The sequence below is a fragment of the Sorex fumeus genome, unplaced genomic scaffold, assembly GCF_029834395.1.
Source record: "Sorex fumeus unplaced genomic scaffold, SorFum_2.1 ptg000081l, whole genome shotgun sequence".
In the NCBI taxonomy this organism is placed as follows: domain Eukaryota; kingdom Metazoa; phylum Chordata; class Mammalia; order Eulipotyphla; family Soricidae; genus Sorex; species Sorex fumeus.
Window position 1 is genome coordinate 5000104 of NW_026606138.1, and position 144179 is coordinate 5144282.

The 144179-nt window shown below is 43.6% G+C and overlaps 1 protein-coding gene across 4 annotated transcripts; it reads right to left on the minus strand.

Annotated features, from left to right (window-relative positions):
• Window positions 1–31965: 31965 nt before the first annotated feature.
• CPSF6 (cleavage and polyadenylation specific factor 6) lies at window positions 31966–66355 on the minus strand. 4 transcript variants are annotated; one of them, XM_056130799.1, is made up of 11 exons: window positions 66108–66355; window positions 58198–58407; window positions 55480–55583; window positions 51726–51871; window positions 50687–50860; window positions 50447–50557; window positions 49529–50033; window positions 47250–47365; window positions 46214–46367; window positions 43701–43890; window positions 31966–37013 (listed from the first exon to the last, which is right to left on the minus strand). In XM_056130799.1, exons 1-10 carry the CDS (start codon window positions 66165–66167, stop codon window positions 43704–43706), a joined length of 1767 nt encoding a protein of 588 aa, XP_055986774.1. In that variant the 5' UTR covers window positions 66168–66355; the 3' UTR covers window positions 31966–37013; window positions 43701–43703. The 4 variants fall into 4 exon arrangements, with proteins under 4 accessions (XP_055986774.1, XP_055986770.1, XP_055986773.1 ...); XM_056130795.1 differs by lacking the exon at window positions 50447–50557 and having other exon boundaries at window positions 43701–43893; window positions 66108–66352; XM_056130798.1 differs by lacking the exon at window positions 50447–50557 and having other exon boundaries at window positions 66108–66351.
• Window positions 66356–144179: the final 77824 nt, after the last annotated feature.

Consider the following 144179-nt stretch of genomic DNA (forward strand, 5'->3'; position numbering starts at 1 on the left):
TGAATAACAATAGACTTGTTAACAACAGACTTCAACTTTCTTCCTGGGCCAGAGAGTGAGCTCCAGTGGTAGCACATGCCCAGCAGAGGGAGGTCCCAAGCCTGTGGTTGCCAACACACACCCCTCCCTCGATCCCTGCACCATTAAGTTTAGCCCTGTTGGCTTCCAAGTAACACCAGGCCTGAACATTCTGTGTGGCTGAAATGACACCAAAGTGTCAGTCAGGCCATTCTGTAAGTTGAGCATCACCAGGAGTGATTCCAGGGCTCTTGTGACCCACTAGGTATGAACCCTAGAAAATAGATATCGGGGCTGGAGCAATAGCACAGTGGGTAGGGCATTTGCCTTGCACGCGGCAGACCCGAGTTAATTCCCAGCAACCCATATGGTCCCCTGAGCACTGCCAGGAGTAATTCCTGAGTGCGGAGCCAGGAGTAATCCCTGTGCATTTCTGGGTGTGACCTAAAAAGAAAAAAAAAGATAATATCAATTGGCACCAAACTTTGAGTACTGGAGTATTGGCATATAAATGGAGAACAGCAAATTCAGGGGCAGGGTAGATGACACAAGGAGTGGGACTGGGGGATTTCGGGCAGTTTGGTGGTGGTGAGGGGAGATAGCCATCTACAACAAGACTATAAATGTCAACATTATTGTAGACACATCACCTTGCTATAATAAATTTTGGGGGGAGGTCACACTTGGTGATGCACAGAGGTTACTCTTGGCGGTGCTCAGGGGACCATATGGGATGCTGGGAATCCAACCCGGGTTGGCCGTGTGCAAGGCAAACGCCCTACCTGCTGTGCTATCACTCCAGCCCTTATAACAAATTTTTAACCGCCACAATAAACAGTAAAGGTAAAGGCCCTCCCGTTGATCGTCGATTTGCTCGAGCGGGCCCAGTAACATCTCCATTGGAGACTTTGTTGTTACTGTGTCTGGCATACCGAATACTCTCGGTAGCTTGCCAGGCTCTCCGAGAGGGGCGGAGGAATCGAACTCGGGTCGGCCATGTTGGCCGCTTGTAAGGCGAACGCCCAACCCGCTGTGCTATCGCTCCAGCCTACTACATACCTAGAGTACAATCTAGGGCGTTCGCCTTACAAGCAGCCAACATGGCCGACCTGAGTTCGATTCCTCCGCCCCTCTCGGAGAGCCCGGCAAGCTACCGAGAGTATTCGGTATGCCAGACACAGTAACAACAAAGTCTCCAATGGAGACGTTACTGGGCCCGCTCGAGCAAATCGACGATCAACGGGAGGGCCTTTACCTTTACAATAAACAGTCATAAAATATTGTTTTTATGTAAGAAATTGAATCAAGGGCTAGAGAGATGGAAGTTGCTTGCCTTGCACATGGCAGATTTGGGATTGATCCCATATGGTCCCCCACATGAGTGATCCTGAGCACAGAGCTGGAGTAAATCCTGAGCCACTACTGGGTATGGCCAAGAATGAAAGAGAGGAAGGACGGGAGGGAGGGAGAAAAGGAGGGAGGGAGGGAGGGAGGGAGGAAGGGAGGAAGGGAGGGAGGGAGGAAGGAAAGAAGGAAGGAAGGAAGAAAGGAAGGAAGGAAGGAAGGAAGGAGAGAGAAAGAAAAAGAAGTTAAATCATCTGATCTCTTACAGGTGTTGGAGAAATAGTACACAATGGGGAGGACACCTGCTTTGCATGTGACCGAACTGGGTTCAATCCCCAGCATCCCATATGGTCCCTCCAGGTGGAGTCTTTCTGCTTGTGTTAAATTCAGAAGCTTTGTAGAGCAATCTGTTTGTAAAAGGTCTTCGAGGACAGTATTATCAGCTAATGCTGTTTACATTATAATAACATCATAAATCCATCATCATGAACTCAGAGACTTACCCTCCATCAAAGGCTTTCTCCTCAAAAAGGAGCACACTAGTGTGTACAGGGCAGAAATTTCACAAAATAGCTAAATGCACTGTAGTAAAAATTGTATTCCACCTATGATTAAGTTGTTACATTCTCCTCTTGACCACATATGTTAAAATACTATCCTCACATTACAAAAGTTACAAGGAAGTAACACAAACTTACAAGTAAAAGCCAACCAGGAACTAGAGAGGGATGTGGTTCTTAATGTTACAATTACAAGTGTATCTAGAATTAAAAACTAAAGACAATATGACCATAAAGAGCTGCTGAAGAGACAGTACCCTTGTAAGGTGCTTGCTTTGCATGCCTAGTTTGATCATGGCCCTATGAATAGTCTCCTGAGCACTGCCAGGAGTGATCCCTGAACACAGCCAGGAATAAGCCCTAAGCATTATTGTGTATGGGCTCCAACCCCCAAAATAAAGAGAAGAAAAGAAAAATTATTTTTTCAAATTTTGGAGTCACACCATCAATACTCACGGCTTACTCCTGGTTCTACTCAGGGGTCACTTCTGGTGGGGTTTAAGAAACATACTCAGTGCCAAGGATACAACCCAGGTCAGCTGAGTGCAAGGCTAGAACCTTACCTTCTATACTACCTCTCTGGACCAGGAGAATTTTGGGGATTTTTTTTGTTGTTGGTTTTGGGCCACACTTAGCAGTTCTCGGGGCCTACTCCTAGCTCTGGGGGGTTCGGGGACCATAAGTGGTACAGAGGATCGAACCTGGGTTTGCTGCGAGCAAGGCAAGTGCCCTACCCATTGGAACAGCACTCCAGCACTTGTAAGCTTTAATTACATGCACATTAAAGCTCACAAGTTGGGGGCTGGAGCGATAGCACAGTGGGTAGGGCATTTGCCTTGCACGCACCCAATATGGCCCACACAGGTTCGATTCCCAGCATCCCATATGGTCCCCTGAGCACCGCCAGGAGCAATTCCTGAGTGCATGAGCCAGGAGTAACCCCTGAGCATCGCCGGGTGTGACCCAAAAAGCAAAAAAATAAACAAAAAAAGCTCACAAGTTGATAAAAATTATTTTGAGCCATACGTAGCAATTCTCAGGGATCACTTCTGGTTGTGCTTGGGGACCATATGTGGTGCTGGGATCAAGTCAGGGTCAACTATACGCAAGGCAAGTCTGCAAGTACTTTACCTACTGTACTACTATCTTTTTAGTTCTTATATTGTTTTTTTTCTCATTTTTTCTTTATCAGGCCACACCTGGTGGCGGCTGTGCCCATGGCTAACTCCTGGCTCTGCATTCAGGTGAGAGGTCCCAAAGTAGGCTCCTCAGAAGCCATAACAAGCTGCAGCTAACATTAATTCTAAACTAGGCCTCAGTTTCTGTTTCCCTGGAGCAGGACTTGCTTTTTCTACAACTGTAACTCATTTCCAGTTGAGTAATGTGCCCAATAAGGAATTGGGCAGTTGGGTCTGGCTGGTCATGAGGGATTGTTGGACCCTCCTTAGAAACTGCTGCTAACCATTGCTTAATTGCCGACCACCATTGTAATAGGGTCAATGCTAAAAACAGACCAGTATATAAATTGCTTCTCAACTCTGGACCCAATATAAACTGCTTGTGATTTGGAGTCGGGGTCCGTGTCATGATTCCACAGTGTTGGATGAGACTTGGACCCTAGCTCAAGCTAAGCGCTGGCTTGGGCCAGTAATAAAGTTCCTTTGCTTTTGCATTATCGTGTACGGACTTGGTCTGTCCACAATCCGAAACTTGGGCACAACACAGGCATCACTCCTGAGGGGCTCAGAAGACCACACGGGGTGCCAGGAATTGAATTTGGGTTGGCTTCATGCAAAGTAAGCATCTTAGCCACTGTATTATCTTTCTGGACCATTTGTCGCTTTTTTGGGTTTTGTTTTGGGGCCACATCCAGCTGTGCTCATGGCTTACTCCTGGCTCTGTGTTCAAGAATCACCTGGCAGTGCTCAGGGCACCATATGGAATGCAGAGGATCAAACTCAGGGTGGCTGCATGCAAGGCAAACTGCCAGCTGTACTGCTGCTCTCTTCCCTGTGTTCTTTTGAATTCTGGAGACACAACGCTCTTGAGTCATAAAGAATGCTCCAAAATCTTATTTAATTGAGCTCTCTCAGGCTATTTCTCTTCCGAGGAGCTCCCCTCCTATTCTTGTCAGCCAACGGACAATTTAGAGAATCTCTTCAGAGACCTATATGATAGTAATACTTGGAAATGATCATGCTGGACAAGATCTGAGGATTAAAAGTAGATAAAGGGATATTCTTGATAAACTTTCAGTATCAATATTGCAAACCACAATGCCCAAAAGGAGAGAGAGAGGAGGAGGAGGAGGAGGAGGAGGAGGAGGAGGAGGAGGAGGAGGAGGAGGAGGAGGAGGAGAGAGAGAGAGAGAGAGAGAGAGAGAGAGAGAGAGAGAGAGAGAGAGAGAGAGAAGAAGGAAAGCACCTGCCACAGAGAGAGGCAGGCAGGGGGTGGGGTGGGGGTGATGGGAGGGGGAACCTGGGGACACTGGTACTGGGAAATGTACACTGGTAGAGGGATGGGTGTAGGAACACTGTATGACTGAAATCCAATCATGAATACCTTTGTAAGCGTTCAACAAAAAAGTAAAAGATAAATACATAAAAAAGATGAGAAGGTGAAGCATAAAAAAAATCTCAGACACACACAAATCTTGGACTTGAGCAACTTGCTGCAGAGATGGCTCTGGACTTTGCAATAGGCCACTTTCACCGGGTCACTACAGATGGGAGCAGGTGCCGTCCCTCTGCCTGCCCCCTAGAATCCCGGCGGCCGTCATCTTCTAGAACTCAGCGAAAGCTCCAGGTATGGGGTGGCGGAGGCAGGAAACACCAAGCCTCATGAGACAAGGGAGGAGTGGGCCCTTCTCCTTCCCCCCACCCCGATGGGACTCTGAAATGACGCCCACATATGGCCACTGTCTACTTAAGCTCCCACACGGCCATGATCCAGAGACACACACACGAATCTTGGACCTGAGCAACTTGCTGCAGCCATCTCTCCAGACCCTAATTATTAAAATTTTAGAATTCCTAGAGCACGCAGCCGCTCTCGAAGCTGCGCAACATTATGTTTTATCCATAACAAGCAATACGAAACACATTGTCTAGCATTGCCTTTTCAGCAGGTATGAGTGGTGGTGGTACTGGTGTTGAAATAACGAATGTAACCAAAGTAGAGAGAGAGTATTGTGAAAACTGTCTGCCACACGGGCAGGGGGAGGTGTGGAATGGGATGAGTGGGGATACTGGGGATTTTGGTGGTGGAAAACGTGCAGTGGTGAAGTGATGGGTGTTTGATGATTGTACGATCAAAGCTCAAACATTAAAGCTTTGTTACTGTACCTCACAGTGAATCAATAAAAAGGGGGGGGGGGGAGAATCTCTTCAAAAGCTGCAGAGAAGTCACTTAATGATCAATCCAAAACATATTGACTTACTCATCTGCCTGTTCTTATTTCTGCTTACTTTACTCATCTTGTACACTTCCGTGTATGATAATCCACAGGTCCAAAAAGGCTCTGTCCAGATGGAAGTTTGACTTGAAAACCACTGGTAATAAGTTTTATTACTCTGACAACCAATATCCTACAAAAATCAAAGGGTAATTCATACATTCCCACTCTAGAGCAAAGGGCATGGGTAGCCTCCTTGATGAAACTTGCTTTGATGTAAACATCTCATTACAGGTAGAAGGAAAATGTGTCATAAAATTCTGAACTGTCTAAATGAAACGGGATGAGAGAAGAGCCCCCTCTGTCAGATTCTTCAGACCACATCTGGATGACCAAGACCCTGGTTAATCGCTCTTGCAACACTCAGATCCGATTTACTGTAGTGACTCATTATAGTGGGACCCTCCTTACTTAATCTTGTCAAATGTGTTTCTTCTAGAACCAGCAACTCTGTACAAATGACGCTGGTGCAGGGATTCCAGCTTCTTCCAAACACTGAACCAGGAACTGTCCCGCCCCTGGGGTCCCAGAACCAGGACGCAGAGGATTCCATTCCCAGGGCAGACAGGCCCTAAGTCAACCCAAGGCAGTTGCAGAAGATGAACTTTTCTCCTTAAACATGCCTCAGGAATTAGGGAGAAAAACTGTAGGATACAGCATGTAAAATTACTGTAATATACAAAAATACGAGGCCATGTGTTTCTTAAAAAAAGTAAAGGGGCCTTGGGACAACCTCACCCCACCCCCAACCCAGCCAGTCTTTTTTTTTTTCTCTTTTTGGGTCACACTCAGTCATGCACAGGGGTTACTCCTGGCTCTGCACTTAGGAATTACTCCTGGCAGTGCTCAGGGGACCATATGAGATGCTGGCAATTAAACCCGCGTCAGCCACGTGCAAGGCCCTACCTGCTGTGCTATCGCGCCATCCCCAACCCAGCCAGTCTTGAGGCCACCCATTTCCGGAGGAAGAGGGAACTTTGGAAAACCAGTTTTGAAAATCAGACCTGGTTTCACCTTTTCCTTCATTCAGCCCCCAGGATGTATGGGAAACTTCATACTTCACAGAGAGGCATAACTAGATGTGAACCATACATGCCCAAATGAGCCAGCCTGCTGTCCTCACCCACCCCACGGCTCTGATACACCTCAGTCAGGCTCCTCATGCCCAACCCCTCCAGGGGTACCTCCAGTTAGCTCACTCCTTAAAAGCCTTTCCCCAAAACCTGCTCTGTCTCTGTCCCTTCCGAGAATCTGCATCCAATTCTCAGGTGTGTGCCCCTGAGTAAGTCCCTCAGCTACTCTCACTATGCCTGGGCCTTGCAGATTTTTTTGTTTTTTTTTTATTTTTGGATCATACCTGGTGATACTCAGTGCTTACTCCTAGCGATGTTCGGGGGACCATATGTGGAGCCAGGGATAATCCTAGGTCAGTCGCTTGCAAGGCAAGTGCCCTATTTTCTGTACTATTCATTCTAATCACTTGGGGTCTTATGGTTTATTTTAGGGCCACACCTGGTAGTGCTCAAGGGCTGTTCCTGGCCTGTGCTCAGGGGACTGACTGTATGTTGTGCCAGGATCTGAACCAGGGTCATGGCCACACAGAAGGCAAGCACCTCACTTCCTGCTTTCCAGCCCCCTTTGTTATAATATTATTTATATTATTTTTACTATACTGTGGTGCTTTCAGGCCTTTATAACTATACACACATAGTTATAGCAGTATTATCTCCATAGTAGATACATAATGAGATAGAGATGATAAGATAGTACTGAGTGGTGTCTTCTGATGTTCCCAATGTTACTAATTTGCTCTTGAAAATAAACTTTAGGGACTGGAGTGATAGTACAGCGGGTAGGGCATTTGCCTTGCATGCAGCCGACCCGGGTTCGATTTCCAGCATTTCATATGATCCACCGAGCACCGCCAGGAGTAATTCCTGAGTGTATGAGCCAGAAGTGACCCCTGAGCATCGCAGGTGTGACCCAAAAAGAAAAAAAATTTTAAAAAATTAATAATCTAGTTAATGGGCTGGAGCGATAGCACAGAGGTAGGGCGTTTGCCTTGCACACAGCCAACATGGCCGACCTGAGTTCGATTCCTCCGCCCCTCTCGGAGAGCCCAGCAAGCTACCGAGAGTATCTCGCCTGCACGGCAGAGCCTGGCAAGCTACCCGGGATGTATTCGATATGCCAAACACAGTAATAACAAAGTCTCCAATGGAGACGTTACTGGGCCCACTGGAGCAAATCGATCAAAATCTAGTTAATAGTCTTATTTAGGAAGTGTGTGTGGAGGGAAAGGGAGAGACCCAGTGAAGGTAGCGGGTGGGAAAGAGGACAACGGTTAAGGTGCACGCCCTACATGCAGACCAGCCTGGCCCAGTCCCCAGCAGCAAACACTTGGTCACCCAAACGTCACGGAGCCCCCAGCACTGCCCGGGGCCGACGTCATCTCTTATCCTCAGCCTTCACAAGGGACCGCTGGCCCAGGTGGTTGAGAATCTTCAGGAGCGAGGACGAAGGGACAGTGCAGTGGGCAGGGTAGCTCTCTCGGCCACCCGGCAGTGCGGGGGCTCTGTCTGTGACCCTGAGCACAGCCAGGTGTGGTCAAAATAAAAACAAAACCCGAAACAATGTACAGCGAGTTCTAAATGATTTGGCTTTTGGCTTTTTTTGGGGGGTGGGGGTCCACACCCAGCAATGTTCAGGGGTTTCTCCTGGCTCTATACTCAGGAATTACTCCTGGTGGTGCTTGGGGGACTATATGGGATGCTGGGAATCGAACCCGGGTCGGCTGTGTGCAAGGCAAATGCCCTACCTACTGTACTATTGCTCCAGTCCCAGTTCTAGATGATTTGAACCCGCTGCCAACACATTTGCGATCAAGAGTATGAAAACAAAGCTGCGCCAACAGGTGTGAAGGGAACATTCTTTGGAAACACAAGTAAATACATATGTATTCTATCCAGGAAGGTTTCTGCTATTGTTGGGAGAAAACACTGCTACTTTGCCACCAGGATTTACTGACTTGGATCTAGTGTTTGTGACTATTATCTACATTCTTTTCTTGTTCACCCCACGGGACAATGATTTTTAAAGATACATGCCAACTTAGATAATTTTGCTGCTGATAAAACTGTTCAAACTTTGCACACAATTTCAAAACAGTCTAAGGACAATAACATGTTTTCAAAGATAGGAAAAGAAACCGGATGAAAAAGAGGAGGCAACATGCTTTGATTTCTCGAAGGATGGAAAGGTAATATGAGAGCAGAGAGAATACTGTAACAAGGGCTGGCAAGGGGTACAGTGGGTAGGACATTTGCTTTGCATAGAGCCAACCTGGGTTCAATCCCCAGCATCCCATATGGTCACCTGAGTACCACCAGGAGTAATTTCTAAGTGCAGAGCCAGGAGAAACCCCTGAGCATCATCGGGTGTGACCCAAAACACCAAACCACCCTCAAAAAAAAAAAACCTCCCCAAATATAAGGGGCAGGGAAAAGTACAAGGGGTAAAGTATTTGCCTGCCATGCTACTGACTCCAGTTCCAGCCCTGCCATGTGGTCTCTGAGCACAGTCAGGAATAGTCCCTGCGCACTTATAGATATGTCCTAAGAACCCCACACTAGCCAAAAAACAAAAAAACCCAAAAACCTGTTTCCTCTAAGTGCACTAAGAATAAACTGCTGAATTTTTGTCCATCCCATTCTACAAATTCTTACAATTATGATCATTTTTCACACATAACCTTAATCAAAGTCATAAAATTACAGTATCTTAATCGGACACCGGTCCCCAATTTTGCTGATTATTCCAATAACGTTTTTCAGAGCAAAGGACTTAAGTTTCCAGTACACACTGAATTTGTTTCAGTTGTTTCTGGGGGTGCACAGTGCAGGGTTTGTCCCAGGCTCTTGAGCACAGAAGGAATGAGCCCCACCTCCCCAGCCACATGCCCAGTACTACACCCTCGCTCACATGTGCTGTGTTTGTGGTGTCTTTTTTCGGCCAAAACGGTTTCTTACTGTTTTACTGCTTTTTATGACCTTGACAATTCTGCAACCATACTTATTGGTGAAATTGTTCCTCAGAGGCAGCAGCAGCTCAGGGGCCGAGCACAGGCTTGGCAGCAGGGGGTCTGGGCTCCACCCCAGCTCTGCCAGGAATGACCCCCAAACGCCGAGCCAGGAGAAGCCACCGAGCGCCGCCAGGCATGGCCCAAAAGCAAAGGAAAATAAATCCCTTAATTGTGTTTTGTCTGGCTGTTTCTTACAACTAGATTCGGGGTTTGTATGTGCAAGAATGATAGAAACACCAGGCTGAGCTCTTCCTGGCTCAGGAATCAGGATGCTTAGGGATCCCGAGTCCCCTTCACCTGCGATACTCTGCCATGGTGAATAAGCGCTTGAGGACAGCAATATACACAGCCATCATACACTAAATACTGCTTCCCTTTGAATAAATAGGACTTTGGGAGGAGATATGGGGAACTAGGCAAATAACCTATTCCTCACTAATTCACCCACACTTTCAATGAGTTTAGATCCATATAGGCGTGTGCATCTTAACAGTTAAAATATTTTACCGCTTTTTTTTTAAAAAAAAAAAGTTTTTAAAATTGAGCGGAAAGGGGCCAGAGATGTGGTTCAGGGGTGAGAACAACATTGCATGTATGAGGTCTCGGTTTGATTCCTGGCCCTACAGAAAAGAGAGGGAAAGTATTTGGGGCCCAAAGAAGAGCTCACTGAGAATACTTGCCCTGCAAGCAGAAGAACCAGAGCTCAACCCTGTTGATAATGAGTGCACTTCTGGTGGCCTGCTGTCTGCAACACCCCCAGAACTGCAACCCAGAGTGTGTAAGCTCCACAATTAAAGAGCTGAAATCCCTGGTGAATACCACTGAGAAAAGATATTTAAGGGCTGGAGAGATAGCACAATGGGTAGGGCGTTTGCCTTGCACACGTCCGACCCGGGTTCGATTCCCAGCATTCCATATGATCCCCTGAGCACCGCCAGGAGTAACTTCTGAGTGCAGAGCCAGGTGTGACCTGTGCACTGTGCATCACCAGGTGTGACCCAAAAAGAAGAAAAAAAAAGATATGTAAGTACTGTAACCAAGAAGTGTCATTTCTGGGGCTGGAGCAATAGCACAGCGGGTAGGACATTTGCCTTGCACGTGGCTGACCCGGGTTCAATTCCCAGTATCCCATATGGTCACCTGAGCACCACCAGGAGTAAGCCCTGTGCTTCGCCAGGTGTGACCCAAAAAGAAAAAAAAAAGTGTCATTCCTAGTGAGCAGCCTTGAGGGCGCTGCCGTGATCCCCAGTGAGCCGAGCAGGATGTGTATGAGCACCAGCATTAAGGAAGTGCAGTCAGGGGCCGGAGCAGTACAGTGACCGAGTTTAATTCTCCAGCACCCCATATGGTCCCATGAGTGGCCCCTAAGTGCAGCGTCAGGAATAAGCCCTGAGCACCACCGGGTGTGGCCCTAAGCCCCTCTTCCAAAGAAATACAATCAATGCCTCCTAGTTCATCCCAGCACCACCTACAATAGCCAACACCTGGAACAACCCAAGTGCGCAAGAACTGATGACCTGGTAAAGAAACTATGGCACATATGCACAATGGGTGTCTGCAAGAAAAGATGAAGTCATGCCATTTGCTATGTGGATAGATCTGGAGTATCATGTGAGTGAAGTTAGTCGGGAGAGGGTCAGACACAGAATGGTCTCTCATATGCCAGACATAAAGAAACATGGTAAGACAGTAACAAATATCCAAATGCAACAGAAACGGAGAACCGCCTTTTAAGTAGGGAGTTTACATAGTTCGGGGGTAGGTGGGAACTGGAATGCGGGGGACACTGGGAAAATGATGGAACAGGACACTCTGGAGGAGGGTGTAGTGTTGGAATGTGTCATGCATGAAACCTTAACAATTTAGCCTGTTTTTCCCTTTCCCTCCCTCCTTCCCATTCTTTTTCCTTTCTTCTTTCCTCCCCTCCCTCTCTCCTACCTTCCCTCCCATTCTTTCCTCTTCCCTTCTTTCCTTTCCTCCCTCCCTCTATCCCTCTCTCTCTCTTTCAACTTATGGACCATATGTGGGGCTGGGGATCAAAACTGGGTCAGCTGCATGCAAGGCAAGAGCCTTGCCCACTGTACTATGTCTCTGGCCCTGAAACCCTGCCATTAACAATACTATATACACCATGGTGCCTGAAATAAAGTATTTGAAAAAGTATTTTAATTAGCTTTTTTAAATGGTGCAAGGCGAATGCCACAACCAAGTGTGCGTGCAGCAACCCTGGCGAGTGCAACTAAAGGTGTGAGCATCACAACCAGAACAGCGTGGTCTTCATCATCGAAAGAACAAGAAGGGAAGGGAAGGGGAGCAAGGGGGTGGGGGAGGTGGAGGGAAAATCCAGGACCATATGCTATGCAAGGAAAGCACCTTATATCTCTCCAGCCCTGAACACACTGAATTTTTTTTGTTTAGTTCTTAGGCCAGAGGTGCTCAGGAATTTCTCCTGGCAGCGCTCAGGGGACCATATAGGATGCTGGGGAATTCAACCTGGGTTGGCCACATGCAAGACAAATACCCTACCAGCTGTACTATCACACTAGGCCCACAAATCTAAAATACTGAAACCCTACTGAAAAAAAAAAACAGCTCTTCTCTCCACATGACCCTGGCAACTGTGATCCCATGATTCTCTCTGTAAATTTGAAACTGTAACTTAGAGCAATACTCTAAAAGACTCCCCCAGCAGCATTACACAGCATTTGTCCTTTTGAAAACTCTTGTTTTCACTCAGTATGTCCTGGCTACTCTGAAGCATGTCACAGGATTTCTTTTTCTAAGGTGGAGTCAACAGTCTATTGTGTGACTCTATCATCTGCTGAGTGTGGGCTATTCTGTCTTTGGGACAATGTGAGTAATGCTACAAAGAGCATGCCTTGCAAGTATTTCCTCACGCTCCTATCTTACATTCTCTTGGTTTCATACATACTCAGAAATGGATATAGTTATAATTGCCACGTGGGATCACACATGGAATTCTGTCTTCTTAGGAACTTCCTCGATTTTGACAGCAGCCTACAGAGCTCCAATTTCTGTACATTCTAACATCCAGTATTTTGAAAATGGGTATGAGGTGACATTTCATTTCTATTTTGATTTGCATTTCTTTAGTGATACTGAGCAATTTTTTAACATGTCCATCTGTATACTTTCTTTGGAGAAATGTCTATGTCAGTTCCTTTGCACATTTGAAAAAATCAGGTTTAAAAGCAAGACGATTCTGTCCATTTCGGCTTCTTTTCTGAGGATGGGGAATTCCAAAGCAAGCAAAGGGAACTCCACAGAGAAAGGGACTTTACAATGCAAAAGTGTGCCAACAGAGGAATAACATGCTTCTATTGAGCAAAGCTTGGAGATCTCGGCCCCGGAACCCGCGTGGCTTTGTCCCTCTGCCAGTACCTTCAGGTGTGCGGAGAGTGGTCTCAGCATGGTGGTGGCTGCTCCTGGAGGTCTTCGGCTGCCGGAGCCCTGGTCGGGGCGGGGAGGAGAGCTCAACCCGCTCCCCTCCAAGGGGCCCTCGCGAGGAATAGCCAGGCGCGGGGGCAGGAGACTGCACTGTTCTCCTCTGGGAGCTGGTTTTTATAGTTTCTGAGTCTTGGCCGCTGATGGGATTACACGGCGCCAGGGGGCCAGTTGTTGGGTGTGAGGATCTGGGTGGAGGATGCTTGACTCCAATACGAGTGCAATCTCCTGCCCCCGCGCCTGGCTATTCCTCACTGGGGCCCCTAGGAGGGGAGCGGGTTGAGCTTTCCTCCCCGCCCTGACCAGGGCCCCGGCAGCCGAAGACCTCCAGGACCAGCCACCACCATGCTGAGACCACTCTCCGCACACCTGAAGGTACCGGCAGAGGGACAAAGCCACGTGGGTTCCGGGGCCGAGATCTCCAAGCCTACTCGGATTGGAGTCGAGCATCCTCTACCTAGATCCTCCAAATTCCAGTAGGCGGGGGTCACACCCACCAACTGGCCCCCTGGTGCCGTGTAATCCCATCAGCGGCCAAGACTCAGAGACTATAAAAACCAGCTCCCGGAACCGCGCGACATCTTATTATGACATCTCATTATCTCATTCCTACTTTGGACAAACTGGCAGGCTACTGAATGTAGCCTGCCCACACGGCAGAGTCTGGCAAACTCCCCGTGGCATACCCAATATGCCAAATACCAGTAACAATGATGGGTCTCATTCTCCTAAAGAGCCTTGAATACAATCTCAGGGCTAGGATGAAAGAGACGTTACTGGGGCCTGCTCGAGGCAATCGACGAATAACAGGATGATTTGTGATTTTGTGATTGTGATTGAGCAAAGCATAGCAACTTTCCAAGGAACCCCAGCAAAGGGGACCAAGCAAAAAATAAGTATGAATGATGACAAAATTTCGTGTTCCCGAAAAGTATCACAAGGCACGACAGAATTTGGAAGAGACTAATTCCCCCATTGCCCTCTCAAATGCCACCATCAGCCTGGTTCACTGGGACACTGTTTGGACCCGGAGCTGTGACCTACAGCTAAGCACCAAAGGCCAGAAATTGGATCCATCTAAGTGATTCTGCACATCTGCATCTCCGAATCAGAAAGACATTCCTGACGATGCAGGCAGGCGAGGATCCTGACTGAACAGGAGAGATTTATTGACGGCTAGAGCAAAAGTCGTCCTGGAGAGATTATTGACGGCTAGGGCAAAAGAAGTCCTGAAAGGACTTCAGAAGTGGCCGTTCCTGGAAAGGAGGGGGTGCCTATCCTGGAGGGCCCCAAAACTGTGGTAGTGAGTGACCACTTCAGCCCGATGCCGGGTTTGCTTCCTGGACCAGAATCGCAGCCCAGGCTGGGAAGGCACAAAAACTGGCGATGCAGTCAACACAAGAGTCCTCTGCTGCCAGGCGTCGGTGGTCCACAGGCAACTCTCCCTGCAGACAGAGGATGAGCCCCTCTGCAGTCCCACGCAGGACAAGCTTGGATACCCAAGAGACCAGGGCAGTGTGTGCACTTGGAGACCAGGGCACTTGCTCCCTTCCTGCAATTTCCACCCTTAAAGGTGGAGGACAATCTGCTGTGCCCTGAATGTGTCTGGAGGAATCAGGCAAAATGCGTCCAGTGAGATGACAAGTATCAAGGAAAAGGGTGCTGCTACAGCTAATAATGAAAAGATGACAACAATCGCAATTCCTTTATATTGCTAAAAGTAAACTCCAGTCTCCGTGCTTTCTGCATTCTGTGTTTAATTATTTCTATGTTTAAATATCTGAAGTATGGGCTGGAGCGACAGTACAGCAGGTAGGGCATTTGCCTTGCACGTGGCTGACCCAGGTTTGATTCCCAGCATCCCATATGGTCCCCCGAGCATCGCCAGGAGTAATTCCTGAGTGCAGAGCCAGGAGTAACCCCTGTGCATCGCCAGGCATGACCCCATCCCCAAAAATCTGGTTAAAGTGAAAGTCGTTTTTTCACTATCCTCCTAAACACATTCTTAACATATCAATATGAAAGATAGTACAATAGGTATGGCACTTTCCCTGAACACAGCCAACCGTGATTAGATCCCCAGCACCCCATATGGTCCGAAGAACACTGTCAGGAGTAATTCCTGAGTGCAAAGCTAGGAATAAGCCTTGAGCATTGCTGCATGTGGCCCCAAAATTGCAAAAACAAATATATGTGTGTATATACATATATATGTATATATATATATATTACAATGTTCTTGTGGAATAAAACCAGGGCAACTTTGTCAATATCATTTCCTCTTGTAACTGTTCTATGTATTTCTACTGCCTAGAAATATAATATAGTGGACATAAAATATGTATATAAAAGTTGGGGTCAGAGTGATAGTAAAGAGGGTAGTGTATTTGCTTTGCATGCAGCCAACCCGAGTTCGATCCCCAGCACTCCATATGTTCCTCCAAGCACTGCCAGAGCCAGGAGCAAACCCTGAGCATCGCTGGGTACGACTCAAAAAGCAAAAAAAAAAAAAAAGTTCTCTATGACTGGTGAGATAGTACAGTGGGTAAGGCAGGCATTTGCCTTGTATGCAGCCAACCTGGGTTCAATCCTTGGCATCCCCTATTAAGGTCCTCCAAGTACCACCAGGAGTGATTCCTGAGTAGAGAGCCAGGAGTGTTGAGTGTGCTGAGCATTGCTGGGTGTGGTCCAAAAACAAAAGAGAGAGAGAGAGACAGAGAGACAGAGAGAGGGAGGGGGTAGAGAGGTTTTCTATTGTATCTTGAGAAATGGTACATATTGTATACAAGTTATTTTTACTTTGGTAGAATTAAAAAATAAATTAAAAAATGGGTGACTGAGTTGTAGAGTTCTTTGATTTACAATGTTCTCCTATTTCATACATTGCTTTTCACACTTGTTTTTTGTATTTTGGGTTTAGTTTTGGAACCACACCCAGGAATACTCAGGGTTACTCCTGACTCGGCACTCAGGAATCATAATCATTCCTAGTGGTGCTCGGGGACCATATAGGATGCTGCAGGGATTGAACCAGGACTGGGCGTGTTCAAGGCAATGCCCCACCTGCTGTTCTATCTTTTCAGCCTTCATTCTGTCGTTTCTTCTAGTGTACAAACATTTTTGGTTCAAAGTGATACTATTAACCTATTTTTGCTTTTGTTCCTATGCTTTTGACATTATATCCAAATGAGTGCCAAATATCATCAAATGTCAAGTTGTTCTCCTATACTTTTGTCTAGAAATTTTAGTTTTCAGTATTTTATGTAAATTTATTTTGAGAATACTTTGTAAATGGTGTTAAGGATGCAACTTCGTCCTTTGTGTGTGGATATCGTTTTCCCAGCACCCTTGGCCCAAAGGATTGTGCCTTTCCTGCTGTAGTCCAGGGGCCCTGTGTCTGTCTTATCACTTTCTTGTTACTCAAATTATAACCATTTTGGCCAGGATGACATTCTGACTGGCAGTGACTGTCTTCATTTGAGAACTTCCTTATTTTCTGGCACACTATTTTATTGTGGGCATCCACAGCCTTTGTCAGACTTAAAAAAAAAAAAAAAAGAAAAAGAAAGCCATTTCCCTAACCATTTCCCTGGTTCCGTTAGTGCAAGGGTTGTGCACCTTTAACTGCCAAGGCCACTGAGATGTTAAGACCATCATTTTTGGGCCACAGGCAGCAAGCAAAAGCACACAGTCCCATCACTGACCAGGGCTGGACCCACAGGGTTCCATGGGCCTTGTATGGTGTGAAGGTCAGACATTACTCAACCCTGCTTTCATGGAGACATTTAGAAGTCAAGATCTAGGTGAAAATGTCAGTGTCCTCATTGATAACAAAAGCCACTGTTCTCAGGATTCCTCTGAACAGGGACAGGGACAGGGAATCAGACAGACAGACATTAAATCCAAAAAGACAGGTTTCGGGACCAGATAGGAGGTGAGGCACTTGCCTTGCCTCTTGCCGACTTCAGTTCAACTCCTCAGAACAACCCTGAGGCCCCCAGAGGTCCCTGAAGAGAGCCAGGACCAGCCCTTAGCACCTCCAGGTGAGCCTCCCACCCACCTCCCTGCCCCAACACAGGTTTCATTGTTGTTTCACCCTTTTTCTCTACCTCCCTTCTGACAGCAACCCCCCCTCCTTCTTTCCTCTCTCCCTCCTAGCCCATTCCTCCACACCAGCGTCTCACACCCTCCCCTGCTGCCCTCTCTCCCAGGCATTCATCCTCCCCCATCCCCCAACCCCTGTGCTCTGCCATGCCACATGTCACCCTCCCACTGGGGTGCCCCTTGCACCAGCCCCAGACTGTGGGGGTCATAGCCGGCCACCTTCACCCTGCTCTGGTTATCTACCCAGGCGAGGTCACAGCATGTCACAGGCCCCCCTCCGCAAAAGATCTACCCCCCTCACACACCCTGAAGCCCTGTACACCCCAGGCTCTCACTTCCTCAGAACAAAAGTGCTCCATCCCTTTGGGCCTGACAGTAAGGCTGCCCTACTGTGGACCCTCAGCACCAGGCCTGCCTGATACCAAACACTGGGCCATGCCCAGGAAGGGACTCACCTTCCTCCTGCATTGGGGATAGATATCAAACCATCCTCTGATCTCAAAGAACTGGCGCTACTACTTTCTAATCTACCACTTTTACTTCCCTAACATGTTTGAAAGAACTAATCTGGTGGGGCTGGAGCGATTGCACAGTGGGGAGGGTGTTTGCCTTGCATGCGGCCGACCCGGCTTCAATTCCCAGCATCCCATATGGTCCCATGAGCACCGCCAGGAGTAATTCCTGAGTGCATGAGTCAGGAGGAGCCCCTGTGCATCGCTGGGTGTGACCCAAAAAGAAAAAAAAAAAACTGGGCGGGTGAAGGGGTGGGGTTGGTTCTTATTTATTTGGGTGGGTGGGAACTTAGCTTGTCCTCACTCCCTCTCAGGTTAAGCTGGGTTTGGGTTTGGTCCCCTGCCTTGCCATTGTGATGTGCAAAGGTGGCACCCACTTGGCTGGGGACATTCCAGGGATCATGCACCTCAGCTGGTCTGTTGTGTACCAAAAGAGCTCACACACCCCTGGGTGGTGCGGTGTGCTGGGGACACACTTTGCTGTGGCGCCGGGGATGCACTCGGGCTGTCATGCCGGCAAGGGTGAGCCCTTGAGTTCTGCCCTATGAATCTGTCTACTGCATTGGGATTTTCAAGTTTATTTCATAATTTGTTAAGCTTTCTTGAGGAGGAAGAGTGGGGCACAACTGGCAGGGTTCAGGAGTCTGCTTTCAGGGGTCTCTCCTGTTGGGGGACCACATGGGGTGCCAGGACAGTCACCTGCAGATAAATGCCCTACCCACTGAACGGCTCCGTCCCTGTAAGTCCTCTCTTAAGATATATCCCTTGTGTTGTCTCATTTCTGATCAGGTTAGTTTTACCTTCTCCTCTCAGTCTATCAGCCTCATGAGACATCTACTTTTCACTTTCGCAGGGGGAGGGGGATCCTAGGGGTCACCCCCAGCCTTGCTCATGGCTTACTCCTGGCTTGAACTTCTGGAAGTGCTCAGGGGACTGGGACTGTATGCTGCACTGAAAATCAAATTCACGTTGGCTGTCTGCAAGGCTTTACCCACTGTACTCTCAGGCTCCTACTTCACATTTCTTAAAATACTTCTACAAGATCCTGGGCTGGAGCAATAGCACAGCGGGTAGGGCGTTTGCCTTGCACGCAGCTGACCCGGGTTCGATTCCCAGCATCCCGTATGGTCCCGAGCACCGCAAGGTGTAATTCCTGAGTGCAGAGCCAGAAGTAACCACTGCGCATCACCAGGTGTGACCCACACACACACCCCTTCTACAAGATCCATGGGAAATGTTAATCCTGTTCACAATTTTGTTTTTGCATTTATTTCAGAATTCATTTCCCTCTGTTTAAACTTATTTTGGACTTTCAATCACACCAAATGTTAGCAGGGTTTATTCCTGGCTCTGTGCTCAGGAATTACTCCTTAAAGTCCTCTGGGGACCATACGAGATGCTAGGGATTGAACCCTGGTTTGTTGTGTACCAGGCTCTACTGCTGGACTATCACTGCGATCCCTCCTAAACCTTCTGACCCAAATCCCCTGGCTCTGTGAAGCGGTCCAAGGACCAGAACAACCCACAGCTGTTGTTTCTGAAGATCCTGGTCTAACGATTTAGAGAAGCGTTTCTCTGGGGCCTGAAAGAGAAGCTCCTCGTTGCAGGGTGTGTGCACGGGACCTCAGAATTAATGGGGCAGAGCTGCAGGCAAGATCTTTAACACGCGTGTGCGGAGCCTCTCGAAAGTGTAGAACCCAGGCAGTGCTCTCTTTTGTCTTAGTCAGAGAGCTGGACTAGTATCTGGCTACCCCACATTCTCTCTAGAACGCCCATCTGATAACGACCCCCCCTCCCGCCTCCGCCCCTACTGCCAGAAGTACCTGGGAATACTGCTCACAAGCCTCTCTTCTGAACAAAGGGTCTTTCATTTGTGACATGCAAATATATTCAGCATGAAAGAGAACATAATACTTTTTGATTCCGGCAATAAACTCTCGATGGAAAGTAAACAAACATATCAGAGAGTCCCAAAGCAACTGGGAGGAGAGGCAGCTAGAGATCCAGACACATAAATATACACATCTGACACCAGTAAAAAGAATCTCAAAGAGGGTGCAACCATGTATAAAAATCTTAAAATTAGGGGCTGGAGCGATAGCACAGCACCCGACACGGGTTCGATTCCCAGCATCCCATATGGTTCCCTGAGCACTGCCAGGAGTAATTCCTGAGTGCAGAGCCAGGAGTAACCACTGTGCATAGCCAGGTGTGACCCAAAAAGAAAAAAAACAAAACTTAAAATTAGTTTCACGTGCTACCCCACAACGAATAAGAGAGCTAGCTGCAACAGGGAGCAGGGGCAGAGGAGTGCAGGATAAAGGCAGGGTGTCCTTGGCAGAGTCTGACATCCCGAAGCACAGGTGGGTGCCAGGTGTCTGGAAGAAACCCACATGGAACTCATTGTGTGTGGAGCTTTCCTTGGGGGTAGGGTGCTTGTCGTCCCCTTAAGTGCCAGGGATCAAACTGGGGGATTGCACTTGCCTGGCGCTTGAGCTCTCAATATTATTTTAGGGGTGTTAGGCCACATTTGGAGACGCTCAGAGGTTACTCCAGGTTTGGTACTCAGTAATTAGCCCTGACAGTGCTTGGGGGGCCAAAAGGGATGCTGGAGATCAAACCCAGGTTGGCTGTGTGCAATGCTTTATCCACTACCATCACTCCGGACCAATTATTACTTTTTTTAAATGTCACTTTTCACTACTCTAACATTTCCCCTTTTACTATCTTTCTGTCGTGTAATATAAAATTATGGCACGTGGCCAACTTGACTGACCCGGGTTCAATTCCTCCGCGCCTCTCGGGGAGTCCAGCAAGCTACCAAGATTATCTCACCCGCGCGCCAAAGTCTGGCATGTGACATATTTGATATGCCAAACACAGTAACAGGTCTCACAGTGGAGAAGTTACTAGGCCCACTCGAGCAAATTGATGAACGGGAGGATAGTGACATGAACAGTGACAATATTAAAAATTTCCAGGGCTGGAGTGATAGCACAGCAGGTAGGGCGTTTGCCTTGCACGCGGCCAACCTGGGTTCAATTCCCAGCATCCCTTATGGTCTCCGAGCACTGCCAGGAGTAATTTCTGAGTGCAGAGCTGTGCATTGCCGGGTGTGACCCAAAAAGAAAAAAAAATTCCCTGCTGGCTGGTTCCCTGGCGGAGCTACCATCTCCTCCCCTACTTCGCAGTCCTCAGACCACCTCCATCTGTTCTCGATATTCACTTGTCTCGTCACTTCTTTATTTTGAAAAGTCTTGCTGAAGGCTTACGGGGATGGAGTTGAACTGTGCCCGTCTTCCCTTCCACTCTCCCCACCTCCCCAGCGTCCTAACTGGGAGTGGCTCAGGATACAGGAACTGGATCACAGTACATGAGACTAGTTAGAACTGAACAGTGGTACTGGGCTTCAGTGTCATAGGAGGCTGACCTTCGAAAGCCTTGAGACGTGAGACACTCACACCAACTTACTGTAGTGTGGCAGATTCAGAGAACGAAGTTACGCGACTGGAAACCAGACCACCAGCAAATCCCCTCAAGCCGGTAGCCAAGGACCGCCGTCTCCTGAAGGAGCAGTCCTGCTGGCCCCCAGACTTCAAATTTCTAGTGCCCACAAGTGTGTCAATAAGTGTTTTGTGGTAGGGTTACAGCTTCATGAGGAAGCCAACACGTCGGGGGTTCCCCTCACCTGCCTTGTCCCAATACACCCCACCCCACTCAACTCTGGTTTCTAGAGGGTGGACTTGGGACATAAGTGCCCCTAAGTTCACTGCTCACCATTTCCCGCTTCGGTAGTTAAGGGTCACCAGAACTGCCTGCATGACTATCCCCAAAGGAAGGGTTCCTATCTCAAGTACTGACCCACAAAGGATCCTGAATAAAGAAAGTGCCTTCACAAACACAAAGGCACTCTTACAGTCTGTCACTGAAAGGTTTCTGTGTTTTAAAATTTGTGTCCTTAAGTATTTGCATTGTGTAAAAGACAGATTTTCTATAAAGACAGACACACTAGGTTCTGGTAAAGGTCCATTATGGCCTCCATACCTGGTGAGGACATTTTTTTGTTGTCCAGAAAAATGGAAAGGCTCCCCCTTGTAGGGTTGTGTTATCTTCAAGGGGGCTACAATTCTAGAGCGTCACTCCCAGACCAGCAGCTCCCTGGACCTGAGTACTCTATAAACATCAAGCATGTGCATTTGGGGCGTGTGTAGGGGGGAATGAGCTTTAACTTTCTACTAAGGCAACAAGCGGAAAGGCAATTTTTCAAATGTTTTTGCTTTCCTGAATATGTGGTGATACTCTGTGTGCGCAACCAACACATTAGCAATGTCCTCTTTCAGGGACTGGAGAGTGTCCAATGGCTAAGGAGCTCGCCTTGCATACAGCTAACCCTGACTTTGTTTGTTTCTTAATTTCTGGGCCACAACCAGCAATGTTCAGAGGTTACTTCTAGCTCAGCACTCAGGAATTACTCCTGGTGGTGCTTGGGGGACCATATGGAATCTCAGAGATTGAACCAGGGCCAGCCATCTGCAAAGCAAACACCCTACCCGCTGTACTATCGCTCTGGCCCCTCATGCAGCCAACCCTGATTGGCTCTAGCACCCCAGTGTCTGAGCACTGTCCATGAGTGATCCCTGAGCACTGCTGGGTGTGGCCCCAAAATATTCTTCCACACATTCCCATTTCTTTGTGCTTTATTTATATTCATAACAGGCTCCCTTTTGTTTCACTGTACTCCAGCCATCCTTTTACCATTTCACTGAAAAAATACTCAAACAATACTCAGTCATCTACCTAAGACAAAGTAAATGGTGGGGGAGACTAGAACAGCGAGGAGGGCATTGCCTTGCACGTGGCCGACGTGGGTTAGATTCCCAGCATCCAGTATCATCCCCCGAGCACCACCAGGAGTAATTCCTGAGTGCAGAGCCAGGAGTAACCCCTGTGCATCGCCGGGTGTGACCCAAAAACCAAAACCTCCCCCCCAAAAAAAAAGTACATGGTCAATACTGCCTTCAATTTATTGAAGCTCTCAGCAGCTCTTTCTCACAGGAATCTTGGCTTCTGAAACAGCCTCCTTCCTTTTGTTTGCTCTCTCCTGCCTTTATAGACTGCCCCCTCAATTTTTGCTGTACTGATCATTTTTCCTATTTTTAAGCAGAGGAACACCCTTTGGTTCCGTCTTTTTTTTTTCTTTTCCTTTTTCATCCTCATCCTCTCACCTCATCTTATCCCAGTGCTTTAAGTACTGTAGATGATGGTACTTCCTACAAATCCACTTTAGCGTTTAGCTTTTTGTTTAGTTACCGATAAATGACTATTTGGTATCTCCTTTTGGTAATTTTGGTTCCTTGAATTCAACTTACCCAAATTGAAAAAGAGAGGGGGGAGTTGGTCCTGTCAGAATTAGGGCCAGAGAGCCAGAGATTGCTCTAAGGCTGGCTGCACGGCCTCCTGAGCACGAGAGGTAACCCCTGGGCACTGCTGGCTGTGACTCCCAGACAGTGAGGAACGAGCACAGAACACCGGTCAGGAAAGCCCTTCAGCTATGGGCTCTACTCACTGCTACTCCAACGGCTTCCCGAAGCGTGGCCTGCCCCCTAGTGGCAACTGCTCAAAACACCATGCTAGGGGCCCTTCCACCCCAGTAGACTGCCTCTCATTTCTTCAGGAAGCAGATTCCAACTGAACTCATCACTCCAAGATTTGAGAGCTATCAGCATGAATGGATTAACACAAATTGCTTCTTTTGAAAAGTTCTTGAAAAAAGAGAAACTGCAGAATGACAAAAAAGCTTTGGCTAGTCACAAATTCTATCTAGGAGGAGGAGGAATTCCAGTACTGTCTGCTCAATGAGAAGGAAGGTGTTCAGTATACAAAGTACGTAACCTGGGGGGCCAGAGTGATAATAGAGCAGGCAGGGCATTTGTCTTGCATACTGCTGACTCACATCCCATATGGTCCACCAGGTATCACCACAAGTAACCGCTGAGCATGGCTGGGTGTGCCCCCCACCCCCGCCCAAACACAAAAACAAAACACTCCTAAAACACCAAAGTAAGTAACTTGGATCTCACTGTGGTCCATAGCAATATCCATTCTAGAGTAACTCTAGGCTTTGCATATTTCTGTTCTCTAGTTTATTAACTGCTACCCCAAGCCATCTTTTACCAAACACTACCCCAGGTCTGTATGATCTTATATAATTTGGCATCAGGAACCTTCCCTCCATTTCCTTTTTTGGGTGATTTTGCCTGTGAGCCACAAAAAATTTTAAACTTGTCAACTTTAAAATAAAAGAATATATCCTTTGGAATTGGGGAAGGGCACACCCAGTGATGTCAGGGCTTCCTCCTGGCTCTGTGCTCAGGCATCACTCATGATAGGTTCAGGGGACCATATAGGGTATGGGAGATGGAATCATGTTGGCTGCAAGGCAAACACCCTGCTTGCTGTACTACCACTCCAGCACCTTCTCTTGGAATTTTGAATGTATTTGCATCAATAGTTGATTTCGTGAATATATTTTTAATTTTCATAATTCTATCAGTGAATTCCAATATCCAACACTTTCTCTGAAAAGGACTTGCACATTTTAAAATTAAATATATATTTGCTATCTTATACTTAGTTGCTATGTTGAGTTCACAGAACTTGCTAATCTTTTACGTCTAGTCCTTCATAATGTCTTGCATATCACGTCATCTTGAATGTTCACCGAGTAAAATGTTTCCTGGCCCCCCCAAGGGCAAAAAGAAAATTCTGTGGCTATTATCTATCTCCTTCATAAATTTCATTACATAACTTAGCAGTCACTCAAATACACCTATTTAACCTCTCCCCCAGTACCATATAGCTAAGTAAAACTAAGCCCATCTAACACCTACAATTGAGAACGTCCTTCAGAATGACAGGGTAACAGTAGAATCGGGGGACAGTGACAGTATAGCAGGTAGGGCACTTGCTTTGCCTTGCACGTAGCCAAGGAGGGTTGGATCCCCAGCATTCCTTATGGTCCTCCGAGCACTGCTAGGAACAACTCCTGAGTGCAGAGCCAGCAGTAACCCCCCGTGTGCACTCCCCGAATCAGAAAAGATTTCAGTACCCTATTTCACGAGAATCATGAGGGCAGTTTTACTGCCACTACTATAGGTTCCTTCTAGTTTGTACAGCTGTCTCAGAGGGAACAACGGATTAGAAAAGAACTGTATACTTATTCCTTGGCATTCTTGGGTGCATTAACTGGGGCCCAAATGCACACACCAGTTTCCTTTACTGTCTTTATCTTATTTTTTAACCTAAGGCTACCACTAGGTGGCAGTACAGGAATATTTTAAATAATTTAAAAACCTTTACAATATCGGTATTTAAAAATAACTAAACCACTTTATTTCTACCTACAAAGCAACTCAACACACACACACATGCATCACTGAAAAGATGGAGACATATGCACATCAAGCACTTGTGGAAACTTTTCTAAAACCAAGCTAAGCCTTCAGATTTTTCTTACAGGCTTTTCATTGCACATCTTTACTAGTGAGAAATCTAATGAACAACCTAAACACCCAATGCTGATAAAAATCACAGTAAAATCTGAATTATCTAGTTATTGATAGCAGCATTTGATATGGCCTCTCAGTACTACTACTGCAAGCCATAATGCCCCAAAGCAGAGAGACAAAGGCAAGTGCCAGCCACAGTGTAGGGCTTGGGGGAAGGGGCTGAGGTGGGGCAAAAGGGATACAGGAGGTATTTGTGGTGGGAAATGCACACTGCTGGAGGGATGGCTTTTGGAACACTGTATGACTGAAACCTGATCATGTAAGCTTTGTATCTCACTGTGATTCAATAAAAAAAAAAAAACCAGCATTTGCTTTTTGGCTTGACTAAAGAGACCAACAAATGTAGGCAACTTGCTGGAAGTTGGTAGCATGCAGGACAAGCTCCTTAACTCCTGCACTGCATCTCTCTGGCAAGTGACTTTTAGAATAAGAGACAGAACAGGATTATTAACGCAATTATTATTGTTTTGCACACATCAGCTCTGGTCTGTTTCCCAGCACCGTAAACTCCTGAGCACTGCTGCATGGTTCTGGGGACCCTTGGCATGGGCAGGATGGCCCTGGGACCGTCAGCATCTTCAAGGCACCGTGTCCTCAGGCCCCCGCTTGGGAACCCAACCCCATGTGATCCCTGACCCCCACCAGGAGTGAGCCCTGGAAAACCAATGGTTGTGGCCCCCAAACCAAAAATTTAGAAAATTCTCCAATATATCAATATCCGAGTACAAGAACTGCTCTAACTAGTCATACTACTTTCTAAGGATCAATCAGTATTTAAACTATGCCAACAGCACTTTATTCCAATTTCCTAACTAGTATTATACGATACTATGTAAGAACTTAACTGGTTTGATGAAAGCCAAGGTAAATTTCTTTGAAAGACTCAGTAATGCTGAGCCTTTAAAAGCTGAACACCTTGTAACAGCTGCTGAAAGGCCTAACTAAGAACTTGGCTTGAGGACTGGAGCGCCTGGTTCAGATGGGGACTCGTCTCAGAGCCCTGGAGTCTCTCTCTCCTGCGAAAGTTACAGTTGCTGATGACTACCCACTGACGTCCTTCAAGGGGGCTGTTTTCAAAAGAATTTCAGAAAGAGAAATTCTCAGGCATTGCTGGTGAGAATGGTGCTGTTGAAGTTCAAGATCCCCCAAAAAACTAAACACAGAAATGCCACCTGTTTCCAGCAATCCCTGATTTACAGCCCCCGGAGAACTGCAAGAAGAGTCGCTGGTACCAGTACTCATAGCAGTACTTTCTATCTCAGCCAAAAGGTGTCAACAATTCAAATAACCACTGAGAGATGAACAACGTGGCCTAAAACATACAGAAAGGTTTAGCCAACACCATGGGTAAACCTTAACACACCAAGTCACGTAAGGCTATGCACACATCATCGTGGCACCTAGGATAGATAAAATTTACAGATGCTGCGGGGTGGGGGAGGACTGGCGGCAACCAGGAGTTGTTACTAACAATTTTTCAGCAATAAGGACTGATGGTGGTGGCTAAAATACTGTGAATGGAATGGTTCAGTCATGCACTTATTGGCAACATTTGCATTACGTTTATTTTACAAGTTGGAAAACAAAACCATTTGACCTACTTCTACCTAAAGGCCATTATAATATTTTTAACTATGTATCTGCCATGTGGGCATAAAATAAACTCCTTGCTTTCATGGGCCAAAAACAAACATCATTTACTGTAATAAACACTTGGTAAAAAAGCAGTAAGAAAGGTGACAAGTTTGAATGCTCAGTGATAAGGTGAAGAAAAAAAAAACAACTTCAATTACCCAAAACATCGGAGGAAGGGGAAATATTCAGTCGAAAAGTTGGGAGGACCAGGGGCCGGAGCAATAGTACAGCAGGAAGAGTGTTTGCCTTGCATGTGGCTGACCAGAGTTTGATGTCCAGCATCCCCCAAGCACCACCAGAAACCCTTAGCACTTCTGGGCATAGCCCTAAAAATCACAACATTCTGAGATGAAGAGAAGTGTGTGGACAGTAAGACACTCGCCCTGCATACGGTCAACCAAGGTTCAATCCCTAGCACTGTACATGGTTTCCTGTATCCTGCCAGGAATGATCCATGAGCACAGCTGGGTGCAGCCCTAAATCAAAATAGCTATATGAACAGAGAAGAAACTGCAAAGTCCAATCACAATAGATGCCTAGACTGGAATACATTAGCTCACTGGTGACGAGAGGGAGGAAGGGAAGGAAAAGTGAGTGAAGGGGAAGAGGAAAAAGAAGGATGGATGGATGAATTTTAAGGGCCAAGGAGGAGTTCAATGGGCTGAGCACAGGCTATGCAAGCAGGTCACAGTGCCTGGCACCATATGGCTCCTAAGGCAGAAAAAAACGGAGGTTAACCCATGGGAAACACTTTAAAATATGTGCTTTAGTCTGATAAAAACAGGAAGTCTGACAAAAAGAGCATTTTGATGACACACAACAGAAGCTGACCACTATACTGAGAATAAGTCAAACGGAGGCAGGAGACTCCTAAGCATTGCTGCGGAATAAAAGGACAAAAGCAGCGGCCAGAAGTTCAGTAGTTTCTGATGGCAGACAGATGAAAACAACTGCAGATGTATTCAGTGCCGATTGTGAAACATCAGGCATTACTTCAAAGTTCTGGGCCTATACAGCTGAACGTGGTGACAGGAAGGCCTGAGTGGTATCTTGGCATGTGAAACTGGAGCCATCTACTACACATTCAAGAAGGAACGTCCAGCATGCAGCTCAAGTAGTCTCCAGGATGGAGAAGAATTACAACATATATAACACACAAAGACACTGGCTGGGAATGTGACTTATTGGGAAAAGCACATCCTTCACAGAAGTTCCAGAAATGGAGAGATTAAGCCTTGTAATAGCATCCCAAATTAATACCATCAGCTTTCTCAAGTCACTGTCTTAAATTCACTGTCTTAAATTACCAGTAAATGCTATGTACTATGCTGGGGGGGGGGGGGGGGGCTTTAAAAAAAAAACCCGAAACTAGCAAAGGAGACCATTTAAAAATCATTTAAAGCAATAGTATAGACAGAGTGTTTCCTTGCATACAACTGACCTGAACTCAACCCCTGGCGCCCCATATGGTCCCCAAGCACAGCCAGGTGTAAGCTCTGAGCACCACTGGATGCGGTCCCTGCCACCCCCCTCAATCTAATAACTAAAAATCTTCATTTCTAACTTCCTGCTTTTCCTACCAACTCATGCTAACTGATGAGGGTGTGTTCCAGTCTTGACATTTCTTAAATGGGGTGGGGGGGGAGCAGGTAGGAACTTTCTCAGGAGGTGTGAGGAGGCGTGCTGGTCTCCCTTTTCCTTTAGTGCCTACTAGAGTCAGTATTACACAGCCACTTATAGGCTGGCAGGCAGTCCCACACCCTGTTGACAAGGAACAGGAAATAAAACGGAGAGCTTATTTACATTTTATGGAATGGTGGCCAGCAATCCTGGAATCATACAAAAGGATTTCTACAGTCTAGTATTTATACAACTGGTGTACTATGAGCTGAACCAATACCAAATTCACTGAATAGTTGTTGCAATCTTTACATTCTGAAACCATGTTCCAAAAAAGTCAAGCACATTAAATGCTTGCATTTTGTTTTTCATTAAGCTGATTCTCCTTACCTGTCCCATCAAGATGGAAAAGCTGAAGAGGTAATAGAACTGATCCCTGAGGAGGAAACCAAAAAGATACTCGGGATTCTACAGCATACTGCAGTGAAGGTCAATTATTAAATTGACGCCAACGCTTTCAAAACGTCATCACGCTAAGTACTACATCAATTCAGTTGTATGTGAGCTATGTAAGTTAGTTTCTGTGAAAGTACCTATGACAACACGCTTATGGTTCCACTCACTGCCGCTGCCTTTTGGCATGGAAGTTCTCAATCCTGGGTACACTAAATAGGCATATGTACCATAATAAATAAAATTTATTTTACAACACAATTTTAAGATTAAAAGAACAGCTGTCAAAACCCAGTTTAATATGCTAAGATCCGAGCACAGTATCTTGCAGAATTACAATGCTCAGGATTTGGGAAAGCTAACTTTTGTGGTTATTTTGGGGGGCCACACATGGTGATGTTCGGGTTACTCTGGCTCTGTGCTCAGTAACCATCTCCTGACTATGGACATGGGGGCCATATGGGATGCTGGGAGTCAAAGCCTGGCCAGCCATGTGCAACACTAATCACCCTACCTGCTCTCCAGCAACCTGACTTTTTACAGTAATGTAATATCTAACCTTGAACTGCTTTTTAAGTATACTTTTTTCTTTTCGGCCACAGCAGGCAGTTCTCAGGGTTTACTCCTGAGAACTGTGATAGGGTGATAATGAGCAATCTGGGGAGATAGGTTGCCGACTGAAGTCTACCACGTGCAAGGCAGCACCCTGCCTGCTGTAATCTCTCTCTAGCCCCACCAAGTACTTTCATGGGGGCCCACACCTGGCAGTACTCAGGACAACATATGGGATGCCAGGGGATTGAACGCAGGTCAGCCACATGCAAGGCAAGCGTTCTACCATACTCTCCGGCCCCAACTCCTGACTTTTTAAGGCCTGCACTAATGCAATGAAACCTCACTGATAACATTCAAAACCTGTTCAGAGTCCACAGGCCTCTTGTGAAATAACTTATCGGACATGTTTCTATAAAAATCCAAGTATGGCACACTACACCCCTGAAGTGTATTAAACATTTGAATTCTTGTAAACCAATGTCACTTCATTAACAGATTAAATTAAAGCAACCTAGAGAGATAGCTGTCACACGAAGAAAAACATAGAGGACAGCCCTCCCCTGCCCTGAGATACTGGTATGTGTTGCTGTACACCATCTTCAGCAAGATTTAACGGTGGGGGAGCGACAGGGGGCATTTGGGCCTGACAGGGCTCAGGAATGACCCTGGCTGCTTGAAGGCCGTTATGTGGTGCTGCAGACCCAAGCGGAGATGGCTGCAAATAAGGCAAGTGTTACACCCTTAGGCCTGTTTCGACAACCCTGCATCATTCTCTTCAGCTTAAGCTGGAAAACACTGCACCCACACCTACATTTCTATTTCAGAAAAGTAAGAAAAATGTCTTAAAAATTTTCACTCTACTTATAGCCTACATACATTAGTACACTCTACTTATAGCGTACATACAGCTACTACGAAGTGATGGTTTTAATCTATGTCTTCTAAACTCCAAACCATACAGACACAGAACTACCTGTTTTTTGGATCTGAAGGCACCAATTCAGTTTACAAAACATTTCCCAATTATTTCCATCTCAGATAGATGACAATACATAAAGTCATCCACCTCATTCCCAAACGTCAAGTATTACCAATTTTGTCTCCTAGGTCTCTTACTACACCATTTTTTCTTTACTTTTATTATCCATTATCTTCCTATAGTTGAAGAAAAAAGTTCCTTTTTCTTGCGGTGAGTGGGTGAAGGGGGACCACACCTGGGAATATTCAGGGGATCATATGGTGGCTGAACCTAGGTCAGTTAAATCCAAGCCAAGTTCCAATGGTCCTACACATTGCACTACTGCTCAGCCCTCTAAAGTTTCTTAATAGTTATCATCATTGGCTTTGTTTTCCAGTCTTAATACGCAGCCTTTCAGATGCTAATCTAATTCTGACAAGACACATTTCAATTTCCAATTGAAAAAAAAAAATTTGAAGGTGGGGTGGGGCACCACAGCTGGAGGTGCTCTGAACTGACACTCCTATAGATTGGCTGCTGCCTATTTCTTCAGCACCATACACAAGAAACGTTTTTCACGCTGCCTTCAGTCAAACTGGTATCCTTGCTCCCTCCTGCCCAAAATTTCTTGTGCAAACTTCTCTGCCTAGATTGTAGGTGCTTTTCCTCTTTACCAAATGAAGTTTCATGCCTTCCTCAGGTCTCCATGGGACTTTATAAAACAATACTGTGAGTTAAACATGTGTTTTTGGAAAGAAAATGTTACGAATCTAAATCTGACAGACCACAGCAGTTGGCAGACACTGACCAAACATGCGAATCTAAAGCCTGCTAGCAAAAGATAAAAACACCAAGAGGGAGGACCCCACAGCCTTGAAAGGCATTGCTACTATTTGTTTCATGTAATCATCAGTAAATAAAACTAAGAATGTGTGTATAATTCCTTAATTAGAAAGCCCCCATTTCCACTATCTCGCTGAGTTCCTGTGGAGCGAGTATGGCACCAGGTACAAAGATGCTCTTAGCAATCTTTCAGCCAAATGCCCTCTGCAGTCTTAATTTGTTCCAAGTGAGGATCAATGAATCCTCAAAATGTAATCCCATCAGAATACTAGGGCGCTTAACAAAACCTGACTCAAGGGCTTTCGAGACAAACATGTAGGTGGGGCCCTTGCCTTGCATGCACGCAGCCAGTTCAGGCTTGATCCTTGGCACCCCCTACGATGTCTGCCAAGAGTAGCCCTGGGGCAGAGCAAGAAAAAGCCCTGAGCACCACTGGGTGTGATCCAAAACAACAAAAACAGAGGGGGCAAAAACCCAAAACCATGATTCACAATTTTAATGGAGACACTAAAGGGGCCCCCAGCAATGTTGAAAACGATATCAAAGCTGGTGCCTTTGATACACTCTAAAATATTGGATGTGAAAAACAGCCCGACGAGTGCACAAATTTGTACTGTTTTCTAAAGTACCCAAGTCTCCCTCTAAGCTAGCAGGTGGAAATGTTTGCTTGTCTAGAGACAATCTGGCAGACAACCATTCAATTTGTACAATTGTATACATTATCAATATACACGAATAACTCAAAACTACACACGATAGTTACCAACAAATTGCCAAAGATGACAAACTGCAAAGTAGTATCAAAACTGCTTTATTTTCAATACAAGATAAATAACCATGCTTGTTACTAGTGCAGTTTAAGGCCAACAATGGTCTTATAGCAAACTGCTGAATAGTCACCTAAATGCTAAAGAAAAAAACAAAATAAACATTAAACACAAAATTGCAATTACAAGCATTTTAATAAAAATGGAATGAATTTAATAGAAACTAATGTGGAAGTCTAGTTCTCATGGACACCAAAAAAAGTCTATTTGATCAAATATTACCTTACCTTTTGCACAGAAATCTTATTGTGAAGTCACCTTAGAGTCAAAGCTAAAATTTTAAGACTTTCTTTGGCCTTCTGGTATTAGACAATTATTTACAAACCGGAATTCAGTGATTTATGGATACTGGTAATATGATACAATTTTTTGTTAAGGGCTTTCCATTAAAAATTATAAAACAACTTGTAAGGCTGTACAAGGCTGTAAACTACTTTGCTAATACACCATGGGATGAAGAGGCAGAAGGAATAATAGACCTTTTTTTAAGGCTGGAGTCATTAATGTTATAGACGCATTCCTTAGAACACATTATGTTTTACCCCCAAAGGATCCTTTCCCATTAAATACCACCTGAGTACTACAATTTTCAAAGTAAAAAAATAAAACAGGAATTCACCATTTAAAAATAATTTTAACTTACAAAATGCTGAGGTGTTATGCAGTAATAGCATGGAAAAAAGAACACATCTTCAAAACTTTTTTTTCCACTAAATGCAAATCTGTCCAATTATAAAATGAATGTAAAACATTTACACTTGTAGTGGAGTTTTAGGCTGCTCCCACACAAGAAACTGTAGGTAGTATTTCCTATCTGCAGATACCATTTCAAGATTTGTGTGACTTCAATTAAATTCCTGCTAATATTTTAAAAGACTTTCATTATAATATGCATTATAATTAGCATAGCAAGTAGTCTTTAAAATATCAGTTTATAACCTAACCAGGTGTTTGTTTCATACAAAAAACTAGAGTAGCTGCATATTCAGAGTGAATGCCAACAACCTGAAACTTTAAAAAAACATTGGTTAAGACAAACCTAAATCAATCCAGACAGGAAACAATGGCCTATTTTGAATTTTCACAACAATTCATGTTGCTTCTTTCTAATAATGCCAAGAAAGAAGTGTAAGAACTCCCTCCCAGAAGCCTAGACATTTTAACATGTTTCTATTTCAACTTAAACTTTAATCCTGAATGTTTTGGTTTCTCTAAATTAAAAATCTCACATTACAAACACAAGGAATGCTGTATGTAAGGCCACATCTTAATAAATTTGTAATTTTTGGTTAAATAGTCACTTAAATATTAGTCTAAGGCTTCTAAGAGTTAAGTTGCTAAAAAATAAATACACCAGTGTTTAAACTGAATATTAATGTTGAAAAAACACACACACACGCACACGCGCACACACACACACAGAGTAAGAACAGAAAAATAGAATGCTTTGCTACAAAAATCCCACTCAATATATTTTAGCACAAAATGTCTAATATATACAATGGGTAAGCGTGCATTTAAGTACATACAACTACGGTTACATTTACAGATGACTATGGGATGTAATGAGCTAAGGGAATAAAATTCGAAAAGTTATCTGCAAAACAAGAATCCAAGTAATGATTCTCAGAAAAAAAATTAAATACAAAATACCTCTTAAAATAACAAGCTAAAGCTTAAAACAAAGTTGGAGTTGTTCTGTAAGATACATAAAACACAATGACCATCCCGGTATAAAAAAAACAAAACAAAACGTTGAGAGCACTCAAACAGAAATTCCTATAGTAGTATCTCAGTGTATAAAACAGCATGTATTTATGTTATTGGCACATTTAAATACATAAAGGAAAATAAGTCTTTACCCTTTCAACAATTTCCCCCTTTTACTATAAAATGTTATAATACAACATTCATTAAACTTCCATGTTTAAGAACTGACCTTAAACTAATGAAAACAAAAAAGCAATATTCTCCATAGGAGAATTAAATAAAAATGTCTTAAACTCAATCCCCTAAATTATTTGTAAAGTTGAAATTGTAGTTAAACTGTTTAAGAACATTCTAGGTAAAGAAGTCATTTAATGGGCTAAAGTATTATCAAAAGCCACTGCAACTTATTTCAAATCTGCTTGAGAACTGTGAACACTTCCAAATTCACACTGAAATATAATTCTCATAATATATGTTAACCAAAAGCAGCAAATTCAATTTAAAGTGTTGTTTCAGAAGTAGTACCTCTGAGGTGCTATATCACTCATTCATAACTGGCTGAAAGGAATGTGACTGATAGCACTATTGCCATGGTAAACAATTTTCATATCCACTACAGTAACTATTAAAGGGCCAGGGACGTGGCTCAGTGGTAGATCACAGCCTGCATGGGTGAGGCCCTGGGTACCACCCTGGCACCATAACAAAAAGCAAAAAACAGAAAGTAAAGGTCTCTGAGACACTGGTGCTTTTTTTGTTTTTGTTTTGGTTTTTTTGGCGTCTTAAGATTTCTCTTTGGATTGTTTTACACATAAATTGTTTTTTCCCAAATAACATGAGCCCATTAAAAACAAATGGGATATAAAGAGTAAACAAGGCTTTCAGATTTTCACTTTTACTGCTATACATTCATCATGTGTTATCAGACAGGGAAAGACTTTGCAAAAATTGGTCAAAACAAAGTTACTTCCTCTGACAACACTTAAAATAATGGAGCAGCAGCAAACAATTCTAGTACACTCATTGTTTGCAACAAGTCACATGAGATCAGCCAAGTGGGGAGAAGAGTGATATAAAAATGATCACGTATAGGATTTCACTGATAAAAGTTAAATAATAAAGTACTTAATTTGTACAAAATTTCCAGTTTCAAGTTCAAGCACAGTCAAGATTTTTTTTATGAATTGATTTCAAAATTGTTCAGAGAAAAATTTTACTCTCATACATTTACTTACCTTTTAAAGTTTACAATTAACTAATTTCCCTTGGAATCTGTTCTTCACATTGTAATTTATCTACTTTTTTAAAAAGCCAAGTAATGACAAACCTATTACCTATACACAAAACCAAACCGACTTTGATACAACACTCCAATGTTTGAAAAAGGCAACTGCATTTTCAACAAGATGAAACAATTAAAAAAATCATTTTTGAGAGCAAACAGTCGATACACACCATTGATCCCATGCACAAATACTCTAATTGAAAACTGAAAATAACAGGAGTGATCTGAAATAACTGTGTAAGAAGTAGTGTGATACTGGACAAGATCAAAGTGAAGAACTGCAGTGCATATCTCTGGAGGGTTCCTACAGCTGCACATGGCCTTAAAATTTGGCTAAATAGCTTTTGTTTTTTAAAGTAATACCAACGTGTATCATGAAGTCTTCTGAACAGGGGCCAAATAGTACAGTAGGTAGGGAGCATTTTGAGCTTGTGCATTACTCAGGTTCGACTCCTGGCATTACATGGCCCCCTTGTCCTCCAACCCTAAGCGCCACTGGGGTGGTCTGGGTATCTTGGCACTGCAAGGCCAGAGCGACAGCAGTCTCAGGCCCTCAAGCTAAACTGACATGAAATGAGAATCAAACCCAACCCACTTCGGAATGGCCCCTCCATTTCATTATAAAACAAATTAATTTGCTTAAGAATTTAAAGTCAAATTTAAGCAGTGATTCAGAATGACCTTCCTATTAAAAAAACCCATCTAATCATGCTGATACTGCCTATACTAATTTTACAATTACGAAAACATGCTAGCCAGTTGTTTTTAGTGAGGGCCTGTAGGCAAGGCAGGTGTGAAATGTTTCTGATTAAGCAACACTAGTGTGAAACAAGATTGTGTAAGTAGACATAGAATTCCTTAAACTGTGAGGATAGGATACACCTATGCTCTCCCATTTACAAAGACAGGAGAATACAATTGATATTAAACATCATACTCCAGCATCTACAATAACTGGAAAATAAAACTAAGGCTACCTTTCTTTACTCACATTTGTCTGCTGCACATCTGACTATTTACACTGCCCATGGTTCACAAATAAACCATAAGCACTATCGATAAAAAACAGAAAACAACTGCTGCATCAAATCAGAACTGCAAAAATATTTCTTCAATGCTAGCAGTTTACAATTAAATGACTCAGTATATCTGTGTTGTAATTAAGTTGCAACACTAGTAAATAATGTAGGATGTTACTAAAATGCTGAAACCCACAATTTTTGACCCCTAACACATTGACTGAATTCTTTTGTCTGTGAAATTTCAGTTTTTACAGGTTCACATACCATTCAGAAAAGTCACAAGCTAATTAGATAGAAATAGCTAAAAAAAAAAAAAAAGCAGAATATAGAAATATTTAATATCCAGGTAATCACCTACTCTATTATCAAAATCAAGGGCAAGAGACACTTAATTAGTATGTTTAATTCACTGAATGCAAGATTAGTTTGATGCATATTCAAAAAACCGCTATTGCAATGCTTTTTTAAAGGACAGTATAAATGTCATAGTAACATTATCTTCAGATATTGCTGAACACAAGACTTTCCCTGAGGTGTAAACATCAAATAACTTGAACAGCTTTACACATCAGCCCCATTAAACAGTTTATTACAACACTACATCTATTGTAATCAAAGTGGTGCTGTTTACAGACATTATCATATGAACATTTTTAACAAGAACAAACTACTATAAAAACAAGCATTTACTTGACGTTTTTCCAATTGCTTGCACATTATAATGGCCAAATGTATATAACCAGTAATAAAGTTGCAAAAGCTATAACTTTTTAAATCACACAGGTTTCCTTCAAATAAAAACAGTTAAGCAACATAAAAAATAAAAGTAGAGCTACTGGTTACCATTTACGCAGATTTGCTTTATTCAGATATATTCCTGTTCATTTTATCCATGAATCCTTACAGGTTCAGTTCAATCGCAAGAAGCAAACTGCTGGACAAGCGTCAATTTTCCCTCATGAAGATGTTTTGTCTTGGAAGGTGTTCCTCTTCCTTCAGCTGTAATGTGTTAAAATTTGTGATGTAGATTTTGCTATTCCCCATAATACACCAAAAAAAAAAAAAAAACAAAAAAACGCTGGCTTAACTATACATACACAGTTCGTGCATCTATTTCACTGTCACGTATTCAAACACAGAATAAGAAGTTAACTGAAACTGTAGCTGCCTTTGTAGAGAAATGCTTCCAATTTATGTGATGGTTAGAATGGACAATCTGATTTGTTCTTCTTAGATATTGACAAATTCAATGATGAAAAACAAAAATATAGCAGCTACCGTTTCTATGATGATGGAAACATTTAATTCTCTAAAGTATGCATACTACAAAATTAAATGGTAAAATGTTTAGGTGACTTAAATGTATGTACTTTTCATCCACCCACACAAGTCTATATAACGCATTAACAAATGTGAACTGAAAATGCAATATATTTTACAAATTAGTTGCATTTATTTGACAGCATACAGGAACTACTGCAAATATTATAAATCAAACTGTGCTTCATGTTACAAAATTTAGAAATAAAGATAAAGCTCAGTATGCACATTCAAATGACATCCACATACAAATCATTAGACAAAATACAAATTTAAAACATACTCTATTGCACCTATATTAATATAGCTAAGGTAGTATATAAACCAAAATCAAAACCAAAAAAGCTAAATGGAAAATCTACAATAGCTCCATTTGAAACTCACATTTTTAAAAACAATTAATTTGATAAAATAAAATATACAATATGCAAACTTCAGGCAATTTCACAAAAGCATTAATTCAATTAAACTTGGATATAAGTGATCACTGAGAACATCACATATTTAAGACAAATTCCAATTTGGAATTTCAAAAAGATGAGGGGGAAAAAGGCAAAGAGGAACAATACTAGTGATATTTTGCCATAAAACTGCAAGAATACTCTTTAGCCCTGTAATAAAATATTCTGTTCAGCTATAAATTTATCATTTTGTTTCTGTCCTCCCCAACTGGTTTGTATTTTGAAAGCATCAATATACATGTCTAAATATCACACTGTAAGAGGAAAAACAAGTGATTAAGTTTGTACTCCCTCTCCCCTACCCAACTTTTATTAGCCCATGTTTTCCAGAGTCACTTAGGTCACTTCCAGTGTTAGTTTTTATTTTGTACCTTTTCAGATCATTAAAGCTTTCTGGCAGAATTAGGTCATAGAAAAATCTAAAAAGGCAGCTTTCTTTTTGTAAAAAAGTGACTTGCAACATTTAAGAAACTGGTATTAAAGAACGTGATATGAGGAATATATCCTTTTTAAAATATACACTGGGAAATTAACAAATCTTACTGCTGAAGATTTGTTGGCTGGGAGAAAAGACTGGGTCATTAAAAGGAAAAAAAAATAAAATCATATTAACAGTATCCAACACCTTCCCAAAAAACCTGAAGCACAAATGACGACTTTCATTTATCACTCCAATGGAGAAGTTTTAATGATTTTAGGTAGAAAAATTTTGATGATGAAGGGCTGGAGATACTACAGTGGCAAGTGCATCTGCCTTGCACACAGTTGACCCAGATTTGGTTCCTGGAGCCCCCTAGGGCCCTCGAGTCTGCCACAAGTGATCCCTGAGCACAGAGCCAGAAAAAACCCCTGCCCGGTGTGGCCCAAAAATTAAGAAAAAAGGGGAAAAAAATGTATTGATGAAATTATAACTTTCCCACCTTTACCTGGACATAGGCACTCATCTTTTTCTTGATTACACTTTATAGGTAGACTATACTACTACTAAGTCTAATTTTCACCATATATAAAATGTAGGGAATAGTCTGACAGTATTTCTATTCCTAAACACTTTACATTAATCCATTTGAAAATACAAGTTTTACAATCTCAAACAAAAGCAAATTTGAAGGCAATACAACCCATTTCCAATAACCCAATTCCAAACTGTATTCTCAGATTTCTAAGTAGTCATCTATAGAAACAAGAATATCAAAAAAAAAGGATTTTGAAAGCAACAAATACATTCAATGGTCATGTTTTCAAAACACAATTTGGGCAAAGCCACACAATTAACTATCAGTTTAATAAAGAATGTAAAGAATAACTGTTGAAGACAATATAATCTACAGATCTTTTAATGTCCTCTATAAAATGAGTAAGATAAAGATAAAGATAAAGGCCCTCCCGTTGATCGTCGATTTGCTCGAGCGGGCCCAGTAACATCTCCATTGGAGACTTTGTTGTTACTGTGTCTGGCATATCGAATACTCTCGGTAGCTTGCCGGGCTCTCCGAGAGGGGCGGAGGAATCGAACTCGGGTCGGCCATGTTGGCCGCTTGTAAGGCGAACGCCCTACCCGCTGTGCTATCGCTCCAGCCATAAAATGAGTACTAAATAAATATGGAACACTTGCATTTTAAAATGTTACACTAACAAAGTCTCCAATGGAGACGTTACTGGGCCCGCTCGAGCAAATCGATGATCAACGGGAGGGCCTTTACTTTTTACTTTACACTAACAACTCAAATTATGAGGACTCCCATTAGAAACTTAGCTAATCAAATTTGACAAATCAATTATACTAAACTCATGGCAAATTAATCTGTCAGAAGATTAAAATATCTATTTAATATGGCTCTTTTAAAGATAGGTCTCCATGTCAATATATGGGATTAAAACTATTCTAATGTAATTTAAGATGTACCTTTATTAGCTCAGTGAAATAAAATTCACTTTTCTATGAAAATTTCTCCTTGATGAGATAATTGGGAATGAGGTAGGCAAAATAAATAGAAGCCCCCAAACACAACTCAATTTTTAAAAATAATTTTGTGTTGACCAGAATATACTTCATAAAATTTTGTTGTATTTACAAAAGAGTTCCTAAGTACTGTAACATATTTTTTTCATTTTTCTATGCTTCACAGTACTTACCTCATTTAAACTAAAACATTTATTCCATATATAAAACATAAACACGAACCAGGCAGTTCAAACAGCAGAAATAAACCACTACAAAGTAAACTCAAGGTTTACTCCCAAAATTTCACAGAACAGATATTTCAAAATAAGCTAATAGTATAAAGTATAAGTCTGAACTCGAGTTAAAACATGCTACCACAGAAGGCACATCAGTAAATATGGATAGCATACATGGCACCTTTACCCCACTCCCTTTTAAAATTAGGCTCTCTTCAAACTATTCACCCAAAACATTGTTCAAAACAATCTAATTTACAAACCAAAACAATGGTAGTAAATTTCACACTGAGATGAAAGTGAGAGCAAAGTGACTCACACTTGCATTGAATAGTTTCTTAACAGGGAACATTAATCATTTATAAACAAAACCATATTCTTAAACCACAGTGAGCAAAAACATTTTAAATCCACATGGGATCACTCCCTACCACCTTGCTATTTGAATTAAGATAGCTGTGTCACATTGTGCAAATAACTACTAAAACCAAGGATATTTTCGATCAAAAGCAGCAAGAAACAACGTATTCAGGAGAAGCAGAACAGTTAGGATACATGGGAAAGAAAACACAACAAAAATCTGGGTAGGACAATATTAGACAAATCTCAAGAGGTATGAGAGTTGATATAATTAAACATTTTTATTACCATTATCACTTAACAAATTATTGGAAGAACCACTAACTAAACAAGATTACATTAAAACTATTCTACTGTTTTTCTGCTTCTCCAAGATTGATACAAAGCTATAAACTAAGAATGCAAAGCATATAAATCTTGCTCGATAACAAAACCTAGTAAATACTAGGTTTAAGAGAAAAGTAACACTACTGCTAAGAGAAAAGGAATCATACAGTATAGCTACTTAATCCAGATTCATGCATCTTTAAAATTGTATCAAAAAAGAAATCATGATCTGATAATATGTATGTAAACCTATCGGAGAGAAAAGCATGAATGGAGTACAGTTTAAAAAAAAAAAACCTTGTTTCATTACTCTTCAATGCACAAAGAAAAAATAATATGAATTTGTTGGATAGGGTTGTTTCAAACAACAAAATTATGAAACTAAAAGTTTTCAGTGTGTGTACGATCTTAAAACAATGAACTATGTTTTGCTCAGAGTGGTCTGAGAATAGAGGCAGAAATTACAGAATATGAAGGCACAATGTTTTTACATACTTCATGAAATTTACAATACCGATATTCCCATTAAATATCTATTTCAACTTAGATACTGAATGTTTTTAGAAAAATTTGTACATTTTAAAAATGAGAGAATGCAATTAACATCACCAACAGTTCAAACACAAAAAAAATTAAGATGGGACAGACATTAACAGCTTGCCAACATAATTATTTTTCCAGTTAAATTAAGAAGTAGCCCTTTTAGCAATTGATCATCACTTTTATAATAAATTATCCATTAGTGGCTTATTTATATACAACTTATTGCTAAAATTCATGTTAGCTTCCAAACTATTCGTTCCATTTCATTCATTTATGATACACAAGCTCAAAAGGACTCATATTTAAAAACTTAAGTGGTCAGCAGACCTCAAATGGTTATTTAATTTGCAGATAAGCATTTTTGTTTGTTGAAATAAGTTTTTACTTATTATATATTTAATTCTAGCCCCCATCCCTTTATTAAGGTCTACATCCACAATAAATACGACTTGACTGGTATAGCAAAGGACCAATATTCCAAGTTAACAATGTTCCACCTAGAAAATGCTTATGTAAAATTTTGGTTGGGTGAAGGCATATAACAGTATCACAACTCAATTCTAATTACAAATAAAACATGGGAATTTTGGGGTGGTACATCAGTGATCAAGAAAAAAGTCAACAACTGTTCACAAGTTGGGAATTCACAATTAATGTCTGGCTAATGCAAACAGTCATGATAAAGTTGGGTATACCATTAGAATATAATTAAATTTTCCGAAGTTTACTTGTCTATGCTAGCTTAATGAAAATCGGCAAGAAAACTTCTAGATATAAATTGATTCAGAAATGCCCTTTATGAGCACATCCAATACTGGAGATGCCAAAAATTTATGCAAGAATTTACTATCATTCTAAGTAAGCCAGGGCCTACTCCTGGCTCTGCACTGAGGAATTACAGTGCTCAGGGAACTATATGGGATGCCGAGAATCAAACCCAGGTGGGCGACATGCAAGGCAAAATTTCCCTAAGTGCTATACTATCGCACTGGCCCCAGAAATTTATTTTTTTCCCCATAAGATGAACTCAAATCCATTCAGGGGGAAGAGCTGTATTTTAAAATTTTAGGGTTTATATTTACAAGATAAAGCTTTCTTTTCTTATTCACATTACAAACCAGAACCAACATTAAGTAAGCTTAGTTTTGAAAGTGAAAGATGTTTTGCTCACATTAAGGAAATATTTTGAGAATCACTTATATTGAATTCTACAATACACAAAAAACGTTTAAAATTTTTGATGAGATTATTCAAAGTGCATATTTAAAATATAAGTAAAAGCATTGAAACTGGCCTTTTCACTTCAAAAAGCACTTAGTAATGTAATAACTTATTTGTGTACCATAAAAATAAGACCTGAAAAGACTTGAAAAATAAGAATCATGCTTGTTAAAATGCCTATTATAAAGAAACTACTCCTCTATGACATATTTACATATACCCGACATAGGATTTTACCCACACAATGTAAATACTAACAATTTCCAACATCATGGAAAATAATTAGATGAAGTATAGTTTACCACAAGGAATCTGTTTTATCCTAATTTAACCTGAATATTCCACAATAACATGAAGAAAGTGTGTGTGTGCGTGTGTGTGTGGGGGGGACAACTTGTATACAGAATAACTTTTGTTACATGAACAAGGCATATAGTGCCCCTCTCCCCCTTTTCACATGAATAAATGCTGTTTACAAATATAAAAATAAAATTACACATGAAAATGAAGTATAAACAGACAACTCTTCCTCTGCTTTATGAGAAATGTACACAAGAAATAGCTTTAAAGTACAGAAAAAACAAGACACAATGATCATGGTTCATGAATGAAACATCAAAGAAAATTGCTTTTATGTTATTTTAACTTAAGATATGACTTGGTACAATTTTAAATTATGTAAGAAACACCCTGTACCCATTTTCATTGGCACTTTTTTGTATTTTTTTTTTACAAACTAAAGGATACTTTTTTTTTTAATAAACAAAACTTTTCTTAAAATTTTTTAAGGACAAAACATCTTTCAGGGTTGAGAAACCATCTCCTGTATTATCAATAATGTACTAGATGTTCTTTTAAATGTTTTAGTGACAGATGAAAACATTAGTTCGAGGAGAAAAACAAAATTTATTTCAAGTTCAAACACATTATACATATAGATATTAATTCCTATTTTAAATAATTAAAATATACAAATGTTTGTGAATAAGAGATTCCAATTTTTAAGATTTTAGAAGCCGAGCATGAGTCCTCTTGATTTATTTTCCTGCTTTCTTAAAACAAACCATTAACAGTAGCAACCTGAAACCTAAAAGTTGTGACACAAAACAGTAAGAGGGAAAATTTTACCTTTCATTACTTACCTGTCATTTGGCTTTCTCTGGAAGATTAAATGGTCCAACTTAAAATGTTTATACTGTATAAACAATAGTGTCAGTTATAATTACTGTTAGTAATAAATGCACTCATACAACAGGAACAAGGGACTACCCACCTTCTAACGATGACGATATTCCCGCTCTCGGTCACGCTCTCGATCTCGGTCCCGATCTCGATCCCGATGTCTCTCGCGTTCTCTACTTCTCTCCCTATAATAATCATCATGGCGATCTCTACTTCGAGATTTATGACGCCGACTCTTTTCTCGTGATCTACTATGGTCCCTCTCTCTTGATCGTTCACGTCTTCTAAAAGAAATTACTGGATTAATGCTTTCCACAAGGAAACATTAAATACTTGGTGATTAAAAATACCGAGGAAGGCAAAAAATTGATTATAAGTCTAGCTTAAACTTTCTATCCCAAAATACCAAGTATATACCAACTTACCTAAAAGCATGAACTACAAAGCCCCTTTAAAAAAAAATATTTACCACGGCTGGAGCGATAGCATAGCAGGTAGGGCATGATTCTCAGCACCCAACATGGTGCCCTGAGCACCGCCAGGGTAATTCCTGAGTGCAGAGCCAGGTGTGACCCAAAAAGCAACCAGGGGTTAAAACAATAGTGCAGCAGGTAGGGAGCTTGCCTTCCATGCTGCTATCCCAGGTTCAATCCGCAGCATTCCATATGGTCCCTGAGCACCAGCAGGAGTAACTCCCAAGGGCAAAGCCAGGAGTAAGGCCTGAGTGCCACCAGGTGTGGCCCCAAAACCAAAATTAAATATAAACTTAAAAAAAAATTTACGCCTGAATTGGGAACCAGATGTAACAGATATACCTTTTACCTAATGTAACAATGTAACCTAATATAGACATGCATCTTTGAATGAGTGAAAATCAGAATCTGGGAGAAAATTTCAAAGAACCTATACTTTAAGTTTAAATAACACAAAAGGTTAAGATTCATAAAACCATTCAATATACCATGGGCCTAAAATACACAAAGTATTATCAACCATTAACTCCCTAGAACTACACACATACTGATTTTACACTTATAACAAAATATGGTTTAGTGTAAGTACTATGATACTAAGAACCTTTCTTGGGTTGGAGAGATAGCTACTCTGGTAGGTAAGGCACTTTTGTAAAGTAAGGCATTTGCCCGATTAAAGTCTAAAACCCTAAACTTGTCCCGTAAGTTCTAACAGGACGTAGAATTTAAAGCATGGAACCAGGAATAAGTCCTAAGTACTGTTGGGTATGGCCTCAAAACCAAATAAATTATTATGGGGCTAGAGTGATAATACAGCAGGTAGAGCGCTTGCCTTGCATGCAGCCAAACCAGGTTCAATGTCTAACATACTGTATTGTCTGTTAAGTAAGCCCACCAAAAGATATGTGAGTACCGAGCCAGGAGTCAGCCCTGAAATGGCTGTGTGTAATCCAAAATTTAAAAAAAAAAAAAAAAGTGAGGATGGGGGTGAGGGTGAGATGGGAAGATGAGATGGTAGATAGCAAAGTGAAAACATAGTAATTAAGTTTTCAGGAAAGATCAGGATACTACTTGCACTCCTAATTAAAAAAAAAATAATCCATGAGTTGCCTTATTTTCAAAGAGCAGGTAACTGAACCCAACTATTTCCCTGATGGGGTTCTGAGACAGTACGGCAGGTAGGTCTTGCATGCGGCCAACCCAGATTCAATCCCCAGCACCACCTACAGTTACAAGCACTATAAGGAATGATTTCGGAATGCAGAGCCAGGCCCAACCCCTAAGCATCCCTGGGTGTGGTCCCAAAAGAAAACAACAACAACAAAAACCCATTAAGTATTTACACTTTCTAGAAATCCTGCTTAACTAAATCCTGAAATGCACACAAAATAGAAAGTTTCTATCAGTTTAAATATCTTTGTATTTCTGCACCAGACAGTTAGATTTAAACATACATTAGAAATATTTAAATTAAATTAGCTCATTGATCAGATATATCTTTGGAAAAATTATAAAACCTTAAGACCACTTTAGAGTAGTGCTGGGGAAAAATAGGGCAAGGGTAGAGAGTGGGAACTTCCTAACAAAAATTTGAGAAAATAGCTGGGAATACAGCTCAGCAGTAGAGCTCTCCCTGCCCCTAGGTACAATCCTCAATACCAACTCAACAACAACAAAAAAATACAATAATCCCCAGCCTTGACAAGAAACTAATTTTCTTATTCTAAATATAGTTACTTAGCACTCTTCTGCACCAAGCATTGTTTATGTGACGAGATCAGGAACATCGGTTTCAGTGAAAGGAATGATAAGTACAAAAACAATGTAACAGTCAATGACCCAGTGTACCAAAAGAAAGAGAAGGGAGACCAATGGGTGAGCAAGGGATAGGGGTACATGGTGCTAACAGACAGATAAGTACTATATATCATGTTAATAAATTCCAAGAATAACTGAAAGTCTTTTTAAGCAAAGATCTGAAACCTGATTTAGATTTTTAGAGTTTGAAAATTATTCATTACAGCTACTGAGTGAAAAGAAATGTCAGATATGATTTTATAGTGCCAAAGCACAATCTATTCCCTATTTGCAAATTAACACTTTTAGGAGACATGAAACTGGAAAGTTTTACCTTGATCCAGAACCATAAGATTTGGATTCAATTCCATGAAGGCAATCTTGCAAAGAGCTAATAAGAACTTTGCAACGATCATCAGCAGATACTTTGGATTGTTTAATTAAAGAAATTGCAGTCACCAATGTCTCAATAGCACTCCCATAATCACCTGTGAAAAAAAATTGGAAGTAAAACTTTATTTTCATATTATCACCAAATCACTTACGACAAAAGTATGTGAACATTTTACAATAGTAACGCTCTTTAAAATGACTATAGAATTATCACTATTATAAATATCATAGTTATTATATAGCTGTATAAAATATCATCTGCCAATGAAAAAAAGTAAAATTGACTTAAGATTCCCCCACCCGCAGTTACGACCTGCAAACCGCATTAGCTCTACACATCTCTGGCTTCTGTTTTACTTGGAGCACAGGGCGAGGATCCTCTATGCTTCCTGGCATGAAGCCAAAGCAGAAACACACATGCCCCTGACCCCCGATGAGTGGGGAGAGCTTAATTACTGCCTGGCAATACAGACTACAGTCTGCCCCCCAGTGCTGTAAGCAAAGACTGGCTTCTTGTTTTGTTTTTAGGTCACACCCAGATGTGCTCAGGGCTTGCTCCTGGCTCTGTATAGAGATCACTCCTGGCTGGGCTCAGGGATCATGTGGGGTGCCAGGGATCAAATCTGGGTTAGACTAATGTATGGGCAGTGCCCCACCCACTCTACTATTGCTCTAGCCTATTGTTTTTGCACAGATAATAAAAAGAAATGAAGGTAACGTGGTGAACACATACAACACACACCAACCTGTGTGCTTGACCAAAACATAAATACACGGGGGAACATGTGTATGTGACGCTAATGTCATTATATATCAGAGATATGATCTAAATCTATACATAAAACTTTCAAACCAGGGTTCTTTCCACTACACTAAGACATTTCGTTTCCTCTAATGCTTCAAACATAAGTAACTTTGAAAGTTTGTGGCTACAAGTAATTAAAATAAGACATTAATGTGGGAAGGAATATACAAACCAGCACTGGCATCAGATACAGCTCTTGAAATAGCACTGCTTGAGATTGCCCTATTTCTATTCATGATTTCTTCAAACTCAGCTTCGCTCAATGGCGTTCTTGCAGTATCCATTTCCCTAAAAAAAAGTTTTTAAAGAAAGCCTTAATTCATACAACATTTTTTCCGCAAGTCATTCCTAACAACATAAGGTGATTATTACAAATGCCTAAGAATAACTACCAAGTCAGATTAGACATTTTCCCAACATAGAAAACAAATCTAAGTCATATCTATTAATGCCACGATCTTTCAGTTGAAAGCAGCAACAAACTTCATCTTTCTGCCAGGTACCAATTTTTTACTTTTCAATCATAGAAAACAAGTAAATCCTGATGAAGTTCTCTCTACCCCTACCCCACTTCAAACACACAATATAAACACAGCCCTATAAAATCAAGGGCAGGCATCTGACACTTAAACTTGGATATGGTTAACACTTATGCTTACATGGTACTGATGCTATTCCCAAATCTTATCCTAACCAAATACCAAATTGTTTAAAATTCAAGTAGGATTTCAACTAAATGTTCATGGCCAGAGAGACAGTACAAGATATTAAGGAGCTTGTCCTGCATGCTTCTTACTTTCGTTTAATGCCAAGCACTGCACAAGGTTCCCTGAGCATCACCAGGGATCACTCCTGAGCACAGAGCCAATAACAGTCATTAACTCTATTCCACCCAATCCCTTAAAACAATCACTATTTTACTTTTCAATAATAAAATTGGTCAACAAGACCTCCCCGCTACGCCCCCAAGTCTGGGAAGTAGAAATCCTATTAGGATGATCTACAGAGAGCTCAACAGACAGGACTGCATGACCAGACAGTCCTGGGTTTCATTTCCCAAACTGTGCAGTCCCCCCTGATGACCACCAGGAGTAACCCCTGAGCAAAGATCTAGAAACAGACCCTGAGCACTGCCAGGTGTGATCGAAAAACAAAACAAAGCAAAAATTTTTGAAGTCTATAAAGTTAAAAGATGTGCAGTAGCAGTTTTAAACTGTCAAACCTAGTCACTTAACCGGCTCTTTACTCCAAGGGTGAACAACTCATGGGCAGTTGCTTCACTGAAACAAAAAATTCTATTATCTTAGCAGTTATCATTCTGTAAGAAAGCATTTTTGACAGCCATAAAAAAATGCCACCTACAGACAGATGCCAGTATACTGTTGGTATCAATTTAGTACTGTGGGCCTGAATAAAATCAAGTAAGTGCTCAAATTCATTCCTATAAGGACACTATCAGATAAAATGCAAAGTAGTTCAACAGTGATAAAGAATTCAAAATCAAATAATGAATATAAGGAAAACTGAAGGGAACATAAACCAAATTTTCAATATGGAGCACAGCTCCATAACTTGTGATTTGAATGTGGTTTTGAAGTGTTTTGGAAATGGCACAGGGATTACCTAGTTCAACAATGATTTCTATCTAGCTTTGCTCTAAAGATCAATTATTTTACTTTCCATAAAACCTAAGTTAGTAACATGCTACCCAAGATTTCTAATCAACATAGTAATTAGTACCTAAAAAATAAGATCTACTTCCTAAAACAATGAAAGAATTCCTCTGTTTACAAAGCATTAATGGTAAACAAAGAGGCAAACTTTAAAAGTAACATGAAGGTCTAATTTGTTCCATTATCTTTTTTTATCCTTTCCTTTAAAAATATGAATTTACTCGGCTGGAGCAATAGTACAGTGGGTAGAGCGTTTGCCTTGCACACGGCTGACCCGGGTTGGATTCCCAGCATCCCATATGGTCCCCCGAGCACCGCCAAGAGTAATTCCTGGGTGCATGAGCCAGGAGTAACCCCTGTGCATCACCAGGTGTGACCCAAAAAGCAAAAATAAATAAAAATATGAATTTACGGGTCAGAAAGCTGATGACTTGTTTTAACCCATAGTAGTACTCTGAGCATATAGTCCTCTGAGCTCAGAGCCAGGACTAAGCCATTAGGACATTTTGGAAGGAAGCAAAAAAGGATCAATCCTCAGTATTTAGTAATTTGCTCCAAATCAGCTATGCAAGTGGCAACACTGAATTTACTCTTGACTTTTACAATATGCTTTTCTTACCACAGATCCTATTACTCTTCTAATACAGAAAATTTGAAATCCAGGGAAAGTAGTTACAGAAAAAAAAAGGGGGGGGACCCCCACCACAGTGATGGTGCTTAGAGAACCATTTATCATTATATACACCACGTCTATTTCCATAGGCAGATAATAACTTACCTTCCTGGAGGCCCATAGTCACCCCTATCATATGGTGGAGGCCGACCGTATGGATCAGTGGGTGGTGGACCCCGACTATCTGATGTAGGCATGCCGCTGTTAGTTGGTGGAGGGAAGAAAGCCGGGTTCACATGTGGTGCGGGTGGTGGAGCACCTGGAGGTGGTCCGGGAAGATGCGGAGGAGGAGCAAGTGTGAGGGGTGGCCCAAGAGGGCCTGGTGGGCGAGGTGGAAAGGGGCCTGGAGGTGGAGGTGGTCCCTGTTGTGGAGGTGGTGGGCCAGGAGGGGGGCCGTAGCCTGGAACTGGAGGTGGAGGACCAGGAGGAAGCGGACCCAATGGAGGCTGCCCAAACGGTTGTCCAGGAAAAAGAACTGGTGGTGGAGGGCGATCTCCTCGATTAGGAGGCCCAGCTAAAGGAGGCGGCAGAACCTGACCAGGAGGTGGAGGGCCAGGTGGACCTGGTGGGCCTGGAGGACCTAAAGGTGGACGTGGTGGAGTCTGTCCAGCTATGGAAAAGAGAAAAAAAAGATTTCAATCAAGTATTTTACCCTTTATAGCAAGATTATACTTTAAAAGCATAATAACTCATAGTTCAAGATTCTTTGTTAAATGAAGCCCATATAGTAAGTGCTACACTAACCACTACAAAGGTCAAATACATCCTCACAGATTTAACTAGCTCATTTTATGCTTAAGAAATACTTGAAACTTTAAAGATTACAACACTTAGAGATAGTTTCCATCTTTCAGTGTACACACTTCTTACAGTGAAATCACCCACCTTATATTCTACTCTGATGCCAAGCTAGAAAGTGAAACAAGGAAAAATGGTCTTGAAAGGATTTTTAAGAGGTAAGAAAATAAGACGGATGTATATATTCTATATATAAGTCAAGCAAGTTTGGAGAAAAATAAAGACCTTTTAGGCCAAAAATGGGTATTTCCTCTATGCTGTGCCCCATATGCCATGGAATCCTAGTTTCCAGGAACAAAGGCCGAGTTCCTTTAACAAGATGCTTGATCAAATTTCCTGGATTCCAAAAATAGCATAACAAGGAGAGTAAGTCACATTAATAATGCATTACTTGAAAAGAGAGAAAAGGAAAAGAGGTATTAGGTAGATACATTTTTATCCATGGAAATTTGAGGAAAATTTTACCTGGAAATGGTGGGGGTGGCCCTCCTGGTCCTGCTGGCCCAGGAAATCTGTCCCCACCGGGAACAGCCCCTGGGAAACGGCCCCGTCCTCTACCACCTTGTGGAAATGCTGCACGTGAACTGCCTCCTGGAGGACCAGCTTTACCTTCCCCAGACATTTGTCCTGATTGTGTAGCTGCAAATATCCAAATACTCATAAATAGCATTGATTAAAATAGTTCTCTGAAATGCAACCACTGTTAATTGCAACAACTCTATTTCAAAGTTCACTCACACTTCGTATATTAATTTTGTATTAACTTCCGCAGGTATCCAAACTATGTTAGAAATATCAATTACAAAATACTTTTTAAATCTTAAAATATTCAGGATAAAGTCTATTTCAAGTGAGTAAATATGAGCGATTTCTAAAATATCAATACTCTATAGCAGCCATTATCAAATTACTCCAATATGAATCTGCTTTTCAGTATGCATAATCAATGAAATCTTGTAACATTCCTGGGTTTGGTCTTATATGCTAAAACATCAAAGAAAACCCATTTGAATTTCTTGAATTTCTACTACACTGCCATCCATTTTACTAGACTAACACTATTCATAAGTCTGCAATACAAAGGCGTCTATATTCACTTTTTTTTTTACTAAGTAGTAAAAGGTCTTGCGTGCCTAGCAAAAAGTGAACAATGGTCTCGTTACCACTGGTTTCTCCTCCACTAAATATCACATTCACATAATGTTTTATCTAATGATTAGAACTTGCTTCTTTCCCGCGATGACAATGACAGAAGGTAAACTAGAGAATTCATATATCACTATATGTTACTGGATCTACAACATGTGGAGAAAAATGGGAGTAGGATTCTAGTATATGAAACATTCAATCATAATCAGGAATCAAATCAAATTCGGAGTATTAACCTTCTAAAATAAATTTGTCAAAGAATATAAGGATAACTTCTCTCATGATTTTTAACAAATACTCGCTATCACTGATCCAAATACCCATCTTTAATAAAAGCCTCTGAGGGATTGCTTACTTTTCCTGGACTGCATTTCAAATTGACTCAGGAACTGTTTATTGCATGGAGTTACGACAGGATTTTGACCGTGTAGTTCTCTTTTAGGCAACAGATCCATTAACTTTTTTGAGGATGCTTCAGATCCAACACCAACAAGGGCAAACCTAAAAGATATTTAAAAGAATAAAGACAGAATGTGACAAAAAGATGAGTAACATTCTTGGTTTTTTAAAAAGAAAATGGCGGGGCTGGAGAGATAGCACAGCGGGTAGGGCGTTTGCCTTGTACGCGGCTGACCCGCGTTCGATTCCCAGCATCCCATATGGTACCCTGAGCACCGCCAGGAGTAATTCCTGAGTGCATGAGCCAGGAGTAAACCCTGTGCAACGGCCGGGTGTAACCCAAAAAGCAAAAAAAATAAAAAAGAAAATGGTCTAAATTTACTTGAAGAAAATATTTAAGTGATAGAGCTCACATTTTCATCTTAACTTTAAAGAACATACATACAGCAAACAACTCACTAATTAAAATTTTTAATTAGCAGATTTTTTTTGTTTGTTTTTCTAGCAGATTCAGAGCTTTACAACCATCACTGCAATCTTAAGACTATTTTAATCATCACCACCCCCAATTCTATTCATTTACCATGACTCAATTCTCACCCATCCCCCAACCTCAAGGAGCTTTCTAATTTGTATCTTTATGAACTAGTCTATTCTGGACATTCTGTAAAAATGGAATCCTAAATTCTACTATTTGCAACTGGTTTCTTTCAGCTGGGTCACACATGGCCAACAGTCAGGGGTTAGTCCTGGCTCTGCACTCAGAAATAACACCTGGAGGTTCTCAGGGGCCCAAGTGGGGTGGCGGGCATAAGCCAGGTAGGTCATGTGCAAGGCAAATGCCCATCTTTCAGCACACTTTCAAGATTGTAGTATGTAATGTACTTCTTTTCAAGGTTGAGTAATACTCCATTATAAATCCAAACTATTATCTTAAGAAAATCCACTCAACAGTAACCAGAGTAATAAGACAGCATAATGGCAAAGCACTTGCCTTGCATATGACACTGGGGTTCAATCCCCAGCACCCCATGTCCCACTAACACCACCAGGAGTAAGCCCTGAACATGGAGTGTGCCCTTCCCCCAATAAACCAAAAAAAATAAACTCCACCACTCATTAGTTGATGGATGAATGGGCATTTGAGTTTTCACTTTACAATGAATGCTATTATGACAGATATTCAATATTAACCAGCAGGAAAGTATAAACAAAAAATGATTATACCATTTCATACTCAAGAGTATGGCAACAATCAAAAGGTAATTAACAAGTGTGGGTGAGGATGCAAAGAACTTGTAACCCTAATATACTGATGGGGCTTCACTGACAAATCTGGCAATTTCTCAAAAGGTTAAATATACTTAACATGGAACTCTGCTCCTAGGTATATACAGTCTTCTTGGCATACAATGGAATTCTAGCCAATTAAAATCTTAAGTTAAAAATGTTAACAGCATGGGGCTGGAATGACAGCAGAGAGAGTAGGCATTTGCTTTGCATGTAGTAGACCCAGGTTCAATCCCCAGCATCCCATGTTCTCCTCAGCTTGCCAGAAGTTATCCCTGAGTGCAGAGACAGAATCAAGTCCTGAGCACAGCCAGGTGTAAACTGAATGATTACCAATTTCTACAATTATAGAATATTCTAAATTGTTCTAAAGGTTCATAGAATTCTGGAGGGGAGTGGGGGAAGCATACCCAGTGATGCTCAGGGGACCATATGGGATGCCAGAGATCAAACCTGGGTCAGCTGTATGCAAGGCAAGCGCCTTATCCACTATACTACCCCTCTGGCCACAAGAATTTTTTCTCCCTAATGGTAACAAGGTCTTTTAAACTAAATTCCTAATCTAACCAACAAATTCTTCTATTGAATTCATAACTGTCTTAAGTTGTAATATTTAGAAACAGTGATTTCACTAATAATACTTATCAAAAATTACACAAATTGGGAGCTGGAGCAATAGCACAGTGGGTAGCGTATTTGCCTTGCACGTGGCCCACCCGGGTTCGATTCCCAGCATCCCATATGGTACCCTGAGCACCGCCAGGAGTGATTCCTGAGTGCAAAGCCAGGAGTAACCCCTGAGCATCACCGGGTGTGACCTAAAAAAGCCAAAAAAAAAAATATATATATATATACACAAGTTCCTCTTATATGCTAGTATTCTTTTCAGGCCAATGGATATAACACAAAAGAACAAAACAGTATCTCTGCTTTCGTGGGCTTACAAGCTGGTGGGAAACAAGGCAATAAGTAAGAGAAATACACTGTAATAATAAAGAAAATCTAAGAAAACTGGTGGAGACCAAAGTGCCTTTTTGTAGAGATAGTCAACAAAGAGAACACTTTCATAGCGTCCGGAATGAAGTTACAGTATTTCACATGGCTATCCCATGGAAAGGTAAACCAAGAGGAGAAAACAAGTAACAACAGAGACTAATATGGGGGCAAAGGCAGGAGTGGTAGGAGAGAAGGTGAAGGTGATAGCAAAGGTGTTGGATTTTACTCAAGCAAAACGGAAAGTCATTGTAAGATTCTAAGCAAATACTGATGTGGCTTAAAATAAATAAAGTAGAAATCTGCACTGTTCAGTAGATTGTGGGGTTAGGATAAAGGCAGAAACAAAAGGTAAGAAAAAGCTGGAAGAGGTAGTAGTAGTTCATATCAGGTAGCAGAAGTGGTCTTGAGAAGTGGTCAGATTCTGCATAAGTATTTTTCTGTTTCACTTGTTTGTTGCTGTGGCACCATGTATATAGCGGTGCCGAGGGCTCAAGGGACCATTAAGGTGCAGGTGGTCAAATCTCAATCTCTTCATCATTCTGATTTGGCAATTTATCTTAAAAAAAAAAAAAACCCAAAATCTGCACCTGTTTTTATTTTTGGGGGGTTACGCCCAGTGAAGATTTCCTGGCATGATGCTCAGGAATCACCCTGACAACAGTAATGGGGGAACCATACAGTGCCAGGTATTAAACCTCTGGTTGCCACATGTAAAGGATGCATTCCAGTCCTCTGAGTCATAGCCCAGAGTCCCATTACTTTATGAAACATGATTGTTGAAACATAACAAAAAAAGAAATACAAACTGCAAATTGGCTAAATAATTACAGCATACAAAAAGATGAAAATATTTACATATTCAAGATTTAGATGAATTTGATAGATGTAAATGTTTTACTCCTATCAGACAGATGAATCATAATCTGTATTTTTTTGTGTAAATATAAACTTGGAAAAACAGGAAAGTGGAGTCAGTAAAATGTATAAACATTTTATAATTTTATAATATATATAACATTTTATAAATGATCACCTATTAACAATCAGATTCTAGCTTAATTTTATTATTGGAAACCTGTATTTTAAAACGTTTCTACAATAACTGTATCTTCCGTAAGTGTATAATTTTAAGGTTTCAAATAATAAAAAAAAAAAAGCTTCTTGGCTGGAACAAATGCTTTTGCATGCATAAGGCAACTGATTCAGATGGATCCTCAAAGCCATAAAGTAAAGCAAATATTCCTAATACCTATATAACTCTACATGTGTTCATCGTCCCACATTTTTTAATTACAGAAAGTTAACACTTATTCAAACTGTCATTTCAATAATCAGTGAAACATTAGATGGGATTTTAGTGCAACATTACATGGAAAAATCCAGGAATGTCATAAACCTCCGAAAAAGAGAAAGAAAATTCTTACCCCTTTGATTGGCCATTTGCTCGATTTTCAAAAAATTTTATCTCCAAAATATCATTTACTCCCAAAGAATGAACTGCTTCAGTTAAGTCTTCATCTGTTGTCCACTGAAAAGACATTCAACCCCATCATTAATCAGCAAGTCACAAGATTTTTACTATTTCAGGATTTTGGGGAGTAGCGCTCAGGGGACCATCTGGGGTGCTGGGAATTGAACCCAGGTCAGTGTGTGCAAGGCAAGTACCCTTTTGCTGTACTATTGCCCCAACACCCCTTAATTTAATTAAGGGTAAATCTGAGATAAAGAGAAAAATGAATGCTCTCTGCAAATAGGTGTATTTGCACATAGACAGCCTCTAATTTTTAAACAGCACAAAAGCATCTGAACACCAAGAGTTATCCCTTCAGAGAGTTTCAGAAATTATAAGGTACATATCCCTTAAAGTTTTTAAAAACTCATAAAAATTTCTGGTTTCTTCCTATTTTAAACTATGATTTAAATTTTTCCACTCTCACTTATTAGTTTTTTTCTTAAAGGAAATGGGAGCAGGCAGGAGAGTATCACATGTTTGAAAACAAGATGGAAGAAAAAAATATATTGATCACCCATATTTTACTATATAGCAGATATTCTAACTCTTGAAATAATCCCTTTAAGTATTATCCCCAGTTTACACATGATGCAATACAGAAGTTAAAGAGCTTATCCAAGGGGCTAGAGAGACAGTACCGTGGGCAAGACACTTGCCTTGAACACAACTGACCCGGGTTCAATCCCCAGCAACCCATATGGTCCCCGAGCCCACACCAGAATGAATCCTGAGTGCAAAGGTAGAAGTTACCCCTGAGCATCGCCAGGTATGGCCACAAACCAAAAACAAAAAAAGGGCTTTCCAAGGTCATAAACTAAGTTTTACCTAGCAAGCAGTCTAGAACTACACCACCACCACCTTCAATATTACAAAGATAGCTCAAATTAAGTGGTGGCAGAACAATTAAGTTTTTAAAAAACCTCTGAGGTAGAAGCACCAGTACAAAGGATAAGGTGCTTGACTACTGTATAATCTAGGTTATTATTTCTATATCTCAGAAGCTAAATATAATGGGCAGAAGGAAAGAAATTTGTATGATAATGTCATCTCTCCATCTGCAAATAATGGAGATGTCCCAGAAGTTGTATGTGGCTAGCCCAGATTGAATCCTGGGCATATGGTCCTGAGTCTGCCAGGAAAGATCCCTGAGCAGAACCAGGAGTAAGTAAGCCCTGAGCACAATTGGGTGTCACCCCAAAACAAAAGAACCTAAAACCATTGAAAACAAAATGCTATTAAAAATGTGATAGGGGGCCAGAGAGATAGTCTAGAGCTGGTCAGCCCATCCCTGGTACCAAGCATTGCTGGGTCTTTAGTCCTAGAGGACCCCAACCCATCACCAAGTATGGATCAGAATCCAAGCAGCCCCACATCCTTGGGCCACAGCACTTGGGCTACAAGTCTGGTTTGTATCACAGGGCACTCCAGCATTATTTGGGAAGTCTCCTCCTCACCAAAATGAAAAATGGCTGTTTTGATTTTGAGGCAACTTCTAAACTCCCAAGTGTGTGCTTATGTATATTTTATAGGTGTGTGTGTAAGACCATAAAAGTGAGTATTTTGGGGGCTGAAGCGATAGCACAGCAGGTTGCCTTCCATGCAGGAGACCCAAGTTCGAGTCACAGCATCCCATATGGTCCCCTGAGCACCACCAGGACGAACTCCTGAGTGCAGGGCCAGGAGTAACCCCTGTGCACTGCCAGGTATGACCCAAAAAGCCAAAAAAAAAAAAAAAAAAAAAAAAAAAAGTGAGTATTTAAGATCTGATACAAGATATATATCAAATATTCATTAATAAAATGCAAAAACAATCCTGAGTACAAATCAAAACATGATCTGTATGATTTCACATATCAAACTTCAAAACTAAAAGCAGAAATAGAACAAGTCTATAATATGACTTAAAGAAAGATTTTTAGGTATTGTATTGTCTTTGTTCTAAAATCTTATATCAACTTTTTTTTAATTGGAATAGCTTAAATACAGAAGTAGTAGTAAGGTGAAAAGAATAACTTGAAGACTAAGTCAATTATTTTAACTAGCACTCAAAATTAGGAAGCAACTTATGCATTTTATAGGTATACTTCCCTCCTCCTGGGGCTGGAACGATAGCACAGCGGTAGGGCGTTTGCCTTGCACACAGCTGGCCCGGCCGAGCCGTGTTCGATTCCTCCGCCCCTCTCGAAGAACCTGGGAAGCTACCGAGAGTATCTCGCCCGCACGGCAAAGCCTGGCAAGCTACCCATGACGTATTCGATATGCCCAAACACAGTAACAACAAGTCTCACGATGGAGACGTTACTGGGCCCGCTCGAGCAAATTGATGAATGGAAGGACCGTGACTTCCCTCCTCAGAGATAGCATAAACAAGCATTTTTATCTAAAAACTTCAAATTGAAAAAAAAAAAAAAGAAAGAAAAACTGGAGAAAAAGGGCTGGAGAGAGAGTGCTGTTAGCAGGCAGTGCACCTGACTTGTAAGCAGTTGATCTGGACCCGATCCCCAACAATCCACATGGTCCCCACAGCACTGCCAGGAGTTGCCCAAAACCGAAACTGATGAAAAACATCAATTAAGACATCTAGAACAGTTCAAAATCAATTACAATAATTCATGTATTATTTACTTACCCATGTTAGATTTCCAATATACAATGCAATCCTCTTTCCAGTATACGTGTAGACAACATTGGGTGCTGCTCCTTTACCCACATCGTCTCCAACCGTTGGCGGGAGAGTATCCATGTAATCCCGGTCTTCTGGGGCATCTCCATTATTAGCAGATGGAGAGATGACATCATCATACAAATCTATTTGATCATGCCCACCATATTCAGCTTCCTGAGATACAGAAATAATGCTCTAGATTATACAGCAGTCAAGCTATTACCAAAAAGATTTGACTACAACAGAATTTTTGAATGAATGTAATTCATGTAGTTCAACGATTAACCATTTCGTTTTTAAAAATCTGGTAGAAGATTAAGTCCCAAAAATCCCAGTACAAATCTCACTTTATTCCACAAATAGTCTTGAAGGGTGCCTACAGAGCAAATTTCTATATGTAAACACTATTTTCATATTATTATTGTAAAATAGGAAGTAATGCTCCTCTGGGAAAATGACGGAGAAAAAATAAAGGTACAATGTAAAATTTTCCTTGGAAGTAAACACTAGTCAACACAGCAAATATAAATACAACCAGATGAGCTTTAAGATACTTTCAAAAATCAGAATTTTTGTATTATAAAGCTTTAACATTTAACTGCAGAAAAGACACATGCTCCTCCCACCCCTCCGCAGTAAATGAGTTGTTTTCACCCTTGTGAAAGTTATACCCTTTTGTTTTTTAAAGAAAAAAGCAGAATGAACTTAAGCTGAAGAAATATGAGTATGTAGATGATTCAAAATGCCATGAAACATGAAGGGGTGAAAAAATACAAGCTGCAGGCAAACTATCCAAATTAGTATTTAGCAAGACACAGCTCAACACAGAATTCATGCTTACCTGACTATGCACACAATTAGCAAGAGAAAAGTGAATAACAAGGATCAAGTAAGGAAAGCCTTGCCATTTAGTGACACTAGGATGGAAAAAACCCACCAACAAATGGATGTGACTTGCATGCCTAAATGATAAGCCAAGAAGAAGAACAGATATGGGAGGAGGATAAAAATAAAAAAGGGAGAGTCAATTTGCAAATAAGCACAGTAAAAATGACAAGTAGATACTGGTGAACACAACGCTTCTGCCTTTAGTAATCATTCCTGGGCCACAGACCTGATTGGCAGATGTCAGAGGAAAAGCTCTATTTTTAATCTTCCTCTCTCTCTACCACTAAGTACCTAAGTTGATGTGAACTACTTTCTTCTTATGAGGCACGGTATTTGAAATAAGGTAACGAGATGTAATTACCATTATCATAGAACACACTGGAGTTCAGAGAAATGCTGTCCCATTATTACAATTTATTAAGGATGAATTGTTACAAACAGGAATAACCAATAATTTTAGAGTCTATTTACACAATGATAGAGAAAGTGTATATAAAACTGTAAATAGAGAACGCATCTATTACTTTATTATTATTATTGCTTTTTTTGGGGGGTGGGGGGGTTGGAACACACCTGGACGTGCTCAGAGCTTACTGCAAGCTCTGTGACCACGGTGTTGGGGACTGAACCCCAGACAGCTAGGTGCAAGACAAATACACTACCTGTTGCACCATCTCACCGGCGCCCTATTGCTTTATTATTAAGAAGCCAGAACAGATTTTTTTTTGAGAGAAATGGAAAAAAAACAAACAACTATAAGGGGAAATATTATTTATGTACATAGTCAAAGGAACATGAAATCTGAAAAAAAAAAAACCACCACTGTAACTGAGTTTGTTATTCAATTACAAAATAGAATCTTTCCATAGCAATTTTTTAATGAGGCAGAATGTCTTTAAGACATTTAATAAGCGACCCATGATCTCATTAAGTCAGAAAACAGGGCCATCTCTAGCACTGGCAGAAACAAAGTCCCTGAACAATGTCATAATCCTATTTTGTTTGCACAGTAAAACCAAAATAAAACAATCTTTCAGAATTGCATTTTTGTTAAACAAAGTAACATGCTCATACTGCAGTGACAGTGAGAATCAGAAGAGGAGGGTGAGTTTTGTTATGAAGTTTCAGTGTAGCTGAAGCTTCAGGAGGCGTGGTTGCAGCTGTGGTTCCATACATTTAAGAAACTAAAAGCCGCCCCACAAAGGGGCAGTGGGTACTTTACACTCTGGCAGTCCTGTTCTATACATGAAATAGAATTATTACTATCATTGAAAGGGAGCTGTGTTTTCAATCCATTTCAGCAGAGACTATAAGCACAATATATGGTCTGAGGAAGGGTGAAAAAGAATGTGTTATTAGCAGAACTAAAAGTATTTCAACTTAAACTTTCACAGAATAAGTTAACACAATTGCTTTTTCATTACTTGTAAATCTACAAAATTGTTTACTTAAGTAGACAATAATTTACAAGCAACATTACAGCTACACTAACCTGGTGAATCACAAACACTTACTATTTTTGTCCGTCCATGAAATCCTATGTTGACACCAACCAATTTTCCATATTGATATGATTCTACCAGTATTTAGGATCAGCCACATTGTCTGGTAGTTGGACTGCTTCCAATGGGTTGAAGTCTGATGCTAATTGAAACCATGGTCCTGGGGTCTGAGCTCCATGTGGACTAGTTATCGTCATTCTGTTCCAAAGCCACAGCCTGTACTTCTAGCCCCAACGATATGCATTTGAACTTGGTGAAAAAAATATTGATGAATCTGAACACACTTGCCGCCATTGCTAAAAAGGCAACTCAAAGCACGTGCTCTTTTTAGTACCAGCGATCTTCCCTTTCAGCTTCAGAATACCACACCTACCCTCCAGGTTAAAAAAAAATTACAGAACAGATCCTAATTTGTTCCCATTTCAAAAGGGACAAAACATTAGGCAAAATATATAGACAGGTCATTTTAAGAGAACTCTTAAAGTCTCCTGAACAAAAACAAACAAAAAAGACTTCTACTTTGTAAAGAGAAATAGTCAATCGACATGTTAAATTCACCCATGAGTCTTTCCAGTTATTACTCTGAAGTATCGATAATAAATATTTTTAAAAGAAAATATCACTATTATCCCTCTATTTGAAATGCCACCCAATTTTAATTATATACTTTTCACAGTGTATCACTAATTACCGAAAAGAGCTTGCACATTAAACTTCTCGAGGGCAACAGTTCTTAGATTCTGTTTTTAAAAAAAAAGTGTAGCCCTAGTTTTTTCATTCCCTACCATTCAGTCACAATGGTCATTCTAAAGGCAACAGACATTTTCTCAAGACTCACAAAAGCTGATACCCTAGATCAGTGTTTCTCAACCATTTTCAGACTGTGTTCCCCTCCCAACCTGTTTCTCTCCTATGTCCTGATCCTACAGTTGACCCCCTACACGCACAGGCCATTTATATGATTTTCAGCATATGGCTCCAGTTGAGAAACACTGTTCTAACGTGTTCTATCAACAGCTGTTGCCAAATCAGAGAGAATACTAAAAAATATGGCTAGTAAAATAACAAAAACTTACTGGTTCCTGTAACAGTAGCTTATCTCATTCCCCCCCCACCATCCTGGTTATAACTACCCCCTCTCCTCCAGGGTTATTTTAAGACATCTCCCCCATTCATCTTCTATAAACTGCTAATATACAAAATAATGTATACCAATGTTGAGATGATCAGATTTAACTCTAGTATACTCTTCATTTTCCCAGAAAGATCTAACACTTCTTTGGTGGTTCTAAATTGTAGTAGTACCATTCCTGCACCATTACACTACTAATAACAGCACAAAACCCTTAAAAAAATATAAGCTATTTCCATTTGGAGAAATATAAGGGGAAATTTTACATTTACAAAATACTGGTACATAAAATTCAATCTAATTATGATCTGGGGAGATATTAAAATGTTTGCAGTTCCTGTAAAAAGTCCATTCAAGGTAAGTCAACTCTATAAAAATACACGTAAAGCACAATGTGGATAATCCATAGGCAATCAAATGAACTACCTTTCCTAAATGACAAGAGTTCAGACTCCCCAAAATATCGCTACCCAAGTTCTTTAAAAATTAACTACCTTGAGCTGGAGAGATAGCACAGCGGGTAGGGCGTTTGCCTTACACGCGGCCGACCTGGGTTTGATTCCCAGCACCCCATATGGTCCCCTGAGCACCGCCAGGAGTAACTCCTGAGTACAGAGGCAGGAGTAACAACCCCTGTGCATCGCCAGGTGTTACCCAAAAAGAAAAAAAAAATCAACTACCTTATTCTCGACCACACATCCCTGTTCTAGAAATTTTCAACTAATAACCTTATCAAAACTAAGACTTTAACGATAATAATCTAACAATTTTCTAAAATTGGTTAGTAAACTGGCAAGAATGTGTTTAATAGCTATAAACATAATAGCTAAGTAAAGTGATTTATGAGGATCTGTAAGTTCTAAAAACTATACCATCTATTTTTCTTTTTAAGCTGCGCCAGATTACTATCAGCAATACTAAAATACTATCAATGACCTATCATCAATAACTTCTTCATTAAGAGTTTTAAATCCCCAAGGGGCTAGGGCGATAGCACAGTGGTTAGGGCATTTGCCTTGCACGAAGCTGACCCGGGTTCAATTCCCAGCATCCCATATGGTCCCCTGAGCACCACCAGGAGTAACTCCTGAGTGCAGAGCCAGGAGTAACCCCTGAGCATCGCCGGGTGTGACCCAAAAAGCAAAAACAAAAAAAGTTTTAAATCCCCAAATAAGCAGTTTTGATGGTTTTCCTAAAATTCATAAATTTTTAATTCCTTCCCCCACCAACAAAAACTGACAAAAAGTCTTATGTGCAGTAAGTCCATGAGCTGACAATATCATAGAGAATATGGAGATGTCTTTCACTCTCATTACAGTGTACTTTACAAGTCTATTCTAAGGGCTTTACATTCCTCCTTCTTGGCATATTAACAGATACTAAAAAATATATACTAAACAAGTGAAAAAATTTATTCACTTTTGGTCATTTAAGTCCACAATTATTGAAGCAGTTAGAAGTTTATTTAAGTTTGCCCTCCACTCAGCACAACTGTTTTCTGTTTGGTAACATCCAAAGACCTTCGATTTAAGAACTTGAGCATCTCTCTTCTCCAACTTTAACCTTCTTAAATTCAACTGAAGAACGGAATTCTACAGTTGCCAGTTTATTCACACCCCATCCAAACTAAAGTAACTTCTCTTCAAACATAGTTAAATGCCTCACGCTTCCTGAAATGTTTATGTATTTTACACATATACATAAAAACCTTATTTGGAATATACAGACTACACAGAATTTCAAACTATATAGATACAATTAGAACTGAGAATAAAGATTTATTTCAGCTGTTTAGAGCAGTTTAGATGCCAAGATAATTCAAGACTGATCATACACACCCAGAGTAACATTTTATTTAAACTCAGAATTTAAATATAGCAGCCAGAAACAAGGGTCACCCGCTAATGAAATGCAATAATTTTTGTTTTCTCTAATCCTGATGAAATACTGGAAAACAGATTCAGCAATAGCAGCTTTTTGTTTGTTTTTAAATAGGATGACCTCTGAGAGTAAGCCATATTTTCTTCAGGAATTAACATAGCATACAGGTCGAAGGAACAAAGATGTGAAGAAGTATAACAAAGTCTAATTCTCCCATTAACTCTATTCAAAATTATCAGTTACCAGTAAATGTACAACTAAGATACAATGCTATAGGCAAAAGCCAAATGAAAACAACAACAACAACAACAAAAAAGAACCCCAAAGCAATTCCTCACCAGGCAACAAAATTTTAATCTCTTCTTACCTCCTGCTCAGTGTGCACTAGTGACTGCACAGGGATAAGCAAGTATCACTTCATCCAGCTAGCTCTATGAATGAAAAAATGCCCGCCCCAAATTAAACATGCAAAAGCCTAAAAATATTTTACGGAAAATAGTGAATCAAGCGCCAGTTCTGAAACTGTATCCCAAATCTTCCTTTATTATGGGCAGAAAGGCATAGTAAATGTACGTTCTTGTAAAGAAAATAAATGAAGACAGCATTAGGACTCTCTAAATGTTCCTTCACCGGAAGGACTGACCTCTTTTGAAAGCAATGTTACACCTATCTGATTAAAAAAAAAATTTAAAAAGGAAAAGAAATTTCCTAGAGGTTTTGTTCTGCTGACCTTAGAAACATCAGAATCTGACTGTAGCACTCAAGATCAATTTCCCCATCTGTCACTGACCCAACTCGGGTATCCAATACCCCAAACACTAGCACACAACGGGAGGGGGAAAAAGGAACAAAGTTAAAACTTCATGTTTGATCACAGGGGTTACATTTAAAGGCAACCAAGACTTTAATGGAGGAGGAGTCAATTAGAAGCCAGAAAATTTTTCTCTAATACTAAGGGATACAAAGAACTTGTGTATAAAACTTTCTCATTTCCCCCCAGTTTAAAAAAAAAAAAAGTTCGTCACAAATAAGATCCTTCCTAGAGGAAAAAAAAATTTTAAATCCACTTAAAAAAAAAGAGGTATTTAAAAACCAGTGGCAATGCATGAAGCTTCTCATAGGGACCGGGAGTTGGGGGGGGGGGAATCACACCCCCCCCCCCAAAAAAATATAGGTTGCTTTGGCACTAGAACGAAACATACAACAGGCTAAGAGGATCTTTGGGCAAAGCAGAAGCGTGGCGGGCCCCGAGCGTGGAACCCGCACGTCTGTGCTCGGAACCGACCTCGTACCGGGAGGGAGGCCGAGCCGAGTCCGAGATCGGGCCCGAGCCCGCAGCACCCTCGCCCCTCCCGCCCAAAGGCTCCTTGGCGTTAAGGGCGCACCGGGTCCCGGCGGCCACCCCTCCGTGGGCCACTCTACCACCGTCCGCAATGCGGCTGCGCGTTCTTTCGTGAAAGACTCCTCTGAAGGCTCGGAGAGCGACAGCATCTTTTTCGGGTCCATCCACACCGGTTGAGGCCACTTCTCCTCCTAGCCCGGGCTACCAGGCATCACCTAGGCCAGCAAGTACCGGGCCTCCGGGGCATGGCCAGCCCCGGACCACCGCGACAGGCTGAGCGCGCCGACTCGGTTTAATTTTTTTTCTTTTTTTTTGGGGGGGGGAGGGGGAGTTTGCTGGTGATGGTGGTGTTTCCCACCACCACCACCACCACGGTCTATGGGTCCGAAAGTCCAAGGACTTGTTGCAAACGTGCCCACCGCGAAGCCGCCTTCCGAAAGCGGGAGGAGGAGCAGGAGGTGGAGGAGAAGAATGAGGAGGAGGAGAAAGGAGAGGAGAAGGAGGAGGAGGAGGAGGAGAAAGAGGAGGAAGGCGCCATGCCGAAACCCGCGGCCAGAGCGGGCAGGAGCGCCCAGGGCAAGCGGGCGCGCGGGATACAAAGGGCCGGGACCGCGGCCTTCCACGAGGCCGCCGTGCGCGGCCGGGAGACAAAATGGAGCGGCGGGAGGAATCGGAGCCCGAGCGGCAGGGCCGCGGGGCGCGACGGCGGCCGGCGCGCGCCCGGCCGGGCTTCCTCGTCGACCCCGCGGCCCGGCCCCGGCCCGGCTCGCCGGCCGCGCACATGCCGGCCCCGGCCTAGCTGGGCGGGAAGCGCCGCCGGCCGCCGCCAACAATGGGCAGCGAGGGGCGGCGCGGGAGGGAGGGGCGGCCGGGCCGGCTGCACGGCGGGGCCCGCGGCCGCGCTCCCAGGCCCCGCCGCACCCCGCCCGCGGGCCGCGAAACGACGCGGTAGAACGAAGGGGCCGAGGCGGGCGCCGCGCCGGGGCCGGGCGGCGCGGCCCACGGGCGGCCCGAGGGAGCGCACGGTCTGCAGCCCCCTCCCCCCCGCCGCCGGCTCGCGGCCCGCGAGGGGCCCCGGGCCGCGCCGCCGCCCGCGGTCGGCCGCGTGGGGGCCCGCGGCCTCACCTACCTGGTTGAACTCCTCGCCCACATCGGCGTAAATGTCTATGTGGTCCACACCGTCCGCCATCTTCCCTCGGCCTCGGCCTCGGCCGCCGCCGCCGCCGCCGCCGCCTCCTGCAGGTCCGCCCGCCGCGGCAGCAGCAGCGGATCTGGCGGCGGGGGCGGGGCGCGCTGCGTCACTTCCGAGGCCCGAGGGACGCGGCGGGGGCGGTCGGGGGCGGCGGGCGTCTCTGCAGCAGCGCGGCCGCTCGGCGCCCGGAGAAGAAAAGCCGCGTCCCGGCGGGCGGAGGCGGGCCTGGGCGCCGGGGGGGCGGGGCGTCCCCGAGGAGCGGGGGGCCGAGCCCCCTCCCGGCGTGGCCGCGGGCGCACGCCAACGTTCGTAGGACGGGCCCGGCTGGCGGCCGCGGGCGGGTCTCCGGGGCTGCCCGCCCCCGGGGGACCCGGGTCGGCAATAATTCCCCGACCGCGTGTAACGGCATTCTCGGAGGGCCCCTCGCGCGAGAGCAGAGTCCGGATCCCGGCCGCCTCGGACCCGCAGCACCGCGGGCGCCGAGATGCTCCGCGCCGGTTCGCTCCGGAGTTCATTTGCACGCGGCGGTTTCTTTGCATGCTGGTGCGCCCTCGGAGGCGTCTCCCCCACCCCCCTTCTCCGCTCTGTTGCACTGCACGTTTTCCTTTCTTTTTTTTTTTTTTTCCGATTTGCATCGGTGCCTTCTTGAACCGAGACCCTTCAACACACCCGTTCCCTGGCCTGCCTCTTTGTCAGAGCTCACCTCCCAAAGGTGGGAGGCAGGTCCTGCAAGGGACTTCTCTCTTAGAACCCTAGAATGCCCGCATCGGGAGGTCACTGGGAAAGATGTCCTTTGAGCCAAATGGCATTTTGCAGACCAGGGAACTGAGGCCTAAGAGAATCTTAAACGACAAGCCCAGATCACATGTTTAGTCAGAAAGAGCTTCTGCCACAGCAATGCTTGCTCCAAAGGTGCCTCTTCAGTTTTAAACCCGCCCCCCCCCCATCCTTTATTCCACCCGACCAAATCCTTGTTACAAAAATAAACAAAACTCCCCCACCTAAACTGGAGTGTGTTTCTTAAGGTACAAAGTAGCCAGAAGTCAGACAATGAGTGATGAGCCCAGACTGCATCTGTTTGGGGTTTGGTGGAGAGTTTCTGTCCGTCCCAGTTAGGGAGCTGATTATCTGTCTACAAGCTTATAGTTTGGAGTCAGACACTTAGAGTGACCCCTACCCCCGACCTGTCCTGGTCAATTTTTGAATCTTTGAAATTGAGGTAATAATATTAACCTCACCCTGAGGGAATAGGGGAAAATGACCTCAGCTTCTGCTGCAAGTTTGGAAACCCCCCTTCACTTTCGGCCCAAGGACTTGGGGGGAGGGGGGAAGGAAGGGCGGGAAGACCTCAGGAGGAAAAATGTGCGAGTGTGGTGAACAAGGGCCCACCTCTAAGTCCTCGTGCTAATTCCCACAATGGGTTACTTTATTAGGCAAAGGGGACTGTGCAGGTATGGTTATATTGGCGATTTTTGAGGTTAGGAAGATCACGATTCAGTTCCTGCTGGGCCCAAAGTAATCTCTAGGGTCCTTGGAGGTCAAAGGGCAAGAAGATAGAGAAGGCAACGCAACTATAGAAGCGGTTTATGTTCCTTAGCCCACTTGAGTCATTCCAGGGTTCTGATTGCCGAGTGTGAGATCTCAGATGTCATCGTAGGTACTATTTCTTAGAAAGTGGTTTCTGCTTCCCAACTCTTTGCTTTTACCATTCTTTAAAAATTCTAAGAAGTTGGCTTTTCTGCCTTTTTACCGTGTGTGTTTTTGGTTATTGCTTTAGTTATGACGCTTGGGACTTTCTGGACCTGTTGAATATATGGACTGCTGCCTCTCATGAGAATTCTGGAAAATTTTCATCTACCACTTTCCCTTCAAATATGTATTGTACCCCCTTCTCTCCTTCTATAACTTCTGCTAAATATGTCTTATATCTTTACTATTTCTCTTCTCTGTTTAAATTGTGCATCCTTTTGTCTCTCCCATGCGTTATCTTTTGAAGAGCTCCCCCCCAACACAAAGTGAGAGATTACTCTCTTATGATATTAAATTCGTTATTGAGCTATTAATTGTTGTTTGTTTGTTTGTTTTTAAATAATTTTAGGGGGCAGAGAGATAGTACCGTAGTTAAAAGATTTGCCATGTACTCAGCCAACCCAGTTCAATGCCCAGCACCACATTTGATCCCTCAAGGTTTGCCAGGAGCCAAGAGCAAACTCTGAGCAGAGGCAGGTATGGCCCTTAAACCAAAAAGAAATATGTGAAATTTAAAAATAAGTTTAGAGGTTAGGGATGTGGTTCAGCAATACATGCCTTACTGCATGAGGCCTGGGTTTAACCCCCTGAATAGTTCACGGTCACAGTCACAGTCCTCCCGTTGTTCATCAGTTTGCTCGAGTGGGCCCAGTAACGTCTCCATCATGAGACTTCTTGTTACTGTGTTTGGCATATCGAATACATCACGGGGAGCTTGCCAGGCTCTGCCGTGCGGGCGAGATACTCTCGGTAGCTTGCCGGGCTCTCCGAGAGGGGCAGAGGAATCGAACTCGGGTCGGCCATGTTGGCTGCGTGCAAGGCAAACGCCCTACCGCTGTTCTATCGCTCCAACCCCTGAATAGTAAAATAAACAAATTTATTTTAAAATAATTTTTCTTTTTGCTTTTTGGGTCACACCCAGCGATGCACAGGGGTTACTCCTGGCTCTGCACTCAGGAATTACTCCTGGAGGTGCTCAGAGGACCATACGGGATGCTGGGAATTGAACCCGGGTCGGCCACGTGCAAGGCAAACGCCCTACCCGCTGTGCTATTTCTCCAGCCCCTAAAATAATTTTTAAGTCTAGAATTTCTGTAGCTATTCTTCTGAAAATCTATTAGTCTTCTTTTTTTTTATGAGTTTTTGGTTTTTGTTTTTGTTTTTTTTCTTTTTGGGTAACACCTGGCAATGCACAGGGGTTACTCCTGGCTCTGCACTCAGGAATTACCCCTGGCGGTGCTCAGGGGATCATATGGGATGCTAGGAATTGAACCAAGGTTGGCCGATCGCAAGGCAACTTAAAATGTTAAAAATAAGTTTAGAGGTTAGGGATGTGGCTCAGCAATACATGCCTTACTATGCAAGGCAACCACGCAAGGCAAAAGCCCTACCCACTGTGCTATCCCTCCAGCCCCAGGTTTTGGTTTTTGAATCACACCTGGTGGTGCCAAGCTACTACTTCCACCTTTGCACTCAGGAGTCACCTCCACCAGTGCTTGGGGGGCCATGCAGTGCTGGGGATAAATCCCCTGCCTTCTGTCTGGAGAGCCTGCTGGACCCATTAAGCTATCTCTCCCTGCCCCAGGCTTACTTTTTTTTTTTTTTATAACATCTAATTCTTTACAAAACAATCAGTCTTAGCTTTTATCTCTTTGAACATGCTAGACATCACTGGTATACTATCTGGGTCACGGATAATTCTAAGATCTGGAATCCTATTAGGTCTGATGGTTCTCTATTCTAGTTATTTATCAAACATTGCTATGTTGGACCTCATATTATCTTGTCACCTAGATTTCTTTTCTGTGCTAAAAATCATATTTGAAATACTTGAGGAAATTATGTGAGACCCATGTTGATTTTTTTCCCCAGAGAGGATTTTCATTTTCTTTTGTTGGTACTTCAAGGCACCAACAAACAATATCACCCTATCCAAATGCTTAGGATCCTTGAAGAGAATGATTTAGTTGGTTCTCCCCAGGGCATTGTTCTTCTCAGGGCTAGCCATGAGCTAAGTTTCTCAGAGTTATCATTCATGAGTGGTCCTGGACTCCATATTTTAATAATGTACAGCTCAACCTTTCAAATCTCTCTTTTGAATCTAAAAATCTCTACCCGACCTCACTCCCCAGGCAAAAATACTGAATCTTTCCTCTTCTGTTTCCTAACCAGGTAGTTACTCTAATTAGCCTTCAAATGTTGTAATATTTTTTAAAAATAAAAATCTACATCTATAAAGTAAAATGTGTAATAACAAGTCCTGCCCCTTTCTAAGTCACTTCTGCATATCATAGTAAACATAAACACACTCTAATGTATTAGGAGATGTCTCATTTTTAGACAGCTCGCTGTCGTTCGTTCATATACATACAAGAGAAACTGGAAACTTCCCTGGTTCCTGCCCTGGTTTTACAATTAATTAACCATGTAACCTTAGACACGCTCCTTTACCACAAGTCTTTGATGAAGGTTCTTCTGAGTTCTGAAATCTATTATTTAAGTCGACATAGAGTTGAAAAGTCCAGGGTGCTTTGAGAGGATTTTGACAGTACTGTGTCAGTGTTGCAGAAGAACATCCTTCTAACCTACCTAGTTTCTAAGCTGCCCTAACCAATGACCATAAATTTAGTGACTTGAAACAATATAAATTCATTATCTTTGAGTTTTAGAGATCAGAAGTTCAAAATGCATCTTACCTTCATGTGACTGCAGCAGCCAAGACTGGGTTCAAATCCCTGGCACCACATATGATCCCCTGAGCACTTTTGAGGGTCACTTGTGAACACAGAGCCATAAATAACCCTTGAGCACTGCCACACGTGGGCCCAACCTTACCTCCCCCTCCACACAAAAAACATTTGGAATTACTAAATCTACTACACTTGGAATTAATATTCTGGAATTACCAAAGATTACAAGTAGAAGAAACAAACCTGAGAAGAACAAAATCAGAGGCATTTAAAATATGCTATAAAGTGATAGCAATAAAAACATCATGCTACTAAAATAAAGACAGACATATACAGATTCATGCAACAGAACTGAGGGCCCAGAAATAAACCAACACAAATATAGTCAAATAATTTATGAACAAAGAACTAAGAGCATAACGTGAAGTTTGAAAAATCCCTTTAAGAAATGATGTGAGTAAAACTGCCACATGCAAAAACTAATAAATAAATAAAACAAGACCACTATCTCACACCAGACACAAAAGTTAACAACACCCAGCACTGCTCAGGACTAACTCCTGGCTCTGCCACTCAGGGATCACTCCTGGCAGAGCTAAGAAAACCATATGGATGTTGGAGATTGAACCCAGGTTGGCCACATACAAGACAAGTGCCTGACCCCCTATACTGTTGCTCTGGCCCCTGACTCACAAATTTAATACAATTATTTATTGTGTGTGGGTCCCTGGAGTAGGTAGTAATAAAGGATACAAATAAATAAATTTTTGATCCTGTTGTAATAAGTAGGGGTGGAGCAATAGCACAGTGTTAGGGCGTTTGCCTTGCATGCAGCCAGCCCTGCTGAACCGGGTTCGATTCCTTCTCTCCTCTCAGAGAGCCCGGCAAGCTATCGAGACACGGCAAAGCCTGGCAAGCTCCCCGTGATGTATTTAATATGCCAAACACAGTAAAAACAAGTCTCAAAATGGAGACGTTACTGGGCCCACTTGAGCAAAAATCGATGAACAACGGGAGGACAGTGTGGACAGTGTTTTGTAATAAGTAGACTAGTAAGTAACACTATGCTACATTACAAATGAGAGCCAAAGCTACTAAAATCTTTGGCTCCCATTTGAGATGCAACTGTGCCTTCTTGGCACAGTAATTAACCTGTTGAAAAAAGTGAGAAACAATAGTATTTATCTCAAAGTATTTCATTAATATGAGAGGAATGGGGTTGGAGAGATGGTACGGCACACAGGGCACTTGCCTTGCCTGCTGCCAACCCTGGCTCAATCCTTGGCACAACATACAGTCCCCTGATCCCTCAGGGCCTAAATCTTGAGGGCAGAGTCAGCAGTAAACACTGAGCAGGCTGGGTGTGGCCCAGTCACCCCTCCCTGCTCAAAACTGGAAACTATGTATATACAGTATGGGAGATTCAGTGATGGTGACATATCAGAGATCTAAAGAGCAAGTATGAAGGGATAAAGGGAACAAGGGAGTACTACTAATTCAGAGAGAGAAAAACAGAAAAGAGAGAAGAGAGAAATGTAACTATATGAAAGGATGTATGGGGAATAATAACCTTTATTACAGACACATAATGGACAAAATATAAACCTGAAAAAATCTCCACCTTAAATCTGCCTGTAGAGATTTCATTGGTTGAACTCAACTGTAGTTCAAAGAGAAAGTGCTGGATGGCATTGATCACTTGATCACTTGACATCCCTTGACTCATCAATTTGCTTGAGCGGGAGCCAGTAACGTCTCCATTTGTCCCTGTCCTGTGCTAATGTAGCCCACTGGCGTCTGCTAGTTCTAGGAACACGAAGAGCCTCAAGCCGATCGTTCACGGTCTTGACGAAGAAGTCTGACCATCTCATAGGTGGGCGGTCACGCAATCTTTTGATGTCCCATGGAATCCAGTCGGTAACGGCTCTAGTCCAGCGGTCGTCTCCAAATCTCATTATGTGTCCAGCACATCTGACTTTCGACGCCTTGGCAAACGAGACAGCGTCCCTGATTCTTGACTGTCGACGGAGGTTGGAACTCTGGATTCTTTCTCTCATTTGAGTGAAGAAGGTTACTCCAAGCATAGCTCTTTCGATTTCTCTGTGGGAGACCCGAATAGCGTTCTTATCCTGTTTTCATAGGGCCCAGGTCTCTGAGGCGTATGTTAGTACAGGAAGAACAGTGGAATCGAAGAGATGTGCCTGGAGCCAAAGGTTCTTCGTCCTCTTAACTATTTCTTCAATATTCTTGAAGGCGTTCCAAGCCGCTCTCTTTCTCCTGCGCAACTCAGGTGCCAAGTCATTTGTCATGTTGACTTCTTGACCTAGGTACACATAACTGTTGCATTCAGAGATGTTTGTCCCTTTGAGAGTTAATGGAATGTCAGGAACGAGACCGTTTCTCATAAACATTGTCTTTGTACGATTCAGCTGTAGTCCAACCTTTCTGCACTCATGGTCAAAGTCGGCCAGCATTTGTGCCGCTTGGCTAATGTTTGGTGTTATTAGAATGATGTCATCAGCAAAGAGGAGGTGGTGTAGTTGCCGACCGTCTATCTTCACTCCCATTCCTTTCCATTCTAGTTGTCGCATGATGTTCTCGAGAGTGGCACTGAAGAGTTTCAGTGAAGCGGTATCATCCTGCCGAACCCCTCTCTTGACATCAATGATCACTTCTTTATACAATGGTGAGGTCCTGGTAGTGAATCCACAATACAGCTCACAAAGGATCCTGATGTACTGAGTTTGAACGCCCTGTTTGGCTATGGCTTTGATGACTGCTTCAGTTTCAACAGAATTAAAGGACTTCTTTATATCAGTGAACGTAAGACAGAGCGGCATCTTGAACTCCTGAGAAACCTTAATGAGCTTGGTTATCGTGTGGATATGGTCGATTGTGCTGAATCCTTTTTGGAAACCGGCTTGCTCGCATGGTTGTCCTTCCTCTAGTGTTCTGCCAATCCTATTCAGGATGACTCGAGTGAACAGCTTGTAGTTGACAGACAACAGGCAGATTGGGAGATAGTTGCCAATGTTGTGGATGTCTCCCTTCTTGTACAGTAGTACAGTCCTGCTGGTTTTCCATTGGGACGGAACCTTGCATTCAGACAGATAGCGTGTGAAGAGCCGAGCCAGTGTATTGATGAGTACTGACGGTAAGTTCTTCAGGTGTTCAGGTCTGACCTTGTCTGAGCAGGGTGCTGTTTGCTTCTTTACCAACAAAATGGCATGTCAGATTTCAAAGGGACAACGTTGGGAGCAACATATTCTTCCTGAGGAATTTGGTATGTGGGCAGGTGGACATGGCTATCGAAGAGATCCGAGTAGAAGTCATTGATAATCTTCTCCATTGCCCTTCTGGAAGATGTGATAGATCCATCAGGACATCGGAGGGCAGTCATCTTGGTCTTGTAGTTGGCGAAGGACAGGCGGGCGTTGTGAATGCTTTTCCCAGCTTCTGCCACATCTACCAGCACTGCTGTTCTCTCTTTGAGGTCTTCCTTGATTGCTTCTCTACACTGTTTTGTGAGCTCGGACGTTCGCTTTCTGTTGCCTGAGGCTTGCGCCAAGCCACGTTGGCAAATGAGCTCGAGAGTTTTCGAAGACAGGCATTGATACGTTTTATAAAAAGTATTTACTGGGGCCAAGAATACGGCACAGAAATGCAGGAAGTGAATGGGACATAAAAGAATAAAAGGCAAAACTTGAAGGGTTGGGAAGTAGGACAGGGAAGGGAACACTACTACGACAATGGTGGAGGAAAGTGTTCCACCAGGAGGAAGAGGGCACTAAAAGTCAGTAAAGTGTTATTTATGCATAAATCCTATTGGTAACAGTACTGCAAACCACAGTATCAAAACTTATACAAAAGTGCCTCTCATAGAGGCAGGCTGGTGGAGAGAGTATTGGTGGAGGGAAATGGAGGGAAAGGGATAGGTGTTGAAACATTGTGTTCTTGAAACCCAATCATGAATAACTTTGTAATTCATGATGACTTTGGAGGGGGGGAAGATATATATGGCAAGAAAAGTAGGAACAAGAAAATGTTTTCTCTCATGATGCATACTAACTTCTAAGATTAAAAAATAAAACAACTTTTGTGGAGTTCATGCCCAATTCAATCAGCCTAATCAGTGGCTGAATAAATAGCAGTACTCCTACATAAAAAAAAGAAAAAAATATATTTATTAAAATAACATTGCATGGGGCCGGAGCAATAGTATAGCATGAAGGGCGTTTGCCTTGCACACGTAAGACCGGGGTTCGATTTCCAGCATCCCATGTGGTTCCCCCCAACACCGCCAAGAGTAATTTCTAAGTGCATGTGCCAGGAGTAACCCCGAGCATCGCTGGGTATAACCCAAAAAGCAAAAACATAAAATAACATTGCACTATAAATAAATAAATAAATAAATAATAAAACAACTTTTATCCACCTTTTTGTAGAACAAAAAGGTGTAGCCTTAAGAGATAATATCTCTAGGCTAGATTTTACTGCATGATCTTCCTAGTTTTAAAGTTCTTTCTGGGAGATTTCTGGCTAAACAGCAAAACAGACACAGGCAAGCAAAGCTCCCCATGAAAGCACATTCAGAAATCAGCTACATATTACCAAAAAATCCTCACCAGCTCAAAGTCAGTTTGCCTGAGATACATGCATTCATTTATCTGCAAGATGGTCTTTGTGGTGCGTAGAGGGAGGAGAGAAGAGAAGTTAAGGAGGGAACCTGCAGTATGACACTCAGGATCCACTATTTCCACTGGTAGACCTGACCTAGCTGGAGGAGAACAGAGACTAGAAATAATAGTATATAACATCAGTGACCTTTTAAAGGAGGCAGGAAGACTGCACTGCTAGCAGAAATTGAGCATATTAAAAACAAACAAATAAACCCTATTCTTTGCTTTCTAGGCTTGTAGATGTTGAACCGCCTAAGCTTTCCCTCCAGCCCCCATTTTTTTGTATCTTCTTTTGAATAGTGGTCTTTGTTCAGAAGTGGACAACTTTAATACAGACTTGATACAGACAGGCAAAAACAGAAAAATGGCGGAAGGTCAGCATGAACCTCTCCCAGTAGGCTCTTTGCACTCTGCCCCCCACAAACAATACTGTGATCAATAGTGCTTTTCAATATCCTCATCACTCTCCAGCAGATACAAAGGCAAAAACTCAAAAGAGAGCCTGGAGTCAGATGTTTTAAACCAACAAGGCAGAGGGAAAATAACAGGAATTTCTATTCTCTCTTATCTGATAAAATAGACTTTCAATGAGAAAAAGAGACAAAATGTTCAAGCTTCCAGTAACAACAACAAAAAATGGCATCATAGGGACAGGAGCGATAGCACAGCGGGTAGGGCATTTGCCTTGCATGCAGCAGACTTGGGTTCGATTCCCAGCATCCCATATGGTCCCTGGAGCACCACCAGGAATAATTCCTGAGTGCAGAGCCGGGAGTAACCTCTGTGCATTGGCGGGTGTGACCCAAAAAGAAAAAAAAATGGAATTATAGGTGTAAAGATTAATGAAATGTACTTGATGTGCAGAAATTTTAAAATGATTTTTATCTAAAACACTGTGATTTACAAAGTTGTTCATTATACAGTTGTTTCAAGCATTTAGTGTTTCAGCACCACCGGTGTGACCTCTCCATCAATATCCCCAGTTTCCCTCCCAATCCCAACCTGCCCTTTGGCACCTAACAAATTTACTTTATATTGCTTATTTGAACAAAACTTTAAGAAGTAGCAAATAGAATGATCAGAAAATTAATTAGTAAGGGTCAGTTAGTGAGTACTACATGATTTTGACCTTTGTAAATAAGAAAATTGAAACCAGTTAATACAATATTAAAGTCTATTATCATTTAAATATATATTTTCAACTCTGGAATCTGAAGTATATTATATTAAATTTTATGTTATACTTGTTACAGTAATAATCTTGTGGTAATAATAATGTCTCGCCATTTTTTTTTTTTTGGTTTTTGGGTCACACCTGGCGATACTCAGGGGTTGCTCCTGGCTCTGCACTCAGAAACTACTCCTGGTGGTGCTCAGGGGACCATATAGGATGCCAGGGATTGAACCCAGGTCAGCTGCGTGCAAGGCAAACACTCTGCCCGCTGTGCTATCTCTCCGGCCCCTGTCTCGCCATCATTAATAACACTTTTAGAGCAATTCTGTATTAATATATTTTGGAGTTTACATGGAATAGATAAAGCCTACATATGTAAATTTTACCCTTACACTTTATATAAATAATGTGGCTTACGAAGTCATTCATGCTTATTTGTTATAGGCATCCAATATTCCAGCACCAATCCCACCACCATTACACCTTCCCTCCATCGTTGTCTCCAAATTTGCCAACCACCCCTCAAGCTTGCCCCTATAGCAGACCCTCAAAACTTTATTATTTATATTGCTGGTTATCAATGTTTTTTAACTGAATGACCAAAAAATATTCCCTTACAAGAAAGTTAGTGAAAATTGTTGTATCTCACCATGGAGCCATTAAGTTCATACATATGAGATTACTGAGATGTTATTACAGGTTAAGCTTTTTGTATTTATGGTTTTTTTATGTAGGAGTACTACTATTTATTCAACCACTGTTTAGCTGATTGAATTGTGCATGAACTCCACCTTACTTTTTTTTCCATTTTTTATAATTTTATTTATTGAATCACCATGAAAGCAGTTACAAAGATTTTGGGTCTAAGTCTCGGTCATACAATGAAACACCCACACCTTCACCAGTGCCCATTCTCCACCACCAAAAACCCCAGTATACCCCCATCCCATACCCTCCCCCTACCTGTGGGGCAGATGATCTCCACATTACTCTCTCTCTCTCTACTTTGATCACATTCAATATTTTGACACCAGACCCACCATTATTATTTGGGATTTTACCCCAACACTCAGATCTGCTGAAAAGGCAACCGTAGACAATTTGTGTTCTATTGCTGGTTACAAATAACATATGATGTCGCGTGGCTGCAGTAGGGCCATGTGATTTTGAAATTCTGAAATTTTAACACTTAAATCTGGAGGGATTTCTGCCAAAAGCCACTGGGTTTCGAGATTTGCTCCTGAGTCTCTGGGATCATGGTCATTGAGCAGCTTGATCAGGAGCCAGAGAGGCCGTTCGTGGGCGATGACTTGGGGTCTCATTGAGGTGGGGAGGACAGGCCCGGCTCCACCCCCATCCTGTGAGGCCCAACAAGTTTCATCACTGCGGGCCCAAGCCTGACTGTCCAATGGCCTCTGGAGTATTACAGCCACCGAGCTGCCAACGGGGAGCAGATGGAGTGACAACACCCTTTCCTCCCTGGGGTGGCCCAGCGACAGTAACATACTGTGGGGTCCAGACTCATTTCTGCCAAAAGCCACTGGGTTTCAAGATTTGTTTCTGAGTCTCTGGGATCATGGCCATTCAGTAGCTTGATCAGGAGCCAGAGAGGCCGTTCGTGGGTGATGACTTGGGGTCTCATTGGGGTGGGGAGGACAGGCCCAGCTCCACCCCCATTCTGTGAGACCGAAAATATCTCATCACTGGGGGCCCAAACCTGACTGTCCAGTGGCTCTGAAAGATGGCGGCCACTAGGCCACTGGGGGGAACAGGCCAAGGCATGAAACCTAGTCCCACCTGGCTTGGCCCAGCAACGGTAACCTACTGCAGGGACCGGACGCATTTCTGCCAAAAGCCGCTGGGTTTTGAGATTTGTTTCTGTGTCTCTGGGATCATGGCCATTAAGCAGTTCAATCAGGAACCAGAGAGGCCTTACCTCCAATTATATAGCTGAGCCGGAGGTGGTTTGTGGGTGTGTTTCCCACATACCTAACTTTTGGCCATTTTCTTTCTTGGCAAACTTTGCCCTAAGTTTCTGGGGTCTGGCCAGAGGCACAGCAGCAATTTTGGGGTATCTGGAAGTCTGAAGGCACCATCGGGCTGCTGATGCACTCGCCTCACAGGTACAGACTGACCTGCTGGCGGCACCATACCCCCTGTATTTATGTTTTGTTAATCAAGATTGGTTGCCTTCTGTGTTACATACCATGCATGTGTTACATATACATACACATACATGGTTTCTTTTGAGATATAGCTCCAAGAAGTCCAAAATTTTTAATGGAGTAATACTGATACAGCTGGTGTTAAATTGGGTGGTCACTTTGGAGTGTGTGTGTGTGTGTGTGTGTGTGTGTGTGTGTGTGTGTGATTGCCAGGGTTTCTGGAAGTACTGTGAAATGGGGGGAGGTAGCCCATCCTGATCTGTGAAACCCTGGAGAGTTCAGTCACAAAACTGGAATACCTGAATTTTTCAGTATGTTAATTTCTGGGTGAGGCTTGGCCCAAAGCAGTGGAGTCTGGCTCGGGGAGGGGGGGCATGGTGGCGATTGTGGAGTGTGGGAGCTATACAGGATTTTTTTAATTCAAAACAAATGAATACACATTCTTCTCAGCTATACATTCTCAAGGGTACATCATAAATTAGGACACAAAAGAAATCTATTGCATACGTGGAGACTTAAATTATATCAAGGATCTTTTCTGATCACACTAATATGACAAGAAATCAACAACAAATAGAAAATGGGGAAAATCTTTAATTTATGGGAAATAAACTAAATCTTACATTTAGATCACCCACAAGCTGGAATATGTGGGGCTCAAAACCAAGTAAACAAATAAAAGGATTAAAAGTGTGCCTTTGGGGACAAAATAGATGAAGTCTGAGGTGATTGGGCTAAGTGAAATAAGTAACGAAGTGAAAGACTCAATGCTTTTATTTGTTTCAGGAATATAAAATTGAATAACTGTAGCAAACAAACTGACAAAAAAATAAGAAGGCTAACACAAAGACTTGTGTGAAAATGATAATTACTGAAGAAAAAAGGGAAGGTTATGAGAGGAAAAAGTAGAGGTAGATTTTTGCTGATGGGGTGGCACTGGAGTTTTGGTGGTGGTGCAATGAATCTTTTTGGGGGGATGTGGGTTTATTGAATTACACCCAGCTGTGCTCATGGCTTACCCCTGGCTCTGTGCTCAGAATGGAAAAGCCAAGAAAGGAGTAAGAAAATTAATTTAGTGAAGAGTTGGCAGCTTGACCTTGCCCACCTTCAGGGTCAGGAGCTGTGACTACTGGACATATGGCCTTTGCCTTCCTGTAGCGCGACACATGAGCTCAGTGGGGCAGGAGCCTACTAATCACCAGCCTCTACCCTCCAATTCACCTCCTGCTTGGGATCCAGTAGTAGCACAACTTCCCTATGTGCACAAGTACCAGGAAGGCTCTTTTTTTGTCTTCTAGGGCTGCTGTAACAAAGGAAGAAATTCAGCAACTGAAACTGTGCACAGATAAGGGTAAGGCATTTGGGTGCTGGGGGTGAGAAGCTGAAAATGACTCCCCTGGCATTGGTCCCTCTTGCTGGCACGGCTGTTCCTTTTTTTGAGGGGGGGTCACACCAGGCGATGCTCAGGGGTTACTACTGGCTCTACACCCAGGAATTACCCCTGGTGGTACGCTCAGGGGACTATATGGGATGCTGGGAATCAAACACGGGTCGGCCACGTGCAAGGCAAAAACCCTACCCGCTGTGCTATTGCTCCAGCCCCACAGCTGTTTCTTTTTGGAGGTATAAGGAGGTTCTGTTTTCATGCCCTTTCCAAAAGAGATTCATTTTCAGATTCAAAGATCTAGGGGAAATCTTTGGCTGAGTGATTACTTGCACTTTCCTCCCAATCTGTACCACCGACCCCCCCCTTTTTTTTTTTTTGCTATTTGGGTCACACCTGGCGATGCACAGGGGTTACTCCTGGCTCTGCACTCAGAAGTTACTCCTGGCGGTGCTCAGGGGACCATATGGGATGCTGGGAATCAAACCCGGGTTGGCCGCGTGCAAGGCAAACGCCCTACCCGCTGTGCTATTTCTCCAGCCCCTCCCCTTTTTTAAATTTAATTTTATTTTTATAAAGTTATTCACAATTCTCCCTCTTGGAGAGCACGGCAAGCTATGAAGAGTATCCCACCCGCATGGCAGAGCCTAGCAAGCTATCCATGGCATATTCAATATGCCAAAACCAGTAATTACAATGGGTCTCATTCCCCTGACCCTGAAAGAGCTACCAATATGGTAGCGTTAAGAAGAATGAGAAAGGAGAGGCTGATAAAATCTGATAAAATCTGATAAAATCTCAAGGCTGAAGTAGGCTGCCAAAACGAAGAAAGACAAAAATGACTATTTTCAATGCACGTACGCTGGCATCGGATGCATCCATTGAGGACCTGATGGTACAAGCACGATCAAGTATGACATCATTGGTCTGACTGAGACCAGAAGGCATCAATCACATCACGCCGTTTTTTTTTTTCTTTTTGGGTCATACCTGGCGATGCGCAGGAGTTACTCCTGGTTCATGCACTCAGGAATTACTCCTGGCAGTGCTCAGGGGACCATATGGGATGCTGGGAATTGAACTTAGGTCAGCTGCATGCAAGGCAAATGCCCTACCCGCTGTGCTATTGCTCCAGCCCCTCACGCTGTTTTTGACACTGGAAAGAACTGTTCCTCGGAACATGCAACAAAAGAGGCTTTGGTGGTGTTGGTGTCCTTGTCAACAAGAACTTGGCCATAAGCATTGATTCATTCGAATGCCTAACAACCCAAATCAGATGATAACACTTGAATAGATGTGGCTCACTGCCGGCAGTTTCTATCTCCGTTGTCTACTCACCAACATCCAATTATGATGAAGGAGGAATTGAGAAGTTCTACCTGGAGCTGGAGAAGTTCTATAAAGAAGACCATACCTTCTACAAGATCATTGTCGGTGATTTTAACACCAAGATAGGATTGAAAAGATCAGCGAAAGAACTCCACATCGGGACCCACAGCCTAGAATGCAATGAACAGGGTGAGAGACTGTCTGAGTTCATCATGTTGACCAAGACCATCCATGGTAACTCACAGTTCCAGGAGGCTGAATCTAAACGTTGGACTTGGGAGTCTCCCCATGGACGGTTCCACAATGAAACTGACCACATCATATTCAATCAACGGTTTTGTCTGACCGATGTTGCTCTTGTCCCAAAATTCCAAATAGAATCGGACCACCATCTCCTTCGTGCAAAATTCTACTTCACGGAACAGAGAGAAAGGGCTGCAAAGTTTAAGAAGAGAACTCCCAGAACGACCACCAACTGGGAGCTCTTTGGCACTATTGCAGCAACATGGGAAGATACCATCATTGACAACATTGACAAGGAATACGATTGACTGGTTCAGCACCTCCATGATTGTGCTGAGAACGCCAAGAGAGAGATAGCCACAAAAAGACGCCTGTTTTTGAAAACTCTTGAGTTTATTCACCAATGTGGCTTGGCGCAAGCCTCAGGCAACCGAAAGCGAAGCTTCGAGCTCGCAAAGCAGTGCAGAGAAGCGATCAAGGAAGACCTCAAAGAGAGAAGAGCAGCAGTGCTGGCAGATGTGGCAGAAGCTGGGAAAAGCATTCGCAACGCCCGCCTGTCCTTTGCCAACTACAAGACCAAGACGACTGCCCTCCGACGTCCTGATGGATCTATCACATCTTCCAGAAGGGCAATGGAGTAGATTATTCATGACTTCAACTCGGATCTCTTCGATAGCCACATCCACCTGCCCACATACCAAATTTCTCAGGATGAATATGTTGCTCCCAAAGTTCTCCCTTCCGAAATCCGACACGCCATTTCATTGGTAAAGATGCGAACAGCACCAGGCCCAGACAAAGTCAGACCTGAACACCTGAAAAATCTGCCATCGGTACTCAATACAATGGCTCGGCTCTTCACATGCTACCTGTCTGAATGCAAGGTTCTGTCCCAATGGAAAACCAGCAGGACTGTACTACTGTACAAGAAGGGAGACACCCACGACATTGGCAACTATCACCCGATCTGCCTATTGTCTGTCATCTGCAAGTTGTTCACTCGAGTCATCCTGAATAGGATTGGCAGAACACTAGATAAAGGACAACCATGCAAGCAAGCAGGTTTCCCAAAAGGATTCAGCACAATCGACCGTATTCACACGATAACCAAGCTCATTGAGGTTTCTCAGGAGTTCAAGATGCTGCTCTGTCTAACATTCATTGATTTAAAGAAGGCCTTTGACTCTGTTGAGACGGAAGTGGTCATCGAAGCCCTAGCCAAACAGGATGTTCAAACTCAATACATCAGGATCCTCCGTGAGCTGTATTGCGGATTCACTACCAGGATCTCACCATTCTACAGTGAAGTGATCATTGATGTCAAGAGAGGGGTTCGGCAGGGCGATACCATTTCACCGAAACTCTTCAGTGCCACCCTTGGGAACGTCATGCAAAGTCTAGAAGGGGAAGGAATGGGAGTGAAGATAGATGGTCGGCAACTACACCAACTATGCTTTGCTGATGACATCGTTCTAATAACACCAAACATTAGCCAAGCGGCACAAATGCTGGCCAACTTCGACTGTGAGTGTGGAAATGTCGGACTACAGCTAAATCTCATGAAGACAATGTTTATGAGAAGCAGTTTTGTTCCTGATGTTCTATTCACTCTCAATGGGACGAACATCTCCGAATGCAACAGTTATGTGTACCTAGGTCAAGAAGTCAACATGACAAATGACCTGGCACCCAAGCTGCGCAGGAGGAAGAGAGTGGCTTGGAATACCTTCAAGAGCATCAAAGAAATAGCTAAGAGGACGAAGAACCTCCGGCTCCGGGCACATCTCTATGATTCCACTGTTCTTCCTGCATTAACATATGCCTCAGAGACCTGGGCACTATGAAAACAGGATGAGAACGCTAGTTGGGTCTCCCACAGAGGAATTAAAAGAGCTATGCTTGTAGTATCACGCTTCACTCAAATGAGAGAAAGAATCCACCAGAGTTCCGACCTCTGTCGACAGTTAAGAATCAGGGACGCTGTCTCGTTTGCCAAGGTGTGGAAAATCAGATGTGCTGGACACATTATGAGATTTGGAGACGACCACTGGACTAGAGCCATTACCCATTGGTTTCCTCGGGATATCAAAAAATCACGTGATCGCCCACCTACAAGATGATCAGACTTCTTTGTCAAGGCCCTGAACGATAGGTTTGAGGCTCTTTGTGTTCCTAGAATGGGCAGACACCATTGGACTACATTAGCATGTGACAGGGACGAATGGAGATGTTACTGGTGTCCGCTCGAGCAAATTAATGAGTAACGGGATGTCAAGTGATAAAGTGATTCACAATAATTTATTACATTTAATATTCCAAACCAGTCCAGCCACCATATTTGAATATTTCCACCCAGATCCCCATAAGCCTGCCCCCTAAATAATTTATTTTGTATTGCTTATTATGAATGGAGCTGGAGCGATAGCACAGCGGGTAGGGCGTTCGCCTTACAAGCGGCCAACATGGTCGACCCGAGTTCGATTCCTCCGCCCCTCTCGGAGAGCCCGGCAAGCTACCGAGAGTATTCGATATGCCAGACACAGTAACAACAAAGTCTCCAATGGAGACGTTACTGGGCCCGCTCGAGCAAATCGACGATCAACAGGAGGGCCTTTACCTTTACCTTTACCTTATTATGAATAATCCACTAAAAATGATCCAAAAACTCTCCTGAGAGGAAAGTGTATGAAGAGAAGATTATTGTATGGACTACAGCTGAATCTTATGAAGACAATGTTTACAAGAAACAGCCTCATTCTTGACGCCCCATTCGCTCTCAACGGAACGACCATCTCCGAATGCAACAGCTATGTGTACCTAGGTCAAGAAGTCAACATGACAAATGACCTGGCACCCAAGCTGCGCAGGAGGAAGAGAGTGGCTTGGAATACCTTCAAGAGCATCAAAGAAATAGCTAAGAGGACGAAGAACCTCCGGCTCCTGGCACATCTCTTTGATTCCACTGTTCTTCCTGCATTAACATATGCCTCAGAGACCTGGGTCCTACGTAAACAGGAGGAGAATGCTATTCAGGTCTCCCAAAGAGGAATTGAAAGAGCTATGCTTGGAATATCACGTTTCACTCAAATGAGAGAAAGAATCCGGAGTTCTGACATCTGTCGACGATCAAGAATCAGGGACGCTGTCTCGTTTGCCAAGGTGTCAAAAATCAGATGGGCTGGTCACGTAATGAGATTTAAAGATGACCGCTGGACTAGAGCTGTTACCGACTGGATTCCACGGGATGGCAAAAGACAGCGTGGCCGCCCACCTACCAGATGGTCAGACTTCTTCATCAAGATCATGAACGATCGGTTTGAGGCTCTTCATGTTCCCAGAGCGAACAGATGCCATTGGGCTACACTAGCACGTGACAGGGACAAATGGAGACGTTACTGGCGCCCGCTCGAGCAAATAGACGACTAACGGGAAGTTAAGTGATTAAGTGACAATCTGAAAGAAGTGGTCTTCTTCCTCTTCCTTCTTGTTGGCAAAATGTGCTGACATGTCCAGCATGGATAGTGGAGCGAGAGAATAGAAGGAACTCAAACCCTGACACTGTGAAGTGCCATACTGGACTTGTAAGGAAGAGAAATTTTTTTTCCTCTTGTAAAATCTGTATTATTTTAATTCTATTGTGTGGATGAATCTACATATAACTAAATTCACAACTACATTGAATTTAAGGTACCTAAAGGTGCCTAAATAAGTCTCCAGTGAAAACTACCAAATGGATACAAAAATAGGAAGAATAATGGAAACATCTTATTTTTAGCTTCAGCTCACTACTTCCTTTCTGTTGGCTGAATAGTATTTTGAAGCAAATCCCAAACATAGTGATTCTTCTCTAGATGCTTTAGCATGTGTCCCTGAAAGATAAGGATTTTGTTGTTGTTGGGAGTGGGAGTGGGGAAGAGCACCGCCCTATGGAACTCAAGGAGTATGTGGGTCACTCTCAGCAATTCTTTTTTTTTCTTTTTTTATTTAGGATTATTGCTATTTATTCAGCCATTAATTAGGGTGATTGAATTGGGCATGAACTCCACCTTACCATTTTTTTCTTCATTTGTTATAATTTTATTTATTGAATCAACGTGAGAGCAGTTACAAAGCTTTCGGGTCTAAGTCTCGGCCATACAATGAAACACCCATACCTTAACCATTGCCCATTCTCCACTCCCAGCAACCCCAGTATACCCCATCCTACACCCTCCCCCTACCTGTGGGGCAGATGATTTCCACATTATTCTCTCTCTACTTTGATCACATTCAATATTTTGACACCAGACCCACATTATTATTTGGAATTTCACCCCAACACTCAGATCACTCTCAGCAATTCTTGGTCAGCCAGATTGTGGTTCAATGTGAGAGCCCAATAACGAGGTGCTGCTCAGGTCCTCTGGTGCCAGGGACCATTGGAGCTATTCCAGCTGTGCTTGAGAACCTCCAGGGCCCATACTGGGTGATATTTAAGAGGCCATATGGTGTCAGGGATTGAACCTGGATCTAACCAGCAAGACTTCTATCCCAACCACTGTATTACCTTCCTGGCCCAAGGATTCTACTGGCACAAAATGAATTCAAGTGCTTTTGAGCAAAGTGAGTGGCAGATATATAGTGGAAGGTTGAACCTAAGTAACACTTTAGAGAGAGGTCTGACCTGATGGTACTGATTTGAGAGGCAAGGCAATCTCCCTTGCTCAGATGGTAGTTAGGTCTTCACAATATACAAGATAACCAAGACCTCCTCCCCCCACCTGCAAGAGAATAAATAAACTGAAAAACCAAGGTATGTGGTACCAGTGACTGAGAATGCCAGGCCTCAAGGGGTCGGGACTGGGCCATCCCTTCTCATCTCCCTGCCCTTCCCCTTCTGGGGTCCTACCTGTCATGCCCATGAACTTCCTCTGGATACTGTTTAAGCACATTAACAGCCATGATTCAGAGACTCACAAATGAATCGTGGAACCAAGAAGGTTGCTCTAGGAATGGCTCCCAATTATTTTAACTTTAAGAATCCCAGGAGCGTATCTCATACAATTTTTTTGTTTTTTGTTGAATCACTTATAGACATACTATTTGGTTGTTTTTTTTTTTTGATTTTTGGGTCACACCCGGCGATGCTCAGGGGTTACTCCTGGCTCATGCACTCAGGAATCACTCCTGGCGGTGCTCTGGGGACCATATGGGATGCTGGGAATCAAACCTGTGTTGGCCATGTTGGCTGCGTGCAAGGCAAACGCCCTACCCGCTGTGCTATCGCTCCAGCCCCTAGACATACTATTTGTAACAAAAAATACAAAATAAATTGTCTTGCATCTGCCTGTGGGGCAGGCTTGAGTGGTGGTGGGAAAGTGTAATGGTGGTGGGATTGGTGTTGAAATACTGAATGTAATAAATTATTGTGAACAACTTATGAAAATAAAATTTTAAAACTAATAAAGAAAAAGAAAAAAGATAATCTTGACAAAGTGATCCCCTGAATCAAAAGGAGAAAAATTACATTATAGCTGACTTAGAGAGATAGGATAAACTCTCTTTTCTACCAGCATAGATTTCACAGACATTACTTCTACTGCCCCCAAATCCACTCCTTATCTTTTTTTTTTGTTAAAGTTTTGGGTCATGCTCGAGGTAAAGGCCCTCTCGTTGTTCATCGATTTGCTCGAACGGGCCCAGTAACATCTCCATTGGAGACTTTGTTGTTACTGTACTTGATGGTACTCAGGGCTCACTTCTGGCTCTGCACTCAGAAAACACTCCAGGAAGGTTATGTGCAGTGCCAAGATCAAACCGGGATGGGCTATGTGCAAGGCAAGTACCCTTCCCACTATGCTATCTCTCTGGCCCCAATCCATTCTTCATCTTGATTGCCTTTGGCCGCAATTCCTCTCAGTTGGACTGTCATTTCCCAAGTACAGTGATTCATTCAGCTTAATCCCAGCTGAGGAGATCTGAGGGATGCTGTCTAGGACTCCAGGGAAAACTTCTCTATTCCTCAGCAGCTACCTTCAGAGGGTGCTGGTGGATGGATTGCGCTGGAAGTGGTGTGTATTATCTCCAGGCAGCTAGGGAAGGCCCCGGCAGCTTTCCCTCTCGCCAACTGGGTTCGGGTGGTCTTGGGCTGCTCCCCCAGCCAGGGGGGCCCGTGCCATGGGGCAGACGGCGGAGGAAGTGAGGATCAAGCCAGTTGATCGATCCAGTGCCGTTTATTCCATTCTCCCCATGCACATGCCCCAGTCTCTCTGAGTCCCCCCTTTCTAGTCTCACACTGCCCCTCATTCCCGTTTCCTCCTGTCTCTCCCACTCATCTCTCCGCTCTCCCTCTTGCATCCTGGGCTCTCTCTCTCCATGTGCCTGCTCCTGTATTCTTCTACATTCTTCTCCCTCTGGCCCCCTTGCTAGTCTCTCCGTGCTCCATCTTGCTGCCCTGTTCTCTCTCACCTCTCTCCAACTCTCCAGCACTGGGGGTAGACACTACACTCAGTCCGTAGCAAAATCAACATAGGAAAGCCCTTCCTGACCGCCCATCAGGTTCAAGAGTGGAAACACCACCTTGGAGGGTTCCTCTTCTTCTTAGTCCAATAACTCAATTAACATCTTAATTAATACCTTAATTCTACTTCTTTTTGGGGGGGGATGGGAGGAAGGTTACTCCTGGCTCTGCACTCAGGAAATACCCCTGGCGGTGCTCAGGGGACCATATGAGATGCTGAGAATCAAATCTGGGTCAGCCTTGTGCAAGGCAAACGCTCTACCTGCTATACTATCGTTCCAGCCCCTTAATTCTACTTCTTAATATTAGTTATTTTTATGGCCACAATAAGAGATACATTGAGGCTTGTAGGGCGACTCTCCTGGGAAGATCTTGCCACAGACTCAGACTACCGTGCTCAGGCCGAATTAATCTTTCCTAACCCTAGCAGGGTCTGAATCTAGCTATTACTTTTTGGATCATGACAGCATTTGTCCATGACCATGCTCTTAACTTATAGTTAAGCATGATGGCACTTTGGCCAGGCAGGCCCTTTTGATGCCAGGGTAGCACAAAGCTCACAGCTTGTCCTGTGTCCAGCCAGTCCCTCATCAGGACCCTGCTTTTGGAAGCTGACTTAGAGGAGTCATTCTTAGCATCACATGGTTCCTAGGATATCAATTTTAGGAAGTAAGGGCAACTGAGGCTTAAATCGAGAGAACAGATGTCCAAGAGGTGAATATCCTTCAGAGTCAATTAACTCCCAAGTTACAAAAGCATGTCTTTTTAACAGTCTTCCTGTGTCCATACAAAAAGGACATTGCTATGAATTAACTATGCAAAGGGCTTAAGGAGAAGAGAAAAACAATATTTACAAGTCAACAGAGCACAAAGAAAGAAGTTACAAATAAACACAGATGAATGGGAGCACTGTGATGGGAGTAACTCAATAAACCTAAGCTCCCTGTGGCAAGGCAGAAGGGACAAACCAATGTTATCCTACAGTGGTGCACTTGTTTGGCCTTGATAAAGACTGAGGAGAAAGCCAAGCTGAGTAAGAGATGGAGAAAAACTCAATCTTTAGACAAAGCTTGGGCTTTAGGTTCAGACTTTTTTTTAAAATTAATTAATTAATTAATTTATTTATTGAATCGCTGTGGGAAAATCAATCATATTTCCCTTTACCAATACTTATTTTTCACCACGAAGAACTCCAATAAACCCTCACCCCCCAACCCCCTCCCCCAATGTCTGTGGGGTAGATGAATTCTAGTTAACATTCTGTCTACTTTGACTAGCTTCATTGTTTTGATAAAAGTCGCACCATTATTATTTAGACTTTACCCCCCCCCCCCAATCAGCCATGCTGAAAAAGCATTGTGAAATGATTTGCTTTCTACAGCTGGGTTCAAGAATTTGAATTTCTGCTATTTTATTTATTAACCCTGCAAGTATTTCTACTGAGAGTCAGATAATTAAGAGATTGGTCTCTGTGCCCCACCCCTGGCTCAGACCTGCTCTCCACAAGGCTCCCATGCGGCCACCATCTTTCTTTCCAGAGAGGAGAGGGCGTCAGACTTATTTTAGAGTGAGTCCTAAGCTAAAATTTTCATGTTGCTTAGTGTGTGTTTGTGGGGGGATAGGGAGGAGAGAATCATGTTGATATCCTAGGAACCATGTGATGCTAAGGATGAGAACTGGGACTCCAGCATGCAAAGCGTGCACTTCCATCCTTTGATCTAGCCCCATGGCCCTGTGGGTTTACTGTCACTTGCAATAAAAAGTCTTTCCTGATTGAGTTGGCAACAATGTCAGTGTTTTTGAGACCCAAGGAAGCCTAGTCCTGGTATCTCAGTTACATGAGGGCAGGTAATGTTTGCATAGGAAAAAGAACTAGATGCTGTCCTGCATTTAATATGTTTTCTTTGGTATTCAGTAGCAATAAACACATACTGCTTTTTGGCAGATAGGAAAATTTCCTACGGCCTTTCTCTAACGGTTTACAACTTCTACAGATACCATGATCCCTGCCTTTCAAAAGTTCATCTTAGGCAGCTTCTTTTTCCACAAAGACATACATGAGAACCTGTTTTCACTAATTGAGTGAAATCTGAGGTCCAGAGAGAGCTTGGAGAGACAGAGCACCTGCCTTATGCACAGAAGGTCTGTCTCCCTGGTCCCCAACAGTACGTGGATTCTCAAGCTCTACCCAGAACAACTGTGGAACACCAGGCTGGGAGAAGGGTCCAGGCACCGCTAAGTATGATCCTCAAAAAAAAAAAAAAAAAAAAAGGAAGGAAGGAAGGAAAGAAGAAAATTGCATTCTGCTTCCATGATAAAGTTTGAAAAGTGAAACTAGATTGAGTGTCTGGTTCTGTGGTTCTAGAGGCGGTGCATCTCACCTGAACAGTGAGAGACACCCCAAGGTCCTTCCCTTTGAACTACTTTTAGGAGTGGGTATTTGTCACTATTTACACTTTTACTTTAAATTAGTGTTTTTGGAGTTTAATGTGTAGTTTGGTATTATTGGTGAGTTAGTGGGTCTGGGAATGCTAATTTTTTTTTTTTAAGCTACGAATGGCAATTTTTCCCCTCTGTTGTCAGTTTTCTTTAGGAGACGTTTCTGATTTTTTTTTCTTTTTGGGTCACACCCAGCGATGATCAGGGGTTACTCCTGGCTCTGCACTCAGGAATTATTCTTGATGGTGCTCAGGGGACGATATGGGATGCCAGGGATTGAACTCGGGGGGTGGGGGCATGCAAGGCAAATTCCCTACACCCTGTACAATCACTCTGTCCCAAGAGAGGTTTCATAGAAATGCTCAACTTTTGTTTAGTAGGGAAAGTTGTCAGGCTATAGTTGGGTGATGGCAAGAATAATTGTGTATGTGGACTTTCTTCTGTGAAAGTGTTCTGGATAGGGGCTGGAGCAATAGTACAGCGGATAGGGCATTTGCCTTGCATGCAGTCAACCCAGGTTCGATTCTCAGCATCCCATATGGTCCCCTGGGCACCGCCAAGAGTAATTTCTGAGTGCAGAGCCAAGAGTAATCCCTGTGCATCGCCAGGTGTGACCCAAAAAGCAAAAAAAAAAAAGTGTTCTGGATAGCTGGATAGGGAAGTGCAATGATTGCCTAAATATCTTCTATGGTGGGGATGGCTCGTGATAAAAAGCTCCTGCCTTGCAAATGTAAGTTCTTGAGCTTTGGTCCCTGGTGCTGCCCACATGCTCTGTCCTGGTGGGTCAGCTATCTGGGTCCTCCAGCAACTCAGCAGAGTGTCTGATCTGTGAGCGCCACATCAAGGTATGTGTGAGTGCCGCAACTCCATGGAGCATCTGAGCTGATCACAGGTGCCTGATCCCAGTCAGCAATGTGCACGAGCCATCTGGGCAAGCACTATGACCAGCTGTGAGCTGAGGCTCCCCATCATCACATCAACCCCAAAGGAAAGGAGAGCGGGGGGATGGCTGTAATTATGGAATAGATGCAGTTATTCTCTGTAAAAGAATAAGTTCAGTCTGGCTTGAAGACTTATGGACCCACCCAAGTGGATGCGAGGAGGCAGCTTATCTCTTTGTATTTTTTTATTTTGGGTCACACCCAGTGATGTTCAGGGGTTACTACGGCCTCTGCTCTCAGGAATTACTCCTGATGGTGCTCGGGGGACCATATGGTATACCAGGGATCGAATCTGCCCGGCCACATGTTCTTTCAACAGTAACCTCTCAAACATCAGCCAAAGTGGTACGAATAGTTCTTCAAAGTGAGCACTATTTTGAGGAAATATTGCAGGAAGGAGGGTGGATGGTGTTAAAAGAGAGCCAGAGCAGGGGAGCGAGTATACCATGTTGGTGAGGGAAGACCTCAGCCTTCAGGGTGATGTTGGATTCCGGGGCACTCATCCCCTGGATGTAGGCACTGGTGCAGCACAGCCCTGGTGCTTGTGACAGCAGTAAGCAGAGTACTCGGTGGCAGTTGATGTGAACAATCACTAAGGTCGCCCCTAAATCATTTTCCTGTAGGAAAAGTGATGCGCTCTTTTCCTTTACACATTTCATTAAGAAAAATGGCAGCGAGGAGGATTCAGTGTCAGGAAGACGCCTCATTCTCTGGACAGTGATTGGCTAGGGAAATTAGCTGAAGTCATTGACTGAATACTATGAATATGTTTAAAAAACCCCCATTTAAAAAAATCTATTTATCATTTCACTTGTCACTTGTCATCAATTTGCTTGAGCGGGCGCCAGTAACATTTCCATTCATCCCTGTCGCGTGCTAGTGTAGCCCAATGGCATCTGCTCACTCCAGGAACACGAAGAGCCTCAAACCGTTTGTTCAGGGTTTTGACGAAGAAGTACGACCATCTCGTAGGTGGGCGGCCACGCGTCCTTTTGACATCCCTTGGAATCCAGTTCGTATTTATCAATTTATATTTAACTCAAAGCACTACAGTTTGTGAAAACTCCATAGTCAAGGGCTTATGAAAGAACAGGCTTATTTCTATTCTAAATGCCGAGAATCTGACATTTAGAGAAGCCAAAGGAATTTTGTTTAATTTTAAGGTATTTATGAATACTTGTGTTAGCAAATAAAACAGCTTACTTGGAATCTAGATAATAGGATTAGTAACCACGTTTACCAAGGTGCAGTAGGTAGTTCTCTTAGAAAAAAAAAAAGGAAGTTCTTCCAAGTGGAAGGGGGAGCCTGGAGACGGACAGACAGGGCCCCCTGCTGGCAAAGACTAGTGAAAGCCACCGCACAAAAAACCGTCACTGGAACGCAGAGGAGAGGCCTGAAAGACAGTGCATGTAAGGTGCTTGCACGTGGCCTACCCAGGTTTGATCCCCGGCATCCCATATGGTCCCCGTGCATCGTCAGGAGTGATCCCTTAGCTCAAAGCCAGGAGGAACCCCTGAGCATCATCAAGTGTGTCTCCAGTCCCCCTTCCCCGCCAATGAGTCAGAACTCAGAAGTTTAAGGTTAATGAGGTAGATTAAATTTGTTGTCACTCTTGGCAAGAGAAAATGAAAGTTTGTGAGTTCTGAGAACCTCAGTGTGGTCTAAGAGATAAAGTTCACCAAATAGTCCACAACTAAATGAAGAATGTGGAGTGAAGGAGTAGAACTAGTCACCAAGCCGCCAATCTGAGTGACAAATATTGGCCTACCTACCATGCATTGGTCAATGTAGAATCCAGGTGTCAGGGACAAGTTGAAGAACAAGTCTGTGTAGAACTAGAAAGAGGTAGAACTAGAAAGAGGTCTTGTAGTAGCAGCCTCTGGAAGTTCTTGGCTAGGAACCACAGGAATAGCTGCCTTCACCCCATCACTCCCACCCACCCACGCTTACTTATGACAAAGGTTAGGAGCACCTGCTTTGTGATGGCACTTGAACCCCCAAAAAGTCATTATTTGAAACCTCTGTCTACTGCTACTTGGCCCCAACTTCAGGACCAGCCTCAGTCCTTCCAATTTCTCTTAGGGTGAGGATGCTTTTTGTCTTTATTTAAACGCTCATTCATTAATTTCCTTTTCTTTTCTTCCCTTCCCTTTGTTGGTCACACTTGGTTTTTGCTGCTCAGCGGGAGTTCCATGCTGTTGGGAGTGGTGCTTGCATGTGTCCTCACTAGGGGTTGAATTCTTATCATAGTGGTACTTGCATATGTCCTGGTTATAGTGCTCACTGGGGATTGTTATGGCAGTCATACATATGCGGCTAGTCAGGGGCTACAGCTATGCGGCTAGCCAGGGGCTACAGTTCCGATTGGGGTGATCGCTGACCTTTAGTTGTGGTGGTCACTCGCGGTTGCTCACTTTAGTTGTGATGTTTGCAGAGCGATGGAGCTGGGTTGCAGACCACAGAGCTGCAAGGACTGTGTTCTGTGCGTGTGCTTGCACCAGAGAGTGACCTAACAGTCCCATGACTGAAAAGCAGGTGCTTTTTAGCTTTCTGTAAACTCTGAGCTATCCCTAAGGCCCATCCAAGATAAACATTATTAGTTCTAATTCTCCCTCACCTACACCTGGCTTACAATGGATGTTGGATCCATATTTGTGAAGCAAACAAGTGAGTCATTACACTAGACCCGTGGAAGACCTAAATCCAATAAGGCCTCAGAAGGTTTCTACTGTGCCCTCTTTCATAAAAGAGTTTGGAAAAACTTGAAAGCACATATGCAATAAAATTTAAAATATAAATAGTAAATCAGGTCAAGATCGTTATAAACATACATTAGAGAAAAAACAAGTTTGTGGAGTTTGTGAAAAGAATTATGCAAGACAAGCCATAGATTGTTTATTTTCTGCTTAAAAAAAGAAAGAAAGAAAACATGAAGGCCAATCATGATTCTTTTGACTGTAAGACAAGCTATTCTACTGTCATACACTTTTTAAATTTTGTTTTGGGGCCACACCCAGCAGTGCTCAGGGATCACCCATGATGGGCTTTGGGGATGGTGCCAGGGATGGAACCTGGGTTGGCTGTGTGCAAGGCAAACACATTACCCGGTCTACTATCTCTCCAGCCTCTAGAATCTCTAGCTTTTATTAGTATTTAGCTCTTAAGGAGGTGTTCGGAGTTTTATATGTAAGAGGTTGAGTCATGTGGTAGTATCAATTATATATAAAATGTGTGTGTGTATCCACACACACACACACACATATTCTCCTTTCCTTTTATTTTGGTTGCTGCTGCTATGATGATCAGGGGTCTTTCACACACACACTTAGTTGCTTTGTTCACAGATTTTTGATAGTAGTATTGGGTGAAAACTCAGATACGTGCATGTCCCTCAAACCCTTCTCTACTGGGATCATCCCTCTGAAGCAGACTCCATGCATGGATTGGGAATAGATCACAAGAGTTTGTAATGTCTTTCAATGCATGGACGATGATTGTAGGTTGTTGATTTAGGGTGACAACACATACTACAGCTATCAAATAAGGTGGGTAAAAGTCTTTTTCTGGGGGTGGGGGGGAACTTCCAAGTGGTGCTCAGGAGACCCAGGGGCCCCTCTGGGAAATTCTTTGGCCACCAGGCTGACATTTCAAGCAAGACCCTGAAAGAGGCCAGGAATGAGGCCTCCGGACGAATGTTCCAGAAACCTCCTGGGCTATATTGGATGATGCTCTGGGAACCACATGGTATTGGGAATCTAACCAGGGTCATGCATATTCCCAACCCCGAAGTTATACCCTTGGTTCCTTGAAGTATATTTTTATTTTTAATTAATTTATTTAATTATTTATTTGATTTTTGGGTCACACCCGGCAATGCACAGGGGTTACTCCTGGTCTGCGCTCAGGAATTACTTCTGGAGGTGCTCAGGGGACCATATGGGATGCTGGGAATTGAACCCGGGTTGGCCGTGTGCAAGGCAAATGCCCTACCCGCTGTGCTTTTGCTCCAGCCCCGAAGTATATTTTTAAACTTTTATGAATATTGTGCTATTCAACCCAAACCTTCAAAATAGCCTCTGTTGTGATTATCTGCTGCAAACAACCCAAAACTTAGTGGTTTTAAATGACGATGGTCATTCTTTGTATCTTGAGATTGACCGGGCTCAGCTCAGCAGCTCATGCTCTGCTCTTCTCCTGCAGTGCCAGTGACCAGCACGGGGGCGTTTGAAGGCATGTTCACGCGTCTGGATCCAGGTGAAGGCTCAGCCAGGACCAGCGGGGCAGTCAGTCTCAACAGTGTCTCTGCAGCGTCTGACCTCTTCAGCACTGGGCTTCAGGATAGCTGCGCTTCTTTTGTGCTGGCTCAGAGGAGGTGGGGATAGAGGAAGAAGGTGGAAGTTATGTTACCTCTTACCACCTTCAGAAGAGGTGGAAATGGAGAAAGAAGGTGGAAGTTATGTTACCTCTTACCACCTAGCTTTGGAAACCAGCCATGGCCACCTTAACTGCATCCTATTATATTGTTACTGATGTTGTAATTGTTGTTATTATTTTGGGCTTTGAACAACAGCCAGGGGTGCTCAGGGGCTATTTCTCATTCTGGGAGTACAGAATCTGATGGTGCTTGGGGAGACATGACAAATTTTACTGGGGAATCAAACTGGGGTCAGCCACATGCCAGGTAAATGCCTTACCTGCTGCACCCACTATTTCTCTAGTCCCTTGACCACATGCTATTCCTGGAGGCACGCACACTGTTCTACCCAACTTCAAAAGGAGGGATAGAGACCCCAGGAGGTGCCGAGGTGTTGATAAGGAAGTGGCCTGAGTTTGGAAAAGCATCTGGGAAGAGAAATATTGTTGCCACTAGTTTTGTAAAATATAATAGGTTATATCATCCTCATTTCAAAGACCCTCAGAGACTACACCTATAACTGAGAAAGATCATTGTTCAAAGTTTGTTTTGGCCTTCTAATAAGTGAAAAAAATCCTTTGTTTTTGGGGCTGGGGTGTGACACCCCGTGCTCAGGGCTTACTCCTGGCTCTCTGCTCAGGAATCACTCCTGGTGGTGCTTGGGGGACCCTATTGGGTGCTGGGGATTTGAACCCTGGTCAGCCTCATGCAAGGCAAATGCTCTACTCACTGTAACATCATTCTGACCCAACTCTCTTCATTTTGGTGTTTAAAATCACAGCATAAATAGACAGTCATGGATTTTTTTCAAGACACTTTTATGAATCATTCACTACAGACATAGGAAAAGCTGCATAATTCTCCCACAAAAAACGTCCAGTTTGGGGTTGGGAGTTGTGGCTCAGTGACAGAGCACTTGTCTTGCCTATGTGAAGCCCTGGGTTTGATTCCTGATACCACATGATCCCCTGAGCACTGAACTAGGAGTTTAGACTCATAAGCATCATTAGGTATAGCTCAAAAACCAGTAAGAAGGGGCTGGAGTGATAGCACATTGCCTTGCACCTGGCTGATCCTGGTTCAATTTCTAGCATCCCATATGGTCCTCCAAGCACTGGCAGGAGTAATTCCTGAGTGCAAAGTCAGGAGTAACCCCTGTGCATTGCCAGGTGTGACCCAAAAAGAAAAAAAAAAGAAGTACGAAGGAATGAACTCGGCAACATGTAAACTCTTTCACTGGCCATGATCCAGAGACTCAGAAATAGATCGCGAAAGAGATCTGCAAGTGGTAGATTTTCTCCCAGATGCTGAACATGGCTGAGTCATCCCAGGGTAACCCACGCGAACCCTTGCGCCCACTCAAACAGAGCCTGAGCAGATGAAAATCCCCACACTCCACAATCTCCCATGCTCCCAGCCAGACCTCACTGCTTGGATAAGCCTCATTCAGAAATTAATTTGTTGAAAAACTCAGCTATGTGGTTTTGTGACTGAAATCTTCTTCTTTCATGGGATCAGGAACGGGCTACCTCCCCCCACCTCCCTATACATCAGGAATCCTGGCAGCCACACACATGTCCCCAGACTACCATCAGTTTTTAATTTCAGCTCCATCACCCTATTAGAAATTATGAACACCCTGATACACATGGCCACAATTTAGACCGCCTGACATCTCAAACTCTATAAAAGTGATAAACCAGGAGTGGCACACCATATTGGATGGGATGTAATGTAGAAGGTAACCAAACTTGATTAACAGAACATACACAGTACACTTGGCCTGTAACAACATCTTAGTAATCTCCTGTACAAGGGCCCATGGGCTCCATGGTGAGATACAACAACCTTCAGTAACTTTCTTCTAAGGAAACATTGCTTGATCATCCTTTTAGCAAATTATTTATAACAAGAAATGTAAAATAAATTATTGACGGCCTGCTATGAGGGCAGACTCAAGGAGTGGTGGAGGAAATTGGAAATAATGGTGGTGAGAAGGTGCAATGGTGGTGGGATTGGTGTTGGGATACTGAATGTCTGTAACTAAACTAATGACATTGATTAATAAAGTTATTTTTAAAAAACCAATAAGAATAAAATAAAACAAGTCTAGCTTTTCTTTCTTTCTTTTTTGGGAGGGCGTGGGTGGGTTTAGATCACGACTGATGATGCTCAGGACTTATTCCTGGCTCAGTGCTCAGAGATCACTCCTGGCATGGTTCAGAGGACTATATATGGGGCTTAGGGAACTATTTGCAGTGCCAGAGAATTGAACCTGGGTTGTTAGACACAGGAAGTACTACTGCTTTATCTCTCTGGTTCTAAGGAGCTACACATTTTAATATAATCTTGGGATGACACTAGCTGGAAGAAGGAGACCTACCAGTTATCAACTGATATTTATGTTTCACATACAAATTCTATTCTGGGGGCCACAAAGATCGTATAGTGGATAGGGCTCTTACCTTGCTTGCACTCAACCAACACTGATTCAATCCCTGGCATTCCTTATGGTCCCTGAGCCACTTCAAGATTGATCCCTGAGTGAAGAGCCAGGATTAAGTCCTGAGTACTATAAGGAGTGGCCCCCAAGCAAATAAAAAATTATTTTCTAGCTCAGAGAACTTGCATTGCATGCACAGAAACACAATTTCAAATCCCAGCACTATGTGGTCCCCTGAGCATCCCTGGTGTGGCCCTGGAGACCCCCAAGTATTACTGGGTGAACTACAAACTGACTGGTTGACCAGATATTCCAGAGAGTGGGCTGAGCTCCCAACCCCCCGAGTCTGCTTGGGAGCCCCCCACCTTAATTATATCTCTGGATCAATTTTCATTTTCGGTTATGACAGTAAGACTCCAGGCTTCCCCAATGCTCATTAAATAGAATTTCAGGCAGTTGATTTCAATTGAAAGTGATTCCATCAGATCCATTCATTTTCCTTATGCACACATTGCACCAACCCCAGTGGCACTCAAAAGTGTCTCAACCAGGGTTCCAAACTCCCAGGACTCCAGTAGATGTTCTGAGAAAGTGCCCTTTAGCTGCTCCTTTCTGGCTAGCTTAGTGGGAAGCACACTGGAGGCAGTGCAGGAAGACCCCCAGCCTCTGATCTCCAGCCTGGAGCACATTCATTACTCCCACAACAGTCCTGGTAACAGAGCCTCCTGCTGACTAAAAAATTATGGTGACTTCACCAAACCCTCAAAGCACCAATTCTAGTGCATGAAGCACTATGAGTTTTTGTGTTTTTTTGGGTTTTTTTTGCCTTTTGGGTCACACCCAGCAATGCTCAGGGGTTACTCCTGGCTCTGCACTCAGGAACCACTCCTGGCGGTACTTGGGGGACCATAAGGGATGCCAGGGATCAAACTCGGGTTGGCCACGTGCAAGGCAAATGCCCTACCCGCTGTGCTATTGCTCTGGCCCCACACTACGAATTTTATATCCATATGTACGCTGTCAAAACAAGACACAAAACTTCCAGAATCTCAAAAAATTCTCTCTTGCAACTACTCTAACCCCACCGGGAGGCTTGTAATCACTGCTGAAACTCCTGTCATCATTGCTTAATTGTGCTCATTCTCTTTTGTTTGTTTTTGGGCCACACCTGAAACATGTGTTCAGGACTACTCCATGGCTCTGTGCTCACAGATCACACCTGGTGGGGATCAGGGGTCCATACATATGCGATGCTGGGGATCAAACAGAATCAGCTGCATACAAGGCATGTGGCTTAACTCTTGTATTATCTCTCTGGCTGGCCCTACCTACACCCATTCTTGAGCTTTGTATTGGTAAAACATACAGTGTGTATTCTTTTCATTTTATTTATTTGTTTTTTTTTGTTTGTTTGTTTTGTTTCTGGGACACTCCTGCTATTCCTCAGGGCTTATTCCTGGCTCAGGTTCTCTCTGGCAGTACCCCAGGGACCACTCAGTGCTGGGGATTAAACTAGGCATCCTGCTTGCTAAGCAAGTGCTCCAGTTCACTGAACTCTCTTCAGCATTCTTTCTTTCCTTTCTTTCTTTCTTTCTTTCTTTCTTTCTTTCTTTCTTTCTTTCTTTCTTTTTCTTTTTTCTTTTTTGCGTTGTACCCAGCGATGCACAGGGGTTACTCCTGACTCTGCACTCAGGAATTACTCCTCGCGGTGCTGGGGGACCACATGGGATGCTGGGAATCGAACCTGGGTTAGCTGTACGCAAGGCAAACACCTTACCTGCTGTGCTATTGCTCCAGCCCCTCTTCAGCATTCTTTTAAAAAAATCAAAGTTAACACAATGAGAATCATCAGGGTGCATGTACAGTAGTTTTATCTCTAAAAAGAGTCTGTGCCAAACATGATTGCCACTCAATGCCTCTTTTGCAAACCACAACACCCAAAAGAAGAGAGAGAACAAAAAGGAATGCCCTGCTACAGAGGCAGGATGGGGTGAGGGGATGGGGGGTAGGAGGGATACTGGGATCAGTGGTGGTGGAGAATGTGCACTGGTGGAGGGATGGATATTTGATCATTGTATAATTGAAACCCAAGCACAAAAATTCATAAGTCTACAACTGTACCTCATGGTGTTTCACTAATAAAAATTAAATAAAAAAAATAAAGAGTCTGAGGTGTGGGCTGGAGAGATAGTTTGCCATACAAGCAGCTAGGGTTCAATCATTGGTACCCCATAAGGTCCGCCAAATTTTGTCGGGGGGGGGGGGGGGTGGGGAGCATCCCTGAGTGCAGAGTCAGGAGAAAGCCCTGAGTTATGCTGAGTGTGACCCTAAACACACAACTCTGTGTAGTACTTTATTTTGTGAATATAGCACGAATTTTCTTTTCTTCTGTCTCTTTTGTAAATCTGTGCTTTGGCTAATACACATGAAACTGAGATAAAGATTTGATCATTGTTGTTATTTTGGGGCCACATCTGGTGGTGCCGGAGGCTCCAGGGCCACGCCTGATGGTGCTCAGGGCCCAAGCAGTGTTGAGGGCCAAACTCAGGGCCTCACATTTATGAGGCACATGCTCTGCCACTGAGCTGTTGCCCCTGGCCATGGTGAACACCCTTATGCAGGGCTATTGTGGCTACATCTTTTCATTTCTCATGAAGAAATTCCTAGGACTGAAATAGCTCAGGGGATTAACTACATTTAATGGTAGTAAAAACTCTCAATTGTTTCACAACGTGGTCACCATTTTATACTGCCAGTGTCAATGTCTGAAAATGCCAGTTTCTCTACACCCCAGCCATCATTGGAAATGGTTCATTCTTTTAATTATGATAATTTTGGCTGGTGTCCTTGTGATTTATTTATTTTTAAATTTAATTTAATTTTTTTTTTTCTTTTTGGGTCACACCCGGCAATGCACAGGAGTTACTCCTGGTTCATGCACTCAGAAATTACTCCTGGCGGTGCTCGGGGGACCATATGTGATGCTGGGAATTGAACCTAGGTTGGCTGCATGCAAGGCAAACACCCTACCTGCTGTGCTATTGCTCCAGCCTCCTGTCCCTGTGATTTAAAAGAATATATCTCTGATGAATAATGATACTGAGCACTTTTTCACGCACACAATAAACGTTTGGATATTTCATTTTGTAAAATGCCACTTCAAGAGAGAGGGCCCAACAGGCTGAGCTTATGCTTTGCATCAGGAAGCCTGAGCTTGATCCCAAAGGTCCCCAGAACACTGCTTGGAGTGACCCCTGAGCACAGAGTCAGGAAAAGCACCAAAGCGCTGCCAGGTGTGGTCCAAAGGAGCAAATAAATGAGTGAATAAATAAAATACCTTCAAATCTTATATTCAGCTTTAGTTGGGGGGTGGGTACTTTTTCTTTATTGAAATATGGGAGTTATTTTTATCATGGCCTGAATATCTGTTTTTTTGTCAGATATATGGATGGTGCCTATTTTTTTTTTAAATTGAAGTTCAACTTACCAAGACACGTAGATTCCGTGGCACAAAAGCACTGGTACATAAACGGTTCAGTTCCGATCATCAAGTGTGAAGTCAAAGTCGGCTGTTTTCTTTTTTTTTTGCTTTTTGGGTTAGACCTGGCAATGAACAGGGGTTACTCCTGGCTCTGCACTCAGGAATTACTCCTGGCGGTATTCAGGGGACCATATGGGATGCTGGGAATCGAACCCAGGTCAGTTGCCTGCAAGGCAAACGCCCTACCCGCTGTGTTATCCCTCCAGCCCCCGCTGTTTTCTGCTTAACTCCCTTCCAGACCTACTTCTAGTAGGTCTGGAGTAAGCAGGTAATCATCTTTAACTATTTCTGTCTTTGTATTTATACTGATACCTGTATAATTGTATCTGTTTCTAGATTTATCACTGTCACTGTCACTGTCCTCCCGTTGTTCATCGATTTGCTCAAGTGGGTCCAGTAACATTATGAGACCTGTTGCTGTGTTTGGCATATCGAATACGTCACGGGTCTATCAGTATTACAAAATAATGGCATCCCAGTAGGAAAGATTAGCAGTGACCAGGGATTTTTTAAGCTTGGAAGGCAAGGATGAGTATAAGGCAGAAGCAATAACGGGGTGGTAGGAGGATCTCACACGTGTTTTAATTACACATAGGAGGAGCAGTGGCAAGCTACCCGTGATGTATTTGATATGCCAAACACAGTAACAACAAAATCTCCAATGGAGATGTTACTGGGCCCGCTCGAGCAAATCGATGAACAACGGGAGGACAGTGACAGGAGGAGCAGTGTGACAAATGCAAATTTTGGAATCTAATTCGAATGACCTTTAGCTTCTGCTCCTGCTTGCCAAGGTTGGGAGAGTGTGTACTCTGGGCTCATGGGGTTATCACTCAGGACCACACTGTCTGATGGATGACAAATAAACTCATTGTCAAACATTTGTTCCTCTCCCACTCTGTTTGTTGTTCCATGTCCAAGATTTCGTTGTTCAAACACTTGATAATTTTGCTTGTCTGGAAGTTGCATATTTGTATTTTTGGAGGGAGAGAGGAGTTTGTGCCACAGGAACTTGGGGGTATTCCTCGCTCTTTGCTCAGGGGTCACTCCTGCTGGTGCTCAAAGGACCATATGCAGTGCCTGGATTGAACCAGGGTTAGCATGTGTAAGGCAAGCATTGTAAGCCCTGGACTAGCTTTCTGACTTGGGAGTTGCACATTTTCTTGTGGTCCCAGGTGGGCTGGGGACTCCAGACCTAAAGGATTCCATCTTTATTCCTCTCCTACCAGCCTGTCAGCAGGAACGGAACTCCTTGCTGTTGTTCCAAGGGCCAGGTGCAACCCATTTAAAAGTACAGCCCAGAAACAAACTGTTGAGTTCTCAGATTCACCACCCCTTCAATGGTGATTGCTTAATGCAAGTCAATTGTTCTTTGGGACCATAAGCAACTTAATCATTAACTAGCTTATTTTGCTTCTGTAACTTGCCTAAGCTTCTCTGTCCCCTTACCCATTGTATTCATTGTCTGACTAGTATGTGATTTTTGCCTTATAAATGGGCTGTGAGTTTTTGGGACACTCATCTGCTCATGGTTCCCGGTTTCTGTAATAAAGACTCCTAATTCAGTCTCTCTAAGTGGTGCTCATTTGTTTCTCACAAAACTGCCTTATAACACAGAGAGATCACAAATGTTTTGTAACTACTGGGATCACACAGTGGTGGGGCAACTGAATTGACACTTCGATTCGGAGAGGTGGTGCTGGGGTCTAAACTCAGTCTTCTCCCTGCAAAACATGCTCTACCACAGAGTCACATCCCCTGGAACAAGTCTTAAAATCAAACCATCTGGACGGGTAATTGTATAGAGTGAAGTTGCCTACCCATCTGTTACTGAAAACAGACTTAGTTTACTCAATAAATAATTCCAATAGAGCCAACACTTTCTGCTCCAACCAATAGAGGGAAGTAAAGAGACATGGTGCATTTGCTTTAATTTTTAAAAATTTATTTATTTATTGTTTTGGGGGCCATATCTAGCAGGGATCACTTCTGCCTCTGTGCTCAGGGAATTATTCCTGGTGGGGCTCAGTGGACCATATGTGGTGCTGGGGATTGAACCCATGTCAGCCATGGGCAAGGCAGACACTGTTCCCTCTGTACACTTCTGATTATTGGCTTTGTGCTCAGGAGCCACTCCTGGCAGTTGCTTGGGAGACCATTTGCAGGGATTCGAACTGGAACTGGTGTAGGCAGCATGTGAAGCCAGTGCACTATTACCTTTGTACTATCACTCCTCCCTACGTGTGTTTGTTTTTAGAACCAGCAGATTTCCCAAAACATCATACAATAATGCAGCTTCCTTACTAACTTAAAAATAACCAAATCACATAGTTTGACACTTTGCTCACAAATTAGGTATCGGCCATGAGACTGTAGTCCCATTCATCAAACAGTGCAATTCTATATAAGGAAAGCAACATATTTTCTTGTTAACTCAACTCAATGATGTCCAAACAGATTCTTTTTTTTTTTCTTTTTGGATCACACCCGGCAAGGCACAGGGTCACTCCTGGCTCTGCACTCAGGAATTACTCCTGGCGGTGCTCAGGGGACCATATGGGATGCTAGGAATCGAACCCCGGTCCGCTGCGTGCAAGGTAAACGCCCTACCCGCTGTGCTATCACTCCAGCCCCCAAACAGATTCTAATCTGATTCACTCAAATCTACTTTTGTGTTCTTTTGTGTTTACTAAGGTACACAAAGTGTTGTTTTTTGTTTGTTTGTTTGTTTGTTTTTGGGCACACCTGGTGATGCTCAGGGGTATGGCTGTGCACTCAGGAATTACTTCTGGTGGGTCAGAGGACTGACGTAGGCAAGTAGATAGGAAAGAGCACATGGCAGTGGAATTCCTAGGAAGTAATAAACCCAATAGCACCAAGGCTGCAGATGGATTCGCGGGAGGAACCAGAAGGGAGTGACTGTAAGGAAAGAAGGAGAAGAAGGAGCAAGTCTCAACAGCATCCTTGGACATTGTCTGGCTAGTGTCTCATTTTACCTCTATTATTGCTATTGGTTTTTAAAAATTTTTATTTTCAAGAAGTTGTTCACAGTCATTGATTACATTCAATATTTCAACATCAATCTCCCCACCATTACACCTTCCCATCACCATTAGTTTGAATTTTCCCACCACCACTGAAGCCTGTCCAAAAGGCAGATACTAAGTAGTTTATTTTGTATTGTTTGCTGTGAATAATTGACTAAAAATGATCAAAAAGGTTTCCTTAGAGGAAAGTGGTGAAAATTGTTGTATCTTATTTTGAAGCCATTAAGCCCCTGTATTAGAGATCATTAACATGTTATTAGAGTCTGAGTCTTGTGTATTAATATTATATATATAATTTTTTTATCAAGATTGGTTGTCTTCAACCTTACACCCCACCAAGTGTGGTATGCTACTCTTGGTATATTGGTGGCATAATTGTATGAGATGTCATGTGGCTGTGAAAGCTTTTTTCATAGAGTGCTAGACTTGGAGTGAAATTTTTTTTTTTAAACTGGATGGTGAGGGGCCAGAAGGATAGCACAGCAGGTAGGGCATTTGCCTTGCACACGGCCGACCTGGATTCGATCCCCAGCATCCCATATGGTCCCCCAAGCACCGCCAGGAATAATTCCTGAGTGCAGAACCAGGAATAACCCCTGAGCATCGCTGGGTGTGACCCAACAAGCAGGCACCAGTAACGTCTCCTTCTTACTAGCCCTGAGATTTTAAAAGAGCCATTTCAATGCTCTTTCAGGATTAGGAGAATGAGACACATCATTGTTACTGGTATTTGGCGTATTGAGTACGACATGGGAAGTTTTCCAGACTCTGCCGTGAGCCAAAAAGCAAAAAAAAAAAAAAAAACTGGATGGTGATTTGGGGGTCCAAAGGCCTCTTTGCAGCATGCTGTTCTCTTCCGAGATTTGTCTGTGCACCTGGGTCATGGCTGTTAATTCGTTTCAATGGCACCCAGAGACAGATTGTTGGCATGACTGCCAGGACAGTGGAAGCACAGGGAAATGTATGAAGGGGGGCCCATTCCCAGCTCTGGAAGCCTGTAGGTTTCAGTCACTGGTCCCACATACCTGGATTTTTCAGCGGGTTCAATCTCATGCATGGGGAATTTGGGGCAGGCCTGTGAAGGTTGGCCATGAGCGTGGTGGTGATTGGGTTCTGGAGGTTTTTGGTTGCCGGGTTCATATGAGCAGGCGGAGGGACACACCTGCCCTACTCCAAGGTGTCCAGGTGAAATCAGCCTGGCGCAGAGTGGGGAGACATCTCTGTAGTGTGCTCCTCTCTTCTGAGATTCATTTGTGCATCTCCTTTGGTTTTGATTTTGATGTTTGGACCACACCCAATATTGCTCAGGATTTCTGGCTCTGTGCTCAGGCATCATTCTTGGTGGTGCTCTAGGGATAACTTATGGTGCTGGGGATCAATCTGGGATTAGCAATGTGATAGGCAAGGACCTTACCCACTACACTAGCTCAGTGGCTCCTTTAGTTTTGCCCCTTTCCTTCTCTTTGCTGCAGTTACGTGATGGGTGGAGGTTGCACACCCACTTAGTCGTGGTACTGCACATGGGTCACACACTTCATTCAGCTTTGGTACTTGCTAGGTAGCACTTCTGTACTTGTGTCATCTGTGTACAATCATTTAGTTGCAGTGTTCATGCTCAGTCATGGCTGTGGTGCTCCCCAGTGGCTGTGGGCTGTGGGTTATATCCTCACACTCTTGATGGTGCCGTGCCCACATCTGTTTAGTTGCAGTACTTGCCAGGGCTCCCCACTTTAGCAGGGGGGCTCTCACCTGACTGTATAAGATGGTGCACAGGAGACCCAGACAGCGAGTGGCAGAAGCCCCCTCGGAGCAGATGGGTACAGTGGGGTTCAACTCATGGCCATGCATTTGTAGGATAAGAGATTTTGCCACTGACAAGTCTCCAATGGAGACGTTACTGGGCCCGCTCAAGCAAATCGATGATCAACGGGAGGGCCTTTACTCATCTCCTGGGCTCCAAGGAACTTCACTTGAAATGGACATTAGTTGACATACAAATTAATTTGGTGTTTTAAATAAATCACATCAGGGAGCTGGCTTAAAGACTACAGCTCATACCCTGCATGTAGGTAATCCCAAATTTAATACCTGGGACTTTATGACCCCCTGAGAACCACTGGGATATCCCTGGTGGCCCCAGCACTGGCAGGCCTAAGCAGTACCACATTGCAGGGCCTTAGCACTAAACTCTCAGGCCTGCACAGCTAGGCCACATATGGCCAGAAGTGGCCTAGGGGCTCTGAGTGCTTCTGAACACACATAAAATAGTGTATGTTCTAATTGCATATATATATATATATATATATATATATCACTGTCACTGTCACTCTCCTCCCGTTGTTCATCTATTTGCTTGAGCGGGCCCAGTAACGTCTCCATTTTGAGACTTGTTGTTACTGTGTTTGGCATATCGAATACGCCACGGGTAGCTTGCCAGGCTTTGCCGTGCGGGCGAGATACTCTCGGTAGCTTGCCTGGTTCTCCAAGAGGGGCGGAGGAATCGAACTCGAGTCGGCCATGTTGGCTGCATGCGAGGCAAACGCCCTACCCGCTGTGCTATCGCTCCAGTCCACATATATATAATAATGGAAGAAGTTGTTTTTATTGTTGTTCCTCCTCCCTCCCCCCCTTTTTTCTTTCTTTCTTTCCTTCTTTCTTTCTTTCTTTCTTTCTTTCTTTCTTTCTTTCTTTCTTCCCCTCCCCCTTCCTCCTTCCCTCCCTCCTTCTCTTTCTTTCTTTCTTTCTTTCTTTCTTTCTTTCTTTCTTTCTTTCTTTCTTTCTTTCTTTCTTCTTTCCCTCCCTCCCTCTCTCCCTTCCTCCCTCCCTCCCTCCTTCCTTCCTTCCTTCCTTCTTTCTTTCTTTCTTTCTTTCAAGAAGTTTTATTGGATCACCATGAGATACAGTTAAAAACTCGCATAATTACATTTCAGTCACACAATGCTTGAGCACCCCTCCCTCCGCCAGTGCACATTTTCCACCAGCATTGTTCCCAATGTCCCATCTGCCATCCCCATCCCACCCCACTCCGTGCCCTGTGACAGGTACCATCCTTCTTACTCTCTCTAATTTTGGGAATTCTGGTTTGCAATACAGATACTCAGAGGCCATCGTGTTTGGTCCTTGGTCTACTTTCAGCACACATCTCCTATCCTGAGCAATCCCTCAAATCATCATTTACTTAGTTGTTCCTTCTCCATCCCACTGCCTTTTCCCCCAGCATGTGGGGCCAGTTTCCAAACCGTAGCATGACCCTCCTGGCCCTTATCTCTAGTGTCTTTAGATGTTAGACTCGTATTATGCTACTTTATATTCCACAAATGTGTGCAGTCATTTTGTCTGTCTCTCTCTTTCTGACTATTTTCACTTAGCATGATGCTCTCCATGTCTATCCACTTATATGTGGATTTCATGATTTCATCTCTTCTAACAGTTACACAGTATTCCATTGTGTAGATGTGCCAGAGTTTCTTTAACCAGTCATCTGTTCTCAGGCTTTTGTCTGTCTTTCTTTCTCTCTCTTTCTCTCTCTCTTTCTTTCTTTCTTTCTTTCTTTCTTTCTTTCTTTCTTTCTTTCTTTCTTTCTTTCCTCCCTCCCCCTCCCTCCCTTCCTTTCTTCCCTGCCTCCTTCCCTCCTTTTTTCCCTCCCTCCCTCCTTCCTTCCTTCCTTCCTTCCTACCTTTCTTCCTTCCTACTACCCTCTTCTCTTCTCCTTCCCACACCCAGCTGTGCTCAGGACTCCATGCTCAGGGGTCACTCCTGGAGGTGTTTGGTGACCATCTTTGTTGACCGGGATCCATGCCTGATAGGCTGCGTGCAGAGCAAGCCCCCTCTGTACCATCTTTCTGGCCCTCTGGAGTCTTTCTTGATTGAGAAGCCTCACCAATCCTCTGTATTTGCACACTAAAGTCAAAAGCAATTAACACCATTCTTTATAATGTATAAGCCATAGAAAAGAAAATTGTCCATTTCTATGAGGCTCATCAGGAGGTAGTATTGTGAGGTCTTTGGCAGAAAGGATGGGATGTCAGACAAGCCTGATCTCTCTCCTTAGTTCTAGTGAGTATTTTCTTGGGAGAGGCTCCCTCCCTGCACTTAGGGCTTGGGGCCACTCCCCAGCCCTGCTTGAGGTTGGTGCTGGCACAGATGATGCCCCTCAACCCCAGGGCCCTCCCCAGCCCTTCAGTCTCCTTCCATCTGACTGTGTGATCAAGTGCAAACTAGGTAGTTCCTTTTTGTCTTAGTTTTCTCTTTCTTTCTTTCCTTCTTTCCAGCTCCGGAAGTGACATCTTATTATCTCAGTCTTACTTTGGACAACCTGGCAGGCTACCGAATGTAACCTGCCCACACGGCAGAGTCTGGCAAACTCCCCGTGTGTACCCAATATGCCAAATACCAGTAACAATGATGGATCCCATTCTCCTAACCCTGAAAGAGCCTTGAATATGGCACCTTTTAAAATCTCAGGGCTAGGGCGACGGAGACGTTACTGGGGCCTGCTCGAGGCAATCGACGAACAATAGGATGATCGTGATCGTGATTTCTCTCCTAGACACAAGGATAAACCTGGCAATTAATAGGCTTGTTGTACTTAAAATATGGTAAACATTCAGTACATTTTGTCTAGATTTATATTTTAGCTTTATAGATCACCCCCCCCCCCCCCCCCAGTATTTGTAATATCCACTTTTTAGGACTTTTTTAAAAAAAATTTATTATTGAATCACCGTGAGAACAGTTATAAAACTTTCAGGTTTAAGTCTTGGTCATACAATGACCAAACACCCACCCCTTCACCAGTGCACATTTTCCACCACCAAGGACCCCAGTATACCCCCCCTCCTACCCCTCCCCCTGCCAGTGTGACAGATGATTTCCACTTTACTCTCTCTCTACTTTGATTACATTCAATTTTTCGACAGAAGATCTACCATTATTATTTGGAACTTCCCCTCAACATTCAAACTTTCCGAGAAGACATCAATCATTTTTGGGGAGATGAGAGTATAGGATATTGGGTCCTACTTGGCAGTGCACAGGAACCCATCTGCAGTGCAGGGGATCAAGCCTGGCTTTACTGCAGGCAAGCTAAGCACCTTATCTCCTGGACTATCTTTACTCTTCTGTCCAGAAATCATTTAAAAAAAATAAATATGGAATAAATATTAGCTTCCACCATCATCCTCTTGTGCCATAATATCTGCAAATAGCAACTGTTTAATTTTTTCTTCTTTACTAACTGCCTGGGCTGGAGCGATAGCACAGTGGTAGGGTGTTTGCCTTGCATGTGGCCGACCCGGCCGACCTGAGTTCGATTCCGCCTCCCCTCTCAGAGAGCCCGGCAAGCTACAGAGAGTATCTCGCCCGCAAGGCAAAGCCTGGCAAGCTAGCCGTGATGTATTCGATATGCCAAACACAGTAACAACAAGTCTCACAATGGAGACGTTACTGGGCCCGCTCAAACAAATGGATGAACAATGGGAGGACAGTGCTACAGTGCTACTAACTGTCCACATATTCATGTTGTCTTGTTCTGGTAAGAATTTATAGCCTTTCTTATAATCGGTGGTCTTTGAGAGGGTCAACCCATGCAGATTGGAGGTCAGGACCAGTTTGTAAGCAGATTCAATTAGAAGCCTGCAACTTTGAATATGGGGATAAGGGCAGTGGATGTGTGTTTAAGACTGGATTTGAGTCATCTGCTGGAGGGAGAAAGAGGTATGAAATGCCATCATCCATCTGTTTGCACAGTCTTCATGGGTGATCATATCCTGTGGGGGTGCTGGATGGGTTGGGGACTGGAAGTGGCAGCCCTGAGTGCATTTGGGGGTGCTTTCTGTTTGCTTAATGAGCGTAGATTTTCATGGGAGACATAGTAAAATTTTTCCCTGAAAAGGATGCAATAGGTCAAATAAGTTTGGGAGCCTCTGGTTTACATGGAATCCAGGATTCTGGGTATCTAAGGGACAAGAGTCAATTAGTGGGACTCAGATCAGTCTGTCTGGAATTCTAGACAGCTATGGGCTCCCAGAGTTCTTTGGGGCTTCTCAGCAGGAAGTGTTGGAGGTCCTTGGAAAGCACCTCTCTCTTTTCCTCAAGATGAGAACCAGACCCAAGTAGCTCATGATTCAGACTTGGTTTCTAAACACTGAATAGAGATGAGATAATTTTGAGAAAGGTTAGGTCCTAATCTCTACACTATCTCTCTGATAGACAGTATATCAGTTCCCCACCTCCCTTTTATTTCATTCAGGAATCTCCATAACATTTTCCATAGAGGCTGATCCAATTTATACCCCTACCAACAGTTTGCCAGAGTTTCTTTTTCCTTAAAGCTGGAGGCTTCCAATTTTTATGACATAGGACATTTTCATGGACCATGTTGTGAGTTTGATTGGCATCTCCTCTATAATAAGCAAGGATGAGTGTTTTTTTTTTAATGTGTTGGCAATCTGTCTTTTCTAGATATGTGTCTATATATCTCTTCTCCCCCCCCCCCCCCCCAGCCTCCTTTTCTTGTGTTTTTTTTTTCTTTCTGTTTTGTTTTGGTTTTGGGTCACACTAGGCAATGCTCAGGCTTTGTGCGGACAGGTGGGGGGCAGGGGAGGAATTTAGGTTGGCTATGTGCAAGGCAAGGTCCTATCTGCTATATTACCTCTCCAGTCCCTCTTCTCATTTTTTGATGGGGTTGTTCTTTTTGTTGTTGAGCTTTATGAGTTTGTTGTACACCTTGGATATTAATCCTTTATTGGCTCTGTCACTGTCACTGTCACTGTCCTCCTGTTGTTCATCGATTTGCTCGAGTGGGCCCAGTAACATCTCCATTGGAGACTTTGTTGTTACTATGTTTGGCATATCGAATACGTCACAGGGAGCTTGCCAGGCTCTGCCGTGCGGGCGAGATACTCTCGGTAGCTTGCTCGGTTCTCCGAGAGGGGTGGAGGAATCCAACTCCAGTCGGCCATGTTGGCTGCGTGCAAGGCAAACGCCCTACCGCTGTGCTATCGCTCCAGCCTGGCTCTATTAAGTGAAAACATTTTTCCCTTTAGTAGAATGTCTTTTAGTTATATTAGTAGTGTCTTTTGCTATGCAGTTTTTAATGTGATATAGTTTTAGTTTTTTCTTTTTGCTTTTGGATTTGAGTCCACCATTAGTGAGGCCAAAATGATCAAGTATTTTGCCTATGTTTTCCTCTGTGTATTTTATGGTTCTAGGTCTTACATCCAAGTATTTGGTAATTTGGAACTAATTTTTATGTTTGGTGTGAGACAGCAGTGCAATTTTATTCATTTGCAATTGAATATCCAGATTTCAAAGCCCCATTTGTAGAAGAGATCTTTCTTTCTTCATTATATGCTCTTATCACCTTGTCATAAATTAAGTGCCCACATACATATGGATATATTTCTGGGATGTTAGTTTTATTCCATTTTCTATGCATCTGTTTTTACTCGCCTTCATGGCAAAGCCTGGCAAGCTACCCATGACGTATTCGATATGCCAAACACAGTAACAACAAAATCTTTAAAAAATGGAGATGTTACTGGGCCCGCTCGAGAAAATCGATGAACAACTGGAGGACAGTGACAGTGACAGTGACCATAGCATTGGGCTGGAGTGACAGCACAATGGATAGGGTCTTTGCCTTGCACACCACTGACCTAGGTTCGATTCCTCCTTCCCTCTCAGAGAGCCCGGCAAGCTACTGAGAGTATCTTGCCCACACAGCAAAACCTGGCAAGCTACCTGCGACATATTCAATATGCCAAAAACAGTAACAACAAGTCTCACAATGGAAATGTTACTGGTGCCCGCTTGAGCAAATTGACGAACAATGGGAGAACAGTGCTACAGTGCTACCATAGTATTATTATTACTATCACTTTGTTCTATAGTTTACTTTTTAAAATTTTTTTATTTTTTGCTTTTTGGGGTCCCACCAGCAATGCTCAGGGGTTACTCCTGGATCATTCACTCAGGAATTACTCCTGGCAGTGCTCAGGAGACCATATGGGATGCTGGGAATCGAACCCGGGTCGGCCGTGTGCAAGGCAAACACCTTACCACTGTGCTATCGCTCCAGCCCCTGTGGTATAGTTTAAAATCAAGGACTATCATGCCTTCTACCTTCTTACCATCTGAGAAACTTTTAAACAGAGATATACAAACACACACACAAACTGCTTGAGCTTTATTTCAATTTAAACTAATTAATGTCAATTAATTAGTCACTATCAGTTTGTGAGGGCTTGATATCATCATAAAGTATCTCCCCAGATGGTTTCATTTATAACCAGTATGGAGAAACACTGCTCTGCTTTTCTATTTTAATTGAGGGTGATTTACAGTTTTATTGATGTTATGGTTTAGGTGTACAATGTTGACACAGATTTGAAAAACAACCAAGACAAAGAACAGGCTAAAATACAAGAAGGATTTGAAGCATAGAAGCAAAAGTGGAGAATTTGAAGGGCAGGGAAGAAAGTCAGCAAGAAACAAAAATCATAGACAAATGAATAGACCAGGCAGATCTGGTGGGACAGGTGGAGCTGCCAACAGAGCGAGCAGAACAGAAATACTAGGAGGCAAATACCGCCTGCAAGCAATGACACTGAAAGGAAGGGAGTTGGAGCTTTCTTAATGCCCGACCCTGTGCTAGCATGTGAGTGCTACCTACTCCATTCGATGCAATGGTTTACAAAGTAGGCTTTATTATCTCCCCATTTTACAGTTAAAGCAATTCAAGGTCAAAGGGGCAAAGAAACCATCTAAAAACCATCTCATGGATAGGATTTTCAGTAAGAACGCTCAGCCAATTTGATTCGGCTCCATAGCAACCTTCCTCCCATCAGCCCACGCAGCTGCTCTCTGTGCTCCCCACCCCCACTTCAGACCACTCCAGCTTGATCCCTTGCTGGATTTCGCCTCTGACGCAAACAATTACTGAGCAATTGATTGCCTTGCTGAGCAGTGCTCAGATTTAGTTGCTAGGAATGCCTTCAGAATCCGGTCACTATTTTATCTTCCCTTGTGATGGCAGGTTTAGTCTTTTCTTTTCTTTTTTTTTTTTTTAACTCAGCGATTCTAAGATTTTTTTTCCATAGGAAAGAGCAAAGATATGTTCATCACAGTATTGCTTCTAATAACCCCAAACTAAAACAATACATGAGCATTTGTAAATAGAATTCTGCAAATAACTGGACTCCCGATTTTTACAATGGAGCAAGGAAGACAAATGAAGTTGAAAGTGGACTAAATGCCAAGTGCTGTACTGACAAGTGGATCCTGGAACAGGAAAAGGACGTCAGTGAAAACGCTAAATGCAAATGAGGTCCAAGCTTATTTCATATTAATGTACCATTAATAATTTTTCATTCTTAACAAGTGTACCTGTTTCATGCCATGTCCCTATGTTTCATATCTGACGTGACTTGTGGAGAAAGTGCATGTTACAACTTGCTTTTTCTCTCTCATTATTTGTATTGAGATCTTGTGATTGGCAACAGTTTCCACATTGTTTTATTTTTTTCCACTTTGTTTAAACACCATGGTTGACAGAGCTGTTCATGATGCATTTGTTACAGGCTTTCAATATTTCTATACCAATCCCACCACTGTCACCTTTCCTCCAGGATTGTCCCCATTTTCCCAACTCCCCCTCACACTGTTTTCTACTTGCAATACTGCTCTACCACCCTCATCACGGGCATAGGGTCAATAACCTGCCACCTCTGTCCCAAGGTTCTTTTTTCTTCCTTTCCCCCTCCCCCGCCTCCTTTTTTAGTTCACTGTTCTACTGACAGTATCTTAGAGTTGATTTCTACTGGGGACAGATGCTGGTCTGGTGAGCAGCAGGGAGTGAATATGGCCGAGGGTGGGGCAAACAGTCAGACTGACAGCTACTTGCTCACCTTCTTGACTCCTTAGGGTCAACTGCAGAGCAGATCCTGTGAATAGGTCCTGTCACCACACCAAAGGACACTGCTTTATTGGTGTGAACAAACTGGGCATGCCCGAGGTGTTTCAGAAACACCTGCACATTCTTGGCCTTTGAGCTCAAATTAAAAACCAAATCAGCAGGGGTACGGTGGCCACCAGCAGACCAAACTGTACCTGTGAGGCGAGTGCATCAGCAGCCTCATGGTACCTTCAGACTTCCAGATACCCAAAAATTGCTGCTATGCCTTTGGCCAGACCCCAAACCCTTGGGTCAAGGTTTACCAAGAAAGTAAAGGGCCAAAAGTTAGGTATGTGGGAGACATACCCACAAACCACCTCCAGCTCAGCTATATAATTGGAGGCAAGGCCTCTCTGGTTCCTGATCGAACTGCTTAATGGCCATGATCCCAGAGACTCAGAAACAAATCTCGAAACCCAGCAGCTTTTGGCAGAAATACGTCCAGTCCCTGCAGTAGGTTACCGGTGCTGGGCCACCCCAGGTGGGAATAGGTTTCGTGCCTTAGCCTATTCCCCCTGGTGGCCCGGTGGCCGCCATCCTCCAGAGGCCACTGGACAGTCAGGTTTGGGCCTGCAGTGACAAGACACGAGCAGCCTCATGGGATGAGGGTGGAGCCTGCCCTTTCCTCCCTACCCCAACAAGACCCAGAGTCGCTGCCCACAAACGGCCTCTCTGGCTCCTGATCAAGCTGCTTAATGGCCATGATCCCAGAGACTCAGAAACAAATCTCGAAACCCAGCAGCTTTTGGCAGAAATGTATCTGGAACCCACAGTAGGTTACTGTTGCCAGGCCACCATAGCGGGAAAGAGTGCTGTCCCTCCGCCTGCTCTCCCTTGGCGGCTCAGTGGCTGCCATTCTCCAGAGGCCACTGGACAGTCAGGTTTGGGCCCGCAGTGATGAGACACGCGGGACATCAGGGGATGGGAGTGGAGCTGGCCCTTTCCTCCCCATCCCAACGAGACCCTGAGTTGCCCCCCATGAACGGCCTTTCTGGCTCCTGATCAAGCTGCTTAACGGCCATGATCCCAGAGACTCAGAACAAATCTTGGAACCCAGTAGGTTTGGCAGAAATCCCTTCAGATTTGTTAAAATTTTGGAATTTCAAAATCGTGTGGCCACTACTGTAGCCACGCGACATATGTTATTCTTAACCAGCAATAGAAAACAAATTGTCTAGTGTTGCCTTTTCAGCAGATCTGAGTGTTGGTGTCAAATCCCAAATAATAATGGTGGGTCTGGTGTCAACATATTGAATGTGATCAAAGTAGGGAAAGAGTAATGTGGAAATCATGTGACCCACAGGTAGGGGGAGCATGTGGGATGGGGGTATACTGGGGTTTTTGGTGGTGGAGAATGGGCACTGGTGAAGGTACGGGACTTAACCTGAAGGTATGAAGGTATGACCGAGACTTAAACCCAAAAGCTTTGTAACTGCTCTCATGGTGATTCAATAAATAAAGTTATAAAAAATGAAAAAAAAAAGTAAGGTGGAGTTCTTGCCCAATTCAATCAGCTAATCAGTGACTAAATAAACAGCAGTACTTCTACAAAAAACAAACAAACAAACAAACAAAAAAACCAAACAACCAAATCAGTGGGGCTGGAGGTATAGCACAGCGGGTAGAGCGTTTGCCTTGCATGTGGCTGACCAGCGTTCAACGCCGGGATCCCATATGGTCCCCTGAGCACTGCCAGGAGTAATTCCTGAGTGCAGAGCTAGGATTAACCCCTGAGCATTGCTGTATGTAATCCAAAAAGCAAAAGAAAAAAACAAAAACAAAAACGAACAAATTAGAATTCCACCCAGAAATAATTTCCAGGAATGACTGCACAATCATACATGAGACCAGGAGGAGGACAGTGGAAGCAGAAGCCATGTTCATCTTCTTCAGTGTCCTTTGTTCAGTGTCCTGAGGAAATTGGCAGAGGGATGGTCCTGCATATTTAAGAGGGAAGAAATCTATTTCTGTATACAAGTTACCCTTCATCCTAAGGACTATACTCACTGTATAGACTGTGCAGGAGCCAAGGGAAGATGCACACTATGTGTCAGACAATCTATAGGCAGGCAGAGAAGAAATGGCCACTAAATAATTTTTAAGTATTTTTATAAAGGCAATCTTTTCTCTGCCTCCATGCACATTAGCTAAGCTATTATAACAGTTTCACTGTGGTAGATAATTTGGTAAAGGCAGTTATTAATCTATTAAGATAAGTATCATTCTTCTCCCAGAAGTTTTTAGTATGAGAATGAAATAATTTCTGTTTGGGGCCACATACCCTGTGGTGCTCGGGGCTTACTCCTGGGTCTGCGCTCAGGCATCACTCGTGGCAGGCTCAGAGGACCACGTGGGATGCCAGAGAGCGAACCTGAGCCTGCTGCATTCAAGGCGAGTGTCTTACCAAGCGCAACAGGGCCCCAGAATTAAGGACCCGTGATGAGAGTACCTCTTCAGTAAGAGCTAATTACTGAATTCTCCCTGTATCTTGGGGACTTCTGGGACCCACTAGGAGTCTGGGTTGGAGAAGGCTTAGTGTTTGTCGTGGAGTCCCTCCCTGGGCACTGTGTGGCATTCGTGTTGGTGATGTGGACACACCGGCTGATAGAGGAGGTCCTGACTGGCGAGCCTGGTGTTTGATTGGCTCTAGTCTGAGCCTGAAGTCGGAAAGGAGAGCATCAAACGGCACGGCGTGGAATCAGTTTGATGTTTAGCAGGTGCCCATTTTTGCAAGCAGATGAACTCCAGGAAAAGTTGGAATATGAAGAAAGAAGTCAGCTTCCAGGGGATTTGCCAATGAGCTACCAACCAGGGTTTCCAGGAGCGTGCTTATTTGAGGAAGGACTGTTCCAAAGCTTTTCTTCACGGGAGTGAGTATCAGCAAGTATCCCAGAAGCTTCTCAGACGCTGTGCCCTTTCATCGTACTCCCCCAGCAGAGGAGTTCCATGTCACGTCTTCCCAGACAGCAGTGTATAGCGGGAGCCTCAGCCTGTTCGGACCTGCCAGCCTGCACTGAGCATGCGCTGAGCCCTGTCACCACCCCCGTCTGGGCTAGTATCAGTTCTTGCCCAGAGTGGGGCAGAGCCAGACCAGTCTCTCCACTTCTAATCTCTCATCTGTTCACCATCATCATTGCACGGTATCCAGGGGGGGCTTTTGAAAATCTCATTGAGCTAGTGCACTGCCTATAACTCATCAGTGACTTCCCATTGCTGCTAGGATAAGTCCTTGAGACAAGCCAGGCCTGCTACTCTGACTGCTTTTCACATGCCACACTCTGCCACTCTCAGCCCTGCCTCCGCTCCGGTCAGTCAATTCCTTCCCAACCTCCAGCTCTCAGTCACCTCCTTGGAAAAGCCCCGCCTGCCAACTGAACCTCCCTGGAGCTCAGGCTCCTACTGCCTGTACTTCTGCACAGCCCCCTCCCTGTTTATTATTCACTCTCTGGGATGGTTATTTGATGAATGCCCATTTCTCTGACTTGACTTAACTTCCAAAAGTGTGGGGACTAGACACAGCTTTTTTTTTTTCTTTTTGGGTCACACCCAGCAATGCACAGGAGTTACTCCCGGCTCTGCATTCAGGAATTACTCCTGGTGGTGCTCGGGGAGGCCATATGGGATACTGGGAATCGAACCTGAGTCGGCCGTGTGCAAGGCAAATGCCCTACCTGCTGTGCTATCGCTCCAGGCCCTAAACACAGCTTTTGTGTGTTTGACACTGGGCCTTGAGCCATGGACTTACAAGGCCCGGGAGCCGGATCCCTCGTCTGAGGAATCACACCCATGTTGCTCAGTGCTTAGAACATAATAGGGATCCCAATCATATGTTGAAGTAGCTTGTGACTCCTTCAGTTTTTGACTTCAGTACTAAGAATTGTGGGGTCACAGGGACATTAAAGCAGGTAAGGCATTTGTATTGCAAGTACCCAGCCCAGTACAGCACAGGGTTCCCTGAGCCCACCAGGAGTCATCTCTAAGCACGGAAGCAGAAACAAACCAGGAGCACAACTGGGTGTGGCCCCCAGACAAAAACCAAACACACAACCCCAAACAAGCTGTAGCAATGTAGCACTGTCCTCTCGTTCATTGATTTGCTTGAGCGGGCACCAGTAATGTCTCCATTGTGAGACTTGTTGTTACTGTTTTTGGCATATCGAATATACCCCGGGGAGCTTGCCAGGCTCTGCAGTGCGGGCGGGATACTCTCGGTAGCTTGCTGGGCTCTCCTAAAGGGACCATCGAACCCTGAGGAGGAGGAATCGAGAGGAGAGGAATCGAACCCTGATTGACCACGTGCAAGACAAACGCCCTACCCGCTGTGCTAACGCTCCAGGCTCCAGCCCCAAACAAGCAGTAATGAGAATTAATATCTGGAGAGGACTGGGGGATGAAATTTCAAACTTGGGGAAAGGTGGAATCAGAATGTCTCTGCAGGGTCATAACTCTCTTGAGACTCTTAGTGAACTGTTCCAGTGACCATGAACAGAGACATGGCATGGGGTCTACAATCACATTGTCAGCGAAGGAGGGACCCAAAGCACCCATGCTCTAAATTCAGGCTGGGGCCCCTTTACACCAAGAAGAACCTTTCTTTTGGGTAAGAGGAATCAGGTAGCCAATAAATACTGAAGTGCTTTCCTGGGACTTCTGTCCTACTTCCACTTGTTTTCTCCTGACCATCAACAGCATGGGGTTAAACTTGTTTATTTCCTCTCCCATCATGGCTCGCTCTCTTGGGGAGGCAGCTCTCACTGAGCAGCTGGGCAGGAGACCTGTATACCAGGCTTGCTGCAGTTGATTGTTGTCTGCGTGTTCCCCAGGCTCTGTCGCAGCCAAAATGCTGATGGAGTCACCGGGGAAGCCAGGTGGGAGCAGGCACATGGCAGAGATGCCAGCGGCAGACAGAGTCACATAGCAGGCTGCCAGGAAACTGGAAGGAGAGAAGCTGGAATCAGGATGTGCCTGTCCTGGGGAAGGCTCCGGAAAGAAGCAAGTTACAGAAGAGGGAACAGAGATAGGCTGTGAGAAAATGGGTCCAAGGGACATCCTAGTGCTGATGGGAAACTCCTCCATACACAGACTAGGAACTCAAGTCCAAGGAAGATACACTCTGTTGTGACACTTACTTTTTATGAAAGCGGAAGTCTGCACTCCTGGGGGGACATGCCTGCCTGGTGACCTCTGTTACAACACTTTCAGGGGTTGGACACCTGACACTGCTGCCCACTCTTCTGTCTGTTTGTGGTGAAATGGTTTGCCTCTGCTATTCCATTTGGATTGCTTCATTGGTCCTCATCCATGACTTTGAAGCCCTTCTTTTTAAAAAAATTATTTATTTATTTATTTTTATGAAGTACTGCTATTTATTCAGCCAGTGATTAGGCTGATTGAATTGTGCATGAACTCCACCTTACTTTTTTTTTCCATTTTTTATAATTTTATGTATTGAATCAACGTGAAAGCAGTTACAAAGCTTTTGGGTTTTTTTTTTTTCTTTTCGTAGGAGTACTGCTATTTATTCAGACACTGATTAGCTGATTGAATTGGGCATGAACTCCACCTTAATTTTTTTTAATTTATTATTTTTCTTTTTATATTTATTTATTGAATCACTGTGGGAAAAGTTACTAAGCTTTCAGGTTTAAGTCTCGGTCATACAATGAAACACCCATACCTTCACCAGTGCCCATTCTCCACCACCAAAAACCCAGTATACCTTCCCTCTACCTGTGGGGCAGATGATCTACAATTTGTTTTCTATTGCTGGTTATGAATAACATATGTCGCGTGGCTGTAGTAGTGACCGTGTGATTTTGAAATTTTAACAATTAAATCTGGAGAAATTTCTTGCCAAAACCTGCTGGGTTCTGAGATTTGTTCCTGAGTCTCTGGGATCATGGCCGTTAAGCAGCTTGATCAGGAACCAGAGAGGCCGTTTGTGGGCAGCAACTCAGGGTCTCTTTGGGACAGGGAGGAAAGGGCCGGCTCCACCCCCATCCCCTGAGGCCCCATCTCCTCACTGCGGGCCCAAACCTGACCCTCTGTGGCCTCTGGAGGATGGCGGCCACTGGGCTGCCAGGGGGAAAAGGCCAAGGCACAAAACCTATTCCCACATGGGGTGGCCCAGTGCTGGTAATCTACTGCAGGAACCGGACGTATTTCTGCCAAAAGTCACTGGGTTTTGAGATTTGTTTCTGAGTCTCAGGGAACCTGAACATAAAGCGGCTTGATCAGGAGCCAGAGAGGCCATTTGTAGGTGGTGACTCAGTGTCTTGTTGGAATGGGGAGGAAAGGGCCGGCTCCATCCCCATCCCGTGAGGCCCTGTATGTCTCGTAGCTGCAGGCTCAAGCCTGACTGTCCAATAGCCTCTTACGGATGGCAGTCACCAAGTTGCCAAGGGGGAGCAGGCAGAGAGACAGCACCCTTCCCCCCACCCGGTGTATACAGCAACAGTAACCTACTGCCGGGACTAGATGCATTTCTGCCAAAAGCTGCTGGGTTCCGATATTTGTTTCTGAGTCTCTGGGGTCATGGCCATTAAGCGGCTTGATCAGGAACCAGAGAGGCCATGCCTCCAATTATATAGCTGAGTCGGAGGTGGTTTGTGGGTGTGTCTCCTACATACCTAACTTTTCGCCATTTAGTTTCTTGGTAAACTTTGCCCCAAGTTTTTGGGGTCTGGCCAAAGGCACAGCAGCAATTTTGGGGTACCTGAAGGTCTGAGGGCGCCATGAGGCTGCTGATGCACTTGCCTCACAGGTACAGACTGACCTGCTGGCAGCACCATACCCCCTTGAAGCCCTTCTTAAAAACAAAATTCACAACTACTGAGAAAACTTTTCTTATCGGACATAATTTCTCTCTCCCCTTTTTTCTTTCTTTCTTTTTTTTGTTATTTTTTCCCCTTCCTTTCTTCCTTCCTTCCTTCCTTCCTTCATTTCTTTCTTTCTCTCTAGTAATTTTTCTTGAGCAAGTTAGAAATGGTCAAATTTGGTCTCTGCTTTCTTTTTTTTTTCAATAAAGTGGTGAGCATTTATTTCTTGAGGTTCTAAATTCTATTTCTTTTACATTACATAATCCCTCTATAGAATATGGGAGACTTAACTTCTGCCATTGCCAAGCAGAAATTTTCATCATCATTAGTGTCTACACAAATCCAGGATGGCCGCATGCAAGGTAAAAGCCCTACCCGTTGTGCTATCACTCCAGCCCTTCTATTCTGTTTTTAACCCCTTTCCAATAAATTAAAAAAAAAACTTTATTGGGGGCTGGAGTGATAGCACAGTGGGTAGGGCATTTGCCTAGCACGCGGCCAACCCGGGTTCGATTCCCAGCATCCCATATGGTTCCTTGAGCACTGCCAGGAGTAATTCCTGAGTGCAAAGCCAGGAGTAACCCCTGAGCATCACCGGGTGTGACCCAAAAAGCAAAAGCCAAAAAAAAAAATTTATTTAAAATACCTTTTGTAATTTTTTCTTTAGCAGTTTTTGTGCCAAATGGCCAAATTCAGACAAAAGCTTTTAATTTAACAATTCAATGGCTATAGGAAGATGAAGAAAAACTACTCCTTCAGTCACAGGCTGCAAGCACGATATTGCAATGTTCTTCACATGTCCTTGGCTTTCTGTAGCGAGACTCGCCTTACTGTCTAAATGGGCGATATCTGCAGTCTAACGTGAATGTGTTCAGAATGAACCTTTGAAATGTTGAGCCACTGACTATTCTAAATGCAAAATCAATCACATATCTAAAATACATAACATACTTAGCCCCTCGTACCCTCTTTCTGGGAGCTGTTATAGATTTCTGGTGATAAATAAAGACCCTGTATTTACCATGTATCTCAAGCTCTCCCCCCGCCTCTCTCTCTCTCTCTACACACACACACACACACACACACACACACACACACACACACACACACACTTTGTTATCGTTAAAGATAGTTTTGCTTTTGATAGGACGAGAATATCCTGTTAAACATTTACAAAAGAGAGAGAGAGGAAAAAAAGAGAGAGCAACATCCATAAATTTACTATCTTACTGCATGTACAGAGAAAATATTGGTCATTGTTTCCCCTCTCCCCATGTCTCTGTGTAGGCAACAAATTAAGTGGTGATTTAAAATCTATGCTTTAAATATAAATTAGAAATAAATTTTGGGGGTGGGTCACACCATGCAATGTTAGGGGTATAACTTGGGGCTCCCACGTGAAAAGTCAGCTCCAGCAATTGTGTATTTTAGACTGAGGGAGGGAAAAGCCTGATCCATGTGAACCCTCACCCTCTGCTCTCTCGTTAGCTCTCCATAAGCAGCTGCATGCCTCCCCTCTTGGTCAAACACTGCTCTCTGACTTGAAAGAATAACTTTTGGCTTGTGGAGAGTCACATGACCCCTGACCACCAAATTCAGTTTCTTCAGCCCTTAACTTAACTACTCTGCGGTTTTTGGGCACAGTTCAACACTCTCTCACATTTGAAACCCTTGTTCTTTGCCTTCCAGAATCCCATTTTGTCTGCTCCTTTTTTCTCTAAAAATGATTTTTAGCTTCCTTTGACATTCCTCTTTATGATTCTGGAACTCTGGGACTTTCAGACAGAATGGGACCCAGTAAGAAAGTCACAATTTATTTTTTTATTATCTGTAAAGTAAGTAAAGTAAAGTAAAGGCCCTCCCGTTGATCATCAATTTGCTCGAGCGGGCCCAGTAACGTCTCCATTGGAGACTTTGTTGTTACTGTGTCTGGCATATCGAATACGTCACGGGGAGCTTGCCAGGCTCTGCCGTGCGGGCGAGATACTCTCGGTAGCTTGCTGGGCTCTCCGAGAGGGATGGAGGAATCGAACTTGGGTCGGCCATGTTGGCTGCATGCAAGGCAAACGCCCTACCACTGTGCGATTCATAGTGAGATTTTTTTTAACTGGTGATGATTTTATTTTTGCCCACATGAAATTGGAGAAATTTTGGAGGTCCTTTTTTATTTTAATAAATAGACCTTCACTTCTCACTATAAAAGAGACTCTAAAACCAAGATCCCGGAAGAGAACAATGCAGAGTCTCCTGTCCCCGCGCCTGGCTGTCCTCACCGGGGTCCCTTGGAGGGGGGCGGGTTGAGTTTCCCTCTCCGCCCCAAGCAGAACCCTGGCAGCTGAAGACCTCCGGGACCCAGACACAGCCATGCTGAGACCACTCTCCACACGCTCGGATGAGCCTCACGCATGAAGGTACCGGCGGAGGGCCCCGGGTGTGCGGGACCTGGGGCTGAGATTTCCAAGCTTGCTCTGTTTGGGACTGGGCCTCCTCCACCCAGATCCCCCATCTTCTGGTAGTTAGACAGTTACACCCACAAATTTCCCCTGCTGTGTAATCCCATCAATGGCCAAGATCCAGAGACTATAAAACCAAGCTCCTGGAAGCATGTGGCCACATTTGCGGCTGTGCTTATTGTCTAATTCTCCCTCTCAGAGAAACTGGCAGGCTACTGAGAGTATCCTGCCCACACGGCAGTGCCTGGCAAGCTATCTGTGACATACTCAATATGCCAAAAACAGTAACAATGATGGTCCTCGTTCCCCTTACCCTGAAAGAGCCCCTAATATGCCATTGGGCTACACTAGCACGTGGCAGGGATGAATGGAGATGTTACTGGTGACCGCTTGAGCAAATCGATGAATAATGGGATGATAGTGATAGTGGTAGTGATTACTTCTCACAATTCTCTGACAACTTTTTTCCTTGGTTGAGTCTCCTAAAGGATTTGAGATCATGGATGCAATTTCTATCACATAAAGGGGGTAGTCCCAATTGGAGGGATTTGTTTTTGCTTTGTTTTGAGGTCATACTTGGTGGTGCTCAGAACTTACTCCTGGATCTGTACTCAGCATCACCCCTGGCTGGGCTTGAGGGACCATATAATGTGCTCAAACCCTAGTAAACTCCTACAAGGCAAATGCCTTACTCACTGTCCTTCTCTCTGCACTTCTTAATCCTCACATCCTCAAGATGGTTTATCAGGGCTTTTCACAAGATGCCAGTGTAGATCTATTCTTTCCAGGCCCTTTGAGATTCAGAGAAACTGTTGCCATCAATTTAAAGAATACAGATGACCTAAATTTAGGATTTGTTTCTGAAATGACTTTTTTTTTTATCATCACATATCTTAAGACAGAGCAAACATCTAGAGACAAGATGTTTCTTCCATCCCCTCTTTGCTGAGTGAGACCCCTAATCTCTCCTGATGTACCTTATTAGCACAGGATATAACCCTAAGATTTGTCTTATTTTGTAATTTTCAGCCATTACATTCTCCCTAGTACATACATTATTTCATTTTTTCTTTTTCTTGGGCTTATGGGTCTGATTGCAGCTTTGGCTTGTTAGACTAGCCTTAGCAGACAGGGGTGGTGGTGGTGGCGGGGGGGAGGGGCACTTTCCCCTATGCAACAATACCCTTACAACCTGGAACACAAACCTGAGTGAAAGCTAGAAGTATATTAGGGGGCAGGAAAGTATATTTTGGAGGCAGAGAAATTAAAGATAGGATTCTGAAATACACAAAGCCAGTCCTCATACTTTAAGCAACATTAGGAGGATTGAAAAGCCCTCTTAAGTAACCTTCTTTTTCTATATTCTTTCATTTTCTAAATATAAATTCTCATTAGCAAATAATTATAACGAATAATAACAATTAATTTCCTGCCAGCTGAGGCCTAGCAGGGCTGTGGGCCTGCAGAACTCAAGAGCATGCCGTTTTGAAATTGAACAATTAGACTCAGAAAATTCGAGTAGAGGTTACCGTGGCAACCTGTTCCTCCAACACTGTGAGTGATCATGTGATTTCAGTATTTGAGTCACAGAGACCAGTTACTGAGGTTTATAAACCAGACAATGTTTGGGAACAGAAATAGAATTTCCTTTGTGCAAATTTAGAAAGGATGGGAATTTTGGAATCTGTAGAGAGGATGACATGATTTTTGAAGTGACAATGAATTAATTAATAGAAGTAATTAATGGTGGATAATAGCTATGTTTTGTTTTAAACTGTGCCACAAAAATATTGATGTTACGAGCTTTGTGAAAATAGTTGTGTTGAAATGTGATTGTTTAGTATGATTATATAACTAGCTCTTATTCATTCAATAATATTGATTAAACCCTGGTATGTACCAGAACCTATTGTAGATGCTGAGGTTCAGTGAATAAAACAAATAACAAATAATATACAGCAAAATAAAAAGCTTATGATACCTAGTATATTAAATTACAAGGAGTATGCGGAATTCTGGAGACGGGGGGCACATGATATGGGATAAGGTCATTCTATGTTGGGTTATCAGAGAAGGCCCCTTGGCATGAACTCAAAAAAGTTGAAGGGGTAAGTCATGCAGTCATCTGGGTGGATGGGATGTCATTGCAAGGCTCTGAGTTAGGTATGAATACTATTTTCAAGATGCAAAAAAAGAGCTGAGTAGAGTAATTGGGTGAAGGAGAGAAACAACCAAAAAAATTATCTTGTGGGGGCTGGAACGATAGCACAGTGGGTAGGGCGTTTTCCTTGCACGCAGCCGACGCAGGTTCGATTCCCAGCATCCGATATGGTCCCCTGAGCACCGCCAGGAGTAATTCCTGAGTGCAGAGCCAGGAGTAACCCTTGTGCATGCCGGGTGTGACCCCCCCAAAAAAATGATATGGGGGCAAGAGCAATAGTACAGCAAGTAGATCTATACCTGGCACCCCCTAGGGTCCCCTGAGCACTGCCAGAAAACTCTGGCAGTTAGGTAATTTGATTTCTATTTATTTGCTCTAATTAAATGCTTGGTTGCCACTATAGGTAGGTTATCTGAAGTTAAAAAATATTTGTCTGTGGAAATACTCTTGATTTTTATTCATCTAGACAGTGAAGTAGGAGTAAGCCCTTGATAGACTCAACACGAAAGAAATCCTAACCAAAGCATTAGATCTCCCTATTCTGAGCATCTTAAGAGAAACTTTGGTCAAAGATAGTTATAAAATTTTGCTTGGCTGATCCTGTCCAATCCCTAGAACCACATATTGTTCCCTGAGCATCACCAGAAGTGATCGCTGAGCACAGAGCAAGGAGTAAGCCCTGAGCACTGCTGGCTCAGGGTCAAAATACAAAACAGAACAAAAGAAAAAAATGTGAAAGAAGATTACAACAAATTGAAAGTTCTTTACCTTTGACAACACTCTGGCAGCAACTTCCCCAGCATAGTGAACTGCAGCCCAAGAGGATTTGGAAAAGCCCCATTTGTAAACCCTTTCCAAGAGCTAATCCAGGCTCTCTCCTATCTCTGGAGAGCCTGTGTTCTCTCTTGAACTGTCCTTTTCTCTCTCCCTTCTAACAAGGTTGAGGTTTTTTTAATTTGTTTGTTTTTGTTTATTTACTAGGGCGTTTGCCTTGCACGCAGCCAACATGGCTGACCCGAGTTCGACTCCTCCGCCCCTCTCGGAGAGCCCGGCAAGCTACCGAGAGTATCTCGCCCGCACGGCAGAGCCTGGCAAGCTCCCCGTGACGTATTCGATATGCCAAACACAGTAACAACAAAGTCTCAAATGGAGAAGTTACTGGGCCCGCTCGAGCAAATCGACGAACAACGGGAGGACAGTGTTACAGTGCTATAGTGCTTACTTGTTTCCACCCTTAGCTGATTAGTAAATGAAATTTAAAATGATTAATTGCACTGTCTGGATGATCTGACATTCTGTTTCCACTAGAACACTACCTCCCCACTACTAGGCTCCTCACACTTCCTACCAGCAACAGAAGCAGAACCAGAAAGCATGACGGTCTTAGAAATCAGATGAATAAAGCCTTAGCAGAAAGAGGGAATAATCAAATCTATCAAAGACTGATGGCAACGTAATTGCCACTGATTCAGGCCACTAAAAACCATTGACTTAAGCCACGTGAAGATCCTGGTGTCCGTGACTCACCTCAGCAATGAGGCTGAAGTCTGACTGGAGTGGGTAAAAGGAATGTAAGGCAAAGAATCGGAGAAAGTTAGTACACAGGTCTTCTGAAAAATGTTCTTTGCAGGAGTCAGCAAGAAGGAATGTGGCTTCAGAGAAGAATTCATTTTATTTTATTAATTTATTTTGGGTTTGGGGCCATATGGTGGTATTCCAGCACTGCTGGCTCTGTTCTTGGGGATCTCTTCTGGCAGAGTTCAGGAGACCCTATTATGATGGGGATTTAACCAGAGTTGACCACATGCAAGGTAAGTACTTTAACCCTTAAGATAATTGTCCTGGGGGCTGGAGCAATAGCACAGCGGGTAGGCCGTTTGTTTGCCTTGCACGGGGCCAACCGGGGTTCGATTCCCAGCATCCCATATGGTCCCCTGAGCACCGCCAGGGATAATTCCTGAGCGCAGAGCCAGGAGTAACCCCTGTGCATTGCCAGGTGTGACCCAAAAAGCAAAAAAAAAAAAAAAAAAAAAAAAAGATAATTGTCCTGGCCTCAGGAGATTTTTTTTCTAATTTTTAATTTTTTGGGGGGGTTATGCAGTAACCCCAGTGATGCACAGGGGTTACTCCTGGCTCTGCACTCAGGAATTACTCCTGGCAGTGCTCAGGGGGCCATGTGGGATGCTGGAAATCGAACCCGGGTAAACCATGTGCAAGGCAAACACCCCATCTACTGTACTATCACCCCAAGATTTTATTTTAATACATGAGATTAATAGCATGTTTTTATGAAATTATTACTATTTTATATTTCTTATTACTTTACACTGAAATTTATCTCCCAGATACATCATCATCTATCCCTAGGACCCCCAATTATTTGTCCTTCATTTGGGATAGGTGTAATTGTTTTTAATTTTTGTTTTTTTGACTATCCCTATCTGTACTGAGGGTTTATTCCTGGCTCTGTGTTCAGAGCACCAGACCAGTGCCAGGAACTGAACCCCAGAGGCTGAGAGCAAGGCAAATACCGACTGTACTATATCTCTGGCCCAGGGACAGTTGTGATTATAAAAGTCCAGTTCCACTGACACCTGGCTGTGCAGGTCATGTGTTCAGCTGTGGTGTTGTCACCAGGGACCACACAGCAGGCCAAAGTTCTTGCACACTCAGCCTTGGCATTACTGATAATTTGTAGCCTTTTAGCTGCAGTAGTTGCACACATGCTTATGCTCTTTTGTTGAGGCATGCATGAGCTGGTTGTAGTGCTTGCTAGGGGTCACTGCAGTGCTCACATGTGTTGGTCAGGGGTCACACAGCCTGGCCATGGCATTTGCACATCTTCTTTTTCTTTTCCGTTGCACTACTTGTCGGAGGTTACACCCTTTTGTGGTGCTTCCACACACCTGCAGAGTGACTGTGAATCACTTATAACCCAAAGAATTACAAATGACACAGTTGCCAGCTCAAACAGCAGAGAAGCCAGGTCTGCATTTAGTTCTTATAGCTATACCAGTAATTGAGCTAGTGACCACACACTTGCTAGCCACTGAGCTGCTCCTCCAGACCCAAAGTCAGAATTTCAAACTGTAATTTCTCATGAGCAGAAAGCAGAATATGCCACTCCAGAGTGTGGCATTTTAGCACACAGATTATTTTGAGTTGTAGTCACTTAAGAAATATCAAGTATAAGAAGGACTTTCTAACCCTCTTTGCTTCTTGGAAGCAAAAATCTTTTTTTTTCCTTTTAAAAATACTCTCTCTATAATATGAGGGTAGAAGTGTCCTTATCACAAGCAATCTATGATTAATTTATATAAACAAACTTTGTTTTATTTTATTTTTTACAAATAGATTTTAAGAGCCCAAATCCTCTTGTCTTATCAATTCTTCATAAATTCACTCTTTAGTTGTAAAAAGGTATAAAAGTTGCCTGCTTGATATGTTCTTTGAGCCTCATATCTTTGGGGTTATCATATATACAAAATTAAATTGCTTTCTCCTATTTGGTTAATTTTTTTTTCTTTTTGAGTCACATCCAGCAAATGCTCAGGGGTTACTCCAGTCTTTGCACTCAGGAATTACTTCTGGCAGTGCTCAGGGGACCATCGGAGATGCTGGGAATCAAACCCTGGTTGGCCGCTGCAAGGCAAATGTCCCACCCACTATACTATCTCTCCAGGCCTCTTTGATTAATGTGGTGGGTTTTTTTTTTTTTTTTGCTTTTTGGGTCACACCCGGCGATGCACAGGGGCTACTCCTGGCTCTGCGCTCAGGAATTACCCCTGGCGGTGCTCAGGGGACCATATGGGATGCTGGGAATTGAACCCGGGTCTGCCGCGTGCAAGGCAAACGCCCTACCTGCTGTGCTATTGCTCTGGCCCTGATTAATGTTTAATATCAACTTAATTGTTGGTCAAAGAATGCAGGAGGCGACATCTATAATGCCATTTTATTTATTTATTTTGGTTTTTGAGCCACACCTGGGAGTGCTCAGGGCTTATTCCTGTTCTGCATGCAGGAATGACTCCCGGCAGTGTGAGGGTACCTTAGGGGATGCTGGAGATTGAAATGAGGAAGTTGGAAGTTGACCGTGCACAAAGCAAACACCCTACCAGCTGTACTATTGCTTTGGCTTATGAAGACATTTTATATCTGGGTCTGAGGAGTGAATACAGAGAAATTGCTTTCCTTGCCTCCCTGAACTGAGCCAAAGATCGATGGACTGGACCAAAAAACAGTTGTTTAAAGAAACCAGCAAGCAAACAATTTCTTGAGAAATAATCTGAGTAGAACTAATAATTATGAACTTTTAGCCGAAGCATAGAATTAAAGTTCCCTTTCATCCTTTCTAGAGAATCAGTAGTCAATTACATATTGCCAAGAAAAGTTGAAACCTGGTAATACAAATCACTCTTTCCTTTAGCCATTTGTCTCATCTTCTTTTCTTCCCATAAAAGGCCTAGATCTGTACTTAAAAGGGGAACAGTTTTATGGTTTCTCCTTGAAACTATGCATCTGGAATTACATTTTTTTTCTACTTAGATTTTAAATGGCATGTCACACACTGTGGAATCAGGAGACCCTAAGTTTTGGGGGATGAAACTTGTGTGCAAAGCTTGTACTCAGCCCTTTGAATGATATTCCTGGGAATGCAATTTTTTTTATCCTAAATATGCTTTGACTTAAACATTTTTTTTCTTCTGAGTTTTTAGGTTGACAAGGACAAAAAAGTTCCCCACTTCAATGATCAACTTGCTGTGGGGAAAAAACAATGTGCAAAATTAGGCAAAGAAAAGATAAATTGTAGTTTTGAGTAAGACATGGAAATGAAAGAAAAGTACAAAATTCTCAGGTGATTGGGAAAATTGGAAATAATGATGGTGGGAAGGTACAATCGTGGTGAAATTGTTGTTGGAATATTGAATGTAAAAATCGTCATAAACAACTTTATTAAAAGATAAGATAAAATAAAAGGTGAAAAATTCTCTCCATTTTGGTCATCAAGAGCCCTGTAGTTTCCTACTCATCTCTGTCCCTGACCATGCCCAAGAGCATGAAGAGATGAGACAGAGAAGCTACAGACCCAGCCGAGCAGCCTAAAGAAAAACAAGAATGTTTTCTTGATGTAGGCAAGTAGACAGGGAAAGACCCACAGCAATGAAACCTAAGTCAACGAAATTTCTGGGAAAGAAAGTTCTTTTTTTTTTTTCCTTTTTTCCCCCCTTTTTGGGTCACACCCAGCAATGCTCAGGGGTTACTCCTGGCTTTGCACTCAGGAATTACTCCTGGCGGTGCTCAGGGGACCATATGGGATGCTGGGGATCGAACCCAGGTCAGTCATGTGCAAGGCAAACACCCTACCTGCTGTGCTCTCGCTCCGGCCCCAAGGGAAGGAAAGTTCTAAGGCTGACCCACCTTGTGGATACAGAAAGCAAGAACCAAGATAAGACCTTCAGCAGCGAACTCTGTGGATATAGGACCCCTCCCTATGAAGGAAATCCTTTCCCTTAATCAGATTCATTTTAGTGATTCAGCCCAGAGAAGATCCAGCAGGACCAAAGGTCAAGAAAAGGAAGTTTAAAGGCTACACCCAAGTCTACCCACTTAGCAACAGACTCTTATCTAGGTAGAAGCCCATGTGGGGGCAGATTGAAAATCTCTATGAAAGCCACCTTGACCAAAGGGAGCACGCACATATGCTGCCCGAGCCCATGTGCTGCTTCCATCCACATGGCTGAGCACACTGTGCTGCACACATGTGGTGCCTGAGCACATGTGTGGCCCGCATCTCCCCTCTTGAGATGTGGACTTTCACGATTTCATGTCTAATGCTGGGATGTGTGTAGGGGTTCTCTCCGCCCCTGGAGAAGTCCGGGTTTTCTCTAGAGCGTGTGACTCTCCACTTTCTCCTACTTCCCCTCTCTCCTTCCCTTCAAAACCTCCAATAAAAACTATGTGGTTTCACTCCTTGTCTACTCCTGAAATTCCTTTCTTCAAGGCGAGACAAGAACCCAGGAACCCTGGGTCTGAATGGCAGAGACGAGTAGGGAGAAAGTGACCGTCTTTCTCCTCTCCGCTTCGCATGAGCCAAGGGTGGGGCCCACCGACATCATTCTTTTTCTTAATTTGTGCTTCCTCACATCTAGAATAGTTTTTGTCTCAGATAAATGGATTTCCTGAGTTCAAAATATGCATTTTTCTTGTTCGGGGTGTTAGGATTACCATATGTCCTCAGAGACAAATGTTTTGTTTTCTTAAAATGTTGCTATGATGCAAATTTTTTTTCCCTTTGAGACTAGGCTGCAATTTGCAGTGGTAAATAATTTGAAATTTATCTTGGTGGAGAGTGAAAGAAGTAGCTAATTAGAACTCTGTATAAACTTTTTATTTTTCCTCTGGGACGGCCTTCAGCCTTAATTGAAAAATAAAGTTCTTCCTCTCCTCTATAGTGGTAATATTTTACTTTAGCCAACAATGAATGGCCTTTCAGATGTGCCCAAGAAGACACTCTAACGCTAGTCCACTCAAACCAAGAGGACCCCCACATTGCAAGAAACTGAGAAATTTCCTTTTGCTGCTATGAGCCCCAAATGAAGAATTAAGTTAATCATCTTCCTAGGCTTGTGCCTCCCCAAACCCCTAATGATTTTATTAATACCTTCCTGATTGAAGTAATTCATAATGACAACATATACATTTTAAAATTATGAGAAAATTATGAGGTTGGAGAGATAGTACAGGGGCAAGGGTCTTAACTGGCTGGCATGCAGTAAACCCTGATTCGATCCCTGGCACTGCATAGATCCACACCCCATCCCAGTACTTCCAGGGTTCACTTAAGTACACAGAGCTTTGAATATTCTTTACACATGACCAGATATGACCCAAATTGTCTGTCCCCCCACCTACACTGCCCCACAAAAAAGTTAGTTCACATTTACTGTGCCAGAACATAGATCTTACTCCACTGTGAGAATTCAGTCGTGTGTGTGTGTGTGTGTGTGTGTGTGTGTGTGTGTGTGTGTGTGTTACCAAGGTTCAAACCCAGGGCCTCCCATAGGCAAGGCTAAACTATGTTTCAGTCCCAGGATTCAGTCTTAACTTCTTATGCTAGTTTCATAAAGTTGTGAGTTAAAGAATCTCACTCAATGATGGTTAAAGGATAAGTACAATATTACCATTAGTTTTGTATAGGAAAAGTCTTGGAAAAAAGAGCAAACATCTCATATTATTACTTCACAATACCTCTTCCCATTTATTGAGACTCAGATACTTGATGCTTGATAGGTCATGATGCATACAAAAAATATAATTGCAAAATTCCTTTTTGGGGTAAGGCAGAGATGTTTGTCTCAAGTACAGCATTAGATTGCATCACCCTGATGGAAACCACTGAGTGGGACAACTAACAAAGAGTTTAAGAAACTCCTACGGACTCTTTCCCTCAGTCGCTTTCCTCTGATAGATCTTACCTTATAAGGGGAAGTCTTCGAACTGAGATCCACTTGACTGCCAGGGCTGGGAATTAGAATGTTCTAACACCTCACTGCAAGGATGCCATCTTGGGAACCTCTGGCCTTGTAGTGGGGTTCCCTATTTCAATGTCCCTTTCTGAGTTGGGAGGAAACAAATATCTCTCATGTAACCCAGACCCGCTGTGTTTCTTCTCCTGCCCCTGCATACAAGAGCGCATCGCCTGTGCCGATTTCCTGCTGACCTTATGGCCAGTTAACAACTACACTCAAGACATTGAGTTCGAATGAGATAGAATAAGGACTGAACTCAACTCACTTCTAGTCAACTGGCCAACCTGCAAATTGCTCAGAGAATTTTTAAATTTTTTGCACATCGTTGCACAGGGGTTACTCCTGGCTCTGCACACAGGAATTACTCCTGGCAGTGCTCAGGGGACCATATGGGATGCTGGGAATCCAACCCAGGTAGGCCACGTGCAAGGCAAATGTTTTACCCGCTGTGCTATGGTTCCAGGCCCTGCTCAGAGAACTTTTATCAAGGCCAAATGTGCTCAGTTTTGAAATCCTTCAGGGGAAGCAAATCAGGATTTTTGATTACAAACTCCACCCCTCCCCCTTCTCTCCTCCAAACCCAAGCAATCTTTATGCAGCCTCCCTGAGAAGGTGCTAATGAACAAATGTGCCACCTTTGTGGGGTCCTGTGTCTTTGACCTTCACTAAGCATGGCACCCCTGAGATTCGGGGGTGGCAGGAGTTCATTGTCAGGCTGAGCAGATGAAGTGGACGAGGTTGTTACCAAACAGTCATCTTGAGAGACAGGTAGGGTAACTGAATGTCTGAGGAGGAGCTTGCCAGGGTCCTTTCTTATTTCAGAGGTGAACAGAAACTTCTGAATCCTCCCTGCTGGCTGTGGTGTCCCCTAGTCTGTTCTCTGCTAACGGGGCAGAATGGTAAATGCATGCCTGAACTGGGGCTGTGGAAGGAGGTATGTCCATAGTGAGAAGCCACTAACCAGGAAATTTATCTACCCCAAGAGGATGACTGACTTAAAGCTCTGTTATTAATTTTATGAATGCTCTATCTTTCAAAATCTCTTGCACAAAGTTTACAGACCCTCTTCCACAAAGAGGTAGCTTTATTTATTTATTGATTGATTTATTTGCTTTTTGGGTCACACCCGGCGATGCACAGGGCTTACTCCTGTCTCTGCACTCAGGAATCACTCCTGGTGATGCTCAGGAGATCATATGAGATGCTGGGAATCGAACCCAGGTCGACCACATGCAAGGCAAACGCCCTACCCTCTGTGCTATTGCTCCAGCCCCCAAAGAGGTAACTTTAAATGATCTATGGGAATGTGGGGGGTGGGGAGCAAAAACAGAGCAACCGGCCCCCTGGCGCCGTATAATCCCATCAACGGCCAAGACCCAGAGACTATAAAACCCAGCTCCCGGAAGAGAACAGTGCAGAGTCTCCTGTCCCCGCGCCTGGCTGTCCTCGCTGGGGCCCCTTGGAGGGGAGCAGGTTTCCCTCCCCACCCCGACCAGGGCTCTGGCAGCCGAAGACCTCCAGGACCAGCCACCACCATGCTGAGACCACTCTCCACACGCATGAAGGTACCGGCAGAGGAACACAGGCATGCGGTCCCGGGGCTGAGATCTCCAAGCCTGCTCGGATCAGGGCTGAGCATCCTCCACCCAGATCCTCCATCTTCCAGTAAGCAGGACCACCAACTGGTCCCCTGGCGCCATGTAATCCCATCAACGGCCAAGACCCAGAGACTATAAAACCCAGCTCCCGGAAGCGACATCTCATTATCTCATTCTTACTTTGGACAACCTGGCGGGCTACCAAATGTAACCTGCCCACACGGCAGAGTCTGGCAAACTCCCCGTGGCGTACCGGATATGCCAAATACCAGCAACAATGATGGGTCTCATTCTCCTAACCCTGAAAGAGCCTTGAATATGGCACTTTTTAAAAAATCTCAGGGCTAGGACGAAGGAGACGTTACTGGGGCCTGCTCAAGGCAATCAACGAATAACAGGATGGTCGTGATCGTGATGGGAGTGTGGGGGGTGGGGAGCAAAACAGAATGAAGGAGTTTGCCAAGTTTATGCCTTAGTGCCTGCATTAGGCCAGCTTTCCTCTCTGCCTACTCCTCTTTCTCTTCTCTCGGGATTCATCCCAAGGTATCCCCTGCAGAGCTCAGGGTGTCCTGCTGCGCTGGGATTAGAACCTGAGATTTTTGCAGGCAAAGTATATGCTCTCCCTACCCACTGTCTATCTCACCAGTGCCTCAACTGATTGTTTTGCAACAACAACCACAAAAGAAGGGAAAATAATAAATTATAATCACAGGTGAAAAAGAACACAATTTGAATACATTTGTTGCAGCAAGCAGTGCTCAGGAGTACTGGGGCAGCACCTGGCAATATGCACCAACTGGGCTACACTGTTCAATGGTAGGGCCTGAGAGTACCTGGCAGTGGTGGTGACCCAAGGGCCATACCCAGGGCTGCTCTGGGGGTCATGTATGCCAGGTCTGGCACATACAAAGCATGCACCCCTGGCCCAAGTGCTAACTCCCCAGCCCTCCACCCCAGCCCATTTTGAGAAATTCAAAAGTATCTGGGGTGGGGAGAGTGTCCCTGGGCATCACCAAGAAAGGCAAAACAAACAAGGACCATTGTTCAGATTAAAGCAGCAGTCTCCAGCCTGAATGAGTGAAGCACAATTAGTTACCCCAGACTTTGAGGGATATATATATATATATATGTGTGTGTGTGTGTGTGTGTGTGTATGCATATATATGTATATACATGTATGTATATATACATATATACACATATGCATATATATATCACTGTCACTGTCACTGTCCTCCCATTGTTCATCGATTTGTTCAAGTGGGCCCAGTAACATCTCCATTGTGACACTTGTTACTGCGTTGGGTAGCTTGCCAGACTTTGCTGTGCGGGCGAGATACTCTCGGTAGCTTGCCGGGCTCTCCGAGAGGGGCGGAGGATTCAAACCTGGGTTGGCCAGGTTGGCCGCATGCAAGGCAAATATGCCCTACCTGCTGTGCTATATATATATGTGTGTGTGTGTGTGTGTGTGTGTGTGTGTGTATTCACACACACATATACATATATACATATATATATAGGTTGCCCCAGACTTTGAGGGATGTGTGTGTGTATATATGTATATATATGAATACACATACACACACATACACCCACACACACAAACACACACACACACACATATATTAACCATGGCCTTTTGCAAGAAATATCTCCACCAGCTTCAGAGCAGAGCTCCGTCCTCTGGAATTCTTATGCCACAGAAACATTTTTTTTCTTTTCCTTGTTTTTTTCTTTTTTCTTTTTGGGTCACACCCAGGCATTGCTCAGGGTTCACTCCTGGCTCTGCACTCAGGAATTACTCTTGGTGGTGCTCGGGGGACCATAAGGGATGCTGGAGATTGAAACCGGGTTGATCACGTGCAAGGCAAATCCCTACCAACCTTACTATTACTCCAACTCCCATTTTTTTGGAGAGTGGAAAATTTTGTTTTTCTATATAGCCCAGGAGTATTTCTGAGGGTCTGAAACTATGTCATGGGGATTCCACAATTTTCATGTTTTTAAAAATTTGTTTTTGGCCACAGGCACAGTGCTCAGGGCTTCCTGCAGGTCCTGCGCTAAGGGATCACTCCTGGCGATGCTGTATGAGAGGCTGAGAGTCAAACCTAGGTCAACTCTGCATAAAGCAAGTGCCTTACCTGCTTTACTATTGCCTTGATTTCAATTTAATGCATTTTTTAAATTTAAGAAAATCTGCATTTATATTCTAGGTTGCCACCAATCCAGAGTAATTTATAACAAATATGTTTAAAAAATTCATTTGTCTATAATAAGAAACTGTCATGCCACCAAGATATTAACTGCATATCATTAAATATGTAAATACGGGCTGTAATTTTATTTGTTTAGGGTTCTGGGGTCACACCTGGTAGTGCTCAGGGCTTACACTTGGCTCTGTATTCAGGGTTCATTTGTGGCAGGTGGGGCTCAGGGAACCCTATGTGGTACTCAGGATCAAATGCATGTAAGGTGAGTGCCTTACCTTCTGTATTATCTCCTCAGCCCCTTTTCATTCATTCATTCATTTAGACACCTTGATTTCTTTCTTTTTCTTTTTCTTTTTTTGGCTTTTTGGGTCACACCTGATGATGCTCAGGGATTACTCCTGGTGGTGCTCAGGGGACCATATGGGATGCTAGAGATCGAACTTGGGTCAGCTGCGTGCAAGGCAGATACTCTACCCAGTATACTATCCCTCTGATGTAGGCAGGTAGACAGGGAAAGGCCCTCAGCAATAAAACTTAGGTCAACAGAACTTCTGGGAGGAAAATCCTAAGACTGATCCACCCTGTGGATACAGAAAACAGACCTGATAAGACCTTCAGCAAACCCTGAGGAGATTGGACCCCTCCCCATGAAGTTCCTCAACCCCTCGGATCTCTCCCTTAATCTGATTTAAATGTGATCCAGCCCTGAGAAGACTCCAGAACTTCTGGATCAAGATAACCCGAGAAGAGCCTATGAAACACACCTTGAACAAAGGAAGGGCGCGCACATGCTGCTCTAGCCCATGTGCTACTTGCGCCCACCTGGCCGAGCACATGTGGTGCCTGTGCTCATGTGTCGCTCGCATCTCCCCTCTTGAGATGCGGACTTTCATGCTTTCCTGTCTAATGCTGGGATGTGTGTAGGGATTGTCTCTGCCCTTGGAGAAGCCGTGTTCTCTCTTGAGCGCGTTACTCTGTCTCTCTTACTCTCCACTCTCTCCCACCTTTCTCTTCCTCTTTCCCTTCAAAAACCCTCCAAATAAAATCTGTTTACTTCACTGCTTGCCTACTCCTAAAATTCTTTTCTGCAAGCGAGACAAGAACCCGGAAAACCCTGGGTAAGGCCTGGGACTGGTTTCTCCTCTCCTGCAAAGAGCAAAGCCTCGCTCCAGCCTGAGTCCGTGGCTCCCCGAGAAATTGGGTGACAGGGATTGACTCCCGTGCCAAGAAGACCAAGCAGACTTCAGGTGTGGCCTGATGGTCACCTCGTGGTGCTGGCCTGGCTCAGGCCCGTGCCAAGCAGGGGCTCATCACAGACTTTACTGGTCCTACTTTTCCCAGCGGGTCCCGGGTGGCAGAGGCAGAGTGAGAGAAGGTGATTGTCTTTTTCTTTCTTTTTTTTCTTTTTGGGTCATACCCGGCAATGCACAGGAATTACTCCTGATTCTGCACTCAGGAATTACCCCTGCCGGTGCTCAGGGGACCATATGGGATGCTGGGAATCGAACCAGGGTTGGCTGTGTGCAAGGCAAACACCCTACCTGATGTGCTATTGCTCCAGCCCCAAAGGTGATTGTCTTTCTCTCCTCCTGACTCACTAGAACCACCCATGGGGTCCACCCACATCACCTCTAGCCCCACACCTTGATTTCTAATACTGTTAACAAAAGATTTTATGCATGTGATAGTCCAACACCACACTCTCCACCAGAGTGCCCCTCTCCTCGACCCACCCCTTGCTCTGTACTAGATTTTTATTTTTAAAAATAATTTTAAAAAATTTAAAAAATTTTCATAAAGTTGTTCACAATAATGCATTACATTCAATATTTTGACACCAGTCCCACCACCATTACACCTTCCCACACCGTTATTTTGAATTTTCCTGCCACCACTCAACCCTGCCGAAAAGGCAGATGCTAGATAATTTCTTTTGTATTGCTTGTTATGCATAGCATAAGATGTCACGCAGCCCCAAGAGCAGCCGCGGGCTTCTGGAATTCTAAAATTTTAGATAATTAGGATCTGGAGAAATCTCTGCAGCGAGAACTGCTCGTCCCAAGATTCTTTTGTGTGTCTCTGGTTCATGGTCGTTAAGGAGCTTAAATAGCAGCTGGAAGCAGTTCATGGGCGTGACCTCCAGGGTCCCTTAGGGAAGAGGAGATGAGAAGTACCAGCTAGTCCCTTATCCCTTGAGGCCTGGAGTTTGCTGTCACTGAACCCGCATACCTGCGCTTCTCATTGGGTTCTGGAAGCTGGTGTCCTGAGGGATTCTTAGGGGACATGTGGAGGGACAATACCTGCTCCCTCTGAGGTACCCTGGTGAATCAGCCTGGTGCAAAGTCTGGAGGCATCTCTGCAAGCGTGCTGCTAGGTTCCGAGATTCTTTTGTGTGTCTCTGGATCATCAATCTGTAGTTTTAAAATCTCTTTCTCACCTGAGAGATCCTTAGGCATTCAGAAGGAGACAGTTTCAGGACCCTTTGTATTTTTGTTTCTTTTTGCTAGTTCTGTTGGGGTCAGGAGTTCCCTAGCCCTGGGAGGCACGGAAAGACCAGACAGACAATGTTCCTGCAGGAATTCAAGCGGGGTTTTATTCAAGCCAGCATGCTGGGGCTCTGCAACATACCCAAGAGCGAGCAGAGGCTGAGAGCCTCGAACTCAGAAACAGGTCATCTTTTATACAGTTTGAGAACAAAGACCACATATTTTTCCCACATATTTTTCACATACATGTTTTGCTAGGTTCCTTGCGGTTTTTCTTGCAGTATCTTGACTCAAACACCTTGACCAGGTCACGTAGTTTCAGTTTCCAGAATGGTCAAAACACTTTATCTATCTTTAAATAGTTATGTCTAACCCATACCTTACACATCTACTGGGTTCAATCCAATTTTGTAATCTCAAGGCTGCTGAACTGTTTACAGAAAGCAATTTTGCAAGTTAATTAACTCCTTCCTAGCCTTCCTAGCTCCTTTCAGTTCATCCTTCCATAAGCCTTTAAGGAACACTATGAGGTTCACTGCGAGCAACCAGAAGTCTGGACAAATACAAATCAATTAAAACACTCTCTCTTCTGGTATCCACAGTCCCGTGGGTATAACTAGACATTCAAAAACAAGGTTGTCACTGTCACTGTCTTCCCGTTGCTCATCGATTTGCTAGGGCGAGCACCAGCAGCGTCTCACAACAAATTATGAGACTTGTTACTGTTTCTGGAGCGATAGCACAGCGGTAGGGCGTTTGCCTTGCACGCAGCCAACATGGCCCACCCGAGTTCGATTCCTCCGCCCCTCTCGGAGAGCCCGGCAAGCTACCAAGAGTATCTCGTCGGCACGGCAGAGCCTGGCAAGCTACCCATGATGTATTCGATATGCCAAACACAGTAACAAGTCTCACGATGGAGACGTTACTGCGCCCGCTCGAGAAAATCAATGAACAACGGGAGGACTGTGGTTCTGTGGTTCCGTGGTTCTGTTACTGTTTTTGGCATATTGAATACGTCACGGGTAGCTTGCCAGGCTTTGCTGTGCGAGTGAGATATTCTCGGTAGCTTGCCGGGCTCTCCGAGAGGGGCGAAGGAACCAAACCCGTGTCAGCTGCTGTGCTAAAACTGTGATCGCTGCAAACTGTGGGCAGCTGATAGAGAAAGCCACTGTGTAGGTGGAGAGTGGGGGATTAGTAGTCATGGGGGCAAATTTATGGGGAGTGTTCTCAAGTTTGGAAATCAGGTTATACTGAGAGCAAAACCAATAAGCAGTAGTTCACAATGGATAAGAAAAATGATCCATTATGTTGCCAAGAAAAAGGTGTCTCCTTCGCTTAAGTCCTTCAATGACTATTATTTTGGGGAATAAATTCAAGCCTGGTACCATGACATCCCATTATTCCTGCTTGCATTTCAATTTCACCCCAGATTCCCAGTGATCGGTAAGCACATAGAAGTAAAAGAATGACTAGGGACATGAGAGGTCTAAAAGAAGCTGGCACTGGGTTCTGTTACAGTTCGCCATCTCCCAAGCACCTTCTTTATTGGGGGGGAGAGGAGAGGGAGGGGGGAGAAGAAGAGGGAGAGAGAGAAGGGAAGAGGAGGGAAAGGAGGGAGGGGGAGAGAAAGAGAGAGAGAGAGAGGGAAGGAGGGAAGGAGGGAGGGAGTGAAGGCGGGAGGGAGGGAGGAGAGGATCTGCAAGGCTGGAGGAGGGGAACCCAGCATCTGGGCAGTTTTTTCTGTTGCAGAAAGTCTCCTTCCTGCAAAAGGCTTGCAAGGCATCAGGACCTTCCTCTGTCAGTAAAAGAACCCAGACTGCCATCTCTCCAGCCCCAGGGAATCAGCTTCATCCTGTCCCCTCCCCCACCCCCCAAGGCCAGCATCCGCTGTCCTCTACAGCGCTCCGCCTCCCCTCCTCCTGCAGCCTCTGGGAGGGTAGCTGCCTAGGGGCAGAGAGCTTAGCCCCGGTGCACCCCGCAGGGGACATTTGGTTTTTCTTTCGGTGGCAAGTCTGTTACTAGTCCCTGGGGAGGGAGGCCGGGCTGCCGCTAAATGGCCTCAGTGTGCAGGACCGCACAGACGCTACAAAGAAGCGTTTGTCCCGAGTGGTCAGCCGCGACCGAGCCGAGACGCTGTACCGGAGTCTTTTCCCTCTTTTCAGCTAACAGTTTTAGAAATAAACAAGTCTTTTTTCATTAAATTTTCCCGTGTTCAAACAATGGTCCTGGTTCGGGGCTGAATTCTCATGGAATCAGCGCCCAATAGTGTGAGACAGGAAAGGTGTGTAGGGGAAAGTTGGGGATACTCAAGGTTGAATCCAAAAGTATCATTAACTGTCAATCTTCATGAACCACGATCTGAATCAAGACAAATAACTAAAATGAATAATTTTTTTAAAAAAAGGATGTTATTTAGGTAAATTACATTTTTTCTTTCTATTTTGGTGTGTGTGGGGGGGGCAGGGGGAGGTCGGTCCAAGGTGGCCCTCGGGGCCTCCGGGGCCCCTCTCCAGGTGATTCTCAGTGGGTCCAGAATGGGTGCAGCGTCACCCCAGGTTGCCGTGGAGCCCCCAGGGTTCACCGGCGGATGCGCGGGACCTTGTGCTGCTGGGGGGCTGAGCCTGGGTAAGGCGGATGCCTTCACCCCTTCCTCAAGAGCTCTCCCTCCCGCCCCCTGGACGGGAAAACGTTTCTTTTGGGGTGGCTCCAGAGAGAGGCGAGACCGAGCTCTGCGGCTGTGTGTGCTTTTCCAGACTGCGCGGTCAAACCCATGCTCACGAATTATTTAGGTTAAAATATTTGAAGGGGAAAAATTTCCACTGCTTTAAAAATATTTTACAACCGCAGCTTTAAGTTGGTGTCTGGTAAACGAGTTTTCTTTGGACTTTTCTGTATTTAAAAAAATTTGTGATTTACAATACTGTTCGTGGTAGGATTTCGTGCACGCAGAGTTCCAACCCCACACCTCGAACCACTGTCTTCTTATCCTCCCACTGTGCTGAGCTCAGTTCTGTGGCTCAGTCCTCATGTTCTGTTGCCTTCTGCTACTTGCTATTCCGTTTTCTTGTATATATATATATATTTTTTTATGGTCAATCATTTAAAAAATATCTTTTGCTCAAAATCTATTTTAAAATATTTCTCCTGAAAAAAAAAATCAAAGGACTTGCTGAAAAGGTCCTCATTTGTATATGGTAACAACCACATATGCTTGAATGTCTGTCCACTTAATTTTTTATTTTGAATTTTAATTTTTTATTCCATTTTATCCCAACTCCATATTCTCTCTTGAGCCTGTCTTTTTTTTTTTCCCTCTCTATTCTTGGCTTTTCCCACTGGAAAAGCTCAGGAGAAGCACTGGAATATGATTCCCTCTCTCTCTCTCCTCTCAGATTTCTCTCAATTTCTTTCAGAAGAACCTGCTTTTCTCTTTCTCTCTCCTCACATTTCCTAAACGAATTTCATTAAATAAAACTACTTAAAAAAAACAACATTTTGTTTCACAATAAAATAAAATCGTTCCATTGTTCCAGTGCCTCAGTTCCTTTCCTCTCCACCCCTCAGACCATGTTACCCATCCTGCCCCCCCATTCACATCCATCCATATAGCAGTAAATTACACAATTACATCTTTTCACACAATCCAATACTATTCCATTGTGTATACACGTACCATAGTTTCTTTATCCACTCATCTGTTCTTGGAAACATGAGTTGTTTCCAGATTTTCACTGTTGTGAATAGTGCTGCATTGAACATAGGCGTGCAGATGTCTTTTCCAAACATTTATTGGGGCTGAGGAAGATGCCAAGAAATGGAATAATGGAATTGCTGGATCATATGGAAACTAAATTCCCAGTTTTTGGAGAAGTGTCCTTATTGTTTTATAAAATGGTTGAGCTAGTTGTTGATATTCCCACCATCAGTCAATGAGCATTACTACTTTCTCCCATCCACACCAACACTGGTTGCTTTTGTTCTTTATGATATATGCCAGTCTCACGGGTGTGAGATGAGATCTCAGCTCTTTCATGTTTTGTTTTTTGGGCCACACCCAGCAGT

Bases quoted from the DNA above. Each gene is read 5' to 3' on its own strand.
- CPSF6 (XM_056130799.1), bottom strand. From the start codon at position 66,167: ATGGCGGACGGTGTGGACCACATAGACATTTACGCCGATGTGGGCGAG. The intron at 58,408-66,107 runs GTAGGTGAGGCC...TCTGTATCTCAG, and splicing joins TGGGCGAGGAGTTCAACCAG to GAAGCTGAATATGGTGGGCA. The intron at 46,368-47,249 runs GTTTGTATATTC...TTTTTTTCACAG, and splicing joins TGTATCTGATGCCAGTGCTG to GTGATTATGGGAGTGCTATT.